The sequence below is a fragment of the Achroia grisella genome, unplaced genomic scaffold (genome assembly GCF_030625045.1).
Source record: "Achroia grisella isolate CSIRO2021 unplaced genomic scaffold, CSIRO_AGI_Agris_v1 utg413, whole genome shotgun sequence".
NCBI lineage: Eukaryota > Metazoa > Arthropoda > Insecta > Lepidoptera > Pyralidae > Achroia > Achroia grisella.
In genome coordinates, this window is record NW_026712846.1 from 1,467,286 (window position 1) to 1,611,464 (window position 144,179).

At 30.9% G+C, this 144,179-nt stretch overlaps 3 protein-coding genes across 3 annotated transcripts in view; 2 read left to right on the forward strand and 1 right to left on the reverse strand.

Annotated features, from left to right (window-relative positions):
• Positions 1–3,015, forward strand: part of LOC131844764 (allantoicase-like) — a 7,219-nt gene extending 4,204 nt beyond the window's left edge. Inside the window, 2 exon segments of the mRNA XM_059193724.1 lie at positions 311–495; positions 2,869–3,015. Of these exon segments, the coding sequence (XP_059049707.1) occupies positions 311–495; positions 2,869–3,015 (332 nt within the window).
• A 36,750-nt stretch (positions 3,016–39,765) lies between these two features.
• On the reverse strand, positions 39,766–117,321 carry LOC131844745 (acid sphingomyelinase-like phosphodiesterase 3a). Its single transcript, XM_059193704.1, has 10 exons — positions 117,125–117,321; positions 92,997–93,123; positions 58,480–58,548; positions 54,407–54,566; positions 53,635–53,837; positions 52,747–52,904; positions 46,751–46,922; positions 44,681–44,793; positions 41,691–41,878; positions 39,766–40,905 (listed from the first exon to the last, which is right to left on the reverse strand). The coding sequence occupies exons 2-10, from the start codon at positions 93,064–93,066 to the stop codon at positions 40,680–40,682; spliced, it is 1,359 nt and encodes a 452-aa protein (XP_059049687.1). The 5' UTR covers positions 93,067–93,123; positions 117,125–117,321; the 3' UTR covers positions 39,766–40,679.
• A 5,474-nt stretch (positions 117,322–122,795) lies between these two features.
• Positions 122,796–126,104, forward strand: LOC131844799 (centrosomal protein 20-like). The gene is made up of 2 exons (XM_059193762.1): positions 122,796–122,954; positions 125,744–126,104. The coding sequence occupies exons 1-2, from the start codon at positions 122,859–122,861 to the stop codon at positions 126,074–126,076; spliced, it is 429 nt and encodes a 142-aa protein (XP_059049745.1). The 5' UTR covers positions 122,796–122,858; the 3' UTR covers positions 126,077–126,104.
• The last annotated feature ends 18,075 nt before the right edge of the window (positions 126,105–144,179 follow it).

Sequence of the window (144,179 nt, forward strand, 5' to 3'; positions counted from 1 at the left end):
TGCTCTAAGATGCCTGTGAACATACTATGAAGCTTCTGCGCTTCTGACTTGGCTTGGACAAGCCAAGCTTAGCTGACTTTAGTTTCAGCTGTATACCCACAAATTTTACGCAAACAGATCCGCGAGAGAAAGTTATTAGCATCTACATGTAGTACAACCATCATTAGCTGGACGGACACATTTAAAAAAATAAAAACAATCAATAAAAATTAGTCATCAATATAATTACAGTTTGTTCAACCTTTTTAAAACGTTGTATATTATGCATTATTCTTAATTTTATTTTTAAATCCACGTGTTTCTTTTTAAGGTCAAGAATGGGCAATCTTTAAATTGGGCTTCACGGGCAGAATAAAGAAGATATGTATTGACACTGCGCATTTCAAAGGCAATTTTCCTGACTCTGTGACGATAGAAGGTGCACATCTTGGTAGTGGAGCGGACCAGTATCCGATGTTGAACAAAACGTGGCAGAGTATCTTGAAGCCTAAAAAGGTAAAATTAGATATATAACTGTACCAACTAGTAGATATATATATTGTGTATATAATTTTTAAGTAATTAAAATGGTGAACTGTCTAGCCACCTGATGGTAAGTGGTAACCTATATGTTCTGAGGAATTATTCCGATTGATACCAGCTGCTGACTTTCACCACCGTACTACCCGTCAGAAACTAAAATACCATCCTGATCATCTAGATGAATGAAAAGAGCTTACTCCCTAAAAGGCTGACAATGCACTTGCAATTATCTTACCTGCATTATTACTTAAATTAATACATCTACATATATCGAGTTTTGTAAAAGTTATTATTAGTATACTCGTACTTTAAACCCAATACAGCAATTGATTTTTGTATTAATTATGATATTGGTATTAGTTTGAGAACAACTATTACTAACCTCCCTCAGCTAGAATTTTGTTAGATATATAAAGTTATTAAATATAATTTGAAATTAGTGAACTAAATAGAACATTCTGAACACTTTCAAATCTTGATAGAGAAGTTCTGTACAGTGCTATCTGCTTACAAATCGCTTTTTACTTACTTCTTCCACGATAACACGGACAAGTTATGTATTGATTAAAAGTTAAGATATGGGAGTAAAGTTTCATGGGCTACGTTGTATGATATTTTAATACACAAGACCTGCAACGAATGACCACAATATCAATTTTAGCTTATATTGTGATATCGGTTACCTTACACATTCGTGATTTTAATTGGTATAGTCAATAAATATCCCTTCCTATTTCAATTATGAAATACAAAATCTCTTCAATAAGTAATGTTCATAAGTTAATTGAAATTATAGGTATACATATAAAAATAAAGATAGTCATTTCTGTAACGTATTTAATTTTTTATTAGCTTTTACCAGAAACTTCTTAGATTTAAACAGTAAAAAGTAACCCTTCATTTTTCTCTATCGAAATGTCTACGCGTTGAATTCATACCAGATGGACCGTTAAATCACTAACATTTTATTAAGAAGACGTCGACTCAACTTTCCTAGAAAATTTTAGCTAAAGGAAAAGAATGTCCAAATGATTTGTTTGTTAAAAATGAATGTCTTAAAACAACCGGCTTTATATTGATTTGTTACGACGTCACGTCCAATTTAGTTTACCGATTTACATCTAAATCAAATAGCCTTATAACTTTGTGTGTTTATTAATAGCTTAAGGCAGTTGATTTATTATTACTGAAGGATCGGCTATGCCTCAGTTGCTTTCTGTTATTTCTTATAGAAATCTGCTGTCAGTATTTATTGTTGCTTGATTTAAAAATTTGTTCATTTTGTTCAAATGTAAAGAAATTTCTATAGGTTACTCTAATAAATAATTGCATATATACTGACATCATAATCGCCTTATCTTTATCCCATTATTTGGGGTCGACGCAGTATCATCTTCTTTCACTTATTCGTATGAGCCGACATTTCAGAGCTCCTTTTTTTTGCTCGTCGAGTCGAGTCTTTCTATCTATTCACGTTTGTGTTTAATTCACCATCTCTAAGACATGCTCCTTCTTCCGCATAACATACCCATACTGAGTCTATCTGTTACATCGCAACCTGTCTACAACTGGTCCAAATTTCATATATAAAGGCTAATATTATAAATGCGATAGTGTATTTATCGATTTGTTTTTTAATATTTCAACGTTCTCTTTGTCTTTGTCTTTTGAAGTTAATTCTATTACAAAGGCTGTATTTTATCTCAAGAAAGCAGATAAAGTCACGGGTATTAGCCAGTTAAGCAAGTCAATATTATAGTTGATTTTGAGAGATTTGGCTGCTTTAAAGTTGCTAAGTTAAACTCGAACCAGCTCGGCGAAATGTTTACTGATCTTGATGTAATATTTACTACAACAGCAGTCTATAAATGTTACTTGCCGTATCTTAAATCACAATCATGAATATATTGTTTAACTTATGTTATTTTTTAACTTACGTGTTTAATATCCATTATTTATATTGTTAACCAGGTCTTACATTAAAGATTTTATGGTAAATAAAGGTATGATGACCTCGGTGGTTTAGCACACCGCTTTACTTCCGATGGATCGCGGATTCGATTCTTCGCAACAAACAGTTATATTATAATTAATAGTGATATTGGTACTCATGAAGAATATCGTTGTTTGTATCGGTCTGCGTATTTTTTATGTATGTGTATTTACAAAAAAATCTAAGTATTTATATCAGTTGTCTAGTACCCATAACACAAGCTCTAGTTACCGTGGAACTAGATGACGCTATGTTAATTGTCCTGGGCTATTTATTATATGTATGTACATGTACATATTTACCTGACTAGATGTTTCGACTAAGTTGCTTATATCTGTTATTATTCTTTTCAGATGTCAGCACATGTAGAACACTGGTTTGACTGTGAGTCCGATGTTATAACACATATTAAGGTCACAATGGCGCCTGATGGTGGTATCAGCAGAATCAGGACATACGGTATCATAGAAAATTAATTAATCACGTGTAATAGCTTCTAAAGGATATTAGACCTAGACACAATATCCTAAGGATGATTTTAGACTAAAATAATGACATATGAATGATCAGAATCAAATGGATTTGTTCATAGTAAATAGACTTCTTCGAAAACAAACTGCAAATTGTGATAAAAATGAAATTGAGACTAAGTTAGAAATTATTGATTTCTGTGTTTATATATAATATAAATGTTAATATATAATTATTTTAATTTATATTATACATATACAGATCTAGTTCTGATGTATAGCATTTAAATTAACACAAAAACTAAAGAATCTTTATCTTTTATCAACCAACAAATTAATGAAGAATGAGATGTGGCAGACGAAAGGGGATTTACTTAGTTTAAATATAATGTTGGATATTGAGTATAATAATTAATGAGAACATCGTATATTTTATAAACTTAAGCCGGAATGGTTTAAATATTTTCCTTGTTTTGTTGATTAAATTGGAGAAAGTTGTCTTAAATGCATGAAAATCATTGAGCTATTATGTATACTAGAGATGTCGCAAAGAAGAAAGTAAATGTTAAACTTGAGTGAAAAATTTAGTGATGATAACACTAAATTTTTCCATCATCAGATGAGTTTTTCACACATCAGTATAGTTGAAAATACATAGATCTTACTGTGTAATACACAGAATATATATTCTGTGTAATACACAGAATATATATTCTGTGTATTAGTAATATTAATATTGTTATTATTAATAAGAACTACTATATTTCTAGATTCCATAGTAATTCTGATTTCCTATTTTTCTTAGCATATTTTTTTTAAATAATCAAATGAGAATAGTTTCGGCATGTGATATTTTCGTTGGTAATGTATTCGCGAATATAAATGAACGAGCTTCTAGTAAATAACCGTAAAATATGAGGCGATATTAGCACAGTATATTCGAACAACGCCAAGACTGTTGTCTAATAAGTAAATACATAATATCTCATTGTCCGGAAAATGGTAAAAGAAAAATATGCAAAATATTTTGTCTCGATTTAAAATTATTTATCTAATTAGAGGATAATCAAAGGAGTCTTTTGTTTTTAGATTTCTTTTGTGTTATATAGCAAAAAGAAATTTCTTTATGGTTTCTTTAATTCTTATGTTGAAAATGCGAAGGGGGAGATAAAGCATTCCAATTACATAATATGTGTGATACATAATTATTTCTAACATAATTATTTGGCTGTGTTAAATTATAAGATATATATATGTATAAATATTATAAGTGAGATTCGATACTTTAATTTATATTAAATATATATAAATAATCTTATAGGTCTGTCAAGACCTTATATGATTTTTGCTAGAATTTAAAAATTGTATACAGTTAGAAGATAAGTTGTATAAGATAAGTTTGATTTTAGTTTTATGTTCTTATATAATGAACAGTGCAGAAGTATTATTATTGATATTGTGATTGTTATTATTAGGTACTATAATAAAACAAGTTTTACGATTCTTTTTTTTTTTTATTCACCCTATTCTAGATTCATTGTCTATTCTTAAGTTAAGTAATTTCTAGACATACTTTTCACGTATTATATAATTGAATATAAAAATAGAAACTATGGTAAAAACTTACCATGTTATCTTAGTAAGTGATTATTGCCGTATCCTTTTGGGATTTGAGTTGAAAGTTGAAAAGACCTGTCTTTTGGTTGTATGGTGCGTTTAAGCAGGGAAGGTACTAAATGAGAGTCACCCTGGTCCTCTCGAATGACTGGTGTGGTACCAGTGTAACGTGATAACGTGATACCCGTTCATGTATATAGACTACGATTACCGCTAACCATCAGGTGGACCGTCTGCTTGCTTGCCATTCTAATTATACAGTCGTCTAGTACCAATAACACAAGCTGCTTTAGGACTAGATGGCGCTATACCAATTGTCCTGCAATATTAATATTAAAAAAAGAATTATAACATCAACACCATCATCATCTGATCTTTCCTTATCCCATTCATTTGGAGACAGCGAAATATGTTATTTACATTTTTCCCTGTTCGCAATCATCTCGTTATAAAAAAATGTACAATACTAATAATTACTGCTATTTCATTTAAATTATAATATATATCTTATATCTTCTTCTTTTTTGATTCCTCACGAGTGAGGGTCGTGACCACCAGGAATGCTTCGGCATTTTTATTTTGTACTAAGTGGATTACCGGCTGTATATTTCGTTTGACATCCTCTCGTACAGGATCAGTCCAACGTGCAGGTGCCCTACCTCTGCCCCTTGTTCCGTCCACATACATATATATGTATATATTCGTCCATATATTATTTAACCTTTATATAAAACTAGCTGTACCCGCGACTTCGTCCGCATAAAATAGTGATCTTGACCAAATAATGAAAAAAATATTTAGTAATCTAATCAAATAAAAAAAGGTTTTATCGTTCTAGCTTCAAAAATAAAATTTTCCATACAGAATTCTATACAACTCAATCAACAGCCTAAAAATAAATCGAATAAGATAACTTTGCATCTCCAGTTTCAACCCCTTACTACCCTTATTTTACATTCAAAAGTAGCCTATGTCCTTCCTCGTAGTCTTCTAGACTTTGATTCAAATCGGTTCAGTAGTTTTAGCGTGAAAGCAAGACAGACAGACTGATTTACTTCCGTGTTTATAATATTAGTAAGGATAATATAAGTTAATATGCTAAATATGTTACTAATATCTTAAATAATATCTAAGTTGAAGTAGCGCCCAGGGTATGTTAGGCGCTTATTTAATAAGGCTTTTGCAATTATCAAATGTGAAAATGGAAATTAGGTAAGATATTAACATAGCCCAGAGCAACGGCGTGTAACTTCAGAATACACTACTGAATTTCCCCTACATAATGTACATATTATGTTTAGACACTCACATATACTTGGAAGGCTGGGTTATATGTTATTTTAAACTAGGAAGTATACCTATTAATAATACAAGATTATAGAGATGCAATTAAAAGTTATATGATATGAATAATTGAATAACATTTTAAATTATTCATATCATATAACTTTTAATTGTAATTATTCTCTAACATAATAATATTCTCAGGACAATTCACGCAACGCGCTCTAGATCCAAGTTAAGCCAGCTAAATCTTGTGTTATGGATACTACATAATTGATATTGATACTACTATAGGTATAATATTTTTTTGGTAAATATATACGTATTATAGATAACACACAGACAGATACAAATAATCATACCCATGAGTACAAACGTTTGTGCCGTGCTAGTAAATGAATAGTTAGATAGATTATTATAAATAAAGTCATGTTATATGTATGGAAATAATTATTGGAATATAAGTAATAATAAAATTTAGATACAAAATAATAGGTTATCATAGCAATATCCTCATCTGCTTCTTCCTTAACACATTCTTTTGGGGTCGGCGTAATATGTTATTATAGCAATATATGAACCATAATTAGAACTCTGATCTATTAGGTAACTATTACAATGTAAACACCTATAAGACTGCAGCAATCCTAATAACTAAAACCTAATATACTTCAATGATATAACACAGAACGTCGTTGCCTAGTGTGTTACTGCCCGACTTACACCCAAATGCTGTAAGTTCGAATCTGAACAACACCAAAAAAATGTTTGTATGTCAAATTATATTGTGAACTCACTCTCTGGTAAAGTTAACACTAAATAGAGAAATAATGTTAATAATGTTTCATAAGTATGATTGTTTGTATCGGTCTGGGAATGTTCTCCATAAGTATGTATTTTCAAAAAATATATATCTATGTATTTATATCAGTTATCTAATACCGATAACACAAACTTTAGCTAGCTTAAATTGGGTCTAGTGTCTCTAGAGGCTCTAGTTTTCTATGACCTCTTGGCGCTATGGGTATTGTCCTAAGATTATTATTTATTATTATAATGTTAAGACATCGATAATAAAAAATGCCTCTAATTACCCCATCCAGTATTACAGTCGTAACGATATTTTTTTATGTATTTATGATAGTATACATCTAGCAAAAATAATTAAAGATACGGAATATTCCCTTATCTGTGGTAACAATACTGAACATTCCATAAGTACTGCGAGCGCAGAATACTTTTATTAAAATTCGACGCTTATTACAATTTCGATTGCTATAAATAATTCGAGGGACTTCGCAATGGAATTCCTCGGAAGAAAAAGTCAGCAACTTATAAAAGAATTCCTGTTCAAGGAGCACGTCATTATTACCTGAAAAATGTCTACTTTCCCGTGTCAGGAGGACGAGGCACAAAATTACTTTTTCACACATTTCACTGACCTTGTTGGAATACGGCGTATATTATTTAAAATGAAAGCACCTAGCTATCTTCTTTTTGCCGCGATGAAAAAATATTATATCAAATCTCTATATCTTTTATTGCTTTACCTAAAACAAAATCTTTATGGTTAAAATGTAATCTGCATATATATATATCCAATTATTTATAAGCAAATAGTAATAAAACTGATATATTTTTAGGTACATTTGTTAAATGCGAAATACTGGTAGTATTACTCACAATAATTCACATCATTCTCAAATACATACAAAGTCGCGACGTGTGACAAGTGCATTTGGCCTTTCAGTTTGTTCAAAGTTTGAACAAACATTTGCAATTTGCCATCCCATGTTAGTTTTTGAGCGTAGGTGCATCAAAGAGTTTAAAGTTCAGATAAGTACAAAGCCACCATTAGCGCAAACTCTAGTAATGAGTGAGTAAAGCAAGTGATATATGTTCACATGTTGGTGTTTCACAAGGCTTTGTATCTTCAATTTTTCCTTCTGTATTTTAATGATATGTTGGAAATGTAATATGAATATGAAATCGAGTAATCAAATAGCTTTTAATAATTTCATAATTTATTCGTAAGTATTTTCAACGTTGTCGCCAATGAAATATGACTATGCCGGTCACAAATATCACTTGTAAATAATCGTATATATTTAAAAAGTACAATTATATTTTCTATATTCACATTTATGTATAACTGCTGTAAGGTCCAAATTCTATTGTACGACCGATTACGGTTCCTAGAACTATATTCATTTCGAATTATTCTCGAATGTTCTTTGAATGAGATTACATATCTACCTACTTATTTATTTATTAAAACTTTAATGCACAAATACAAAAATAACCGTACATATGGCGAACTTATCTCTATTGTAAATATAACATTTATTTTATATTAATTTGTGTGTATTTATACATCATACACAAACGTAAGATTAACAGAGGCTACCGCAATGAAGTCATATAGCTACCTAGCTCATTTCCCAAACAAATTGAATCGTAATTTAAATAGCATAAAATATGAATGTATTTGAAGAATTAAGTATACACATACTATATGTCGCCACTACATATTAGATCAGAACTGTAAGAATACTTCCCACTTTGTGAAATTACTGAACTTATTTATTAAAATGTCCTCGATAATATCTATATAGTAATGTAATTTTAATCATATTTTTCTTACTTTTATTTAGAACTCTTTAGAGTAGACATGGATTCAAATATAGCTGCATTAAATTGCAGGTTATATTTCAATCCAAGCCTACTCTAAAGAGTTTTAAATTATAGGATTAAAAATCCTTCCCCTAAGTAATTAAAAAAAATTGAGTCTTCTATTTGAATACGTTGGGCGTCGTATTCATTTGTTTCAATATATTATCTACATTAATATCATTGTCTCGTTCTTATAGTACAGTACACAATCGCCCTAGCTGGTTTACACTTGTAACTTACTGGATTTTTGCAGATAACCGATGTTCTCGGGTTCACGTTTATCGTTATTTAAATAGCCACGTGCCTATTAATACTTCAATTGTATATTCTTTGAATATTTTAATGCATAATATGAGAACTGTGAGAAGAAATTATAAGGAGCGCCGTAGCCTATCGGATTATTATTACTAATTAGAAAAGAAAAAGTATCGGAATAACATACAAAAAAAGTTGTATTAATTTATATCTTGACTGACTCCCCTGTAATGGAAACACAGGTCATTAGAATGGAAAACAAGCTGATGACTCAAATGATGGTTTATGGTAAAGGTCGCGTATACATATTATAGCATCACGAATATCATCTCCGTTCGATCTCCTGTCCAATTAAAATGGGGATCGAAATCGATCACGACGTCCTGAGCTGAACGGTGTAGCGGTGCCGTCAGATTACAGTCGTATCCTTCAGGATGGATTTGGCCCTCTGCCACTTCATAAGCCCTTCCGCGGGTTTTGTGTGCAATCTGCACTCGCCTCTTGTCATTCGATAAATCTGCAAAGGATATCTGCGGCCAACAGCATTAGAATAGTTCGATAAAAAAAATATCATGAGGCTCATGCATTGTCATTCCAGAGGATTACGAAGTAATGTCTCTAATCTTATAATTTTACTGAATAATCTCACCCTATAAATGAAACACGACTTGTAAAGGAAGCTTAGGTGACCAGCTTCTTTTATAAGTTAAGCTTCGAGGTATACTGAGGTACCCTAACAACCTTTAATAAAGTCTATCTTCGTGAAATACGTTCACTGTATACCCCTATCACTGTATTGACTCGAAGTGGGTACTATTATATGTACAGTAAGACTTAGTCAATATAATTTATCTGAAAACATCAGATTTCATTTAAACAAAACTGATAATCAAAGTTCCCCATGCAATTAAACCACTTTATATATTCATGAGTCCTAATGCCCATGTCAACTGGCACTAGTTGGCAAGTTGTCCCACAGTGAAATCCACCCGAGAGACGAATTAATGATTTTCAAAATAGAACTTCTAGTGCAATACCCGTATTACGGATTCCAACTTGATACTAACAAAAGCAATCACATTACTGGCGAGATATATATGTGTATTAAAAATATAGTTTTTAGATCTGACTTAAATACGACATACTAACAGTACATGACTCTTTTCTTACAGAATATCCACTAAGTGTACGTGTATTAGGGGAATTGGTTGAGCTTTTACGAAATAAATTCGCTTACAAATGATTAATACTTTTAACATTAAAAATTATTACTTTTTATTTTTTACTTTTTTATCTCATTCTATTTAGGGAAAAATTTAGTAATCTAAACAAATAATAAAGTAAAGTAATGGAACTGTAATAATAATAGTAATCTAAACAAATCTTGTGAAGAAGAAATTATGATAGGAAAGAAAAATAGTGATTGGAATTTCTTCTCTTTAATTGTGGAAGTTGGTAGAAATTTAAAAAAATCCTTCAGCTATGTTATTACTACCAGTAAATTTAAGATCCCTTCGTGATTAGACACCGAATCTTTAGTAAATTGTCTAAGTACTAGATAAAGTAGAGATATGATGTGTATAAAGATAGACATCACAGTTGATACCGTATCTATACATATACTGCAGGAAAGTTGACATCAAGATGGCGTCACTGGAATATTTTAACAATTTGTCCTACATTCTGTATAAGCATTCATCATGAGCGTTATCTAATTATTTCGGGTCGGCGCGTTATGTGCGTTTCGTCCATTCTTTAGATGTCATTATCTGTGTTTGTTACTGTCTTAAGCGGGTCGTCTATTAGAAAAATTCATTTATCTTTTCTATATTCTTTGGTTGCTCATTCTGAAAAGATTTTCCTTGTTTTTATTACGTATGTATTACGAGTAACTTATATATAAAATTCTCGTGTCACAATGCTAGTTATAATACTTCTCCAAAACGGCTTGACCTATTTTTATGAAATTTTATATGCATATTCAGTAGGTCTGAGAATCGGCAATTATCTATATTAATATACATAGAAAATACTCAGGCTGATACAAAAAATTATACTTGTGAAAACATGTTTGTACCATGCGAGGAATCGAACCCGCGGTTATCGGAAGCCTGGTTACGTGCTAAACGGCTAAACTACTGAGGCGGGCGGCTATATATTTTTATATATAAAAAAATGGTATTTAATTTATTAGTTACATTAATCTAACTAATAAATTAAGGAGAAGAAAAGGTCATAAAACAATATATAAATATACCACATCCTCTACCACATACCACAGTGTGGCAATAATAGGGTAATATCACACAGAACTACGCATATGTAGTCTATATGTAAGCTTGTGGTAATGTCCTCATCTTATGTGGACCCGTGCTCTGGAGTGGGTCATTAATGGGTTATGGTGTAGTGATTTATATCTACAATTTTGTATAAGGAAACTACAAAACTAACATAGTATAAACTACAAAATAACATTTTAATTAATATATCTATCAATATTATACAGAGAAAAATATTATTATATGATATAAAAAAAATATTATGTACTCAATACAATTTATAAAAAATATTATTGCTTGGTATACTATTTTTTTTTAAATATTAATTGAGTTTTCAGTCAGTTTTTATCTGAAATGGAATTATTTTCGGAACTGGACAGATAATAAAATATTGCATATCATGTTATGGATCTACAGTAACAAATATATATACTTTTAATTTCGATATTTATTTACATTATTTTGCAATCTGTCTGTCAAATAATTCTATTATATCTCTAGAAACTAGAATAGTCGTCCGATTAGCTAACATAATTTATTAAATACTGTCTTGACCTCAATCATCTAAATAGTTAAAGATGAAAATATTGACATTACTCAGCTTTTTGACTATTGATAAAGCGTCAAGGTATTAGGAAAGCCAATTTCTATCCCATATTTCAGAGCAAATAGCAGTGGTTTGACAAGGGTGTGACATGGGATGACCCTGCTCGCAATTATACAAGATGGCAGTTTGCACCTGTACAGGAGACTTGTTATGGATGTTTAATTTTGATAAGACTTTAAGATGTACATATTTTTTATGTCGTATAAAAAATATTACGTCATAAAGTTTTATTTACAAGTTATTGATAAATTAGAATACAAAGTAGCTTAACGAAAATAAATAATTAAAAATGAAAATCTTTTTTCTTTACACATCGCCGTACGATGGTTATGAGTTCGATTCCTCGCAAGATACAAGTATTCTTACTCCTGAGAGTATGATTGGTTGTATCGATCTGGGTGTATTATGTATTTAGAAAAACAATTTATCTTATTATTAACTTATCTGTGTATTTTTATCCGTTGTCTGGTACACATAACACTAGCTCTGCTTAGCTTGAAACTAGATGGCTCTGTGTGAATTATCCTAAGATATTATGGTCTACCTGTTGGACAGTAGTACCTGAGTGACTGTGTCGTTGAAAGTATCGTGATATCCTTGTTGTGAGGAGAGGTCTGTTCTGTTTACGGCAACTCATTAGACTTGTTCCTTTTGATAAAATTGCCATAGCATATATATAATTCATAATTATGGAGAATAGAGTGACCACCAGTCACTCTATTCTCCATAATTATGAATTTAAAAATAAATCTGCATTTTTGTAAACATTATACATGTTTATATTTGAAAAGTTTGCACAGCACATTTGAAAAGAATAAAAGCTGAGTTTCTTGTCAGTTCTTCTCCGAACGGACGTTAGTTTTTTACATATGATAAGAGTCTGTAATAGACCTAGAATAAATATATTTTGATTTCATTTGACCATTATACTTCTCATGCTTTAATTGATGTGATTTGACTATTATACCTCTCATATATTAATTGCTGAGGACTATACTGTTATGTTAAAGTACTCGTTAATACTTTGTAATTTAATTACATATACATATTACTTTATAAAATGGAAACTTCAAACTGTTCAATTAGGTGAGACAGAGGTACCCACGCTTTCGACAAACTAGTCAAGTTTACTTGTCAAATTATATTATTAAAATTGAGCTTATAAATGTTGCATAATTATAGATTTTTCAAAATTAACTAAATGTTATTTATATGGTAAACACAAGGTATTTAAATTGTGTTCATTATTTGTAAAGCCAGGCCTAAGGCGGAATTCGAAAGCCGCTTCTTACGTACAGTGACTAGGGTTGGTTGTTTGCTTTATTCAAAATACGAATGCAGTAAATTGGAATTATCTTATTGTATAATACAAATAATATTTTGTAATGATGATGATAATAAGTAACAAAAATATTAATTTATTTTGCTAACTGAGAGTGTAATGAGAGCGTCGTATCGTATATAGGTTTACTATCTTACACTCAAAATTTTTTGTGTTTAAATTTCCTAACATAAAAACATGTTTCGTTAATTACTTCTGACTGATTCTTTAGTGAAGAATATTCTGTATATTCTTCACTAAAACTTAACAAATCAAAAATTAACCAACATGCTCCATCGTTTCTTGGATAAATTTTCGACTCGAAGCGTACCACATGTGCGTTGCTGATTCTGAAGGAAACTTAAAATACCACTCTCAAAAAAAACCCAGGCTGTAGTATAAATAAAAGCACATTAGAAAGTACACGAAGACTTCACTCCTCAAAAATTGCACTGTTTGTGACCATTTAGATACTAAGGTGTAAAGATAAATTCCCTATTGAGGGCAAGCAGTGTAATATTTGGATTATTGTACAAAATTAGATAATAATTAATTTTTGTTTTTATTCAAATTAAAATATTCGACATATTTATTATTTTTAGAATGTTATACAATTGTAATAAAGTTTCTTACTATTGTGTTCTGAGAAAAACTGTCTGCTGTTAAGAGAAAATATACAATTGTTATATGTACTAGTAATCCAAATGAATTATTAATTTGAATTTAATTCTAAGATTATGAACGTAATTATGTAAAAATATTATAACGCCTGTATGTAGGCTTAATGCATTGGACATAATATTCAATATTGTATAGCCTGCTTGTGGCATTATGCTCTACAAACAAATAAATTATTAAATAATTCAATGAATTGTGCTAACCCTGTTATTAATTCGCATATCGTACCAAACATTGTATAATAAATTACTATGGTTGATCTAACTTCCCATCTCCATTTATACGGACGAAATACGACGTTTATCCGTCCCTTCAGTTGTAATAGGGTTTATAGGAAGTACAGAAATCATTTACATGCAAAGAAACAATTGCGATGCAACATATAACTCTTCAGACCATAATATGTAAATTATTTGACATAAAAGCAACTAAAGAACTCATATAGAGCCTGGACATGAATGGAAAGCAAAGTATATTAAATTATTTAGTGGATATGAACTTAATATAAGTACTTTATACATAGCGAGATATTATATTAAAAATTACATTAGCCATAATTATATACATGTAATATATACTTTAAGAAATTAAAAAGGAAAATATTTTTTCATAAAATTCATAATAAATAATTAATTACTATATATATTTAGAAAAATGGAAATTTCTAATAATAAGATTCCAGCAAGTCTGCAGTTACGTTTCTATGTTATAAGAATATATTCATCACCATCTTTATTCTAATTATTTCTTTATCCCTCACTTTAAGGATTAGAATCTAAATTAATCATAAGGAAAAGTTTATACAGTATGATGATGGCCAAGGGCTGACATTAGTATGGGTTTTTTAATAAATACTCGTAATAACAGTATTTTTCTGAATCCGTCCAAATTATGTATCTAATTTTATTAGTTAAAAACTAATTATTACACATAAAATTAATAAATATTATAATAAAATCATTAGTTAATTAATTAGTTTAGATATGGGCACGCGTTTCATACGCGTTATTACTGGTTTTTTTTAGATGAAATGACACTTGACTTCTGTTGTCCTTGTCCTATTTTTTTCTATAAGTAGATACCTTGACTTTAAGGAAGATTACAGATAATAGTGATCAAAGACTATTAGTATTATTTAATTTTATTTTATATGTATATAGGTAAAAAGAAAACTATAAAAAAGACTTTACTTACATGTATATATTTTATACATATGAATAGAATTGGAGTGTCTGTCTGTAATATTGAAATAATCGTTTTTTACTACATGCATATGAATATAAATACGGTACTTACACCAAAATATCTTTTTTTTTTTATTTTTGTCTGTTGGTCTGTTTGTTCCGGCTAATCTCTGAAATGACTGAACCGATTTTGCTGGTACTTTTTTGGCAGGTAGCTGATGTAATAAGGAATAATTTAGGCTACATTTATTTTAGAAAAAAGAAGTTAAATTCCACGCGGACGATGTCGCGCGCACAACTAGATATAAATTTAGAATAAAATATATTTCTGATTAGCCAGATATAATATTTTAAAATAATTAATCGTAAATGTTTTATGCAATTATAAACACATAAAAGATTTGTGTTTTACCCAAAACGAATCATTGACGATCCTCTCTCACCATAACTCGGTTTATTAAATTCTATTTTTGTCTCGTGCCGAAATATTTCACGAGAGTGGAATTATTTCTTATTGTGCGACGCCATGATTAACGCTTGGCATTTCGAATATCTAACCCTCCATGCGACAGGTGGTGAGCATTCCATTACATACGTAAATCTATAGTATAAATTCACAAGAAATACAGAAATCATAACGTTTTCATGTTAAATTGTATTATTTTAGACTTTTTTTAGGATTAACATGTTTTCTTAACGTATCTCTTTAGTATAAATTTACAAGAAACATAGAAATCATAACTTTTTGATGATAAATTATATTATTTTAGACATCTTTTTAGGGTTAACATATTTTTTTTATTTTCTTTTAAGTTTTTAAGAAATCAAAATCTTCAAAAGAAAAATAAGATATATGTAATTTTCTTAACATAACTCTATGGTAACAGAAAAATATATTACTCTATTATTAAGTTATGATGATAGAAATCATAACTTTTTCATGATACATTATATTATATATTTTAGACTTCTTATTTTATTATAAGTTTTTAACAAATCTCTTACATAAGACAATTACAAACTATGTACATAATATTCAGTGAAACGAGTGGTAATTTAAAAACTACCTTCATTGTATAAAATAAGCTGTGGAATGTTATGCGACAAGATGACTTTAGCCTTTTGGCCTGTTTTAGTTCGCAGTTGTAATAAATATTTAATTAGTTATTATGTTTGAAATGTACTTAATTTTTGCACTCATTACTAGATAGCAATGAGTGCGAAAAATAAATGGGTATGCCACTGGAAGAGATCTCTTCTTGGAATAAGTCCATCTTTAATTCAAATTTATTTTACAGTATTTTCGGAGTTGTGTATAATTTTAGTTATTTATCATGATTTTATTTTTTCGGCGGTTTCGCCCGTCTGAAATTTATAGCATTATTCTGATGTATGAGCTATATCACTGTAAAGTTTCATCAAAATCCGTTCATTAGTTTTTGCGTGAAAGAGTAACAAACATACATACTCGAAAACTTTCATATTTATAATGTTAATAAGATTATTTACTGTACAATTGTACATATACATAGAAAAAAAAACAGTGATACAATAAATGTAATGTACAAGGTCGAGCTTATCTCTAAAAAGAGATTTCTTCCAGAAAGCCTAGAAAATGTTATAGGATAGTGTGTTAACTAGATCAGCCATTCATTCGTGTACGAAAAAGAGGCTTTCATCTTCACAGCTAACCGTGTAGATATGATAGTGTAAAATAACCCTAAAAAGCCAGCCATATCTTATAATCTAATGACGTTGACCTTGTCTGTACAAAAGGGAGGAAACATGCCAGTGAGAGCATCGTTTATCTAAATGTGCTGCTTAACTCAAGCCTAAGTGTTGGCATCAAATCTTGCAAATTGCCTAGCTCGTTTCCTAGTAGGCTTACTTTGGTATGCAGGACGTGTTAAGAATTATTGCACATGTACTGTAATTATTCTTTTTAAATTCAAATACAAATTATATAATATAATAACAACTTTGGAGAATTCACACAACCACATCCAGTTCCAAGCTAACCAGAGCTAGCGTTATGGGTACTAGACATCTAACAGAAATAATTATACACATTTTTTTTTGTTAATATAATATACTTAGAAAACACTTAGCCTGATACAAACAATCGTATTCATGACTACAAATATTTGTACCATGCGAAGAATCGAAGCAGCTACCATTGGAAGTAAAGCGGGGTGCTAAACTGCTCGACGTGGTCGTAGATATGTTAAGGGTCAAGTCATTTCGAATGATGATGAAATATTACTTGAGTAGCGATCCTGTACCTTCTAATGCAATGTAGAGCAACCTAGTTCTAGTAACGTAGGATGGATGAATGGTTAAGAGAAACTAGATTCTAGTAAGTGATGTAAGTGATGTTTAGCTTTTCAGTTTCTAATCAAATTTTACTTGTTGATATATGATATCATGACGGCAGACACAGTCAATCTTTTATCTCAAAAAAAAAAATAGACAAAAACTGCGGTAACAGCTAATATTTCCATTAATAAAAAAATAGTTTATAGACATACCAATACAGCGCTATCTAGTCATAAATTAAGCAGAGTTTGTGCTACGTAGTAGGTTAAGTACGTACTTATATATCTATACAGAAAGCGCCCACACCCAATACAAACATATGTTATTCATAACAAATATTTGTATTGTATAGGAGATTTCAAATATTCGTTATTGGTATAAATATTTTTTATGGTTCACCTAGTCACCCGTCCACGTTTCGCATTCGTCTCTATTACTGCTGGTAATGTATACAATACAGTCTATATTAAACGCTGCTAATGAAGAATTCTATAAGTGAATGTGTGTTGTTGTCCTGTAGTATGTGTGTATATATAACTAAAACATATATATAGCTGTTAGGGTTCACATCGATATTGTCGAAAAATTTGATATTTTATATTAAAAGGTAGTTTCATTATTACTCGGTATCGTTAAACTAGTTGCATATAACCCCCACTCATATCTTCTCTGTATAAAAGGTGGTTTTTTGTAGGCCGCGGTATTCGGTCTTTGAGCACAGGATGTGCTGGTTGTATTTTAATTGCTAAAGTGAATTGTGTTAGAGACATTGTTAAATTAATATTATATAGTTGTTATTTTATTATAATACATACTTTTACTAGTACATAGAGTTGATATATCTAACATAGCTGACTCCGCAAACTTCATTCCACCAGAGAATTAAAAATTTGGTTTGACAGTTTGAATGGGAAAATAAAATTGTTGGTTTTACTATTCTCTTTGCAATTTCTTCATATTATATCACAGTATAAACCTATCCTGGACTTCCACGAATATTTCAAGAGTAAAATTAGCTAAATCGGTTCAGCAGTTCTCGAGTTTTAGCGAGTCGAAAAGCAATTAATTTTTATAGATACTGATTCGATTCATGGCAAACAAAAAAATAAATAATTATCTTATCAATGTGGGTCAATTTAATGTATTATTAAATTATTAAATTATTCTAAAAGTGAGTCACGCATATTAATAAATTTATGTTTTTTTTTTATTATTCATTTTTAGTACAAGTGTTAAAATATAAGGGGAAAAATCCTATACTTTAATAGTATAAGCAGATTTTATCAGAGCAGATTTTTATATAAAATGTACAAAATATAATTCAGTTTCAGAAAATATCGTGTTTAACAGAATTTTATTATAAAAAGGCCAATATCAAGACGACCGGATCGTATTTGCCTCAGACGCAGAATACAAATTGGATATCCTCTCATTATTATGCCGTTCCTATCGTAACCCTGGCCGCACTTTTGAGTGGTGATAGCTAAGACGAATAATAGTGTTCAGCGTAGTGTAAAAGTGGCATTATTCAACAATACGTAATTTATTCATCACTTTTTTACACTACAACGTCGGCAAACAAGTATAAGGCGTAATTGCGGACGGACATCCTTTTTTTGCTTATTATGAATGTATATTTATAGTATATCACTGGAATTTTTATTTTTATTCATATATTCATTTTAAAAGCTTCAATTATTTAAAATTGACTATACATTGGATCCCGCACTAGGCGAACCTGTATCGCGGGAGTCCACAAAAGAATTGCCAAATAATTAATTAACTATTACAGATCAGTGAGTAAAGTAGATTTGACATAAAAATCATACCAGATATCATAAAAAACATACATCAGACAGATCAATTGTTGATTACATAAAAGTTAAATATTAAATAAAATAAACAGAAAAAAACAAAATAAAATAAAAAAAGAAAATTTCAAGTCGAACACATTAATTTTCCATGTTCTTCTTGCGATGATATGTGCAAATAATCTGACAGCCAACCAGATGGGAAGTGATTATTGTCATATTTTTTTTGTACTACGACGTCCACAAACTAGCATAAGCTGTAATTGCCGACGTACATATATCACTGCTTGTATCATAAATGTATTTTTTATAATATATCACTGGAATGGTAAACAATTTGATAGCCCACCAGATGGAAGGTGAGAACTGTTGTCTATACACTTAAATATGTGAAGGTCATTCAAGCGTGGCAATTACTAGAGTATTTTTTTATGAGATTCAAAATTCAAATTCAAATTTGTTTATTTAGGTAACATAATTTGTTACTACATACTATACAGTTGTTGAAGCCTTCTTTTAGGCATAAAAATGTCTGTGCTAAGAGGCTCCACTCTTGCATAGCTTATATAATCAGTTTTGAAAAATGTTTCTAAGTCATTAGTATAGTAAACAAACTAATGGCCCACCTGATGGAACCGTCGCCTTTAAACATGAACAGCACTACATAACTGTATGTTAATTTAATGCCGACAGCCACATTTTACCACCGCACCGCCATCGACAGGGAATTCATCCCCACACGCTGAAACCTAAGTGGTCCCGAACAGTGCGGTTTCAGATGAATTTCCACCTGCGTACACTTAGATTGTGGAATGAACTTCCTACCGAGGTTTTCCCACGAGACTACAGCATGGGGTTTTTCAAGAAGGGTATATTAAGGTTTCTTAAGGGTCGGCAACGTGCACGTGATACCCCTGGTGTTTCAGGCGTTCATAGGATATAGTAACCATTTACCATCAGATGGGCCGTATGCGAGATTGCCACCATCATAGTATAAAAAAAGAGATCTGTGACTTAAGAGGCATGCTATCTTTGTTTTTTTGTATGAAGTCATTCAAGAAGACAAACATAGCCTGCCTATTATACAGTTAAGCTACTGCCCAATCACATTTTATGATCAGAAAATAGTTTATAAAGCAAGCTACTTGACGGCTAAATTAGTCGAGACTGCGACAAAAATTCGTCAATGGGAATTTACGAATTCTTACAAAGTCTATCTTCATATTCTTATTTGTTATTACAATTATTAAATTTAATACTCAGTTTCAGATATTTCGGTGTAAACGTCATCCAAGCACGATTAATCATCATCATCATCATCGCAGCCCGGAAGGACGTCCACTGCTGGACAAAGGCCTCTCCCAAAGATCTCCACGACGATCGGTCCTGCGCTGCTCGCATCCAATGCCTTCCCGCGATCTTGACCAGATCGTCGGTCCACCTTGCTGGAGGCCTTCCCACGCTGCGTCTTCCGGTCCGTGGTCGCCACTCGAGGACTTTACTGCCCCAACGGCCATCTGTCCTACGAGCTATGTGCCCTGCCCATTGCCACTTCAAAGCAACATCCACACATTTGTTCGCAATTCTTCGGGCTATGTCGGTCACTCTGGTTCTTCTGCGGATCTCCTCATTTCTGATTCGATCACGCAGAGAAACTCCGAGCATAGCCCTCTCCATTGCCCTCTGAGTGACTCTGAGCTTGTTGATGGGGCCCATAGTTAGCGACCACGTCTCTGTTCCGTAAGTCATCACTGGCAACACACATTGGTCGTAAACCTTCGTCTTGAGACACTGCGGAAATTTGGACGAAAAGATATATCGGAGCTTCCCGAACGCTGCCCATCCGAGTTGGATTCGACGATTGACCTCTTTCTCGAAATTGGATCTACCTAGCTGGATAGTTTGCCCTAAGTATACGTAGTGATCGACAATTTCGAGTGTAGAATCTCCGATTGTTACGGGAGCAGGTACGACATGGACGTTTGACATAATTTTCGTCTTGTCCATGTTCATTTTAAGACCTACTCCTTGTGAGACTCTACTGAGGTCTTCGAGCATTTTGCTAAGGTCTTCCAGGGTCTCAGCCATGACCACGATATCGTCGGCAAATCGAAGGTGATTGATGTACTCGCCGTTAATGTTGATGCCCAGCCCGCTCCAGTCCAGAAGCTTGAAGACATCTTCCAACGCAGCGGTAAACAGCTTTGGCGATATGACATCGCCTTGTCTGACACCTCGCTGCAGTTGGATAGGCTTCGAATTCTGGTCGTGGAGGCGAACTGACATAGTGGCGTTTTCATACAAACATTTCAACGCTTCGATATATCGATAGTCAATTTGGCACCGCTGGAGAGACTGTAGCACAGCCCACGTCTCGATCGAATCAAAGGCTTTTTCATAGTCCACAAACGCCAAGCAAAGTGGCAGGTTGTATTCTTCGGTCTTCTGAATTACCTGCCGCAGCGTATGAATGTGGTCTATGGTACTGAAGGCTTTTCGGAACCCGGCTTGTTCGGGAGGCTGGAAGTCGTCAAACCTGCGCGCGAGACGATTCGTGATGACTCTCGAAAACAACTTATAAACATGGCTCAGCAGTGTTACGGGTCTGAAATTCTTCAGAAGCGATTTGTCTCCCTTCTTGAAGAACAGAACTACCACACCCCTTTGCCATGCTTGAGGCGTTTTGCCCTCGAGGATGACGGAGTTGAATAGCTTCTGGAGGATTCGTAGAACAGGTCTACCTCCAGCCCTCAGAAGCTCAGCAGTAACTCCATCATCGCCCGGCGCCTTGTTGTTTTTAAGTTGTTTAAGAGCCATACCAATCTCGTACAGGCAGCACGATTAAAGCTGGCACTAATCCCAAAGTTGCGGCTAGCCGAATATCAGACTACACAAGATGGCTGATGCTGGCTTACCATTTTATGACATCCTAGTGCTGTTGTTTAGCAGTATGCTCTATTGCACAATAAGAGGCCATCAGATTGTAGTTTATACCTTCTGATGCTAGTAAACATTATTCCAATGGATATTTTCTACATTTATAACCTGAAGCCACCTCTCGTAAAAGCGTTTTTAAATGAATAAGAAACCTGTTGTTGTTAGCAGCTTGTTCATAGTTATTTTTTATGTAATTACTAGCTGTGTCCGTGGTTTCACACACATGAAATTTGTAGCCTATGTGTTATTCTGATGTATAAGCCATAAAATTTCATCAAATCAGTTCATTAGGTTCTGCATGTAAGAGAAACAAACATCCACCATCCATCCATCCACATGAGTAACAAAGATCCATCCATCTATTAATAATCACAAATTTTCGCCTTCATAATATTAGTAAGAATTATACCTTCCGTTTTTGCTACGTGACGTAATATATTTTATTTTTTTAATAACTTAATAGAAACCCTTCTAGAGCTATCTAAAACATAGTATGATTAAATGTTAGTACACTATGTATACCCGTGTGTATATATATATTAATATTTCTCAATCACCCAAACCTTGTTTTCTCTATAACACTTAAATTTGCATATAAACCAAACTGGGACATTTTAATACATATGTGTTGCTTACAATAGAGCTACTAGTAATCTCCTCCAATAGTAGACATTTCTCAATACATGAAAATATTATGTTTTTATTATTACTATGTATAACAAATAATTGATTTTCTGTATTACTGTACTACCTTCTATATACTAGAGGATAATAAAATCTTTCTCAAAATGAAATATAAATAAACATAATAGCAAATTCCCGAAAACCATTCCAACACAAAATGCGGACTTAACGAAAGCTGGAATTACTCGTGCCACCACTAATTTCCTCTTTCCTTCTCTCTTCCCTCCTACTCGAGTTTTCTGTTTCCTCATACGTTTTTCCTAAAGCAGCTTAATCCCGCTTTTGCTATACCACCGGATAAATGAGACCAAAACCGCGTTGCTGTTGTAGGTATAACATCTCTCAGAATCATTTTTAAACGCTCTCGTTTTCGTAATTAAATTAAAAGTTAAGAGGGTCGAGTGTAATTTAATTAATGTATTTAATTTTCGTGTGGAAATTATATGGACGTAGGTACAGATAGACGACGAAAGTAACTCAATATATCACTACATTTATTGCTATGTTAATAAAAAATAACTATTTATTCATATCGAATCCTGTGTTCCGTCTGACGGCATGCTCTGGTGGTAAGAACTTAATTTAACCTTAAATTATATTTCTATGACACTCTCCGATGGTATACAAATAATACATCAAATTAATCCTAGTGTTGGTAGTAGACTGAACAATATATTTATGTATCTCTAAATATTATTTTGTTTTTCTATAATAATAATAATCTATCATACTGTTGACCAGTGTTAAGGCCCCTCCTTAACATAGGTTAAGGAGGTATATAAATAAATATGTATATAATAAATGGATTTACAACTTAATATAAAAGTATTATATTGGATTCAAATGTGCGACCATGTAAGTTAGATTAATAAACCATTAGGCTAGTAAGGTCGTCGAAATACAATAAAGACATTAGCTTCTAAAGTGACTACTTCGTAAGCATTTACTATTTGAGTACTCTGTTTTTAGACATTATAGACAAAAACGAATTCGTGTTACTCTACCTGGACGTGCATTAAAAAACATGGTATTTAGAATATATTATCAAATCAAATCAAAATCATTTGTTTATGTAGGAGAGTGTAGCCACTTATGAGCCTCAATTTATTGATGTTTAATCTAACATATATGTGTTTATTTTTATATTATATTATTCATGTACGTATTTATTCTTCTTGGACCCTGATATGTATTTATGAGCTACAGAAGAAAATTAATTACCACTTGATTTATGAATTTCCTAATATTTAATGTAAAGAAAAAAATAAGTAAAGAATACACCGAATAAAAATTAATCTAATTTAAGAAAAGAATAGTATATATACATATATCTAACATTAAACAGATCAAAGGAAATAGGAATGAAGAAATACATAAATCAGAGCGTCAAATACAATTTAAAAAGTAGAACGAGTGAAAGTGGCGAAAAAGTTCCGTTTAAACACAGTGAAATGGTCCTTTGCGGAGTTGCTGAACTTTTTCCCCTTTTTCATGAGTCGGCCCAGCGGAAAGCTACCACTGACTTATTGTTTGTGGAAACTTTTAACAATGACGGTCAAGTTCATGATAATCAGGTCAAGTATTATTAAAAAGAAATTATGAATTCAAACTCTTCAAATCATAAATCACTGATTCTTATTTTAATTCTTCAAACATTTCTAAATTATAATGATTGTGTCGATTTCGCCAATCTGTTTGACTACATCGTGCATTCTCTATACAGAAAAATTGAACTTTTTTACGAGAATATAGGGATATCTATCATTTTTACATAATAAATAAAAATATAAATAATTGATTATTGGTTTATTATACCTAAAAGGATTTATTTCTTTGGCCACTCTGAAACTTATAGCCGACAATAAATAACAGGTAGACATTATAAAATAGCACCATTATATTGATACAAAATCAAAAACATAATTCAAGATTTTGTACTACTGAAAATCTGACTGAAATCTCAGTACTACCAGTATGGAAACAATAACAAAATAAATGTTACCGAATATAATGAAAAAATAATTCAAATCAATCAAAGTTATAATAGGCGAATATCCATATAACTAAATGTATACCAAATTTAAAAAATTGTAAAATTGACAGGACTTTCGCTAAGTCAGTAGATGACCTTAAAGTTTCTACCACTAGCAATGTAACCACAAAACCATTTGAAGTACTTTACTGCACGGCAACACTATTAAATCATTTTATATTGCGAGTCGTACATGCTTCAAGGGTTAACTTCCCATATAACAGTTAATCACTTGCGACAAGCGAAACATTAGTATAGTAAAGGTTGAAGTGAATTGTGCCGATTATCGAAACAAGAAGCGCAGTATAACAGACTGTTTACATTATTTAATGGGCAAATATTGATGTTCAGCGCCGCTTGAAACGTGACGGAAGGCCACTTCCGAAACGGTAGCAATAAGATAGCTATTATGAAAGGATTAGGTTACCCTTTGGACTTTGTTGTAATTAGGAATTACAGTGATAATACTATAATTTACAATATGCGCGATCGAACGAAGCCATTTTCCGAAACGGATAAATAAGATAAAGTTAAATGTATTAAAAGTAAAGTATTATATATGTAAATGAATATAATTTTGATTTTAATATTAATTAGAGTTTATACAACACTTTCCCAGTCTAGCCTTCTTATGAATCAATATAAATATTATACATATGTATATATAAAATTTTGTTACGACAGTAAAAACATTATTATTATTGCATTTCTTATATTACTATATTCTTAAACTTACTTAATTTTATTTATTGCACTCTTTACATAAATTATTACAGACAAAATGTTTAAACAGCAATCCCTGCACTAAGCTCAAGCCTTGTGTTGCAGAATTCTTTAAGTATAGAAACTTTAACTTAAATAATATTTACTCTTTGTTTCGGAATTTGTTGGAATACCATTACCATTTAATACTGTAATATTTGCTAACATTTATGAAGTGAAAAGCTGTATTTTTTTTAAGAAGTCAAAAAATATATAGATAATATAATTCAAAACCTTTGTTAAAAATAATTAAAAAACAAATTAAATTGAATATACATAAAATCTAGAATTGTAGATACGTCTAAAATTTTAGATTATATATATACACATATTCAATTTAAATATTTTAAATATATATATATAACAGTATATATAGCAGATTGTGATAGGAATTATGTAGATGTTACTTCTTTGAATTGCGAAGTAGAAAGTAACGTATACGTAGTTAACAAAATCATATCCATAGAGACCAGAATCATAACGACTAGGTAAACAAGAAAACCTAAACGGTTTTTTAATTCAAAGGAAAAAACTTCTATCTTCTGTATTTTATCCTGAGGGAAGAGGGAAAATAATGAAATGTCCCTCCTTACAACTTGCGCAAAAAAATTCTTTTGACTCGTCTGTCCCTGAGAATTAAGATTGATGAATTACCATGTTATTTTTACGTTCTCTCTGAGCTTAGATTTTTTTTTCAGTCCCACTCCGTCGCGAAAAATATCCAAACGACAGTTCCATTAGGTACTTTGTTTTTCTCGCCCCTTCCAGGAGGTTTCCAAGGATTAGATTTAATTTCCACTTAATTAATCTTATATAGGGTTAATTCAAATGAATGATCTCTTAGAAAGTCACTAATAATAAATCCTCAGTGAAAAATTTAACTGTGGAAATTTATTTCTTTTGCACCAACTTTCTCCAGCCATTTATAGAGGCCTCGTATCTGTATTTATAATTTTATATAATTCATTTTAATTATTAAGACGTTTTGTCCTTTCAAGATATTTTATTATTTTAACAATAAGTGGGTTTTTATAAGTACGAAGATTAGGTAATTTAAAAAATGACCATTAATACCTACGTAGTAAATTACACATTACAATACATTATACCAGAATCCTATTAATACATCATAATGAAATATCGGTTGCGGAAGTACTGGCGGGAAACCAGTAACAGATAAAAGCATAAGAATAAAGTAAGAATATTTATTTTGACAAAATCGTCCGAAATTACTAATCATCCCCTTTTCATTAATACATTTCTTTCTTATACATTGGTTATCCCGATTTATCATAATATTTCATGAAAACTATGTTAAATTGTTAAAAAAAAATAGTTGCTGGAGTTCTGAAATTATTCAAAAGTCTTTATACAATTATAACCTTAACCTAAAACTTAACCTTCTACAATTTATGTTAAATTGTGTGAAGTTTAATTAGCCAGTTTTTCTCAACGTGAATATCGTCTAATTAAGCCAGGTATCTAATCCTAGCTTAATTTGACGGTAAAAATAGTCATATTATTTTCAAAAAAACTTTTTATTCACAAGTTGTGAAAAATATTGTATATATATATTTTGACGGCATAGCCCTATCGTTACTATATATTCATCTAGTAGTCCAAGGCAGTAAGTGTATTAAAAAGAAATTACTGTATAAGTCGTGAGATAAGCTTGTATAAATATTTTTACATTTACATTTAATTATTTAAATGTATGCATCTATAAAAGGGCACTTAAGACTAGGAAATTGCGGATGCGGCCGAAATCTTTAAATCGCAATGTAAATCGTCAGCAATACAAACTGTTATATTTAAATTCAACTCAGCAGTCGAATGTAAATGGCTACCGTCGCAATTAGCGAGCCGGTCGTAATGTCAGACGGTCGGACGTGCGACCTGGCAGATTTTTCGGGCAGATTTTTCCACACATTCAGTTCCGTTTTACATTCGACATAATATCTCATTGATTTTCATTGTACATTCACAGTTACGACTATTAAATTGTTACTAAGTGTCAATGTAAAACAGTAAGATTAATCTCGTTTACTTTAACTTATCACAGTTCTTTTTTATACTATCAGTACAAAAAGTAAGTTGTTGTATACCCAGATCAGGTATATTTTCACCTGTTATACGCTACTTATTTCCTTGATCACTTCTTATATGCAGAGGATTTTAATTTTTCGTTAAGTTGATATATATCATTTAATAGAAATAATGAAATAACTTTAACGGAACAATATTAATATAGTATTACTTTTTTTCGAACTATTGTATTGCTGATGGCCATCGCTGGCTTTTACAGCTTCACTAATCGATAAAAGGCAAGTACTGATGGCACTCCAAACCAGCGGAAGGACTTATGGAGCGACTCCTGCCTGATGGATACGAATACCAATTTTGTACATAAAAATAATTTCTCAAAAATAACACACATTTGTTTACAAGCAAAAAAGTAGATTTTAGAACAACTTCATATTTCTACGGTATTTTTTTATTTCTTCCACGAATATTATGTAAGTGTTGAATTAGCAACCATCTGAACAAGCCTGCTACGTGTCCTTTGATATCGCGTGGTCACGCAAAGGGAAATAAATTGATAAATATTTGATTCACCCCTATAATTTTGTATTAACACGCGGTGACGCGTTCTGATTTTGTAAAGTAATATTTATGATATCATTATATTGGGTATATTAGATGACTTCGATGGTCTAGCGCTTTAAAACACCGCCTTCCTTCGGATGGTCACGAGTACGATTTCTCGCATAGTTCAAACATTTGTATTTATAAGTATGAGGTACGAGTACCCATAAAAAATACCCAGACCGATACAAATAGTATCGGTCTATCGGATATTTTCTATATATATTTATAAAAAGAATACAGTTTCTTTTTGGATTTATATCAGTTATAGTAGCCATAACACAATCTTTGCTTAGCTTAGGACTAGATGACACTGTGTAAATTGTCTTGTGATATTATTGTTATATTTTTTACTATAATTACATATGTATTAATAATAAAAAAATATTGGTGAAAACGCGACACTTATATTGTATGCATAAATGTTTTAATAATGTAATTTGTAACGAATTGTTATTTATACTAGTAAATAAATAACATACATTTAAATATTAATACAATACAAATGGATTTCTATTGAGATAAATAATAATGTGAGCGATAACCCACTAGAATACACCCTTGGATTCGCTGAAAGGAAATTGTCAGCAAGCTTTCGAATTTCAGGTGCTTTATTTCCCTAAAAAAAGCTATCAAATATGAACGTGATTCATATCGGTCGGTGCGTTCAATACAAAAAGTTATTTATTACGGCAATATTTCTTTTGATGCTCTTACTCAAAGGTACATAGCAGTACTGAAATTTGGTGTGCTCAGAACATTAGTTGCTAGGGAAAAGCTACAAATCAGAGGTACTTACATGTACAGAATTATGGACAAACTAGTTACTACCTACGACTTTGTTTTATTTTGTCTTATATCTGTCCCCATGATATTTTCAATCTATTTTCACAATTCTATAAGCTTCCTTCAAACAGACAGCCAACCAGACAGACATTCTTTCGCATTTATATGACGGGGCACCAGTACCAGATGGTAAAATGAGCATGAGGTCAAATCAGTTAGTCCATTGTGACTAATTCTCCAGGAATTTATCATGATGGATTCCAGGTGGAAACGCATGAAGGTGTCAACCTGATATGGTACATTGCTAGCAATGGGATCGTTAATCCACATTACTAATAATTCCCTTCTCCCCATATGAGTAGTATTGGTGGAGACAGAAGTTAATATAATGCCTGCAGGACTTCACATTTGTACAGGCGACCCCGACGGTTATAGCTTACTATAATAACAGTACAATTCACGCGCCATCTAGATCCAAGTTAAGCTAAGTGAAGCTTGTGTTATGGGTACTAGATAGCTTATACAAATATATAGATATATATTTTTTTTCGTAAATACATACATATTATACATAGTAAACACCCACACCCATACAAACAATCATACTCATGAATACAAATGTTTGTGCTGTACTACGAATCGAAACAGCGACCATCGGAGGTAATACGGTGTGCTAGACCGCTAGACCACCGAGGCCAGTCAGCTGGATTTTCCGTACTAATTACATAAAAAAAAATAGATATACCTACTCGTGTATTTTCTCCAATGGCAATAATATACATACTTAACTCGAAGTCGTTGCAGATTGTTCAGTAAATACTGTCGATATTAAACTGTTTAACTTGGCAAACAGCTGTCGAAATGTTTGCACGAACCACACACCAACTACGCGGAATGAGTTTCACCCGATCTTTTCGGTGTATTTTACGGGATTTATGTATTTGCTTAAATACTAAATCACGAGTTAGGAAGTTCAATACTTTCCTTGGCGCTGGATAAGCTTATTTAATTTTGTAATAATGTTTTTAACCGTTTTAATATAAATGAGTTTTGAGTAACACATACATAATCCTATCAAATCATAAATCATTTATTTATCTAAGACATTTTAGCCGCTTATAAAAGTCAAAAGTTTTTGTATTCATATTTTTACCTTACCGTACTATACATTTCTTTACAACTGTAGTTCTGAAGGTGGTAATCAGAGGAATTTTCTTATATTGACATTGTGGTAAAAATATTTGAATCTAAAATGGCATAGATAGCGAGATCTATGTCAGATTCATAAAGCTTGGTAACAGTTTCTTTATATTTGCTTAGTTTTCTTTTATGAATGAAAGTAGAATGCAAAAGACGGCCAGACATCAGTATGGAACGATAGGATAAGCATGAAGTCAGGTTAATTAGCCCATGATGATGAATTCACAAAGAATTAACCGATATAGTTTCCAGGGTGTCGACCTAATATGGTATATATATGTGTGTATATGTGGTCATCAATAAAAAATATCTCAAGTCATCCGTGACTCACCAAGATAATCGAATAACCTTTATATATTATTAATGTTTTTATATTAATATTTAAACTAACACACATTACAGTAATAAATGTTATATGCAATAGAAAAATAAAGATCTTTTCTTTTCCAATGTAGGTACTACAGCCCTATTCCATAATACATTTTTCTTTAAACAATTTACACTAAACTTGTATTAATCTTTATTTCAATATACTAATTATTTGTATTGGGTCTATTTCATTTATATTCAACCCTATAAATATATGGGACCATTAGTCCCAATTACTTAAAATATCCTGCCTGCATGGCAATAGTTGTTCATGCACAGGATTTTGATTTAATGTTACACAAAGATACCTATATGTACACAATGTAAATAAAATGCTTAATTAAAAAGAAATTCAGTTGAGTTTCTAGCCAGTTCTTCTCAATTGTATATCTGCATACTAAACTGGACGGTAGGGATAAAAAATATTAAAAAAAATGTCCTAACATGAACAAATAATTTTTTTATTTTATTTGATAAATTAATTGACATACAACGTGTATCGTGTAGCCCAGATTCTATCTTGCGACTTTTAAGCTATACAAAACTAGGTAGAACATCCTGTCAACTTGATATTGAATGAAATTTATTATTCTATGTACAGTTTTTTTTTATTATAACAACCTTATTACAATAACCATTATTATGTGGGTAGTTGTATAACCGATATGATCAAAGGTCACCGTGTTGCGTGAACATAGTTCCGTTCACGAATATAATTGTATTTGTAATATGTTCATTATTTATTTACTCTATTGAAAGTTCAAAAGAAGTGAAGCGTCAATGGTAGCGTCGAAACTAAATGGAATTGCTTAAGTGTGAGTTCTTTATACTTCTATATCTCTGTAATCAATCGATTGTCATTTCCACTTTCAGAAAGAGAAGGAGCGTTTTATGGCTTCGGTACATCAAATGACGTGCTCCCATTTATTTGAGACAGTTTTGTTATTTCGTCCTATTTGTCTAACTTTATTTTGCTACATCAATTTCATTGTCACGTCAAATAATAGTTATATTCTCGTAATAAATATTCGTTTAGATACGGCAAGCGATAATTCATATTGTATTAAGTATAAAAATACTTGATAGAACTTGATATAATATACCAAAAAATTATCTATTATTTAATTAATTTTTATAACTCCAATACGGAGAATTTTCCATTCGTATATGTAAATTGCCTAATAATACTATGTTAAATTTATTTTTATATGACTGCATTATACCACTGACTTTATAACCTGCATTGCAACATGCATGTAATCCTTAGTAATTTTGAGGATTATTTATCACTCGGGTACATATTCTTACTCGTACCAAAAACATCTGTTACTTATATTTTTAAACAGCAAGACGCATGCCACAACTGGCTGCATGGTGATAGAAAAAATTACAATCAAGTTGAAACTGTTTACTAAACTTAAAGTAATAGAATTTTACGGAGAACACAATGTACTTTTATACCTCATTTAATAGGTACCTACGTTATTTACTTTTGTTACGGATTATCTCTTTTAAATATTCTCTGAAACCGACGAGTCTTTATAAAGATTACCTTTCAGTATAAATAGGAAAATAATACAATTTCATGAAATGACATACCGCATCATGGATAACAAACATTTCATATTTTATGTAAAATGTAATTACACATAAATAATAAAACTTTGACGGAAATATAAATCGGGCCGATAGTACTGTATTTTGTACGTTTGAAATGAAAATTGTGATATTATCGCATGATATCGCATTATCGCGTTATATAAAAAATAATTTATAAATTATACTTCACTACATCTATAATTTTAATTACAGAATTTTATTCTTTCGTAAAACATTTGTTACTTTTAATATGACAAAGCGAGCAAATAGAATTCGCTGTATCAGATGGAACGCTCTTATCAGATTGGTACTTAATCTAAAATCATTATTATAAAAAATAAAGATTTAACATTTTATTTTATGATAAATGGAACATTGTGTGGTTTTAGTACACGTAGTATGCTATTTTATTTAATTTCTTAATATAAATCTTAGAGATATGGATGTTTTACACATGTATATAGGTAATTAAAAGAATAAAAAAATCGCAAAACGGAGTTTATTTGAAGTGTACTAAGAGGCGAAGTACCAACAAATAGTACAGAAACAGTTCTTTATAAAAAAGCTTAAATACAAATGTAGAATATTTTTGATTCCCCAGATACAACAATCTTTACATACAGGGTGACATCTCAACAAGTCTGACAGATTCATGAATACCTCGTCTGCTTAAGCAGACTTAAAACTGCTTACATCCCCTAAAACTTAATATACCTACAAAACAAGATGCTCTTGTTTTATCAAGAGACCGCGTATCGACTTTTGTGCTTTGCATAAATTTACATGACAAGTTGTACGGTGATACCGCAAAGTCTTTTATCGGTCGTTATCTAAATTTAATCATGGAGAACCATCATTCCCGCTCCCAAAAACAGAGTTAATCAGAAAAAAATATGTTGTATAGCCAAGGAAATTTAAAATAATGATAAAGATGAGTTTACTAGGGAATTTCTATCGAAAATTGTAGACAACTACGAAATTTAGATACGGTGAGTTAATTAATAATTGATATTTAATCAGAAAAAAATATGTTGTATAGCCAAGGAAATTTAAAATAATGATAAAGATGAGTTTACTAGGGAATTTCGATCGAAAATTGTAGACAACAACGAAATTTAGATACGGTGAGTTAATTATAATTAATAATTGATATTTAATCAGAAAAAAATATGTTGTATAGCCAAGGAAATTTAAAATAATGATAAAGATGAGATGAAAAGATGAGAGATGGAGTAGTTGTGAACAACTACGAAATTTACATACGGTGAGTTCATTAATAATTATATAACTAGCAGTATATAATAGACGAGTAATAAATCAATGTAGACATATAAATTAAACGGGAATATAATTATAATTATTTTCAATTTAAGTATAGTTTCATTTATATTTTTATTTTATTTTGGAATAAACTTCAAATTAGGACAGAATTAAAAAATAATACAATTACGTTAATAAAATATTGTTTAATTAATAATTTGTGACCGGCTGGTTATTTCCAAAAGAAATATAGGTACTTACTTATAATGTGTACCTTATATTAGTGAATTATTATAGCCGCCCATAAATGTCAACATCACCAGAGGAAGTGCAGGTGAGCTTGCATAATGTGTTTGCGTAGCTAAGTTTCTAGAAAAACACAATATGATGGACGATCACCGTACATCCGGATAATTAGTATTAGGATCATTATTGTTTTAATACTTGTATAATTGTGCGATGCTTGAATTTAGTAGCTGGTACAAATTCGAACAATTTAGAAATAGAAATAGAAATAATCTTTATTCAAATAAACTCATTACAAGCACTTTTGAATAGTCATATTTTGATTCTACCACTCATTCGGAATGCAGATTCATCACAAGAAGAATGAGCAAGAAACTTGTGTGTTGCTCTTTTTAATAGATGTTTTTTTTTATATAAATAATTACAGTATCACAATAAATGTGCGATAATCAACATAGAAGTCGCTACGCACTCATTATTAATGTAATCAGATAATATTGTTGCGTAGATTTAAAGTTTTTCTATAAAAACATTATTATCGTTAACGAATTCTTCAATTTTATAGTAAGCTTTTTTGCAAAGGAACTGTTTTATTTGACATTTAAATCTTTTTTCTGGCAGATTTATAACAGACTCTGGTATTTTATTGTAAAACCTTACGCAATTGCCATAAAACGAATTACTAAATTTACTAATTATTTATAACATCACTAGGAATTTTTACATTATTTTTTTTTTAATTTTTTTCTTTTTAAACTTTGCTACTAATGTCTAGTGAACATTGTAATAGTAGGCTTTAATAATTCCACTTCCTATGAGGGAAACTTATGGCCAGTAGTGGGACTGAAAGGGTTGTTATGACGTTGAAGATTTTATGTATCATAACTGAAACAATTTAAAAGAAAGGTTCTGTTTATGACCGTACCTATAACAGCAGTACAGCACTTGATTATGCAGAGAACACGGATACCCTTTAGATACGTTACGGTGGCGCTATGTATCATAAAATTTATCAGGCATTCTCGGGAAATAACAGCAGTTTAATGTCACGACAGTAACAGGGGGAGGAAGAATAAATCTTCATACGATAATGTCCGGGCACAGTGTAATATAATTCGGGTGAATGAATCTAACTATTGCCTGAAAGATGGTACAAATTACTGCATTTTGGGAAAGTATCTATTAAAATATTTTATATTATTGATATATTTTTTTTTTAGTTTCGTTACAGACACTGGCCAATTTTAAATGGCAGCTGAAGTTTAAACAAACGTAAAAATCGAACGATAGGTCAATCATCACCTGCATCTTCCTTATCCCATTTATTTAGGGTCGGCGTAATATGTTTTTCGCTTACCTTCGAACGACAGGTCAATATTTCCAATTAAATATTATGCCTTTTTATGTTTTATGACAGCATATTTATGATATGTATAAATGACTTTACTTCGTTATACAACTTCATATATCAAAATTCATTGTTGGTCTGATGTAAGATTTCTGATGCATTAGGATTCTAATCAAGGATAAAAATTACATTGATTTAAATTGAAATTTAATAAAAATCTGAATTAAAGTAGCCTAAGTTATTCTTCATAACATTAACTATATAGGAATGATAATCCCGTCAATATATATATATATAGAAATCAATACATACGTTTTCGTTGGAAGAATAATAATTTCACATTTTTTATTGTAAAAAATATTCCACACGAGAAATATTAAATCGTCTACAATTCTATTTTAACAATTGCTTACTACGAATTTCAAAACACACGATAAAATTTGATACCGTTCGAACAACAATAGTTTTGTATTCCAATTAAAATAAAATCTTTTTTATTCCAAAATACGTCCAGCTCATATGACATTTTGAAGCTGTGTAATGTTATATATTTCATGTAACCTTATATATAACAAGTTACCTCGAACTACGATTCAGAAAAATTCGATAGAAATGCTGCTCTAATGCTCTAATAGATACATAGGTTCTCATATAACAACACCATTATACTAACGGAGTATTTGAACATGACGATATTTTATATATTATTTTTCATGTGTTTTTCTCGTGCTATAATGAATCAGGAAAAACAAACAAAAAGGTCTCTATTTCGTTTAAGGAAAGGCTTTGACATTTTCGCTGTAAGAAAACATGGTCACGTTAACACGATTATATTCAGTTAGACCTTTGAGAAACTACGCGCGCAGTATGTCGCAACCACATAAAGAGTTATTGTATAACCTTTTCGCTTTCTTTGTCATGAGAATATTTATTATTTTATATTTTCACGAATATATTATGTATTTTCAATTTCATATTATAAGATTGTGTAAAATAAATTTTGTTCGTATACGACACTACAACGTAATTATATATATTTGATCATGAAAAATTGGAATACAATATAAGAGAATTTCGTTACTCAAGTCTCATATTTATTTATTTTAAACTTTGTATTCACACAAAATCTTAAGTGTGTATTGCTGAACATCATTTATTTAGAAAAATAATACGCAAGTTTCTCACTCATTCTTCATGTAATAATAATAAATATTCTGTGACTATTTAAAAGTGATTATATTACGTCTCTTTAAATGGAGAATATTACTATTTCTATCTACTTTAACTTCCATATTGGCTCTTACAGGAGTGAAAGAATGACATGAAAAACCGTTAAATGATTTTCAAATTATAGCGAACATACAGATATATAGATCCGGTGGGGGACTTTATAATGTTTTATGGATATAGACGTTTCTTCTATCCATTTTTAAGGTAGAGCGAGGTAAATTGTAAGATGTTCTGGATGAGTACCTCAGTTTAACCTATCATATTTTATCCGTCAAGCATCTTGCATTGTAAGCTGTGTTTTAGTTATAGATGTTAGGAATAAAACTTACGTTCAGTCTTTTTAGCATTTATTTATTTTTTGAAATATGTCGAAATATAAAAAATAATAAATATATATAAAAAGTATCGGCAACAAAAGAGTCAGATTAAGCTTTAAAATAAATACTAATTTGTACTTTCTTTTTAAAGTTATTTATCCAAGTTATTCTTGAAAAAATATGCCTAGGTACCACTGTCAACTTATTTCAGCCGCCAAGCTGATTAAGCTGTATTTAGGTTGAAGGAAGAGAATAAAATACAATTACAGAACTTACCGTGAAATTACAGAATAAGAGGCATGATATCTTTGTCTTCTAGAATGACTACAAATGAGTTGTAACACGGGTATCATATGACGACGTGATGATGTCCGTGTTACTGGTATATGGGTAACGGTTACCACTTTGTTACCGTCAGATAAGTCGCCAACTTGTTTACAATTTCAATAACATAAAAATAACATTTCAACCCTAGGTGCCGTTATCACTACAGTATTATAAATCAGCAAAGAATCGGTGAGCGTGTTGGACGGTTGATAGCTTATTATTTCCAATGTTGTTCCATAATGCAGCCCAAATCCGTATAGATTCGGCCTGGTCACGTTTCTCTTGTTGACGATTACACGTGGCCTTATTCAGTTATAAGGGTGAACGCACACGTACGATTCATCGCACGTAATGACTTTAACATGCGGTGGCCTAACATCGATCCCGCGACAACGGAATGTGGCAGACAGGATGCTGTCTGCCATATTCCGTACTCACTATATTATGTCCTTCAGAATATCTTGGAGCTTTTAGTGAGTTACAGTACCCGCTTATATCGGGGCGAGGGAGGCGGGAGTCCATGACAATTTTCTCCAAATAAAAAAAGGTTTTTTCGAACTGGCGACTGTTTTTTATAATAAATTTTAATTCTTTCTTATATTGATTACAACCTTTAAGTAAGTATAAATTTATTACTTTATTTCTGATCACGACTATTTAAAAAACGTACTGTACCGAACTTGTCTACTTGTCTACTAGCTGGCCAATGCAACTCATCTGTATCCATTTTCATCATTTTTTTGCAATTTTTTTATTAATGCTTCTCTTCTATTGAACGTAACATAATTTTATATAGCCTTCTACTACGAATGAGCTATCCAACAACAAAGGAAATTTTCAATTTGAACTAGTTAAGTAGGGAAATCTATACCTAACAATAGCGGGTACAACAAACAAACAAAATTCTTTTGCGTTATATTATTAGAACAGATGTATGTATGTATGTTTAGTCTTAAATCATAGGGTGACATTTATATAGAGATATCACATATAAAGAGTTACTTTTACAGTAGTAATTATTATAGTTTACTTGATTTCCTGATACCTAATAGTGAAATAGTTTGCTGATATTATTTAATCTATATTATAAGATTAAATAAAGTTTATGTGCTAAAAACCTTAATGTCATTTAGTGTGCGTTGAACCTAAGTGGTATTAACCGACAAAATTAAATGTGTACATTTGTGAATGAAATAATGATGTGATTCGCATAAATTACATTTGATCCAGTAAAATGAAATCCTAGTTTGTCTGTAATTTCATAATTAATATCTTTGAATCCTTTGGATCTACCAATTTGGATATTTAGCGTCTTCAAGACGGCACAGTATTACATACAATCTGTAGCACCATTGGCAAGGTCCTTAATATTTATTTATATCTTACTTATTTTTATTTCTTACTCTTTATTATTAGCTAGGTCGCTGTAGATTTTTTTCTTAGAAATGGCGATATAGGCAAAAGATGTTAGAGATTCCATATTATCCAACTTCTGTAGTAGTTTTCTTCTAGTATTCATTTCAGTTTGCTAGATTTCCCGTTCAAACTATTAGTTACGGGTTTACTAAATATGTACGCCTCAATATTAAAGAATGTATATTTATGTGCTAAAATATGAATTCTATTATAATAGCCTATAGTTATTGTGTATTATAATAAATAACTTTTAGGTATTGTACCTGTATAACTTATTTCGGGAGCATTCGTTGCAAATATTGTAAGTTTTGTAATAGGTAGGGATATTGCTTTGCACAAATTACTTCCTGCCGTCAATTGTCTCGGTGGTCCAGCGATTTCGCACACCACCTTATATTCGATCGTCGCAGGTTTGATTCCTCACACGATACAAACCTTTGTATTTATATGATTATATTATATTCATTTGAATATGATTGTTTGTATTGATCTGGGTGCCTTATACGTGTGTGTCCTTTATCCATATATACACACGTATAAAGCATGATGTTTTTTTTAAAAAAAATTCGATTCTATCAGTTATTTAGTAACAACAATACAAGTTCTGTTCAGTTTGGGACTAGGTGTAGCTTTTTTTTATACTACGTGCGTGGCTCTTCTGACGGTAAACGATTACCGTAACCTATGGATGCCATAAACATCAAGGATGTCACGTTGTTGGGCATAATTCAAGGTAGTAAAAGGTTAACCCTCCCTTTAATATGTGTGGACCACACAAAAGGAATAATTCGACTACATTTTTGGAGTACATGTCGGGGAACCACCACGATGTTTTAGACCGTCGTACTTAATACTACGAAGCTAGGAATATAAATAAATAAATAACCCTGAACAATTAACATAGCGCCATCTAGTCCCACAGTAAGCAGAGCTTTTGCTATGGGTACTAGACAACTGATGTAAATATTTAGATATTTTTTTTGGTATATACATAGAAAACAACCAGACCGATACAAACATGAGTATGATACTCATGAATACATATGCGCCGTGCGAGGAATCGATCCCGCATCTAGCGGAAGCTAAAAGCGGTATGCTACCCCGCTAGACCACCGAGGCCGTCAATGTAATACGTAAAGTTAAGAAAAACAACACACTTGAATACAGTTCTTTATTAAAAATCAATTGAAACATCCAGTTTAATATCAATACGGGGACACTTAACGTTTTATTTTAATTAAAATAGGGTTGCCTATAATGTACAGTTGCGTGCAAAAACATGTAAAACCGTCCATCTAAATGTCGCTAGCACATAATTAATTACATTTCTTTCCTCGACTGTTTTTTTCCATTACTAGTAAATTAATATGTTTATTTGATTTTGTGCGTGTAAAATAAAATACAACAAGCTATTAAGATATGAGAACTTATAATCTAGTTGCTCCTCATTTACATTTAATTATTTACATAGTAAAATGTTCTAACTTTAAATATAACTAGCTTAGCCCGTGATTTCAAGACCGTTAAACTTTTTTGTATGTAAATTGATTGGAATAAAACAAACACAAAATTTAAATTTTAATTATAATTTGTAATTTACCGTAAAAACAAAGCCCAAAACAGTTAAGCGATTGACTGAGATTGGCTTAGACGTACAGACAAAAATTGTAACAGTAATTATTTTGAAGAAGTACCAAAACATTAGTTTTCCTCAAATATATTTCATGTACAGACAAGTAATCAGTTAAATTTTTATTATGTGTATAAATATAAGTAATTACGGGTAGTTTGAATTTAACATACTTCACACTAACTTAAGATAAAATCACATTTTCTTCAATAGAAGTGTGGTTTACTGTTGTATTAAATGTTACACATAGGTTATTAATTTTATTTATTTTAAATACAAAATTTACAAAAATGTCTTCTAATAAAAACACCCTTTAATTACAAACAATTATATGAAATAGTATTTCATTAGAAAACATTTTTGTTATTATTATTTTTATATTAATTAATTATATAGTTTTATTAATATCACTATTTTATGAACTGAACTGTACTAAATCTAATTATGACGGAAATTATAAACAATTTAATGTATACCTAGAAAAATTAGTTCTAAAATATTTTTTTACATTCTCCTTGACCTATTTTATAGTTAAAGGATTTCATTATGTCTCTATATACAACATTTTTGACCTAAATTATACAATTCCGTGTTTATAATACAAATGTGAAATAATATTTTTCTTAAATCTACCATGTTTGGTAGCGAACTATATCACAATAGCCTTTTAGCGTTCTTCAAATACTATGATTAATTGCACGCTTCACGTCTATATTTCAATAATTCAAGCATAAATGTTTATAAGTTACATTAATATAAAACTAGGGATTTAAATAGTAACCATACAAAATGAGATCTTAAATTTTAAACAGTTGAGTCCTGTTCAAAAATTCATAATAAATTTTAATTTCGGCACTAAGGACAGACTATAATCATGTGTTTATAAGAGGAGTACTACAACCGTCAGTATAGTGAGTAGTCGGGTGATGAGCGGAGCGACAAGCGGGGCGGATTTGCCGGCAGCGGCGAGAGCGCTTGCTGCGGCCTCGACGCACTGTCTGTATGCCACATGTTCGAGACACGTGATAGCACAAAAGTGTTGATGTGCGCACGCGCCGTCACAGGAGTCCGAGCTTTCATGTCTCACGTTGTATGCTCTTATATATCTGTACAAAAAATATAATTTTATTATACGTATTTATGACTATGTCGTTGTTAATTGTCTTAGAAAAGATCGAATGGGCAAATAATATTGCCATTACACCGTATTACTATTATAATAACAGTGTTTACTAATATTACAATTGTATTTATATTGTGTTATACTATATCAATACAATTGTAATACAGATACTAGACAACTGATATAAAAATATACATACATTTATTTTGCAAATACATATATATTACACATAAAATATGCCTTACAAAGTAACAATCATACTCATGAATACAAATGTTTGCACCTTGCGAGAAATTAACCCGCGACTATCGGAAGTAAAACTTATAATATTGATCTAATATTTACATTTTTTCTACCATAATGTTGTGTCTATATATAGTAGACAAGTAATTAATATTTATGTGAGCAGTGTGCTCTCATGCTCGCAATGTGTGAGGATTTTCACAAACAAAATTGGCTACATACGAGTAAGTCACATGCGAGCACATCAACGGTAAAACCGGAGTTGAAGATAATCGCCGTGGCCGAAATCGGCCGGTATTACATTATCGTCATCAGCATCATTATCAATTAATAATGGACTTATTTAATAATTTTACAAAAACAAGTCCTTTTTCTCTATTACATTAGTATAGATTAGGATACATGTACGAGTATAGTCCACATACGACCTAACTGGAACGGAATATGATAATTCAATTAGCGAAGTCGTTGTACCGAACTTATAGCAGAAACGTAATTGAGACACAGGTAGGATCCGAAACTTACTTGTTGAATACTGTGGTCTCTTGCGGCGTGCCTATCCGAAGTTTGTCGGCTAAGTTGTGTAGGGAGTTGGCGGATACGTCGTGGAGGCCGTAGTATTGGGTAAGATTGTATTCCGCTGTCCATTCCGCTGCGCCCGTGTTGCGGTTAGCGGCCGCTAGGTCTAAATAGTATTGCGTATAGTCCAGGACCTGGTGTTGAAATTTTTAATTTAATGAATTGTTTCGCAAATCGCAAATAGCCAAATAATGTAATTTAAAATAAAACTTTAAAATTCAAATGTGGAACATCACGCATGGAATGTTGATATTGTTTTGTTTTACTTTATATGCATTTTTTCACTTCTGGGACATTCCGTGGCGTCAGTATTAAATTCTGTGTACTATAAATTCTAACCATTTTTTATTTCATTATTATAAAACTTAAATATAGCAATATTCGTTCAAAACAAACGTTAATCATATATCTTTACATAGTATACTACGTAATGCAGTGGCTTCCACTGCATATTCGCTTGTATCTTTTAAACTACGAAATTAATTTTAAATCAGTTTTTATTAATAGATAAGAGTGATTCCAGAGGAAGGTTTATACATATGTATAATACATGTACATTGAAGGTGGGTACTTAGTTTTGTATAAACTATGTAGAACCGCTCCACCAGGGGGTGAGTTCAAGTCTACTCAGATACAGGCTTCGTGCCTAGTTCAATTTCCATGCCCATACAATTATAAAATTGTTTACGAAAATGATTCAAGATCTGACCTGATATGATTGTGGCCTAATTAATTTTGTTATTAATATTTTATTTTCAAAGATCTAATGTTAACCTTGATTCTAGTAGGCTGTATATTATTTTAAGTGTACCTAATATTAATCCCTAATATTATATATATAGAGTCTCGTTTCGCTTTTCACTCTGTACACGTAAATCCAGTGTCTAAGTATACATATATAAGTATACTTATACTTCTTCAATAATAATAAATATTTATCAATAAATATAAGAATACCCGACTTTAATAGTAATTTTAATTATTTACACTTATAATGGTGATGTTTTACCAAGGAAGAGTTCATTTAGAATTAAAAATCAACATATTTTTCTAATTCGTCTTCGTATTTTATACCTTACTCTTAAACTAACAGATAAGAAATAATGATACTTTGATCGTTGTCCAAAGTCTGAACAAACCTTTTTAGTTCGCCGATTCATGTAGGTTTTTGAGTGAACGTCAAAGCGTTCCAAGTTCAAATAGTACGTAGCACTACTTGGGTAAAGTCGAGTACAAAGAGAGTTCTAACAAACTTGTACTTGCTAGTGTACTTTTGTTTGAAGTTATACCTGACTGGCAAATTATGAGAACTAACCGATCTCGCGGCCTCTGAATTATAAGAGCAGCTAGAAATAATATCGAAGTGCTCTTTTAAGCCGGTAAGAGTTGCTCAGTATCTGCTCGTCCAACTTTTAAGACAAGTGGGTCTTCATGTCGGATTATTTCCAAGTCAAATTGAAAAAAAAAAAGTATAATATAAAAGTATATAATATTAATAAAAAATTCAAATATATAACACAACTAGAAATAGCATTATATTAAAACCAAAAATACATTGAGGTCAAACGAAAATAAACTAAAATATATGTTGCCTATAAATAATGCATTGTTTCATGATTATTCTTGAAGTATAATGTATTTTTAATTATAACCTATATCTAAATAATCATTACTGGTCCTTAACGAGTCCTCTAATGTAAAATAATCGTTAAGTTGATCGTCTATATACTACTTTTATTATTAATCAATGGCTAAAATCTGCGGCTTTACCTGCACGATTTTTGATAATGATTCTAAGGATAGAATATTTATAATTCAGGTAATAATTGAGCTACGTTAGGATACGTTAATACGTTAGGATTATAAATTGTATCACAATGACGACGCTGCGCATTCTTTACACATCTAGGCAAATACATTGCTTAAAATCTAAGAAACTTTATTCAAACTGGTCTCGTGCTACTGGCTAATATATACAACAGTATTTCAGCTTCAAAGTGAATTACCTATCTTAGGTATTATATTCCTTCTATGTCAATTGTGCGAAGCAGGGATAATATTTAAAAAACAGTGTCGTGTTTAGTTTTCGTACAAAAAAATTTGTTCTATAATTTATAAATTATTGAGCGTTCAGTACCTACAAACTATTCGTGGCTAATCTTTGTTATTGTATTTTTATGTTTGCAGCAGCGACTAGAGAAGCACAGTAACAAAAATGCAAAATCCAATTATTCGTTTTAAATAAAACATTATATTATAATATATAATTCTTCTGTAAGCAGTTTATGACGTAAATTACTTTTCATCCAGAAAAATTAAATTCTAGCACATAAGTGAGTAATATATAATTAGTCCATCTTTAAATAGGCAATAATATATAACTAGTTCTGGATGCTACATTAATATACAAGAATTTTGCTCTCTATGGTCTGTGCCTGCTCTATAAGTAACATAATATAATGTCACCACCATTTTGTTTTAAACTAGATACTCGATTTTATGAACTCGATACAAAATCCTATACTCAGTTTTCAGGCCAGTGTATACCAATAATATTATAGTAAGAGACATATGGATCCAATTTCATCTGTGTAGTTCAAGGGTTGTTATTGGGGGAGAGCGTTTTAGTAATGGGAATTAATAACCTTACTGCTAGAAAAGTACTAATCGACTTCCATACAGTTCCCTCTGGAAACCATTGCAGTTGTCATGATGAATTCGCTACGGCATTTTGGCTTAAATAGCTGACTGATATAATTTCTTGCTCGTGATATCATCCTTCGCTTGAGTACGTATATCATTAGAGCAGACAGGTGCACTATTACATCATCATTCACATACATAAAAATAGGCTTTATGACATAATACTCTATACCTAATTCATACAGGCAAAGAGCTAATTTAGCTTATTTTGTAACTTTAAATTATTAGTTTACCTTTCCATTATTAGTATCGAATTTGTAAAGTCTAAGGCCAGGATTAGAAGATCCGGCGGGATCTCGATGCGGGCTCACAGACGGCGCTAGCAGTGCCCAAGAGACTGGTCGATCTGTAAAGTATTACAAAGTTAATATTGAACAATAATAATAATGTAGGACAATTCCCATAGCATCGTCTGACCCAAGCTTGTAGTTTGGATACTAAACAACTGATATAAATATTTAAATATATGTACTTATTATAGTAAGAAACCACCCATACAAATCCACACACAGTTATTAATGAACTGAAATATTTGTATTGCATGAGAAATCGAACCCGCGACCACTAGAAATAAGAACATATGCTAAACCGCTAGAGAATCGGAGCAGTCAATATCATCATCTGCTTCTTCCTTATCCCATTTATTTGTGGTCGGCGTAATATATTTTTCAATAATACATATTATATGTGTACGTATGAATGCCTGACAATTTAGTTTTCTGGAACGGCAACGCATGATGGATGCCACTGCGTCACATGATACCGTGATATCCGTGCTGCTGTTTATTGTTTATATTGCGTAGGCGACGATTCCACTTACAAGTATCTTCCTACCACTGTCATACATAGTTTACCTCACTTTTAAATATATGCCATATTACCAACTCCTTTTTTCTTATATACGAGTATAAATATACACTCTATATCATTCGTACATGTGTTAAAAGAAATTGTAATTGAAACATAATTATTGAGTAAGATATAATTAGTATTTATAATAATTACAATTTCAAATAATGATATTCAAAATTGCACGATTATTTGGTAAAATATATAAAATTTCCTGAAATTTTAGTACTTTTATCGGTAAATCAAATATCATCGAAAAGTATATCAATTACCAGAATTATTTAATTTTAATAAAAACGAGCGGCTTTTAACAGTATTAAATGAAGACTTCATTTGATTTTAAAAGCTCTTATCTTAACCGATTATTGAAGTGACGAACGAGGAAAATTTCGTAAAGATTCTCTCTTCAATAAATACTTTCAAAGCCTCCTATTTTTGTCTGACTCACATGTAACACTTGCGCCACAATTTGGTATTAATAATTGAAAGTATTCGTACGCTTATCTCTTCTTGAAATAATGTTTTTTTAGTATTTTTTTTCGATGTTCGTCATACACGCTGACGGTCTACTACCTCATGGTAAATGCTAACAGTTATATACATATATATTCCTTAATAGCAATCGAGATAACATGTTATCATATGACGTATATTATACAGCTCAGGCGTTGTTATTCTAGAGGTCTAAAATAGCATGCCTCTTATCTCGTAAATTAAATTTAAATCTTCAACCGAAATATAGATTACAAAGCAAACTTTACTAAAGCAGACATACTTTTTCTAAGTAGGTATAGTCTGGATAAATATCATTAAAAACAAAGTATAAATTAGAAAGAATAACACAAATCTTCGTAAATTTGGTAACCCTGAGACTACAAGAATCCTATGTGAACTATCAATATTTACTAATATTATACAGTATATTTGTTTATATCCTCATGACGTGTAAAAAAATTTTATATAATTTGCCATACTCGTAGTATTTTTATAGAAAAGATTTTTAAATAAGATAGATAACTCTATATCGTAATTAATGAATATATCTCGACCATAAATCTAAATTGTCGGTAAAAACTACTCTAGAAGTATGTAGCTTTCCATCGACTATAAAAAATATTTTTTTAAAGTCATCTCTTCAATTTTATGATACTCTCTCAATTTCTTTTGAGTTTATCCATTCTTCATATTTTTATGATTACTTTTGCAATGAACAGTGGTAAATGTTAGTTTTTTTAATAGTTTTAATTACGTAATTGTTGATAAGATTTCATGGGCGAAATGGAAACCTTGATAATTTAAAAGAATGTTTCTTTTTAGTGTAAGATTAAGATTAATTATTTAATAATTAAAATTATAATTCTATTTTTGAAAATACGCATTTGATATAATAAATAAATATACATTAAACCTCATCAACTGAAGATAAATTAAATTACTTACAAATAAAGACTTACCATGATCGTATATGACACGGAATGTATCAGCGTGGAGGTGGCCGAAGAATTGTCCAGCGATTATTCTAGAATGACGTCGAACAGTCTGTAGATACTTTGCATTGGCATCAGCTGATGTGTCGTATGCATAGCGGGAATCAGAACCGGGGGCAGCGTGACCGACTATGTATACCTGATTAACAAATATAAAGGCGGTATTACACTATTGTAACATATCTTCCGGCATGATAAGGCATGAGGCTAACACATGTCATATGACTATATGTTCGTGTTGGTCATGAAGACGGCAGTTTCCATTCATCATCATCATCATTCATCGACTGTGCCGTCATATTGTTGCCATACTACTTGTATGAAAAAGAAGAGATATATCAAAAATATTATATTAGTGGTACAAAACACCTTCTTTTATATATTTATTATTATATATAATATATAACCAAAAGTATATTTACTTATATACAAGATAGGCTGTGTGTTTGTTACGCTTTTAAACCTAACCTACATAACCAATTATGATATCAATATATGATATACATATGTATATGATATGATAATTGGTTATGTATTTGCATATAAAAGCTACTGTTTATCCCGATTAGTTACGGAAACAAGGAAAAAGTTTCTAACAAATATCAAGTTCGGCATCAAGTTCAAGATATTATTTCAGTATAATTAATATAACTTTAATTATTTAATTTAGTTATAAACTCTTTATTTCACCAATAGAATTAATATAATAATTTAATGATATATATGAAAAACGGGAAAGTTCAATATTTATTTAGAATTTTGTTTTAAAAATAGTTAAATATTTTACACTACAAAGGCTAAAATCTATGCTAGTACTGATAAAATTTGAACGGAACTTCTATTCTGCTATTCTAACTCTTACTACGCTGCTTATTAGTATTTATTTATAATAAACATAACATTATAAGTTATTTAAATAAAAAATTAAAATATGTGTAATTTACAAATTAAAGTTATAACGAAAAAGTACTCGTAATTTTTAAATGTAGGAGTAACAATGTGTCTTCATACATACGACATAAGAGTTATATTACATTTTCTGGCAGATTTTTAATATAAGAAAACATAGCTTTCATTTGCATAATTTTAAACATTATTCTGAACACTAATATTTGGTATTTCTACCTTTACAACTGTGTCAAATAGCTTTATATCCAGGACATGGCCATAGCTTAACAACACATAGTAGTCCAATTAAGTATTAAGAAAGACCTATGTGTAATAAAAATACGAATATATTTATAAATTTACAGAATTTATTTTCTAATTCTTCATTAATTATTAACAAGTTAAATATATAAACGAACATTTTAATAAGTAATAATAAGTCAATAAATAAGCCTATACAATTAACACAGCGCCATCTAGTCCCACGGTAAGCAGGGCTTGTTGTATGGGACAACTGACATAAATACTTTTTTTTGTAAATTCATACATAATTAACATAGAAAACACCCTACTGTTACAATCACAGCCATGAATACAAATGTTTGCACCATGCGAGGAATCGAACACCCGACGATCGGAGATAAAGCGATGTGATAAACAGCTAGACCACCAAGGCCGTCAATAGTTCCTCCTTTTTTTTCGATTTCGAGGTAAGAATAATAAATACTATGTCACAATTTAAGCGTAAAAGTCGCTTAAAGTATTTTTTTTATTAGTCTAATAGAAATAATAATTTCATTAAATAAGCAGATAAAATATTCTAATAGTATCGCAAGGTATGAATAGAATACTTAATCCACTGAAACTTTCATTATCAATTTACCTTCTGTTAATTTATAATCTGTGAAGCGCTCGTGCTTTGTACAACTATTTACTTGGCACTCATAACTGTGAGTTATTGTGGGCCTATTATAATTACACATAACTGTGAATACGGAAATCTATAATTCACTACCATAATATGACTGAAACGTAGCTAAATATTTTGAATAGGAAAGTGGAGTTATAAAGCGCGCTATGTGTATTTACCATAACTAAATTACTAGAGTTTTTACTGAGTTAAAGTTTGTATAAATTTTATCTTAGTACCTCATTCTCACCTATTTCAGTTGCCAAGCTTGTTTGTAAGCTGTGTTTCAGTTGAAGGTTGAGATAAGGCAGTAAAATAACGTGGTATGCAGATATGACATCTTCTTTCGGAATGGCAACAAAGTTCATAAACAGCACTGTTAATGTATACAAGTGACCACTTACCATCAGGTGGGTGGTCAATTTATTTATCATTGTATTATATTATACACAGATATACCTATATAACATATGTATAATAGAATGAAAATTATATTTATATATATTTGACACTCTATCCTTACTTCCTTACTAATATTATAAATGCGAAAGTAACTCTGTCTGTCTGTCTGTCTGTCTCGCTTTCACGCCAAAACTACTGAACTGATTTAAATGAAATTTGGTACATACATAGTCACGACCTTGAGTCCTTACTCACCTAGGCTACTTTTTAATGCGAAAAAAGGGTTGTAAGGGGTTGAAAATGGTAATACAAGGTTATCTTTATGCGGTTGAATACACACATTATAATAATGGCTTAACTAAAAAATTAGATATTTTGGAAAGTCTACTTTATAATTGTGTTATGAAGTCTATTTTCAAAAATTTTTATGTCTGAATTACACCAGTATTGTACTAGATATGCGACTTATTAACGCTCATATGTCATAAATAAACATATATGTCATTTGTATAAGCAGCGCGCATGCGTTATATAAGTTGCGCGCGCAACTGATTATTGTCAATCCGTTGTCTCCTTATGAATTTAAATGAATAAATGTTTGCTCTGCAATTTTATTTTATAAATACATAAATATAATCCTGGTATAGCCTATAACTGATGACCCTGCTCTTGGACAAGAGCGTAAGAACATATTATTAATATTTTTGAAGAATAAAACAACATATAATATTAAAAATGTTGTCAATACATATGAACAACATTTCCTTGGAAGAAACAACATCTACCGTTCCATCCGAGCTATTCAGGTTCGGAATACGCGTTTCTCCATTCTGGCCAGTAGAGTCAGAGATATGGTTTGCGCAAGTAGAGGGATAGTTTGCAATTTAGAATATCACATCTATTATTTTGATTTAACAAAATTTTATTATGTTATTGGCCAACTGGACCACCAATTTTCAAAAGAATTTAAAGAAATGTTTAAACTGTTTATTAAATATAAAATAAATATGACATTTAAATTTGTAAATATCACATTGTCTCCATTCAAGGGGTAAAATAAAATAGCAGAATAAAAGTTTTTATGGAAATTCGTCATATTTGAAGCTAGAACGATGAAGCTTTTTTCTTACGCTTTTTTGGGTCAGTTTATTTAATAAATACCTTACTAATATTATGAAAGTGAAAGTGAGTCTGTCTGTCTGTCTTAAAAGCCAAAACTTCTGAACTGATTTAAATGAAATTTAAAGTCTAGATCTTGAGATAGGACATAGGTAACTTTTTAATGCTAAAAAGGTTTATAAGAGACTGAAAGAGGAATTTTTTAAAAGTTTAAGCTTCAATCTTATTTTTTTGCGTATTGATTAAATATAATTAACGAAAATGGGTTGTAAGGGTCAAAAGGCGAGTTAAAATGTTGTATGCATGTATTGTCATTTTTTAAAGCTAGAAACTTGAAACCCATTTTTTAGGCTGTTGAGATAATATCAGTACCTACCGCCACAGGACTCAGCCATAAATGGTTACAGTATAGCGACATCTTATCATTGGTACATGATGACACTAATATAAGTAGCATTAAAAAAAACAAGAAAAAGGGTTATAAGGGGTTGAAAGGGGAGATGTAATGTATGTATGGTATGTATGGAAGTATCTTCATTTTAAAGATAGTAGTTTGAAACTTAGTTTTTGGCTGTTGATTGAATTGTATGGAATTATGTATGGAAATTTCATTTTTGAAGCTAGAACGATGAAACTTTTTTATTGGGTTAGATTATTAATATATATTTTTTATTATTTGCTCAAGGTCACTATTTTAAGCGGACGAAGTCGCGGGTACAGCTAGTTATAATATAACTGCAGAACTTTGTGAATATAGATGGATGAATGGATCTTTATTACTTTATTTCATGCAAAAGTACTGAATGGATTTTAATAAAACTTTACAAATATAGCTTAAACATTAAATTAACACATAGGGTGTAAATTTAACGCGGAAGAAATACGGGCACAGCTAGTATATTATAATTTGATAACTTCAGAATATTATTCTTTCGGAAATGATAGAGAGCCTCTCAGTCTGTCTTACCATATCGAACCTATAGACTAATATTATGGCAATATACTCTAGTGTAAATAGTCAAGTAGTAAACATTTAAAAATATACCAAAAAACGTATCGGGCATATGTATGTATTAGGTAATTACGGCAAATCTCATTATAATATACACACCCACATATTAATATAAACAATGTAACAATTTGCAAAGTTTCACGCATATTAAATCCACACGCTACGCCCACGGCAATACAACAAAATAAAAGTCAAATAAAATATTCAACCAATCCGTCGACTAAGCCGAAACCTCTTTAAAAATTACTTTTCCGTGCAATTTCGAAGAGGCGATTAGATTAACGAGTTTCTAATCTGTAATTTATTAGAGCGGTGGGGCCGGACTTCCTTACCCCAGTTCCGGGGCTGTAGTTATGAACCGCCTCGTAATGTAACTAACCACTTGTTAATATAAACAGCGGTACTGTTGTTACAATGTGACAAAAATAATCAATTACTGACAATTTGTATTTATTACGAACTGAGTTTATGATCAACTCTATGTGCAAAATAAGTGTTCTTTTATTATCAATGGACTACCCTCGTCTAATGGTAAGTTATGGCCAAACTTAAGATGTAGCGCGCTTACCCACAAGAAGTCTATATACCATAGACTTGAAGAATCCGGGGTTGTATTTCTACGAGAACACGAAAGCTGGAAGCGTGTTCCAGTCTTTGGCAGTACGTATTAGAAAAGACAACGCGAACCGCTCAATGGAATGTGTGAAATTTCCACGACATACGGATGAAGGTCTAGTGTTTGTCGTGTAATTCAGTGATGAAAAAGGTAGGCAAGATCGAATTATGAAGGTCCTGTGCCCACTCGCCAAAGTATATCCTATAAAACACCGACAGACTGGCCTTTTTGCGTCGATGTTCTATCTCTGAAATCTAGCTTTATTAATCCTCAATTAACCTCAAAGATCGCTCAACAGAGTCCAGGGCAGCCAGTTGATATTTGGCAGATCCATCCCACAAATAGCTACAATACTATATACAATAAGTAATAATGTACAATCGGACTTGAGCTTGGTATAAAAGATTAGGACAAACTGAGTTTGGTTTTTAACGAAATTAATTTATAATGAATGAAAAAGTATTATATTTATGACAGTTATATTAACATAATATACTCGTATTAATTATGTCATCAAGTTATTTACTATGTTCTAGTTTAAATTGTTTGAAGTTATTTATGTCATGAAGTTTTTTTACTGTAACTGTTTGCCGTGCGCCAGAACTTATGTTTGTTGTAATAAAAAAATTACTTAAATGTTTATAAAATAAAATTCGATGGAAATTTTCAGTTACAAATTGTTATACGCGTAACATTTCATTGTTTTGTTCAAAATTTTCGTTAGAATATTTATTTTCTAAGGCTTTTTAATTTCTAATATATAATTTAATGGACAAAAAATAAAAAAGTGTCGGCCGCAAGAAAAAATGAGAGTAAACAGGAAAATTGACAACTGACAGGGAGGAAACAGACATTTCTCGAGTTAAAATTTGTTAGAAAATTTTAAATATACTTACGACCATATCACAGATGAAACGAACATGGTATGAGCACCAAGTATCTTTTTATAAAAAAAAAAACATTGGAAAGGCGAACTCTCTACTTCATAAAATCGGTTAAAAATTTAAGATTCTCACCATTTCCTTATTAGTTGTAGCTTTGTCCAATACCGCATCTAGCCAATCCCACTGACTTCTCGCCTGCGGACTGTTTGACTCTCGAATACTGAATAAGTTTGTATTCAACGCTACTATTCTTAGCTTGCTATGTGACTGTTCAATAGTATAGTAGCCACCTATGAAGAAATAGACAATTTTATTATTGTTATAGTAATAATTTAAAGTAAATAACTTAATAATACATTAATAGCAGTAGAATAAATAGTACTGTTGATATGTCTATATAGTAATAAAATATTCATAAATGGTTGTTACAGATACAAAAGAAAATTAAATATAGAAAGTAAATTTAATTTTGTGGCAATCCCTACAAACAATACCACCACTTCAGGAACAGGTATACACTACAAGTACTTAACTCTACCAATAGGACAAATAGTATTAAATAAGACACACATAAATTAATCGACATAAAATTGACTATTCGGATTTATGTACTTCATGGAATAAAACAGCTTTTCATAAGGCATTAACTTACATCATACAACCTTGAGATTCTCACGCCCATAGTTTTCTATTATCTAATAGAAAACTATAGGACAAGACTACATAAAGCTATATACTAGCTATTTTGCTTTATCTTAGTCTGACTTATTTATGTTACTTAATTAATTGAAGTACTAGAATAACTATTTAGTATTATCAATTGCTTCGTAATCTGCGTAGGAAAGGTGGGTTTACTTCGGTTAAAGTAGTGAAAATACAGAATATGAAGCGTAACATCTTAGTCCTCTGCAATGGCAACGCTTGTTGTGTGTACTTGTCATTACAATTACACAAAAAAAAAATACAATTAATTAAATGACTCAGTTCATTTATCTTACGCTTAATAAGAATAATCCTTACCATTTTGAAAGGTCTGTAAGGCCTCCAATGGTAACCAATGCATCCATAGATTTGTTAGTTGGGCGGACGGCGCGGGGTCCAAATGTCCTAACACAGGGAACACAAAGTGTGAACTAAACGTTCTACTGAGAAGATCTGTCATGTTTCTGATCGCCTGGTATTTATCATCCTCGTTACCGGTGTATCGGGCTGCAATGATGTCACTGAAATGGAAACTTGGTGTTTAATCACTTCTTAGACTAAATTAGAATATTGTTCTCTTGATGGTGAATATCTTATATTTTTATACATATTTATATAAGGCTAATAATTACGCAGAATTCAGGGAGTAACCAAGTTACATTTTTTTTAATTGTTGTAAGGCATTATTATGAGCATATGCAGTTCTATATTATGCTATAAATGGTATTTTCCATATTTTTCACTTTATTATTTTTACTAACGATGTTACGTACTTTTAGGAGATTAAAATCACTATGCTGTTAATATTCAGGAAAGCAATAGTTCGCAAGTCAAAATAATAATATTATTTACAGAAGTATATTTTTTTTATTTTGCAAGAATCAAGTCTAAAGTCCCGACATGGGTTATAAGAATATGTAATGTAAAAACGAGAGTATTTAAAAATGAGAATAATGGCCTACACAATAACCAAATTCAGACATATATGAACAAAATTGGTCTGTATAAATTGTGTAATATGAACAATTTTAAAATTTAAAAAATTACTACACTATATTTAGGCGAAATTTAGTATCATGTAAAAACGTACCCAGTCCATAGTACAAACTCAACATTCTCCGAGTGTCGCGTGCGCATGTACCGCGCTGCTGACTCGATCAGCTCCAGAGAACTGTCGCACGAGTAGTCACCGAAGCGACCAAGAGCTCTATGATGACCTGAACTTCCACGCTCATCCGCCCTCCGACAGTCTGCATAACAAAAACAATATTTATAATATATATTAAAAAGGGAGAAAGTATTTTTTTCCGTATATTAGACACGATATAATTACTGTACAGTAGAAACTTAAAATGTATTCATTCATAAAATAAAAGCCGCGTTCTATATATATTTATATACATATATTTAATAGGGAATTCATGTGGTGGTTTTCCTATTTGCCTTCCATAACGTGGTTGAATGTCTAAGGGTAACTGCTCGCAGTACAAATTCCCTTCTTGAAATGGTCTTCTCCGTCCCTACCAGCACAAGCTTAAGTACAAGTATAAGTCGCTACTACTCAATAATAGGGGAAGACCTATTTAATTTAAGGTTTTTTTGTCGCCATATCCCAACACTGTCATTAAACATCTCAGTGTTTTAAAAAAATAAATTTAATAGAAAATATGTACATGTCAATGAAACTTAATATGGATTTAAACAGCATAGAAGTTTCTAGACTAGAATGTATTTATTACCCATGCTCATGAGTTGACTATGTGAGAGGTAATGTCTTTATTAGTCATTAAATTATTCGTGTTAGACCCGATCAATCATAACCATTAAAAATACTTACTGTGTGAATAGTCTAATGCTTACTTAATTATTTACCTAAAATCCCGTACTGCGTTGTCACTGATTATGAACTTTCCTTATTTGTATTTCATATTAGTAGGAATACAATTATAATAATAAAAATGACTACATAATAATAACTACAATTACTATGATTAAAATAGGTAATATAATCAAATAATTTGTCTTCACAGGACAAATTCCCGAAATATCTATTATCAAAATGTATTAGACATCTGAACGCAATATTCCATTTAAACTTAGTCAATGGTTTGTCAATCTAAGCCAGTTGTTACAAGGGTGGTTTGACATAGCGACAAACCCCGGAATACTGTAGATTAATATACTATACACCTATATATCTATGAAATTAAACTGATTGTCAGCTTATATTAACTTCTAAACACACTGCTAGGGGAAGGAGATTAGTAATGTGAACCAATAATCCTATTTCTAGTAATGTACTATGTCAGACTGACCTCCACGCGGACTCCTCCTAGAAACCATCATGGTAAATTCCTGCTGAATATGTCACGATGAGCTAATGGACCTGACGTTATGCTCATCTTATCATCCTCCACTGCCCCGCCAGCGTAAACCGTTAGCACAAGCAGGTGCATACATTATCATCCGTTCAAAGAAAAAAAATATACACTGCTAAATTTTATATATGTGTGTTTTGTAAACTGTCATATCCGTCATTCTCGTGAACGGGTGCTGCTTGTAGTGACTGGTCTGCTCTAATCACTATGACTGATTGCCTCTTATTAATTGTTTAACAAGATGGTTATATATTCAATATTTTTTCTATTTGAGTGCTAATTGGTGGTTTGTATTCACACACTTAAACTTAAAAATGTAAAGTAATAATAAAATTATTTAAAAGAGCAACACGCTATAAAGTTCAAACTTGTGGCGGCGTGGTGGGCCGGGTCGATGTGCTCCCTCAAATATGGTTCCGTACAATGATGGCTAGCTCATACGTCATACTCGTGAACGGGTGCTGCTTGTGGGGACTGGTCTGTTCAGGTTGTGAACACTGATTAAATTTTTTGTTCTTTGCGATAGCATATGCTGGTGGTCACTCTATTCTCCCAAATTTGAATTTTAATAACTGTATTTATCATAAACATGTTCCACTATTATTTGAAAAAAATTACGAGCTGAGTTTCTTGTCAGTTCTTCTCATCTCGATATCATTCCGAACTGACGGTAGATTTGACATATCATAAGAGTCTGTAATAGACCTACATGAATAAAGATATTTTGAATTTGAATTTGAATACTGTCACTAAGTACCACTTACCATCACATGGTTACATAAAAAAGGAGAAATAATGTATTAGAATAATTATAATTTTGGAGTAAGATATAATGAAAATGAATACATAATTTAATTTTAAACAATTTCTTAGGAACCGACACTTAGATGACTTTCATATTTTTTATAAACATATGTGATGTAACATCCTTCCAAGAAGAGTTTGTGACAAATTTAATGGATATTTAGATGTTTGTTACCTTATACAGTAACTACTTGTCGGATTCGAAGGAAATTTGGTACGCAGATAAATCATATCCCAGATCAACAAATTATTTTTACTACAATTATCTAATATTATCTTATCTATGCTAGAATTAATATAAGAAACGCCGCAAATATTATTACAAATCAATGTCTTATTCTTGATAAATTCCTTACATTAATTATTACATCCGCATAGAAGTGGGTCAAAATTTAATATTATTTTAACCTTAATTTCGAATGAACAAAGTAGCAGATACAACAGTTAGTGTTTAATATAAAAGTTGTGCTCCACCCTGTACTCTAACGTTAATCCTATTACAAATTAATTTGTTTGAGTTCTCACAGCACAGTCGCCGACGAGAAATGGAATGCGGATATACAAAGAACTGATTATTTTTTAAGTGATAAGATACACCTATATTTTTTTATTTATTCATTAACAATCTACATAGTGCTTGAATGTTGATATTAAGTATAGATTTTCTAGTCAACATAAAAATACCACTAATAATAAAAAATAAATAAAAAATCATCAATTGAGTAACAGCCTTTCTCTAACAGTAGTAACTTCAATGTTTTAATAACATAATTTAATTTTTAAAGTTGGTAAAATTATTTGTTTAAAAAATTAAAAGAAGTTTTCTTATGATATATCATATTAAAATCGTAAAGTTTTCTAGATATTAATTTAAAGAACGTATTTTACTCAAATAAGAGTTAGAAGAAGAAAATAAATATATACTTTTATTGTACTGTTGAACTATTGAACTACTCAAAAGAAAAAATTATATTTGGATGATGCATTTGTCATTCCAAATATGAAATATCTTTTGACATATTATTAAAATTATTTCAATGATATCGAGATAAAGAAAAGTATAAAAGTAAACAAATTTTTTTGACCGCATGGACTACTTTTGAATAAGATTAGTAATATTTTTGAATATAATAATCCAAGAACCTTCTTACGATTATAATATCATTTATGTTTATAATTTCAGTAGTAGCTTACGTAAGGAAGAAAACAATGAGCTAACTTTGAAAGTTTTTTTTATAAACAAATCAAGTAGGTAGATTTAATTATTTTCCTGTTTGATTGTTCCTACTTGCTCGATAATATATAACTGTGAGGATACAATTTAAAAATGACGTTCATACAATTTCTATCACATATTTATGACTAGAAAAATAGTTATTCTTGCCGTGAAGTTTTATGTTACTAAGTTTTATCACGTGCTTCTTGCAAAAATGTAATAAAATGGTAGAAGTCTGGAACTAATAAAATCGTGCAAAGTCCAGAGTTATTTTACGGCTAAGATATTTTTAGTATTCTAGAGTATTTCTCAGTTGACACATATTTTAAATATATATATTTATTCATGACATTCATATTTTTATGACACTTTGAATTATTAAACCCCGAGCAGGTGAATTGCTACATGTCAATAAAATAGGCTGAAACAGGTGCACTGTGTTAGGCACGGGGACAACTTTTTACACAGTAAACCTCGGTAACCAGTACGATTAAACAGACATACAAAATCTGTTTTCTTTATAATATTAGTATACATGTATGACTAAAATAGTGTATAGTAGTAATATAACAATATATAAAAATATATTTATATATTGTCATATTCCTACTATACTAGTACTATAGGCTTCCTAAAAATATACTTTAAAACGAAATATATAACCTTAAGTAAACACGAATATAATAAAGTCCAATTAAAAAATATCAACTATGTTTTAAGTCAGTATAATTAAAGCGAATTCTTTATATAATAGTTTGTACCTACGTCTTCTAGTATCTCCTTGTGATGTGTAGAGAGGGTCATAGTGAAAGTCTGTGATGTGCCAGAAGTAACCTGTAACAACATAACAACAAATAAGTAAAGAACCACATGACGTACACTGTCAAAGGAATCATCAAATGTAGTTGGGTACAAGTTATAAGTTATATAACTTGTACCCAACTACAGGTATAAGTTACCTACTTATAAAAAATACAATGACATTAAGATTTATATTTATATGGGTCAGCAAGTAATGTATAACATTTTCTTAAAGAAATATGTTATACATTACTGGCTGACTCACGAAACTATGTCTACATCACACACATTATATATTTTGCCCAATAGACATAATATTGTTAAATTATAGCGTATGTGTTATTCTGATGTATGATATATTACTATAAAATTTCATCAAAATCCTTTCAGTAGGTTTTGCGTGATAAGTACCAAACATCTATCCATCCAGTCATACATACTCAGAAACTTTCGCATTTATAATACTAGTAAGATTTTATTATATACTGTAATAGCATCTCGCAGGTTTGTCTTCATGATTTCAGATGATATATATAATAAATATATATAAATTAAATTTAGATCAATTCAGCCATTTAAATATTTAGATTAGAATACAAACTTCTAAATTCAAGAAAACTTAAAGCTAAGCACTTTTCTATATTCAAATATGAAAATAATTTTTACTCTAGCACAGTCTCTAGTAAAACTTTACCAATATTGTATTTTTTAATAAGTGTTTAATTTTGTATGTAAATGTAACCGATTTAGATTTTGAATGTTTCATATTTCAATTGCTCTAACTGAAACACTGCTATAACTTTATATAATCTCACATATTAATTGTATTACGCAATATATTGGAACTGAATTCGTGTAGATACAATTGTAATATAAATCCATATTCATATAATATAATAAGGGACTTAAAAATTCAGAGCATTGATTTTCATAACTATCGTTGTCAAACCTTGACCTCGTGGAGGTGTATGTCAAGGTCAGATACACTTAAGTGATAGAAAATTTCACAATTATAATGAAGATGTATTGATAAATAAATAATGCCTCCCTGTGGAGTACGAATGCCAACATTTTACTACCCAAAATGTCGTATATGTATGTATGGCTAGTAGAGGATTAAACCAAAAGTACATTAAAGCAATAATAACGTAAACGTAGAATAATTTATAAAGTACCATTTAGTCCCAAACTGAGCAGAGCTTATATGTGTAAACAACAGTATATATGCATATAAATATATATGTTTTGTAAATATAAATATGTATAATATAAAGGGACCCCTTTTCATAATTTATATATTTTTTAAGCTTTTTAATTTTAGGTTCTTCGTTGTACAATTAAGTTATGTAAATAAAAGTTAAGTTTTGTAACTAAGAAAAATATCTTAAAATAGGATATTATACCCAGCTTCCTGGTGGACATAATAATAAAAATAACCTTAAAAATATTAATTAATGTGGAATAATAAAACTATTCTGTATATATTACCAGGGGAGCAGGGAGTGTTAGCAATGGGAACTATTGCTTATAGCCTCTCATTGCTAGCAATGTCCTGTATTACGTTCCACAAGCTCTCGATCCTTCTATTGCGGTAAATACCTGCACTAATCGCTACGATATGCTAACTCACCTGACCTCATCTTTATCATGTCATATACCTTTGATACTCGGTCATCATAAATTGTTAGTATATCGGGTTCACTATACTATCATCACTTATTAAGAAATACGTAGAAAGCATTTTAACAAATTTAAACCTTATTAAAACACTGTAGGTATCATATACTATTAAACAAATATCAACTAGTAAATCTGTCATACTCGTGAACGGATGCTGCGTGTCACCCGAGTCACCCGAGTCTTGATGTAGACTCTACTGAATTAGTGTTCGTAACCAGAAGGTTACGAACACTGGTAATACTATTTGCTTTTGACAACGTTGCAATAGCATATGCTGGTGATCACTCTAATCTCGCAAATATTCATTGGAGAATGAATGTGTATTATTGTAAACATGTACAACCTTTTTTGAAAATAATACGAGCAGAGTTTTTTGTTAGTTCTTTTCAGCTCGAAAGCTCTCCGAACTGATCGTATATTTAAAGATCAAACGAACTTACCAAGTGAAGTTCGATCATAATTATGTGACAGCTTCATTCTTAGCGATTTGTGTTTACATATTGTAGTAGTATTCCCAAGCACCAGCCTCGCACGGTAGTTTATAGTTTTTTTTTTTTTTTTTTTTTATAAAAATAAAAATTAGTTGTTGTATTGACTATTCCCTTACTACCTCCCACTACTTACCCGATAAGGTGGGATATTCTTGTTACTGCGCTCATTTTGTTTAAAGTAAAGTTTTCATTTCAAATTTTATGTAGTTTTTATGTTATTTTTCGCTTCACACTTCTCACTTTATTGTCCGGGTTTGGGATATTAGAAAGAACCTCAGCTAAATTATTCCATTTTTACAATACGCACATAAGTATATACATATATGAATGCATCAAGTGGGTGGGTGTGAATAAATCGCTAAGAATGAAGCTGTCACATAATTATGATCGAACTTCACTTGGTAAGTTCGTTTGATCTTTAATTATGTTTCCAGCTTCATTCTTAGCGATTTGTGTTTACATATTGTAGGATGTTCAGAGAATTGTCAATAAAGTGTGCGGAAAATGTAGTGAAATGTAAATAGGTAAGGTAACATGCATATTATAACACAATAATTTTAATATGTTATAGTATGCATGCATAACACATTGTTCTGTTAATTACAGTAGTCATGAAGATAGAATGTATCTCGCCTGTAGTTTTTCTAATTACATCTACGTTGACTATTGGCTATCTAAGTATCTATCTAAGTCTATTGGCCGCCGACGTGGAACGTACACGTCATGGTGTACTATGCGCGATGAATACAGCGGTAACCATGCTACTATGTAGCAGACAATCCTTAACCCATTGACTCATCCGTTAACAAGAAACATTGTTATGAGGTTTTTTATGACTAATGAATAAATTATTACAATTAGATTTTCATTAACTGTGTGTTTTGTTTAGATATGCACTCAAACACATCTTGCAGGATAAATTTCGACCTTTTCATTGTAGAAACACGATTTTAACATAGGTTGAAACTGTTAGGCTTTGAGGTCCTTATGTGTTTTCTTGCAAGCGTTATCTTTACATATCTTGATGATAAGGACCTTTTAATTAAACCTTCATGACATTCTCGCGGCTACCACTTACAGACTGCAGCGTAGATTATGGGATCGTTTGAAAGGAGATTTGTGACATGTAAACCATGGCTCCAGTATATTATTATCTAGTATTATAGTACGACTACTAAATCTTCTGCTTTGGCATTTATTATTTCTAGAATCAGTTTCCGAATTAATACAAATGGTGGAAAATAAAAATAGTAAAAAAATGAGTATTTTTACCAAGAAATTGAAAATGCATCAACTGCAAATGCTTCTGGATTTTCTTTTATTTTTTTTTTTTTTTTCATATGACTTTACATCCATGCTTCACTTTGTGACAACTTGCAAATCAATAAAATTACTAATTTATCCTGTATTTCTAAAAGCAAGAATCGGCTAACTTCTACTCAGTTCAAAAATTGTAGTGTTAATATAAATAATTATTTTACGCTTCTCATGCAATTGGAAGATTTGTTTTGTATTTGTAATTTAAGACACACCAAACACCCTCAGGTGTTGCACATTTTACATTATCTATTCTAAGTAATACCTCACAATTGGATAAATCCGATGCATATAATTTTAAACCAAATAATAAATTTCTTATTTTATAATGTGTAGTAAACGTTTGTTATCTTTCGAATACCCATTCGATTTTTTATTGCCACAGAACACTCCCCAACCGGTACCTGATGTGTCAGAAAGTATGTCTACACTAAATTATTTTGCAATTAGAGATCAGAAAATTATTGAATCGAAGTGGAAGTTTATGGTGGATGAAACATTCATCCACCAATTTTAACTCTGTTTGCATTTATGAGAAATTGATATCTTGTTTTCATTAATTGTATTTTTCGTCTTAAGTCAAAAATAAATCCAAATATTTTTTCTCGACTTTCGCCGGTAATCTTGGTATGTACGGGCTTAAGCCAAGTACATAACAATGTTCTATTTCAGGTGGATATACCATAATACAAATGTAGGCCTAATCTGTCTGTAGAAACTTTCTAACCATGCGGCATGTGTTCGACTGACATGCATATTAGGGTATTTTTCAATAAACTTTAGATGTAAAGGTTCCAAGTAGTTTTTTTTTTTTTTTTGTGTCAGTGTCTAATGCAGTGAGTTGAAGGTAAGTTCGCAATATGAACAAATTCATTTCAAGTGTCCATCGTTTGCGTTTTTGAAGAGCGCCAGAGATGGGTGCAAGCTCATTGTATTATTATTATTATTTCTTAATTTTATATTATTACCATTATTTATTCTATTATTATTAATATTATTTATTAATTTTAATTTTATTATTTATTTATTTTATTATTATTATTTGTTTATTTTATTATTATTATCATTATTTATCATATTATTATTATTATTATTAAATAAGTAGTGATTGGAAAATACAAGTGGTATCATTGACATTAGAATAACATTCAGCATATGAACGGCCAAAACAAGTAAATTACAGACACTAACGTTCTGGAACTTAAATATTACATAACTGGTATTATATTACATAACAAAATCTCTGTAAATATGTATGGGGCTGTACACAGGCCAAATAGAAATCAATTGAATTGATAGATAGATAGATAATTTATTTGCTTCAACATTTACAACAACAGTATAAATGTTCGCCTCATATTCAGGGGGCATGCAAATTACAATTCATAACAATTACTTTTACAATTAAATTACATTATAAATAATAATATCAGATGTCAGGTCAATTCCCGCAAAGAGTAACAGCATTTTTTAACGAGCCATTGCTGTAATTCTTTTTTAAATCTATTTAACGGCATCTCTCGAATTACCTGTGGTATTTTATTATATATTTGTATGGAGCTGAACTGTGAGTTAATTTTATGCAAGTTAGTTCTACACGGTGGCATATAATTTATCGGCATATTTGAAGCGTAAATACTTTCTTCGTGATTGTACAATATTAATTGAAAGCAGATACTTATATCAACGGATGCTATGATATCATACGGATGCCATCACTAATTTTAAGGAAATTCTATAGTCTTCCAACTAAAAGTGTGTGGTTGTTATAAATCTCTTTAATGTTTTTAAATTTAGAATAAATCTGTTTTTATGATATAACTACGCTGGATATAAATTAGTTTGGTTCATGCCAGCACTCTGAGATTACATTATTTTATAAAAGGTCCTGTATATAGCATCACTGAAATCTATCGATTCTTCTAGTGTTTTTGGGTAGACACTTGGAGGTTTGTCGGTACGGAGTATAACGTTATTGTATAGCCGGCACACCAGACAAGCAATGTCTCGTTTTAACTGTTCTCACTCCACCGTGGCACGAAATATTTCAAACGGGATGCATAGTGTACCTCATAAGGATCCTGCGCCTGCGCCTGCGCCTGCTGGCTACGGATCGCGGTGGTGGCTTCGGTTGCATTGCATAAGCCCTGTTGGATGTCTTCAGATGCAGGGCTCTGAAGTTTAACTTGTTTTTGGATCGAGTTTTTCATACTAAAACGTTTATTTAGATTTTTTCTCTCATGGCCGCTTGATTGTTTGAGGTACCTTCAAAAAAAATTTTTTTTTTTTTGTGATGTTCTCTCCAGACACGTAAATATTAGCAGAAGTATCATCAATGTATCTTTATTAATATGTAGCCCACTATTAACAGATGCAATTACAACGGATTTTTGTTTCTAAATTGTAGCTGTCGCACAACAAACGATTCTCATTGTTTATAGGTTTTAAATATATATATTTTTTTTTTTTGAGAGAGGTTTCTTTAGATGTTAGACTGCAATTAGCAGGTATCAAGTATTTTTTAGAATATCGTCACTAGCTTCCTTTGGGAGGCCATTTTAATATTTCCTTTCATCTCGATGCAACATTCTTTATCGGATGTTTTTACCAAAATTAGTCTTTGATTTGGCGCGTTCTCGAGAATGGCGAGTATGTCTACGGCATGGTTAACCTCATCTTCTGTACCTATATTTTCTTGTGGTGGTGCAGATGGTCCTAACTGTGGTGATGAAGACATGGTTGTCATGACAGGATTGGAGTGCAACGGTAATAACAGGCTCGAATGACCGATGCTCTGGTTTATATAGCCGTTCTGTACTAACGCTTTGTGGATTAAAGTCGATCTCGTCGTTTTGCACATCCTGAAGACCTAGAGAATATAAAACATTGAATTTAGATAATGACAGAATAACCAATGTGGTAAGCTTACATCACACTTTTACTTGACGCAGAATACCCAGTATGGTAACCTCGCATCACATTTTTACTAGACGGAGAATACCCGGTATAGTAAGCTCTCATCACATTTTTACTTGACGGAGAATACCCAGTATGGTAAGCTCGCATCACATTTTTACTTGACGGAGAATACCCAGTATGGTAAACTCGCATCACATTTTTACTTGACGGAGAATAGCCAGTGTGGTAAGCTCGCATCACATTTTTGGTTGACAGAGAATACCCAGTATGGTAAGCTCGCATCACATTTTTACTTGACGGAGAATACCCAGTATGGTAAAATCGCATCACATTTTTACTTGACGGAGAATAGCCAGTGTGGTAAGCTCGCATCACATTTTTGGTTGACAGAGAATACCCAGTATGGTAAGCTCGCATCACATTTTTGGTTGACAGATTTATGGTAAGCTCGCATCACATTTTTGGTTGACAGAGAATACCCAGTATGGTAAGCTCGCATCACATTTTTGGTTGACAGAGAATACCCAGTATGGTAAGCTCGCATCACATTTTTGGTTGACAGAGAATACCCAGTATGGTAAGCTCGCATCACCTTTTTGGTTGACAGAGAATACCCAGTATGGTAAGCTCGCATCAAATTTATAATTTTCTACCTTCAGATTCACTCTCTGATGAATAAATTACACGAAGATTTTTCTTTTTTCAGAGTCTCTTGTAATTTTCTTGTTTGAATGTTTTCTTCGCTGTCTTCGTTCCTTCGTCTTCTCCCCATGTTGATAGTAGCTTCGTATATTGTAGACGTGCGGAGGCTTCGGCACGGAAACACAGAATGAGCGCAGTAACAAGAATATCCCACCTTATCGGGTAAGTAGTGGGAGGTAGTAAGGGAATAGTCAATACAACAACTAATTTTTATTTTTATAAAAAAAAAAAAAACTATAAACTACCGTGCGAGGCTGGTGCTTGGGAATACTACTACAATATGTAAACACAAATCGCTAAGAATGAAGCTGGAAACATAATTGACATATTACAAGAGTGTGTAATAGACTACATGAATAAAGATATTTTGACTTTGTATGATTTGATTTGATAAAACAATTATTACATGAACAAACAGCAAAACATTCTCAACAATAAAAAGTGAATATTTCTAACAAATATTTTTCTAGGTCGCCAGAGGATTGCCAAAGAAAATCTTGTGCTGGTAATTCGTTGGAATTTATCTGCTACGTTTGAGCCCCGCATTGGGTTAGACAAGGCAAAAACGTCTGATTAATGGCATACGGGGTCGTCTGATGAACACGTTGCGTATTCAAACATAGCTACAAAGAAATAGCAGGTTTAGTACTGGAACTAACGAACGCATATGTCCGCACAATGTCTACAAAGTTATTTTATTACATATACATGACGTGTATTATAATATATATATATATATATATACACGTGATAGTTCTTTACGAATTATTTTTTTTAGAGAGGAAAACAATACGTATTTTATAGCAGAAAAGAAGCAATTTTATAAAAATTAATTGTTAAAGTATGCTGTAATTAATTGCTAAGCATGTGTCACAGCAATAAAAAGAGCACAGATCAGGTTGTCTATTACAAAAACGGAACAGAGTAGGTTGATGTATTGAGGCGCAGATGGCGCTAGTTGTTATGTACAACAAAACCGCACAAAAATCCGCTTAATACTTTATGAGATTATCGCCAATAGAAGCGGCAGGAGATTTTGTTTTCTATTATAAAGAACAATAAGCACATTATTGTTTGCATATATTAGCTATTGCAGTGATAGAAAAATATTCCATTGTACAATATTTCCGCAAAATATCCGAAACATGATAAAAGCCTGGTTTTAAAAATTACTACATAGAGCTGATAAAGAAACACCTGTTATATTCTGTATAGATATAACGATTGCGTGTCAGCCGTCCCATTTGTGGTTTCATCACGAACTATTATGGGTGTGGATTAGTTGGCTAGATTAGATTAATGCGTGTGAACTTATAATTTTATATTTCCTCTACCTTTTACTATAGCGCGAAACTTATCTAGACTTTGAATAAAGCCATTTACGAGAACAGGAGTGTAACAACGGATACTATACTGGTCTGCAGTTCACTATATCTGTTTTACATTACATTTTGTACACCATTGGGGGTAAGGTTAGAGGGTGTTAGTAACGTCACTCTATTAACTTATTAAGATATCCTCGGGTTTAAATTACACAGATACAAATATTCAATAGTATTATTCTTTGCATCATCTGAGCATTTTTCGTGTAATATGTCTTAATCTTAATAATATTGTAAACGTAATAGTTTGTGAGTATGGATTTTTCTTACAATTTCACGCAAAAACTATTGAACGTATTTTAATGAAACTTTACAGTAATATTGTTTATCATCAGAATAACAGCTAGTATAATAATAAAATATACGTCTAAATATCTAAATCATCTAAATATACATTTTAGTATCCAGAGCACAAGCTCTACTCTATTGCTACTTCTATGTGAAATATCCTATTAGTTTAGTTATTATTAATAATATGTTTACAGTTACTACAGTAATAATAGATCTAAATATAGTAACAATCTATGCACGAAATGTCTAGTGAACAATTTAGTTTTGGGTATACTGTCTTGATGTGGACTCTACTGAATTAGATCCAGCGTAGGTGTATTCTCTAGTATATATGTATTTGTTTCCAGGTTTATAATAATATAGTGTATTTGAAGACTAGGCAATCTCAAGTAGATTAAGATTGTCCGGCGTTTATTATTATTAAATTGTTAGACGATCTTCTATATATGTAACTTGAATTTAATGACACCATGACCTGTCTAATAATAGGTCTCATATTAAGAAACTATTTCCGAATATAAATCACCTAATATCAACATAAAATTACATACTTTTAAGTTATATTGCTTGTTAGATCAATATATACAAATAAAAGTTGAAGCAGAAATGTCTAACTTAATATTTTTATCTACCACGGCCTATAAGGTAATCAATATCTTACAAGAAGCTACATGTAGCATAGTGATAGTATTTACGTCCCAAAATGCCTAAAACATGAATACTCGAATAACAAACCAGTGGAAATGTCAAATTGTAAAAAAAATATTCACAACTGTTACAAAAGTCACTAAAAACTGTTGTTCACAACTAATATTGTAATTTTGGACCAACAAAACGTTTTTTGATGGACAAAAATTACAATTTTAGTTTTTTGATTACATAGAATAGAATAGAATAGAAAATCATTTATTCAAATAAACTTACATTGAAGCACTTTTGAACAGTCATTACATTTTTTAATCTACCGCTCGTTCGGAAAGCTGTCTCATCACAAGAAGAACGAGCAAGAAACTTGCGTGTTGCTCTTTTAAATAATTTTATTATTACTTTACATTTTTAAGTTTAAGTGTGTGAATACAAACGACCAATTAGCACTAATTCAATTATCATATCATATCACAGTATTCAGAAAACGAATTTGGTTAATTTTAGTTATTCCTTGTTGTTCATTTCTTTTATTTATTCAGTGTAAATAACGAGAAAGAAGAGAATTTTTATGAAATAATTAACGGGAATGAAGAAGTAATTAATGAATAAGATGCCCGCTCATTAAACTCTCATTTGGTAAATTTCCCATAAAAATGCAATTTCGGAACTTCACGCAAAATCCCGTAAAACAACGAGCACCAGCTTACTAATCCCGTGGAACCTTAAATCCCATAAATTCATGGCTCTTCTTGTCACAGATATAATCAGTATCCACGACATCCCACGGGAGCAAAGTTACCAAATCCAGCGGAATTCAACTCGCGAAATAAATTAGACAAGCGATTTATAAAGCGGACGTATTAAATTGTCTTAATTTATTTGACGACTTACCACCAAGGGACCAATATGGTTATATGGCTGGTATATTGCCAAAGGTTCCCTTTAATCACTGTTTTAGACTTAACAATATGGCCCTATACTAAATATATTTTTTTATCCGGGATATGGTAGCTCCCCTGCTACAGTAGACTCAAATGTTAGTAGCGAGATCTGAACATCTAACAGTATTATCTGATTCGTATAGCACTACGAATAACCGACCAACTACTACTATTAAATTAGATTATGCAATAAGTCGCTGGCGTGGACATCTGCCTCCACCCACCACCTTTTTTCAGCTCCCAAACAGTTTATTTCGTGATCTGTTTCAGTTGAAGAGTGGAATATGGCAGTGAAATTACAGGGTACTGAGGCTTGAAATTTTAGTTCTCGGAAAAGGCAACGCATAGGGGAAGAAAATATAGAAACTCCGTAGAGTTTCTTGCCAATTCTTCTCAATTTTGCCCAGTATTGGACGGTAGAGAAAAATATTATACGAGTACAAAAAATTTGCAAAGCTAAAATATCCCACATTAATAACTGATTTTTCATTTGATTTCAATTGATATTATAGGAATAACAGTTGCCGTAATAATATAAATATAAGTAGTGCTAATTATCTATATAGTTGGTGGTGGTTGCTATAAGGGAGACTTTCAGTAATTTTCCGTTCTAATTACATAAAAAAATATGTTGAATCTCATGTGTACATATTGTGTCTTTTTCAAGAATTATATAAAACGAAAACACACATTAGAATGTAAAAGTTGATGCAAAAATTCGTAAACAAATTCAATAACGACCTCACAGACACGGGTTTTGAGGGGGAGTTGATTAAAAATTATACATTAATATGGCTTTTTGCGACCCTTTTTGGTGTTACGAGATTATATTTTTTTTTTTTTTTTTTTTGTTTTTTTTTTTTTTTTCTCGACTGGCAACATTACCGATAACTGTCTTTGTCAGCTGGCCGTAATAATTAAATACTTTTATATAATTTACTACTCGATTTTTTTAGTGCAATTGATATAATTAGTGAGTTTAAGCTATAAGAAGCATCTATTGTTGTTTGTGTTCATTTTTATATTGTATTTGTGTACAAAAATCGACACAAATATTTCCTACCGGTCAACTGTCAAAGTTCGTAATAAACTTATATTTACATCAATCTTGTATATGTTATCGCGTAATTCAATTTAAATTATTATAACATTCCTTTATTATTACTTGTTTTGTGTTACATGTTAATATTGTGGTAATTTTAAAAGTGAATTCAAATTGTGCGTCGAGGAAAAAAAAAATTACCCACTAACCAAATATTATTGTAAGTACTAACTGTAAGTTCTTACATATAATAATCTTTAGTATTGTTATTTATATTTAACATATTTACTAACATTACTTACATATTATATATTTATAAATAAATTTTATTGTAAGGAAATAGCACAAGTTTTAAATTCCATTTAATTCCTTTATATTTAAATTTATTACTCAGCATATTTAATAATGATGTCCCGAAGAGCCTGTGATCTTGATGCTAAACTTAAGGTGGCACTCGTTGAATTAAAGAAAACCCAAGACTTGAATAAAGTATTGTTACAGGAACGGGATGATAGTGAAATAGAGATGAAATCTCTATTTGACAAATATGTGGCCCTGAAGGGGGAACTTGTAAACATTAATGTATTCTGTGAAGACCTACGCGTTGACAGGGATAGACTTCAGGAAATTGTTAATGAATATGATCACTGCAGGGACACATATGAGTCAAATCTACAGCGTATCACTCACCTCGAGAGACACCTTAAGGAAGCTCAAGCACATAGTGAATCTATGTTGGAACACAAACGGGTGAGTAGCTATAATAACACCTTAGATCTGTATACAGAATTGTTAAATGTCACTTGTGATCAAAAGTCTACTCAGCCGTTGGTGACCATAGATTTAACAAATACACCCAGCTCAAATAGTTGTACTAGTCAATTTAATAGTGTCAATAAATTAAAAAAATATATAAAAATAAACAAATTTATTAAAAAGTCAGAAAAGTTAGTGAGAACTCATACTAAATGTTTAAAATCTATAAATATTAGAAGACAAAAATTAGACCTGTTACAAGAACTTCAAAATTGTAAAACAAATTTACATGATAAGGATTTAGAACAAAATAAATTAAAGAGTAAAATTCAAGAGTTGGAATCTTTATTATATAATTTAACAAATAAATATGAGTGTGCTCAACATGAAATTAATAACTACAGTAAATCACTGGATAAATTAATAGAGTTGGGTAATTACAACATGGAGCGGTTCACCTCATTGACAGAGAAATGTTGTTGTGAGACACCTGAATCTCCTAAATCTTGTCAATATAGCCCTAATGGAAATAACAATAAGTCAATCACATCAGTCTTGACTGAGTCAATCACTCCTTGTTCAAATTTACTCAATTCTAACTTGTCTTTAAAAACTGATAATTGTAATGTTGCACCAGTACGAAGGACAATTATTTATTCAGATGAATATGGTAAGGGTTTGGGCCGTTCATTATCAGAAAGTTTATCTCAACATGTTATAAATAATTGTCTACCTGGTGCTTCATTGCCTAATATTTTAAATAAGGTGGTTAATGGTAGGTATGATAAGTTAACCACATTAGTCATTGCTTTAGGCAACTGTTTAAATGTAAAAAAAAGTCATGTCATTAAACTTGTAAACTCTTTGCTTAATATTGCTGAGCTGGGCATAGGTAAAATAATTTTATGTGCATTTCCTTACTGTCATTCTCTGACTATTGAACAAAATAAGTTCATATATTATATTAATAATTTAATTTATAATATGACTTGTCGTCATAATGACTTTTTATTTTTTGATAGTAACAAATTTGTTACAAACTTTTGTATGACTGGAGATAGATTTTATCTGCCTAAAAAACAAATAAGAAATATAGCTAGTTTACTAGCTTATAATATAAATGACCCCATTATAAGTAATATAATGGGTTGCACTAATCCAAGTAGTAGTATTTGTACTAATGTTAATACTAAACATTCTGAAAATATTGATTCTAGTAAGAATCCTTTTATTTACAATAATTTAAATATGACTGCAGATTTAAACTGCTGAAAAAGACAAAGGGAAAGCTATCAGAATTGAAAATTGTTCACCAGAACATACAAAGTTTTCTCGGCTGTGAATTAATTATTCAATTGTTTTTAGAAAAAAATAATATAGATGTTCTATGTTTAACTGAACATTGGCTCAAAGTGAGCAATATGATGTTAAGCTTAAACAATTATAATATTGTCAGCTGCTTTAATAGAAAAATAGTAAATAGAGGAGGTTCCATGATATTGGTGAAAAATAATATAAAAGTAAAAGAACGTAGTGATATTGGCAATCTTTCCGTTGAGTGTTGTATTGAAATTTCCTGTGTGGAACTAGAAAATTATATAGTTATGTGTGTATATAGACCTCCAAATAGTGATTATAATTTATTTGAAGAGGTAATGGAGGATATTTTAAAAGAGTATTTAATATTAACAAAAAATTTATAGTGTGTGGTGATTTCAATGTTGACATTTTATCACATAACACCACAAAAACTAAATTAATGAGTTTATTTCAATCTTTTGACTTGAGTAATGTCTTCCACGAACCCACTCGTATCACAGCCACGTCTGCTACTTGTTTGGATAACATATTTAGCAACAGTGAATATTTAGATAAAATAATATTAAACAACCTTCCTTCTGATCACTGTGGTCAATTAGTAATTTTTCCAAATCACGTAAACAAAATTAGGAAAATTAATTTATTAAAAAGAGACTTGACTAGTTATAAGATAAATAAATTTAAAATATCAGTTCGTAGTAAATTAGATTTTTGTCCTCAATCTGATGAACCAAACAAACTTTATACAGATTTCTTCAATATTGTTTCTTACGAATATAATAAGGCTTTTAACAAAAAAACTATCAGTATTAGTAACAAAACAAAATTTTCAGAATGGGCTACAAAGGGAATTCTTAAAAGTAGAAATATATTATTTGATTTATATGATCAAAAAAAATACCGTTTCGATAGTACATTCGTAAATTATGTAAAAAGATACTCAAAAACTTTTAAAAAGGTATGTAATGTAGCAAAGTCTAATTATCTAAATGAAAAAATTAAAGAATCCAAGGATAAGATTAGGACAGTGTGGAATATTATTAATAAAGAAACTGGCAAAGTTAAAAGTCCATATAATGATTTTACGTTAAATTATAATGATAAACTAGTAACGTCCACAAAAGAAATAGTCAATATTTTTGAAAAATTTTTCGCTAGTATTCCAACTGATATTACGTCCTCTTTGGACTCGTCTCCAAGTATAGCTAAATCATTCCTTATTGACAATGTTGCTTCGTGTCCGGTTACATTTAAATTTACATTTATTGACATTGCTACAATTACGAAAACATTTAAACAATTAAATTTAAAAAATACTGAAGACCATTGGGGCATGTCTGTTAAAGTTATTAACACCGCTATAGATGTTATTGCTCCATATTTAGTAACTATCTTCAATAAATGTATTTTTGACGGTGTTTTTCCCAATTTAATGAAACATAGTAAAATAACTCCACTTTTTAAGTTAGGGGATAAAACTGAAGTAGGTAATTATAGGCCCATTTCTATCTTACCAGTACTGAGTAAAGTGTTCGAAAAAATTATGCTCAATCAGATGCTTCACCACTTTAAAATAAATAGACTGCTTCACAGTCGGCAATTTGGTTTCACGGCCGGTAAATCAACTACTGACGCTGGTGTAGCTTTAATGAAACATATTTTTGACTGTTGGGAGAGGTCACAGGATGCTATCGGTGTATTCTGTGACCTCTCAAAAGCATTTGATTGCGTTGATCATGAAACACTCTTACTCAAATTAGAATATTACGGTATTAGATATAAAGCACTATGCATGATGAAATCCTATCTAAATAATAGAATGCAAGTTGTTGAAATAAATGGTGTAAAGTCTGAGGGAACTAGTATTAAAATGGGTGTTCCTCAGGGCTCTATTCTAGGTCCTTTCTTATTTTTAGTTTACATAAACGATCTTCCTTATATGGTAGAAAAGATAGCTGACATAGTTCTGTTTGCTGATGATACTTCATTAGTATTCAAAGTCAATCGACATATTGATGATATGGACGAAGTAAACGGTTCTCTCTCTTATGTTTTAAAATGGTTTACGGCAAATAATATGCTACTAAATGCAAATAAAACTAAATGTATCAAATTTACTCTCCCCAATGTAAGGCCGGTAGATTCAAAAATCGTATTGGACAATAAATCTATTAATTTTGTTGACGATACTGTATTTCTAGGTATCACATTAGATTCCAAGTTGCAATGGGGTGCTCATATCACTAAATTGGCGAGTCGACTTAGTTCTGCCGCTTACGCGGTAAGAAGAATTAGACAATTAACAGACGTGGCAACGGCTAAACTTGTCTATTTTAGCTATTTCCATAGCATTATGTCGTATGGTATTTTGTTATGGGGCAAAGCAGCTGATATAAATACAATATTTACTTTACAAAAGAGGGCCATTCGCTCCATTTATGGTATGGGTTCCAGGGAGTCATTGCGAGAGTGTTTTAAGGAATCAAATATCCTCACCGTTGCTTCTCAATACATTTATGAAAATATCATCTATGCCAGAAGGAATATAGACAGTTTCAAAAGAGTTAGTGATTGCACTAATAAAAGCTTACGTAACAATAACAAATTGATTTTACCTAAATGTCGTTTGGCTAAAGTTAGTAATTCGTTTTATGGCAATTGCGTAAGGTTTTACAATAAAATACCAGAGTCTGTTATAAATCTGCCAGAAAAAAGATTTAAATGTCGAATAAAACAGTTCCTTTGCAAAAAAGCTTACTATAAAATTGAAGAATTCGTTAACGATAATAATGTTTTTATAGAAAAACTTTAAATCTATAGCACTGACAATATTATCTGATTACATTAATAATGAGTGCGTAGCGACTTCTATGTTGATTATCGCATGCCTCTTACTTGTTATACTGTAATTATTTATATAAAAAAAACATCTATTCAAAAGAGCAACACACAAGTTTCTTGCTCGTTCTTCTTGTGATGAATCTGCATTCCGAATGAGCGGTAGAATCAAAATATGACTATTCAAAAGTGCTTGTAATGAGTTTATTTGAATAAAGATTATTTCTATTTCTATTTCTATTTCTATTAAAACGGGGAATCTACTTGATTTAATCTTTTATTGCTTGTATTTTGTTTATTTACCATATATGCCCATATTTATGAATGCCACTAAATCTCTTCCATGATTTGATACTACCATAAACCTTTCGATATCCTTCCAATAAGACATTTTAAAATATATATTATTCTCCACATGCGACTTGGTATGTATGCTGTGATAACCAAAAATAACTAAATAATATTACTAAATCCTTTTACTAAAGTTCTTGTTTCTATAGTCATAAGTTTCAGCATAAATCACAAATTCAAACTCGAAGCTGTTCTATGTCGAACTGGACTATCCAATTAATTAAAGCCTCTACGTTCTACGCAACTTTATGTTATATAGGGGTCAAACTATATCGCACAATTTGCTCAGCATACATCAGTTTTTAAGTTGGGTTAATTAATTACTAACTTATAAAATTTATTATATATAGTATATATATTATTTTTCTACATATGACATAGAAAGAAACCATATAAGTCATATCTAATTTAAAAATAGTTATTAAAGCTTGCTTTCACCGCCCCTTTCAACTCCTAATAACCCTTTTTCTGATTAAAAAGTAGCTTATGTCCTCTGTAAGTATCTAGACTATCTGTATATCGAATTTCAATTAAATCGATTCAGTAGTTATGGCTTGAAAGCGTGACAGATAGAGTTACTTTCGCAGTTATAATATTATCCTTACAAATAATATTTTGAAAAATAAGATAATACATACCTAATGTACTTTAACTCTTAAACTTAACATCCAATCCAAATGAACGCCATTCCAATAGATTCCAATATCCAATAGATCCTCATAACGATTTATGCGAACTTTTTATTGCACAATATGTAATACCGTATCATGAAAGGTATCAATAATAAATCAAAAAGCTTCGCCCCTAAATCTACAAAAAATGCTTAGTCCATCTTATGATAAATAGATAACTATAATAATGACTACCAGCAAAGTACCTACTACCAGCATTTAATGATCATTTTTTATATAATTTTAATGGCGAACAAACTGACGGCCTGATGGTAAGTGATAACCATCACCTATATTATCACCATATCACCTATATCATCACCTATCATTGAGGGTGACGCAGCTGGAGTCGAGCCACTACGCGAGTTTCAAGGCGTTTGAGGCCCGGGTCCCCACTAACATGCCGCCCACCTGTACGAAGGAGGACTACTGGCCAAAGGGTGTGGTGAATCGGCGCTATCGTGGCAGATTGCCGTCGTCAGTGCCGTGACAACACAGACAATTTTAATATCTTAATTTTATAATATTATTTCATATGTATGTTAGGTCTATAAGGTATTTATAATATGGGTTTAGTAGGCTGAACTAAATAAATATACTTAAATGGCGCTACGGATATCACGTTACCCTGCCCGTTATCCCATTTATGCGTTTCCATTACAGTGATCTAAAATTAATAAGTAATCTATCTATATATATATAAATCAATTACTGTTCGTTAGCCTCGTTAAAACTCGAGAACGGCTGAACCGATTTGGCTAATGCTACTCTTGAAATATTCGTGGAATTCCGAGAAGAGGAAGAGAAAAACATTTTACTTTCCCATAGAAACTGCTGCTACCTGTCAAACAGAAATTTATTGCATAACTAAATTTGAAAAATTTTTGACATATTTAATTTTGAGGCGGAACGGAGTTTGCGTGGTCAGGTCAGTAATATTACTTGGTGGTCTAGCAGTTACATCAGACTGCTTTACTTTCAATGTATGAATATGATGTCGGTTTGATTCCTCGCACAAAGCAATGTTTTGTACTCATGTGTATAATTGTTTGTATCGGTGTCATTCCTTTCTATATATTCATTTTTACAAACATAATATATATTTTTAAAAATGTGTACAATCATTTTATCAATTTGGCACTGGTTAACTCAGGACTAGATGGCGCTGTGTGTATTGTACTGAGTTATTATTATTGTTATATTCTAGACTCGTATCTATTCCATAACTACGGAGAATAAATCGTAAATATCTTTATCAAACTGGAAATAATTACCCACTTATTTGTGTAAAATTTTTACGTATCCCCAAGGACTTACTAAGTTATTAACGGCGTGCCCCGAGTAATCTCCGCCTCAGAACCCCTGTGTCCCAAAAAACAATATACGTACTTGAATATGCCTCCATTTTTAATTCAAGTCGAAAATTCATTTATTTAAGCCCCTGGAGTCTTTAAAAGAAAAATTGTTGCCACATCGAAAAAAGTCACGAAAAAGGATTTCTTGCTTAAAATCTCCGATACGATGGGACTTTAATTTTAATAAATTTCAATGAAATGTAATATCTTCTGAGGTTTTAAATTACGGTGAGAGGGGAAATCTTATGGGAATGCAAAGCGGATATTAATGTTATGGCTCTTGAACGGTCTTCCCTGACAGCAGGATGAATGGATAAAACGTTAATGGATGGAATCCGAATGGCCGTGAAGTTGTAAATAAATTGACTGTGTTTAATAAATTCTAATCGAATTATCCGATTTTGTGCGTTTTATCATTTGGACGATAAAGGAAACCAGCAGATTTCGTAAATCCTAAAATTCGAAGCGTATTCTACTAATACATATTATGAACACAAAAGTTTTTAAGGGATTGATGAATTGTCATTTAAATTATTGTTACGGTTTCAGTCAATTGCTACTGGAAGCATTAGAAATTATGAAAGATTCCAATGATAGGCATGTTTTACTTAAATTTGTGTGAGTATCGCCGCGGGTTGAAGCTAGTAAATTAGAAATTGCGAAAGTCACTTTGTTTAATTGTTTTTTACGCTTTCAGCCCTCAATGGCTTAACCAATCATTATTAACTTTTGCATATTTATAAACGGAAAGCGATCTAATGTACTTTTTATTCTGCTCAATCGCGGAATAGATAAAGGTATTATTAATATACATATATCGGGTAATACCATGAATAATTTTGTGGTAAACAATCAACAGCCAGCTCGTAACCACGGCTAGTGCAATCTAGTTGAAATATCGAAAGAGGTAACTTTACCGATACTAATATTATAAAGAGGTAAAGATTGTGAGGTAGTAGGGGGTAATCTAGGATATAATAAACCGATTTATAAAAATCATATACCAATAGAAAACTAGAAATTGTAAGTATCATAGGCTATTTAACATCACGCTAAGACTCTCCTATAAACGGAGAAAATGTGACTGAGAAGAATTTGTGCGCATCAGCTATTAAATTATTCGTTTTAAGAGCACTAACTATAATAATTGGACGAAACGCGAAAGTTTAGAAATAAATAGAATAAAGTATTTTAATATAGAATTTAACATTGAAAATGTACTTTTATTCAACAACAAGTGTGTGAATATATATATAGCTATAAAGTATGTATTAGTTAAATTCAAACCTTATTAATATAATATTATATAATCCATATTCCGACGAGTATAGTAACTGTAATAGCTCCAAACTGTCAAGATATCAACACGCGAGGTATAGAAATAATTTTAACACAAATATTTCGTACGCACGGACAATGCCGACAATGACTCAGTTCTATACAACAAAAGTTACGTCTAATGCCGAACTTACTCCTTCAGTGATTTCTCGTAAATAGTTAAGTAATGAAACGGGAACAAGAAAAAATAATTCATAGGGGGCGGCGAGCTAAAAAACTCATTCGTCATACCGGATAAAGATTTAATACAAAGGCAACTAAGGGTGGGGACACATTTGTCGCAATTTTATATATGCGTACAGATACAGAAAAATTGCTACAGATGCTGCTAGCTTTTGATTTTGATTGAAGGCTTCGTATTACATTGGGGATACACTTCGGCTACACATGTGTGTACAGTATATGTAATGTAAGTCGTATAACTATATGCATATATTATACATATAGAACTTTGGGACATTCTTTAAATTATAATATAAATCGTTTTAAAATGTATTATTAACATAGTTAATCAGATCTTTTCATGAGTAATAATACATAGGTTGCTCTAGTCGTGATCAGCCCATGACCACTTATTTGAAACGTCAAGAGAGGTAAATATCTTTATCAACGATAAAAATATTTATGTTAAGATCCGATTAACTATATTAATAATCTGTAGTAAACACTAAAGTATAAATTAAAATAAGGTATCATAATCTGTTGCGTAATTTAGAAGATGTAAGCGACAAAACAATAATAATTTTCTTGAAACGATTGATGGATTTACTAGTAAACTTATATATTGCAGAAAACTAAATGAAAATTATGGAATTGTAAATGAAATGTACATCTGCGATGTATTTTGATATAATTTTAAATTATTGCTATAAACAGATCAATTAATTAAAAAGTCGACTCAATTTAGAATTATTTTCGTTTCGAAGTCAGCCAATCTGAAAGCCAGTTGAATTAGTTATCTTGTCATTGCAGCAAATAATCAATTAATAATATATATATATATATATATATATATATATATCGAGATACATTAATTTGCTACATGCAGTGTGGACCCGACCTTAGCGAGTGTTGCGTGATCGACCGCTTCTGTAGCTGTTTACTACACACACATACGCACATAACCACATAATAACAGTCTTTGATTGATGAACACATCCCTTCGTGTGAGCAATGAAGTTTTCCAGACAACTCCACTGAGTTTGCTTTATACGCCTCGTAATTTCAGCGCCATTTTAACAGACTAGTGCTTGACGTCATAATTGTATCGTTTAAAAAACTAGCAACATTTTTTTATGTAACTGCGCAATTACAAAATGAATGATTGGCAAAAAAGTTCATATGCCCATATGATTGAAAATGGCAATCATCGCCCTTATATTCATACATAAACAACTATCGTAAATAATGTACACTTACTTATACACATTTATATATAACATAATTGTCATTGAAAATATTCAGATGTGATTCTTTTGAAAGTAAGCATCAACATGAAATTACTACTACTTATAATATATTATTGATAAAACCCAATTATCAGGCGTTCATAGGCTTCGGTAACCGTTTACTGTAAAATGGCCACCATCCATCACCATCAACATAGTCTAAAATATCTATAAAAATGTTCCCCATATATATAAAACTATAAACTCTATTACATATAAACACACATTAACATTTAGATGCGATTTGTCACATTCTTTTTAATTAAGAATATAGCATGGAAGAAAAGGACATAATAGTCAAAATAGGTTTATAAAAATATATAGCGTTTTTGTTATTAGGAATTTATGTTTTTTAAAGTATGCTACTAATATAGCATTATTGCTTCAGTAATTTTATAAAAAGGTGGTTTAGTTTGTAATATATTCGATAATACAACTACTTCACCTAATAAGGTTTGTATTTTATCTGAGCCAATTAAAACGACAAGGGTCCTAGTATTTTACATGCAGCAACTGGCATCAGACCTCCGTAGGGTATAAACTCATTACTGGGTGGGGTCGTTTAACGACTGTCATTTAATGGTATTAATAATATAAGAGTGGACGTTGAAAGTGAATATCTAACGAACTTCAAAAGAAATTAGTTCTAATCTACAGTATTTTTATGTTAGAAATTTGTAAAAAAAAAAATAGTAATATTTTTTTGACATATCTAAATATGAAAGAATGGCTTCTAAGTCTTCTATATTACTTTTGTAATATAAAAGTTAGTTTATTTTGTGGAAGAGAAAGTGTAAAACATTAAAATAATTCTAGTCATATAATCAACCAAAGTACAGTAGCAAACAAATGGACTCAAATTAGTAACATTTTTCTTTTATGTTACTGGAATGAGACAATCTATCTGCCCACTTGGTGGTAAGTGGGAACTGTCATTTAAATACACGACGAGTACCACGGACATCATGTCATTATGTAATACTTCCAGTTTGCCATTCCTGAGGATTACAATGTTGTATCTTCGTAACCTATAACTACCATATCTCACCCTTCATCAGAAACACAACTAACAAACAAACTGCTTTGCGGCTGGGTAAATAGGTGATGATTGGGATACTAATACAGATATAATAATATAGTGAGTAATATTCCCGGATAATTCACACTCCGTTTAGTTCAAGCAGAGATATGTAGTTTGTGTTTGTACTAAACACTGATTGAAATACTTTGATACATTTCTTTAGTAATTATATGAATATTATACATAGCAAACACCTATACCGCTCCTGAATACAAATGTTTGTACTTAGAAAGGAAACGAACCCGCAATCATCGGATGAAACTGTGCCAAACTATGAAACGATAGGCCGTCTATGAACTAAGTCTTCAAACAGATTATTGAATATTTATTATCACTAATGATTTCCATATCTATTTCTCTTATAACCCACCAATTATACTATCACCACATTAACCCTAAAACGTACAATCAGAGTAAAAAATAATCATAATAAATCCACCACCGAAATTAGTATGCCAACAAAAGTTTTATGAGGTGAGTATATTGCAGTCGCTGTTTGAGGATTAACCCGACATCGGCGAAGTCGGATCATCAATCAAGACTTACCCTTCAACAAAAGGAAGGGCAGGCTGTGATTAGCGGGTCTAAATTATCTGCCCTTGTGTGTGTTCGAGTTCACTTTGCGAAACAATCCCTTAGTAACCCGCATGGATTTATACCTATGGCTTTATCATAGCTGACGAGTTGTTTCGTGTTTACATACACACTGCTGTAGAAATTTATTCACTAGCTCTTATAATTTAAGCGATAAAGATCATATTTGTACTAAAATAAATTACTTCACCATAATGCTATCCTGCAAAGAACTCCGCTCAACTTATTAATTAATTACTGTAAGTGTATTCACCTTGGGTTTAATTTTTGATGATAAAATGTATTACATTCCTATTTAATATTAAATTAGATATCATTTATGTTTCGAACACCAAATTCTTTGCTGCAAATTTATAAAGGTAGTAGTATTTTATAAATAGGCCGCAATTTTATACAAATATAAAACTATTGGAATAAAACAAACATAAAATTTTACGTGAAACATACTTACATATGTTAAACTTAGTGAAAACCGCATCCAGTTCGGTTAACCCATTTCTGAAATTAGACCTCACAAAAGCGCAGACAAACTGTAACGGGAATCTAACAATGTTGTATGACGTTATACGTTTTTTCGCAGAAAGGCTTCATTAACCTTAAATATTAAACTTATGTTTTGTTATTAAATTACATGACTAATAATCCCTCAACCAATGATTATAGAAATATACAAATATTACATATTGAAATGTAATATTTATTCCAGCTAATTAACATGTCTGATTAAAAAAAAAGTAAGCGATCGTAGTCTATATACATGAACAGCGCTACAAATGACATCATTATAAGGACACTCATGCGTTGCCATTTCTGACTATAAAGATGTCATGGCTACATATCCTGTAATTCAGCTCACCTGATAAGAAGTGGGAACCGTCGACTATATACATGAACAGCACTACGAATGACGTCATCATGATGACACAGACACGTTGCCATTTTTTACTACAAAGATCTCATGACTACATATTCTGTGTTTTGGTTTGAAGTATGGTTCATCGCCATACTTCAAACCAAAATACAGATTACAAACCAAGTTTCTTGGTGTCTGAAACAGGTAAGACAAAGGTACCGATCCAGACACATATTTATATGTAACTAGTTCAAACTACTATTAAAATATATTTTTAATAAATCGTTACTGATAGCTTTAATAGTCTTGTGATATAGCACATCTTACTTCCGATGGTCGTGGGTTTGATTCCTAGCATGGTACAAACATTTTTATTCATAAATATTATTGTTTGTATTGGCTGAGTGTTATGCATATACTTAAAAAATGTATACAAGTATTTCTATCATTTGTGCACAAAGATCTAGTCTTTGTGTACTCGATGGCGCTATGTAAATTGTACTGACTCATTATTATTATTATAAATGTAGGTATTACAGATTCGCTAAAGTTGAAGTTACAGAAAGAACTATATTATTGGCAACTTCTACTAGTACACATAATACAAGTTGTGCTTAGATTAAGACTAGATGGCGCTGTGTAAATATTGCAGGGTTATTATTTGTTATTTTTATAGATACATACATACATATATATAGTATATATATTACACTACTATTTACCGTAAAGAAACAGAAAGAACTATATGTATATTACTGTCAATTACAGTATGTACAACAGTATGACGTAAGCAAAAGTCATGCGATGTATGCTTACACATTAATTTGTAACATTGTTTAACTCGTGATAAATTACAAACATTAACATAAATTATGAGACATAAAATATTCCCATGAAATACATATTTTACGAAGTGTCGTCAGTTTTAAGTGTTCTGACACTTACTTGCTCATTTTAATTACTTAATTTTTTATAGTACCTTTTTAATTTAGCTGGTTCAATATTTACAAGTAACATTAAATAGTACTCAGATCTTAATACGTTTACTTTGTAGTATTGAATAGAAAATCCTTTATTCAAATAAACCTAATTTAATTGTCTAGTGTGTTCAAGTCTACACATGGACACTATAAATTAAAACTATTAAAATTAAATGTATATCGAACCTAGGACCCATCCGTTTCTTCGACACACAAGGTGATTGAAATACTGACAGCCATGCGGACAATTGTGTTTAAAACCTGCCTTTGATTTTAATTCTTAATAATCAGGCGTGTACTAAACTACCATAATAATTAACTGCAAACCCACAAAAATAACTAATAATTGTTTGTTTTATCACGCGATGCTTATTAAAAATTGTTTAGTAGTGTAATTATGAGAAATTAGGTGCACATTTTGTTACTGTTTCATTATTATAATTATCACTCTTTTTCATATAATATTAAAGCCTTAATGATAGTATAGGATTTTTTTTTGGTACTTATGCATGAGGAAAATTCTAAATATCTCCAATTAGGGGTGTGTTACTTTGATCGTATGTATATTTTATAAGGAAAACTCGATATAACATCCCGCCTGAATTATCATCAATTCCTTATTGGCAATATACAGTACATAGACAAATAATACATTAGCTAACATGTGTATAATTACAGTAAGGCGACTTTATTGCCGAAAGCAATATTTGTTTAGGAAGAACAAACAACCGCGCTATTTATTATTTATTGTCCACATATATATATATAAATATTATGGCAAGCATATACTTATATATTTTTATATACCAATAAAATATTATATTGGTCATTAGACATATATTTTTTAAAAGTTTAAATCTGGTTTTACGGCTTCTATATATATTCCCATTTTATTAGTAGTAGTTACTATATATAGAAATTTAAAACTACGATTATAGTTTTCCAAAGATAAAGTGATTAAAATAGCAGTAAAGTGATTAAAATTATGCTAAAAAAACAAGAGACTATACTAATCTCTACATAGTATAAAGCTAAGTCGCCGCTGTCTGTTCGCTTATATCTTTTAAATTATGCAACGGATTCTTATGTAGTTTTCAGCAATAGATAGAGTGATTAAAGAGGAAAGTTTATATGTATATTACATGTGCTATAGTCTAGAACAAGCTGAGAAATTCAAAGATTTCTAACACCTCCGTAAGAAGACTGGACGGGTCGCCATTAGTTTATAAATATAACATAATCTATTATTACAAAGGGTTACCTCCATCAGAAATTTCGAAGGCGTAAAGTTGAGTTCGCAAATAAACCACTATCTACTATACTTGCATACGTGTGTTCATTGTACCGTGAAATGAAACCATCAGTCGACCCTATGAAGAATAAGGTCAAACTTATGGCTGTCCCATGATATTATATTTCTTGCCTACTTTCCGACGCTGGGGACGAAACTTTCCGAATAAGTTTTACACTGATTGCGGTTGACAAAGTATGATTTTTCTTTATAAAATGTTTGCATTTACGAAATTTACTTTCCAAATATGATTAAGAAGTAAGTTTTTATTATTCAAAATCAGAGAATTCAACATAAAATATAACTATTTCTTAAATTAATATATTAAGTTGTTACCCGTGACTTTGTTTTATAAATTATGATAGTATTATCTGATTGATTAAAAATAGATTCTACATTTATAATCGAAAACAATTTTTCTTTCCAGATGCGTTATAGACGAACGATTAGATTTACAATTTGGTTATTCTTTTATATTTGAAGTCCTTGTTTCATTCCTATAAAATTACTTATTAACTTCTACGACCTATGTAATATGATCACGTCTTAATTAGAAATTAGGTGGTATGACAATTTCAGATGATACTTTCAATGTGGGGGAATATTCATTGAACCGTGGGCATATCTAAAGTACTTCTTTCAGACGCTAAATACTTGCATTAACTGTGTTTTTATACTGCTGTATGCTGTATGAAAGTTGAAATATGGCAGAGAAAACTACAAGGTCTAATTCCTGACACCTCAGTCCTCTGGAATAGCAATACAGGACCGAGTATCTGTAGTACATGGCGTGATGGGGTTACCATGCAGTGTATTATAATACTTACCTTACTTTACCAGTTTGTTTGCCTTTTTAGTTATATAAAAACATCATTACTTACTAAAACAATCTGTACAATGCCGCATTCACATGGGAATCAAATCCATTTATACACATTAGCAATGTGTATCATCGTTCCTACTCATGTACATATATTACTCTAGCAAGACCGTAATAGGTATTTATTTGCTTGTTTCCATTATATATTCATGTCATTGAATAAAAGCATGTTCGATATTGTCAGAGAAATTCGATATTCCAAATATACAACACTAATGGATCCAATGTGGAATTTACGCGAAAAACATAAACTGAGATTTCTTTACTATTAATCTAATGTGCTCCCTGTTGATCTTTTTCCTATTATTAGACGAAGACATTATATTCAATATTACTCTCATTATATTATTATAAATACTGTATAAATATATGAAGCTACAGGAGTTATTCATATCTAGAAGGACAAATTCGGTCCTTAAGGTTCATGATTTTTATTTATGTTCCTACCTAAAACTTGTGAAAATTTATAAGAACAAGTATTATGTTTTTTTTTATGAACTAGTTGTAACCCGCAACTTCGTCTATCCTTTTTGAGATATATATATACCATATGGTTAATCCGTGAGATACATTCTATATTCATGTCAAAATTCGTGAAAGATAATAAGTAGACAGAGAAACAAATATACGCATTTATAATATTAAAATAATGAATAAAAAGTACGAATTAGTTTTATTCATTAATAAGGATATATGATATCTAGCTTTGACTTTGGTATGAATATACATTTTAATAAAACATTTGGACACTGGACCATTTCTAGTGACAGACAATTATGTATACTATTTCGTGCTTGAGATCAATATTACCACTATCTTCTAATCTCCCACGGATCTATCAATATCTCTCATATCTACCACAATTGTATTGGCGGTTTATTTATGTGCAAACGATAGATATTGAAATAACAACTCTATGTATGTCCGCGCAGGATGTAAAGTTAGTTTATTGTCTTCAAATCTCAGATCAGGTAAACCACATGGGGATTTTGTATAAAATAATTTGTGTGGGCCATACACGGATTAATCTACCGCAAATATGTTTGTAGATCGTTGACAATATTATACTACTATTATGTTTTCTTTGCAAACAGTGTTACCAGTATAGCCTATCATTCTCTAGATTTAAGAGAAAATTAGTAAAGTTTTTTGAAGTTCAAGTTCGGACTTAACAAAATATAAAAAAAATCTTTGGTTATTTTACTACAAATAGTAGTTTTTTATAGTCTATGTCTATAAATATTATTCATTATGAAAGCCATTGATAAATTTCAATTATCTATATACCATTGTTTATTTATATATTTTATAGATGCAAATTAGAAAAAAAAACTGCCGTTTTCTTTTTAAATGTAAAAAGAAAACGACAGTTTTTAATTTATCAATGGGTTTCATAATGAATAATATTTATAGACATGGTAATTCTATTTTGTTTAAACTATCCTTTACTTTCTCAAGAAAAATATAATATTATAAATTATGTTATGTTTAATAAATTCTCTGCCATATTCTTAGAGATCATATAAATAAATAAGGATGTTCTTTCATGTCAATAGCAACGAATATATCACAAAAAATATTCTACCTATGTAATAAGTAATAAATCTGAGATTAATAACATAATCTGATATTAAATTGGTATAAGATACAAGTAAGTACCTAATATTTTACAGTTAATTACCGCACGTTTCTATTTTTACTCAAAATCTTCGGTACCTAATTACTAATTACACATTCCAATACATGAATAATTTATATATTAATTAACGGTGTCTTCTATACTTAGAATTTTAATCGATATTCACGATTTTACAGACATTATATATTAAAATTTCAGTAACTAAGAACAAACAAAATATAACTGAGTGGCAAAGTAAAATTAGAACGTTTTTAATCTATACCCGTTTCTAATTTCGGAATATTCTTCGCAGCTTGTATTTAAGCTGTAGGTATGCTTTTTTGAAGGATACAATATAACAGTGAAACTGGGCTCAGAGGCATGACACTAGTTGTTCATACTCAGGATTTTCATTTAGTATTAGACATAGACACCTATAAGTGTACAATACAAATAAACTGGCTTTTAACCAAAAAGAAATTCAGTTGAGTTTCTTGCCAGTTTCTCTCAATTCAATTTGTATACTGAACTGGATGGTAGAGAAAAAAGAAAAAAAAGCTTGACGTTTATAAGCGGTTAAATGTCCTACACGAATAAATAATTTTTGATTTCATATGATTTCATTATTTAAATTATTAACCGGGTCTTAACACGAATAATTTATGGCAAATAAAGGTATTTACCTCTCTCGACGTTTCGACTAGGTTGAGAGGTAAATACCTTTATTTGCCATAATATTATTCGTGTTAAGACCCGGTTAATAATTTAAATAATGTATATTAAACACGAAAGTTTAAAATTCATATGATTTCGTCCTCAGGAAACGAGAGATATTGTCAGAGATATTCCGATATTCCTGTTGTCACAAATTAATTCTTTCGTTACAATATGTTTTATTTTCTTATATATATATTTTATTCATGTAGATTAAATTTAAGTTTGTCATTTTTCATAAGGTTAACCATCAACTTGGCATACTACTGACATTATAAGAAACATCTCAAGTGGCGACTATGAGAAAAAAATGTACTACAGAAATAAAATCTTATATGAAGTTCGTGAGCAATTAGCAAACTTATATTATCTTTATGTGGTGAGAGATTTAGGTTTAATATAAATTAATAATAAACACAAGATGTCCAGCGGTTTACTCAGTTTTTGTTTTCGCGCGACATAATAATTTTTATTCATAAGTGTAATATATATATACATATGTCCCTTCTTTGTTGCCATCTTTGATATAAAAGATACACAAAAGTTTAAAAGTTAGCAGTTAAGTCAAATATAATAATACATATGTTTTGCTTTTAAGAATATATGTTTATGTATGTATATTTAAAACCAAAATAAAAAGAATCATAAAAGCCAACATACTAACCTACCTACTGACATAAATAATAAAATAGTAATATATTTATTTATTCAGTAATGAGGTAAGTATATTAACTGTCTATAAGCTCATTAACTACTTATAATTATTTTTATTTTCTTATTAGAAAGCTCAAAACCCTTTAATAGCCGCACGAAATATTTGCGTGATCCCAAAATGCTAATTCACGCAGGAAATATAATAAGTATGTAGAATTATTAAACGAATATTCATGAATATTAATGATTTAACACAATTTACTTTTAATGTGACTAATAAAGTCCGGAAATCCAATTTGAACTCCATTTTGCACCTCGTCAATTTGTGGCTTGGTGTATGTTACAAAATAAAATAACCATTTCGGCATTTCTTTACTGTTACTACTATTATTTATTACTTTAGTTTAATATTTTTGCGCACTGAAACTAAGTAAATATGACGATCTTATAAATAAATTAACGTAAAGCTATAATATGGTTCTGATGATTTATCATCTTTAGCTTCAAGTGCTGTATTAAATCTCTTCATATCTTCGCGATACATTATTAAATCTTCGTATAATCGCGAAAAATCTCTGTGACTTGTCCAGAATGGCAGTAAGTTCTATACCAGAATAAGCTGAGCCGTATATTTGTTACCCACCAAAAAAATTGTTTCGAGAACTATTCAACGTTTCTCTCCCACCCACACGATGGACCCGGCACCAGCCTGATAATACGTGTAACTTCTAAAAAGTTAATGTCTCTTGTAAGTAATTTTAAATCTTTATTTGTTTATACACACTTTGAGAATATAAATATGTACTAATTTTGTATTTCTTCATCATTACATTACATAGTATAAAACAAAGTCGCTGTCGCTGTCTGTCCGTCCCTATGTATATATCTTTAAAACTACGCAACGGATTTTGGAGCGGTTTTTTTAATAGATAGAGTGATTCAAGAGGAAGGTTTATATGTATAGTACATGTACACTCGGACGAGGCCGGGGTGAGTAGCTAGTGTATAGTATACATTTAATAATTATGTACAGTTGTCTTTTATTACACATTAACAATACGGATCAATTAAATAAGGTACATAATAATTGTCTATGCCACTTAATCTTCAACTCTTCTATACTCTACTTAGTACATATTATATTACTATCACATAGTAATATAATTTATTAAAGTTTGCATAAATGTACAAGTGAAGTTTACCTACCATATTTTTCAATTGACAGTACCTTTATACTACGTAAAAATAATGTATATGTATCCGTAATAATTATATGTAAAAAATTGACAACAAATAAAATAGTTCGATAAGAATTACAATATAAATAAAATTTAATTCCTAAATTCATGAAATATGTAGATAAAAACAGACAGAGTCTAAATATAAAAATCCTTTTAAAATTCTCAGTTACATATTTATCCAGTTAAAGAAATGAGACCCATGACATTTTGATGAATAGCGACCTCAAAACCGTCCTTACAACCGCATCTTAAAATTCAAATCCAAATTCTAAGATGAAATATAATATGTACACGGGGGAAAATCAAGATGTTAAATTTGCCTTGCGACATTCTGATATATCAAAGGGCAAAGGTGGAGGCAGAACCAACAAATCGTATGCTAAAAGTCCTTCATCAACTCTTGTAACAGGATATTTACTTAGGATTAGCAATTCCGTTAACAAATCCCTCGGATAGCGCACTTGAATTCACCCGAATACGTCAAGATTTACACATTACCCTCGCTTATGTAAGTCTAAATTGGTGCAAACTATTTAATTGGAAGCTTGGACCACTATCCGTCGCTTTAATAAGACAATCCAACTTCGGTTACATATACAGTTTGTATTTCTGTGAACTCCTAATTGGCAAAATTTTGCGAGTGTCAATGTAATTTTGACATTTCAATATAATATACACTAAACGAACTAACAAACCAATTAAAAACTATAATTGAGGTAACAAGCACATATCGAAAACAATATATATATGTTATATGGAATCTGTGTTATATATAAAATTATCGTATCGCAATGATAGTTCTCCGATACGTCTTGACCGATTTTTATGAAATTTTATACGCATATTTAGTAGATCTGAGTATCGGATACTATCTATTTTTCATACCCCTAAGTGATAAGGGTTATCAACATTTATTAACATTAACCCTAACATTTTTATTATATTTTTTTGATACCTAATGGTGGCCTCAGTGGTTTAGCGCTTTAGCACGCCGCTTTCCCGATAGTCGGGGGTTCCTCGCACGACGCAAACGTTTGTAATTCATGAGTATGAGTGGTTGTAGCAATCTGGGTGTTTCCATATACATAGGTGATGTGCATATAAATAAGCTGTCTAGTACCCATTACACAAGCACTGCTTAGCTTGAGACTAGATAGCGCTGATAAACTGTAAACTGCGATTTGTCCTGGGTTAATATTATTATTTTAAATTTTACTTATACAGTGAACTAAAAGGGGTATAAGATTACTATTGAATTAGAACTGAAGAATTAGGTACTTGTGATAATTATAATGGAAATTGATAACTCTTACAGCAAAATATTTAACATTTAATGTTAGATTTAATTGGATGTCGTTTTTAGGATTACCAATCAAATTCACATAAACGAAGTTTTGATGTTCATTATATACGAAAAATATTGATTATACATATATATATCTTTTTCAATATTTATGGAAATATGTATCAATACATATCTAAACTTGTAATAAAACGCGTGTACCGTCCAAGATTTTAATATGAATAATTTCGTATTTATTCTTATTTATGTATAAGATATTTCACTCAAATTTATAAGGAATGAGGAGCTCGCGTTCTAAAATAGGGATATCCTAAATTTTAATTTAGATTAGCAAAGTAATCATTAAAGCAGACTTGATACTCAGTAGACGAACTTAAGTAACAAATTTCACTGAATTAACTTGGGGCTGTTTGGGTTCTTTAAGGCTATGTCTCCGGATGTTAGTTGTTTGAGAGCTTACTCAGAAATTATAAACTCGAATGTTGGGATTGGAGCGATACTCGATCGAATTACTTTAGTAGATTGAAATTTTAATCAATTAATCAAAATGATTTAGAGTGCAATACAGTAAGCATAAAACAAATTATATTCTCTTTATCACAATATATAATTTTAACGCATTTTTAGTTTAGAATGTTATTTGTGAGCAACAATGAGCTTATCTCTGAAAGAAATCTCTTCCAGTCAACCTAACAGTGTGGCTAATAGCATTATTATAAATTTATTAATTTAATAAAAGGGCCATATCAATGCAATTAATTATTAAATTTGTAGAAGAAAACCTCTAAAATATTTGGATCTGTCATTTCGTAATAATGACAATGGTTCTTTGTGTATACGTTAACTAACTAATACTTAAGCATTACTTATAAGTATCGGAAGCGTAAATAATATATAGGTATTATGATTAATATAATTAATTAATTATCTATACTGAAGATATAATATATATTATATCATTCATCAGTCAACTTGGAAGCATCATAAAAAGAAAGAAATTGGCATGAATAGAGAATCAAATGCTATAGCAATCCGACGCGGAAAATACGTTTCAAGCAATCGGCTTTTCCACAATAAAAGGTATCATTTCATTTCCCCAGGTGTACTATAATGCGTGTGGGGTGTGGGTTCTGAGTTCGGTGGCCGATTCACGTCACGTGCGACAAGCACTTGACAGAAGGTATGGAAGTACATACCCTAATCTCGGCCCGTAGACCTGAGGGCTTGGCAGGTGAGATAGTGTTGGTTTTCTGGAATTCAGGGCTCAGTGAAATGGAACAATTTGAAAAAAGTTTATTGCAATAACTATTTTTAGACTTTAACCTACATAAATGTTATAAATTTTGAATTTCGAAGTACAATTGTTTTATTTTATTGGTTTGTCCCTATTCGTCTCTTATGTTTTTATAAGTGGAATGGTAAATTGGCTGCCTAGTAATATGTGATAATCATCGCCTACATACACGAAGAGCGCTACGGACTACTCCTCACGCACTACCATTTCTCTGTACCCCCTTGTACATCTCTGTACCCTGTAATATGGTTTTATATTACAGGTATAAAATCTGGTTTTATATTTTATATTTCATTCCCCAACCGAAACACTGCATACAAAGACGATATTTTGAGGTTAGCAGAAATGAAAGAATCGATGCAGATGACTTTGTACAAAGTTTACTTCTGGTTCACGATAGTGCTAGCGGCTGTTGGGCCGCCGTAAACCGTTTTAGCGCAGGCGGTGTACCATTCCATCATCATACATTAAGAAAAATAAGAACTTACCTATTTTAGCATGTGTACAAGTGAAGGAGATGACACATATTAGCGTCACTACCAGATTAGCGATCTCCATGTTGACCACATACACTTAAGTCACTCGCATTTTCACTATATCAATGTTCGCTCATATCTGAAAAGAATAAATAAATATTTTCAATAAACAAAATTAAAGATGGTTCAATTCTTCCTAAATAATCTAACATTTAAAATTCTCGTGTAACAATGTTAGTTACCATACTCCTCCGACAATAGATTTTTATGTAATTTTATATGTGTATTCCGTACGTCTCAGAATCAGCTACTATATATGTTTTATACTCCTGAGTGATAGGGGTCATTGACATTTTTCTATATTAGAATTATTAGTCTAGGACTATTACTAATAATCCTCTATAGCAATGTCTCCCAAAGTTTTTAGTACCATACTCCTTTCCTAAATTCTTATGCCCCCCCCCTCCTCCATGAACCATACATAATTTATAGCATTAAAAAAAATGTCGTTAACATAAAAAACTCAATTAATAAGTTTTAGGAAGAAGTTGTTAATGAAACAGTAAACAAATTTTCAATATAGAATGAAACATTAAAATTCACATCCCATATAGTTTTAATTAAGAGTCCATTTTTGAATTGCCCTCCTGTGGAGCGTGGGCAACACGTGAGACACTGCTCTATAGACATATACTAATTACATATACTGGACACATTTGACTACCCAGACGTATCGTAAATACTGTTATAAATAATATATATATGTGGTATTAATATTGTTGGTCAAAAATATAAACCTCATTTACTTCCCCATATTCCTTCATATTGGACCACTATACAAAATATCTTTATTCATGTAGGTTAATATACCAGGCTCTTATGATATGTCAAAACTACCGTCAGTTCAGAATGATTCGAGACGAGAAGAACTGACAAGAAACTCAGCTCGTATTCTTTTCAAATAAATATTGTACATGTTTGCAATATATATTATAAAATGTTTCCAATAGCACTTCTATTCAGAACAGCGATTTTTCCTTAACATTTATATTAGATCGCACTACAACCGTTGGTTTGTTTGAAAAAGGTCATATAAAAAGTTATTTTTACATGTTACTTTACGTATATGCAATACTAGTGGGGTTGCCTTTGTCACCGAACCTTTTATCTTTTTTCTTTTTATTTTGTAGGCCTTTGTTTGTCACGGTGCGGGCTTGGCAGCGATTTACCAATTTCCCAAAATCAAAATGGAACTGTTATTAGGGATGGTGTTCCATTACTGCACATTCCTGCCTTTTATGTCTTTTATTGACAGACTCGGTGGTTTAGTAGTTTAGCATACGGCTTTACTATCCGATGGTCACAGGTTCAATTTCTCGCACGGTACAAACATTTGTATTCATGAGTAAGATTGTTTGTATCGGTCTGGGTGTTTTCAATGTATAATATGTATTTAGTTACAAAAAAATGCATTCATTTATACCAGTTGTCTAGTACTCACAAGCTCTAGCTTAGTTTGGAACTAGATGGCGTTGTATGAATTGCCCTAAGATATTATTATTATTGTCTTTTTAACTCAGCTTTTGATGATTTTTTACGTTTTACGGCATAAACCACACTTACGGGCCGAAACCAAGTAAGTGCAGTCTATGTGTATGTCCGTGTATTATTATTATTTTACAAAAATAATTATAATTATCATTGTTATTATTATTATTATGTCTGTTATATGGGTTTGTATACGTGTACCAATTATATTTGAATACATAAATAGACTTTATGACATATGACTATATTTATTGGTTGGTTAATTAATCTTTGAAAACTTACAAGACAAAAACAAGTCGAAATAAATCTTATACCATATAGCCCAAACGAAATAGTGGACTGAATCCTTCTCTTATAATGTGCATAATCGTGTGACTATTGTTACCTTAATATACATACATATACATATATAATTCTTCTATACTTCTGTTTGTTACCTAATTCTTCCATAACGGCTTGTTCACCTTAGATGAAATTTTAAACTTAAATAGATTCCTGGATGATTGGAAAACACTACAATTGGTATATGGCGTTGCTTTTCCAGGGCAGGAAGACATCGGATTCTCTAGTGGATTTATAATGTTAATTAAATTGGGCATGTTCTTAATCTTTCTAAAATAAATTTCATTTAAATAATGTCAATTTATTTAGTCAACTAGCTGTCCAAACGACCAAACGTTGTTTTGCCATATAAATTTCAGTACTAATATCACTATTAAAAATAGGGGTTAGAGTTTAGAGTTGTATGTATTTAATTTAGAATTTAATTATAGAAAAATAAATATTGCTTAAAAAAAATGTTAGGTACGAACAACTATTATCATTTAGGGGTGTGAAATAAAATAAAACTGAAATTAAAAAAAAAATCGGTCAAGCTGTTTCGGAGGAGTACGTACGGTAACTAACATTGTGACACGAGAAATTTATATATAAGATTAATAGATATTTTCAGCAATAAATCTTCATTATTGTAATTATATATGTAATTATACTTTTATATATTATTTACGTGTCCTTCATTTATGTATAAACGAAATAAACATTCTAAATATCTATTATTTTTATTCCTACACCTCGACCGGACGTAAGCGTAATTACTTCGTCTTGATGAGATAGCCATTTAGCAATAAGGCCGCCCATTGTTGCCTCTTTTTTACCTCGTTTCTTGTTATGCTGTGTTTTTATCCCGCCTATGTAGTACCACAGATAACATAATATGTAGTACTTAATATATAACTATTTCTTACGAAGTGGTGGAACAAAGATTTTTCATAGAGTCGTTCAATTTTCTATGAAGGCATCTCTTTATAGGAAATACAGTTGCATGAAGACGTTCTCTTTTAGTCTCTTTAGCATATTTTCCATCTCAGTTGCAGTCCTTTGATCCCATTAGGGTGCACCTCCAGTAAATAATTTGTTTGTCTAAGAGCTAACCAAAGATTTTATATAATCAGTAATTTAAAAAAATGTACCTCAATTCAGGTCTATGTAATTTAATTAAAATATTTACATATATAATTACATAGTATAAAATGACGCAACGGATTTTGAAGCGGTTTTTTTTAATAGATGGAGTGATTCTATAGGAAGGTTTATGTATATAATACATGTATACTCGGGCGAAGCCGTGGCGAGTATTATATATAATACTAGCGTATTATATATAATACATCTTTACTTTTAAAAAAAAAGGTTAATAGAACTATGTGTTTAAATGACAAAGCGATATTTCATTTAAATTATGATCTGAATTATATATGCTGTTTAAACACGCAAAACCGTACCATTTATTTGTTAATAGAAGTATGTGTGTATTATTACACATATATATATTTGTTATTATTTAAGATTTAGTTATACGAAAATCTAATTGAAACAATTATGTCGAAGAAAATTATGACAAAATTCATATATAGCATATAGTAGAATCAATTGCAAAAATATGTATTATACTTTCGTGAATTATATAACAGGTAACACACAAATGAACATTCCCTTTTAAAAATTGGCTGAACAGAATCTTCTAACATTAATTGTACCGCCATCTCTTCGACTATATGAAGCACATAGTTCGTTTGAAATGACACGACACACGGAAATGACATATCGGAGCTAGACGAGCGAGAAAATGTGACACGTCACGCGCGAAACCGTTTGTAAAGTGACGTGAGGCCATTGTAAAGGCGAGTCCAGAGCGAACACGTTATTATTAAACAAATAATCATATATACAGAACTGAGAATTCAAACAGTGTTAATTATAGCGTTGTGACTATTATAAAGTTACTTCTTAACTATGAATAATACTACTGTTATCGCCACTCGATGACATCAAGATGGTTTTAAGGTTTATAAAAAAAAAGTTAGTTATTTTTTATTTTAAACAATTTACAATAAATACCACAACACTACGGCCCTCGATCCTCGATCTATTACGTGACTTCATATTACCGGCATGCACTGTAACTTCATTTCAATTATTTAAAGTTTTTCCGAAGATATGTATATATGTATCTATCTAATAAAAGTATAGGCCCATAAAATGTTAATAGAATTTTTAAATTGCAGCTTCTTAAAAAGATATACATAGAAACACTATAATTATCTTGCAAATATTATAAACGCGAAAGTTAGTGAGTATGGATAAACGGATGAATGGATGTTACTCGTTCAAGCAAAAACTACACAATAGATTTTGAGGTAACTGTACAGTAATACACAGAATAACACATACGCTATTCATGTGAGTGAAACACGCGGGTAAACAATAATTCAATAATAATAATACAATTTTTTTTCATATTGCGACTAATACCAATTTCTAATAGACCTACCGCTTAGTGATTAGTTAGTTAAATAGTTCCTTATAATTTAGCTAAATATCGCAGTAAATTAATTGGAATATTATCAATTAATTACGATAATTGAGTATATTTCTTTAATATTTTGCTGAAGTTAATCTCTGAACTATAACACTTACGCTGTACACTTGCCTTAAGAATTAGACATCCTTCACAGGATGTCAGCACAAAGGTTGTTAAATTCTCAAATTTTATGCGGACTTGCGAAGGGGCTTCTTGTGAATTAATGGTTCACTTTGAGATGCGTAAGGAGTATTTGTTAGGAAAAGACGTATTTCAGATTCGCTTTCAGTTTAATGAGATTACGTGTTATAAAGTAATTTCACTGACTTGTAATGGATTTGATTAAGTAATAGCTTCTGATAGTAATGTATGTGTATGATTCTATATAAAAATTACTGAGGATGTATCGATGTCAAAATGTATTTTTTTTTTATAAAGCAATGGATGGGGGATGGTCAGAACTGTTTATTATTGATACTAAGTATGAATATGCTATAAAGTGAAAAATTGATCTGAACAGTCACAGTAGCAATCAAGATTTTTTTTTAATTTTCTCCATTTTTCGATTCTTCTATCTGTAGGAACATTTTTCAAAGCATTACAAACTAATAAATAGATTAAAAAAATCAGTGATTAACTTCACTTCACACTTCAACTTTTAAATAAAGTGAACTAAATATATATTTTTTTTAATTTTTAAAACAAAGTCGCTATCGTTTTCTTATCATCCCTATGTATGCATAAATCTTTAAAACTACGCAACGGATTAAAAGCGATTTTTTTAAATAGATAGAGTGTTTCTATAGGAAGGTTTACATATATACATATTAATTGTACTGTTCCAAAATCTTTATATAGTTTTAATTACAATTATAATATTTGCTATTACTGTGAATGTAATTGTAGAATTAATATTTATAGAAACCATTATGATTAATTTGAATTAATAATTTTAGATCTATAGATAATTTCAATTGTCTGCCATAATTTATTACAGAAATGTCAATTGACTGACAACATCGTTAACATAAACCCTAATTATAATAACAAAAACATGCAATTTAATAACTATCATATAATAATATAAATATTATAATTTCAAGCAATTAAATTAAATCTATAATAATAAAATGTTAATTGTAAGCGGTAAACAATCTGATTGGTCAGCACACTTTTAATGATAAGTCTTCTTGTCTCGAACACGGTTGAGGTGGTCAGTTCTGAGTTACCATCTTATACACAGTTACATACATGGAGCCAGGTTTGTACTTCTAATGACTTTGTAAGTCATGTCTGCTTAGAAATAATAATAATAGTTAATTAAATGAGCAACACAAGTTTCTTGCTCATTCTTCTTGTGATGAATCTGTATTCCGAATGAGTGGTAGAATCACAAATACAGTAATTATTCAAACGTGCTTACGTTAAGTTTGTTTCGTTTTGTTTAATTATAATAACCTACGAGTTAAACAATTGAGATATAACCATGTTGGTCGAGAATATAGTACCTAACATAACTATTTTGACACTCTAGACATATATAATACATGTACAGGGCACATGTATTATATATGTAAACCTTCCTCTTGGACAGGTGTACAAAGCCGGGGCGAGTAGCTAGTCTATAGATAATTTACTTTGTAGTTAATAAATACATAATATAATAATATAAATATTGGTTAGCTTTAAAATTAAATTTATTAATGTAATTGCATCGGTAAACAATCTGATAGGCCTTTTAATGATAAGTGTCAACCTTTGTCTATATAAAAAATATTAAATAGTACCTCGGACACACGTCATCATGTGATGCGTGGTATAACAATATTGATCTGTAATACTTCCACATATCAGTGTACAAAGAGCATAACAATTTATATTTATCGATTATCGCATGCCTCGTCCTTGTTAATGTGTATTTATAGAAAACAACATTTATTTAAAGAAGCTACATGCAAGTTTGTTACCCATTCGTCTTGTGATGAAATTGTGTACCAAATTAGTAGTAGAATATAAAAAAAAATATTTAAAAGTATTTATATTAAGTTTATTTGAATAAAGATTATTTCTACTTCTAATATAATATATATTCCTGCATTCCAGTCCAAATGTGATGTACTTTGTGTTAAGAAAATCCAGCTAAGCTGTTACCAAGCCGTCTTGTCAAAGGGGCCGAGGGGCGGTTTGCAATATCGCCTTAAGTTAATAAGATTCCTAAAGGTCTGATCTCACGCTATGTTGTCCTTTTAAGTAAAATTGTCAATTTCAAGGTAGGTTACATGCATATATAGTATTATATACTCTGAAAACAATATAAAAAAAAACTGAATAAAAAACTTCATTATTAAACACCAAAATATATCTATCACATCTAATTTAATTGTAATTCAGAATTATTTTATCCTTTTTCTATTTTGGAATGGCAATCCAGCTAAATAGCCAACCTGGTGGTAAATATCAAGCGTCGCCTATAGACATTAAAATAAATGGGACAGAGTTGCCACATAAATTAATATACTCTTTGTATAAAAACTAGTAGTTTATTAAATTGTTGTTGCATACTGTAAAGCAGCAACAAAAAGCAACATAAAGGGAGCGTTCTGATTGGAGCGCACACTCATCCAATTTGAATTGTACGTATAACGAACAGACTTTAAGGATCAAATCGATGGAGGCAAGGTACTTTTGTTCACTCAACCAAATATGTAATTTTATAATAGTTTTACCAATTAATTCAAGAAAGTCAGCAATATGTTTAATTTCTACTACAACCCTGTAATCTACTAAAGCCATTATCAAGTAACATCGGTTCATTAGAGCCGCATCACCATGTACCACTTGTCTATTCATTTATTTTTTTAATAGCACACATGTTTCATGTTCTATATATAAAAATACAAGTTTTATTCTTAATAAATACTTAATGGCGTTTGCATTCGCAAATATCCCATACTATTAAGGACATGTACTGAAGATAATTTTACTGGTTTGTGTGTCTGTTCCTATATAAATGGGAAACAAATAATAGAGATATTTACAGTCGAGTCAAAGTTTTAATAGTTACATATCATCCTTTATAATTAACCTGCGATATAAAAGTGATTACGTGCACAATTGTTAGTTGTCTACAGAATAACTCGTCCCTTCGGCTTCTAAACAAATACATTGTAACTTTACGATACCCAATTAAGAAATAAAACTCCACACTTTACTAACGTTATTGAATATAGTGTATAGTGTAGTATTATATGTCGAATGTGGGAATTTAACAACTGTTTTCATACTGAATGTTTATGATCTATGTATTCCTAGTAGGTATGTGGAAAATTATAATTAAACCATCACAGAAATGTGATAAATTAGTGTCAGAGAATGAGTTTGGACTATAGATAAGGTACAGCTAAATGCATCATAAACCAATCCATTTAAAAAATTACAGAGAAACAATGTATGCAAACAGCGAGCACCATTCAGGAATGCCTTGCACCTTGAAATCTCGTTTGAGCAATGTGCAATAATTACCTACATAATGTCGATGGGTACATCTTGATGTAACTGGCAGTTGTATATAAAATACATATCTGATTAAGATATGTATTTTATATATTAAATTTGTATTTAAGTTTATAGTTCTTTTATATCATATTCTAGTTTCGTTACTTCTGTTCTATTGTCAATACTGTCCCAATATATATATTGTCTCCGTATACCTAGTCTTTATTCCTTTTACCTATATACAAATATAATAAAACTACAACACATCTCTATCTTATTTTGACAGCCTCGGTGGTCTAGTGGTTTAGCACACCGCTTTACGATCCGATGGTCGGGTTCGATTCCTCGCACGGTACAAACATTTGTATTCATGAGTATGATTGTTTGTATCGGTCTGGGTGTTTTCTATGTCTAATATGTATTTATTTACAAAAAAAAGAATCCATGTATTTATATCAGTTGTCTAGTACCCATAACACAAGCTCTGCTTAGCTTGGGACTAGATGGCGCTGTGTGAATTGTCCTGAAATATTATTATTATTTAATCAAGAGATTTGTAAGTTTTATTTATTTTATGATATGATGCTTATGTAATGGTTCACCCGCCTACACTAACGGTATACGCTGGCGGAATATCAGTGGAGGATTATAGAATATTATTATTAGGTATATATCCAACTACATCAATCAGTTGTAAGCTCTGCTTATCTTAGGACTAGATGGCGCTCTGTAAATAGTCCTGAATTATTATTATTATTACACCACTAGTTCTCAACACTACAATCCCCCTTGAAAGATTTTGAACAAAGACTGTCGTTGTTTTTGTTATTAAAAAAAGTTATTCACGTTGATAGTTTCTAAAATATTGAGTGTGTAACAATTATGTTTTCTTTAATAAATATAATATTATATATTTAATGTTCTTAAATACATAGTAATGTGTGTCCGTATAACTTTTTAATGCTGTCTACTGTATTTCTAAAAGTTAGACGTCGAACTTTACTAAGCTTTCTTATTCCGCTTTCTCTAAATCTTTTCTTGAATTTTTATTTGTCTCTGTCGATCCAAACAACTTTAGTCACTTAAACGTAGGTACATGGTGACAAAACTTTATGTTTGGATTAGACAAATAAAAAGGAAATATTTACAGAGTCCAAGATAAGGATGGTTAGCAAATAATTTTTATATTACTATTGGTATTAATTGTTATAATTATTTATTATTGTAATAGTTACATGTTTTGTATTTTGTACTATATCTGATATAAATTGTACGTGATATGATAGTAAAGCTACAAGTTACAGATATAATATTCTTCAGGCGCCATAGTACTTTTTTTAATTTCCATTTTCCTATTTATTTATATAGGCAATAGATACTTCTTTCTATTTAATTTTTATCTTAATTAGTATTAAGTAATATACAAATATTATAAAATCGAAATACCGTATTCTTACGTGTGCATTATATACATTATAAATAACATACATAGGTATGTTATTTATAATGTATTTTAACTAAATGCGAATTACGTGCCTGCAGACAGATCTCGACAGGAGGTTTGCTGTGCGATATAAACATTGTACAAATTGTAAAAAATAAAGTTTGTTATCTACCTGATTATCAAGTAAATTAGATTTTTGTTTGTTTTTTAATAATATAATATTTTAGATAACAGTCTAGTATAACATGGATATGGTTACAGACATATGAACAAAAAGCATTTTTAAAGTAAAATGCATTAGACCTTTCAGGTTTTCCTCGTCTTTTCCCTCAGTGTTAATTTTAAAACTCGGGCAGTGTTAAACATTAATAATTCAACAGTAGCATAATTATGTCCTAATGGTTATAAAAGTGCCCTCAAGGGCCTAAGTATGAAATAAATACTTAACATTGACCTTGACATCAGAATGAGTTGACAGAATGCTACCTATATACGTACATTTTAACTCAATAAAGTCGTTATGACAGTAAATATTTTTTTATTATGTTTAATACAAAGAACTATCAAAATGATTAATCTGAATAATTATCGCTATATTGAAATGAATAAATTATTTCTTGGAAAACGATTGAAAAAACCTTCAAGTACTTATATAATAATAACTAATATAAAAATAATTAGTAAGGCCATCTAAAGTTATCGTTCTAAGCTGGAAAGCATAACAGAAAAGAAGAAATTAGAACTACTCTAAAGAAGTACTACTCCAGAAGAAATTAAAACCCAAAGAAATCTTTCCAAACATTTAAATCTTTCTGTTAATAATATTATCAACAGAAATATTTATTTCTTTTAATTATTTATTTAATATAAGTTCTAAATATTGTTTGTTAACTTTTTTCTTTATATTCTTTTCTCGAATAGATAAATAGATCTTCAAATTAATACTGATCTAGTTCCGAAAAAAACAATTTAGCCAAATTATATTTAATATTGTAACTATTTTTTAGATAATCAAATTTTAGTAAATTTTCCTTTCTATTTAGCGTACTTTTTATTATATAGCCTTATCTAGCGTATATTGCATGCGTCTATATAATTTAGCTTTTAGGCATACATGGTATTGGATTACAATCCAGTTTTGTACCAAACTGCTCACTGCTAATAAAATTCTTATACTGATTATAATCTGTTTTACGTGCTAATAAATAAATAAACTGCTTACGGTTGCTTCTAAAACTTCAAATAGATTAATATATACAATACAATATAAAAGGCATTTGAGCCAGTAATATCGTATGCCAGTCCATATCTCAAAGACAAACAAACGATTCACTTCGCCGGCATGCCGGATTGGTGCGGACATAAGAAGAATCCAATTTCCTATGTAAAAATCCCTAGAATGGAGTTGGACTAAATCGAATCAGCCACGTATTGACCGAGCGTTTTACATAAGATTTGTAAAAAGCGAACCGAGCGGAATATAAAAACCTGCACTTTTATCTTGAATGGTATGTTTTGCTTTTGTTTTTGGTAAAGTTTTTAAGCCACTTCTAAAAGGGATATGTATTTAACTACATTTAATTAACAAAACGTATTAATAGAAGCGGGGTTTGTGAGAGATGAGAATTTTGTGAGGAAAAATACGAAGATAATAAAAATGCGACAGTACAACAGCGTTATGTAATATATTGTTACTAAAACAATAAGTTAAAGAAAATATGATTATAGAATTTAAAGCTAATATTAATATCCATCAAGGAGTTCGCTGTACTAATAATATAAATGTAATGGTATGTCTATCTATCTGTCTAATTGTTACTTCACATGACCAAATGGATGGATGGATGGATGACACACCTGAATGGATTTTAATAATATTTGACATGTATGTACTCGTAGATTATATAAAGAAAACGGACATATCTTCTATATCAAAAAATAATGAGGCAGAAAATGAAAGGCTGTGGACTTGTGGATTGACACTGTGTAGTTATTTTAAACTTCAATGGCTTCATTTAGTATTCAGTTTCAACTGAGAAGAATGAACAAACAAGTTATATAAAATATAAAGTTTAAACTTTTAAGTGAATACAAACTACTATGTAAAACAAAAGTATTCAAATTAAAATAATGAATGTACAATTAGAGTTAAATATTGAAATAAAACAATGTTACAAACTAAAGTTTATCTGCAACCATTTATATGTAAGAGATATTTTACCTTTTTGAAGAAAAGAAACCCGGACAACCCAGTTGTATCTTACATTTAGATCATCGCAGTTTTATTCTTTTTTGGGTCTTCTTTTAGATCTTTCTTGATTTCTTCTAGAGATTCCGTAAATCCTTTTCCTTACATTTTTTTTTACGGATGACAATGGAATGGTGCACCATCCTACGCTGACTGTATTCGCTGGCGAGCCATCAGTGGAGGATGATAACATAAGCATGAGGTCAGATCAGTTTGCCCATCGTGATTGAATAACCACATAGATTTTTTCACATTCACTTTTTTTTTCTTGACTGGCAACACTTAATTAACTATCTTTGTATGGCCGAAATAATTATTATAATTTTATATTGTGTGTATTATAATTAGTAAGTTTATACTATAAAAAGCATCGATTATTTTTTGTGTGCAATTTTATGCAGTACCCCCCCCCCCTTCCCCCCTCCTCCCAATATTATAGTTGCTCTATCAGTAGCTTTTACCTGTTTTAGTATTATGACATAAAAATGTGAGAATCGCCGCAGCTTATGACATTGAGGCTACTCAATTTCGAATAGATTTAATCTTGTGCATAGTAAAAAAAATCACATACTTTAATTGGATCTTCCCGATTGAATCTATCGTGTCGTGACATGAATCTACAATCTACAAGGACGAGACTTTCCTGATCTCAATTTTATTATAATAATACTGGTGTTGTTCTTTAAAGATTTGCATCTTTGTTATGAAAACAACACTATTACTTCTATGATACTTCTATGATATATTAATGAATTAATAATTAAAATCCTTCGAGTCAGCCGAGCTTACCTTTTTAATGGAAACTCTGCTGTGATAGGGATTTACGTAATTGCGAGGATTTACCCTTGGCGGGACCATGGGTAAATCCTCGCAATAACGTATGTTTTTAAGGTACAAAACCGTGCATCAACAAGAGTGAAACCTCTTATGAACATTGTCTTTTTTTCATAATATTATCATGAAAATCAGGAAATACCGCTCCATTTTGAGATCCCTTCTTGGATCTCCCAAAGTGAAATACGGTAATGTAATGTTCTAATCCTGATAAATTATTCTCACTCGTTCGTGTGGAGTGTCTATTGAATTCCCTTTGAGCTTTAAAATCTGAATAATAAGTATTTTGTTGAAATTTCTTATTTAATAAAATATCTAGTAGACTTCTTATTTTTACATAGACTATTGTTGTGTTGACAATATAAGTATAATGTCACGGGCTTGTAGTTTGTAAAGTAATGAGGCAAGGAACCGAAATTTATACATAGAGGGTAATTGGAGTTGGTTATGAGCGAAATACCTGAATGCCGAGTGCAGTTGGAAAGATTTTTATAAGATATGTCATTTTTAGCCTTACTCTGTGTATATTCAAGAGGCTCTTTCAAATGTACAGGCCACAACTATAAGAAGAGTTTAGAGTACATGTCGAAATAATAATTACCTACTTTTTTTTCTGTATCTCTGTCTGTAGTATTACATATAATAAAAATAATAATAATATACCTAGACAATTCACATAGCGCTATCTAGTCTCAAGTTAAGCAGAGCTTGTGTTATGGGTACTAGACAACTGATATCAATACATAGATACTATTTTTTGTAAATACATACATAATATACACAAAGAACATCCAGACTGATACAAAAAATCATACTCATGAATACAAATGTTGCTACCGTGCGAGGAATCCGCTACCATCGGAAGTAAAGCGGTGCTAAACTACTAGACCATCAAGGCCGTCATATCACATCATATTATGTGGACATGTTTCTATATATTCTTAATACAAATATAATAAATAAATTATTATTATTATTAATATATCTATATTATATAGATAAAATATCACTATAAAAGTAGAATAATAAAAATTTATAATGCAAATGCTATAATCCGCAGCAAGTAGTTGTAAGTGATACGATTTATTTTGATCCCTAAAATTAATATAATATCTACGAATTACAAAGTTCTGAATCTCTGGACCCGACTACCATAATTTAATTGCTGGCCTGATTTTATAATTCTACTTACAATTCAAACTTTAGATTGTGGTTTTGTTTGAACAAACTTTTAGTGTATACGTCAAAAAATATACTTTGTTTAATAACTTTTACTGCTTACTTCGTATATATTTATACATTTAAATTAAATACACTGAAGAATAAAGTAATCTTATTAATATAATATTATAAATGCGAAAGTTTGTAAGTACTCAATGGATTTTGACGAATTTTACAGTAATATGCTTATGCATCAGAATATATGAAATATAATCACATATAGTAATTTTAAAATAATTTAAGATTTTCATTTGCATCTCAAAAGTATCAAAGTAAACTCTTTATAAATCATAAAGTCATTATAGTAACGAAGAGATATTTTCCAAAGGGGAAAGACCAGGAATCTAAATACTTAACTACATAATAATATATTGCGATAACAGAATAGAATACAAATAGAAAATCCTTTATTCAAATAAACTTACTTTAAGCACTTTTAAATAGTCACAGATATCTTTCTTTTAGTCTACTGCTTATTCTGAAAGCTACCTCATCACAAGAAGAACGAGCAAGGAACTTGCGTGTTGCTCTTTTAAGTAATCGTTTTAACTTTACATTTTTAAGTCGCAATATGTGAACTACTGTCTACCAACTACCACAAATTTATTAGGGTTAAATATTATATATACAATAACATTAAATCAGTCGTAGTGATTAGAGCAGACCAGTCCCTACAAGCGGTTCTACCATATTTTAGGAAGTCTAATAACCAGGCCCACCACGCCACCACATATTTGGACATTTTAGTGAGCGTAGTCATGCTCACTAAATTAATAATATTTATTTATGAATTATTACCGCATTTCGCATAGTGAGTTGGGGATACTGACTCTTATCGTCCTCTTACCTCTCTCTTTATCCTTCCTATTCTCCTAAACAGCCATTTACACTCAGGTTAGCTACAAATTTGTTAGTTCCATATACATAAAAAAGAAAATATATATCCAATGAAATGAAAATGATATCAGATAAATTACTAGGAAAATAAAAAACAAGTAAAATTACGTACGTATCGAAATTTAACGTGCAGCATTTCGGAGCCAAGGAATTCAGCCACCCGACCTGATAAATGTAAGTGCATTACGAGAGCATCAAAGTTTTACGAGCGCTCCGCGGTGGTAATAAGGCCACTCTGCAGTAATGACGGGCAATTTAATAAACCGATCGATTCGACAATTTAAAACTTTTAATGGACCCTCAATATGTTTTTCTGCCACTTTCGCTTTATCACCCTCTCGGACATAAAGTTCGATATCCCTCGATTCACAAATAAGTATAATATGATCGGATACAGCTACAATAATAAAAACTTTTGATGGGTTCTCATCTATCAGTAAGGATTGTATCGAATCTCAAATAACATTTCATTGCAGACACTGATGGTAGTGGACACTATACGTTGAGAATTTTTCTGATAAAACTAAATCACGATCTATTTTGAAAGAATACTCGCTTTCGAACAAATGTCATTGTGAAATTAAGAAGGTACTTAGGCACCTCGTTTGTTCGTTGGTTAGGCTCTTCGTTGCTTGGATATGGTAAGCTGCTTATCTTGATGTAACAATTGGAATTTTCATCTCTAAATGGAAATAATTGTAGCGCTTAGCCTTAGTGGTTTCTAAATATTATATTTTCGGTATACTTTTAGTAGTTAATATATTAGAAGGTATTTATTTGAATAGGTAAAAGTATTAAAAGAAGAACTGACTAACTAATGAACGATACTATTATGTACATATATTCATAGATGAGCGCGTTATTTACCAGTGAGCAGTGAAGATTATCTTGTACGTTGTCGTCTTAAATAATTCATGATGTAAAATGAAAAAAATCTTGGCTATGAAGTTAGGATTCTGAATGCCCTATCAATCTGATCGTATTGCTTATGTTCTTTCAAAGTTTAGTCATCTTCCATCACAGAACACAGAAGTTCTTACACTAAGAGTAGTTAGTGTATAACTAACAAAGAGATCGAGCAATATATGCCAAAACATAAACAAATGTTCAATCAAAATGAAACACTTTTCTTATAGTCTAGAAAAAATATTATAGCGGACAAGTTTCACATCTATCAACCGTTATTACAACCTACGAAATAAAAGATAAACCCCATTTTAGTAATTCATGATGTAGAAGTTCGATCATCTCGTCTAAGTTAACTGGGGTGTTCACGGGTAGACCATTAATCAAATAGAAACACTTCGCCTTGGGTTTTTTTACATGGAATTTTTATGAGAACATTATGTTTCATCGGCTTTAAGTTACCATGCTATATTTATGGTGTACCGAATATTACGCTCCGTGATGGATAAACTGTGCATGAAGTAATATTGTTACAAAGCCTCGTCTGTTGTATGTTCTTGTGAAAACTAATAGAGTAGGTTATTACTGACATTTTCTATCTGTTTTACTATTTGATAGATGTGTCATAGGTATATATGTATTTTTCTGAGTATCACATTTGAACTTAGGCAGTGTTCGAATGTGGTAGACATCAAGTTTAGGCTATTTTTAATGTTCCATTATCTTAAGAATCTTCTTGTAGAAATTTTCTGCATACCGAAAAGTCAAGTATGCACAACTATATGTATAGTTTTTATTGTCCCTTTTTATGTCTAATCTCCACCAATTAATAACAGGATATTGTTATAGAGGAGTGTGATATTTCACAAAGTCAATTCGGTTTTATGCCTGGTCGAGGGACCACGGATGCCATTTTTGCATTATGCCAGTTGTGCGAAAAATACCGGAGTGTAAATAAAAATTTGCACATGGTATTTGTAGATCTCAAAAAGGCATACGACCGAATTCCCCGTCTAGTTTTGTGATGGGCCCTAAAGAAGAAAGGTGTGCCAGGGAAGTATGTAGATCTAATACGTGCCATGTACATTCGGTCTAACACATACGTCCGATCGGCGGTAGATGCCTCCGACAAGTTCAGTGTGGCGGTAGGCTTACACCATGGTTCGGCTCTAAGCCCTTACCTCTTTCTCATTGTAATAGATGCTCTGACATCGGACATTCAGGACGAGGTACCCTGGTGTATGCTGTTTGCCGACGATATTGTGCTTGTTGCTGAGGATGGACTCGAGGTCCAGAGTAGACTAGATAGATGGCAGGAAAAACTGGAGAGTGTTGGCTTGAAGATCAGCAGAACTAAAACTGAATACCTATTCTGCGATTTCCGCGGTCTCTCCAGTTTCAAGCCTATCTGCCTAAACGGGGATGGACGAAGGGCGTGTGCATGTGGCAGAAATGCGAATATTGAGATGGATATGTGTGGTTACCAGGAATGATAGAATGAGGAATGTGTATATTCGAGGAATTTTTAAAGTTGCGCCAGTTATAGAAGAGTTGCGAGGTAACAGATTGAGCTGGTATGGGCATGTTATGCGGAGGAACGAGGATCATGTCTTATGGAAAGCGTATAATATGAATGTGGATGGATGTAAAGGGAGGAGGCCCTAAGAAAAGACGGATGGATAGTGTGAAAGATGATATGAATAAAAGAATAGTATGTTCAGATATGACGACCGAGAGAGAGCAGTGGAAGAGAATGACATACTGCGCCGACCCCAAATAATGGTATAAAGGCAAGGCAATGATGATGATATTATTATAGAAAATAATATTATCCTTCAGAAAGTCATCCTCGAAGTCAATCTTTGTATTAATTCTTACTATAATTGTAAATGAATTTCACATATACAAAGTTCGTCTAATAAGCATATAGTTGCTACATAAAATAAATCCACAGAACTATTAAGCTGTTTGAAAACAACCATGAAACTAATCTGCTACCTCATTAACCTTATAGAGCAATCATTTCATGCCACGAAAAACGCCCAATATTTACCGTATGCCAATCCAAAATTACTTACTACTTAGACGTATTGTTACTGAAATTCGATTAAAAGTTCCGCAAATGGATTTCGGATCCAGATAAGGGCGGCTAAGTAATATGAGTATAATAATAATCGCCGCAAGTTGAGCCTTAATGACTAAAGTTGGAAATATTGAAAGTGTTGGTGTATATAGTTGGTCGGGAAGCGATATTGAAAATGTTCGTCGTACAGTTGTAAGTACTGTCGTGTGATATTTAGATGGAGAACTTTCTCTAATATAAATAGATGTACCGAACTTCATTCACGCGAGGAAACATGAAAAGTACACGCGAATTGATAGGTGCGATATTTACTGTAATTCTATGTTTTACCTCAGGATGTAATAGCTACATCCTAAGGTAAAACATAGAATATATAAATAAAAATATCCTAAAATATATTTAATAATAAATAACATATATATAATATACACAATATATTTTTACAACACACTTGCTTTAAAAAATACGATATTTTTATTTTTCAGTTCAGAAGGCGTATCTTTATTATAAACTTCCAAATTGTAAATGAAAAAAAAAATAGTTTTGTATTACCTACTACCTATTACTGTAACAAGTTTTATACGAGTGTTCAAAAACTACTGGAGTGTATTGATTTACTAGTTCGTGTAAGTAATTATGAGTTTGTTTAGGCGTTCATAGCAAATAAACACCTTAACGATCTGAATTATACGTACAATTTTAATAATAATAATCTCAGGACGATAATTCACACAGCGCCATCTAGATAATAGTGTAAAGCTAGCTAAAAAAGCTTGTGTTATGGGTCCTAAGACAACTGATACAAATACATAGATATATTTTTTTTTTTCGTAAATACATACATATTATACATAGAAAATACCCAGACCGATACAAACAATCATACTCATGAATACAAATGTTTGTGCCGTGCGAGGAATCGAACCCGCGACCATCGGTCGTAAAGCGGTAGACTAGACCGCTAGACCACCGAGGTCGTCAATTTTGTGTAATATGACGATATATTGTGTTGCGCTTAAGCCTGTAATAATAGTTTTGTAAATAAATAAAAAATATTTCATTGTATAACGATGAAGACTCGATAATAATATAAACTTTACAAGTAAATACGTAATTTTTTAATTCGTTTCGAAACCATATATTCCCAACATGTTGCGAAAAATTATCATTATGAAAGATAATTATTACAAGATGATGCTTATATTGTTGTATGCATTAGCGGGAAAATAAGATTTATTGATTTTTTGTTACTTATAAATTATTGACTACCGATGGCTCCATGTGTGTGTGTGTGTGTGTGTGTGTGTGTGTGTGTGTGTGTGTGTGTGTGTGTGTGTGTGTACACACTATTGACATAGACTTATGTCAATCTGGAATAATAAATGTACCTTTCAAATAGTATAAGCAATTGTAAAATCGGCATTACTTGAGTCCATTATAAACATATATATGATTCCTTATACTTATAATATTAGTATTATGATAGAAGCGAGCTTACCTTGAATTTTATTAAAACAAAGTTTTATTAATACATTCGTGTTCATAGTAAAAATTGAATATTTATTAAAATAATCGTCTTTTAACCAGTTTTCAGTTATCGAACTGACAACAATAAGCACGAATTGGATATTTTCAAAATAATAAATGTCCTAAACGCAAATTATGAAATGACCCACAGCCTATACTACAGAAACCCGCATGTTACGCTGAATCCGCAAACACTGAAATCTGGGTAGAATCTAATACCTTGGACTTAATTAATTCCTGTGAAATGTTAGAATCTGGAATGAGACAGATAACGAAATTTCATAAGCAAATTCTTACTAAATTGAATATTTAATAACGAAATAATTCTTCAATTTAGTAAGAACTTATTCTCCATCTGTACCTACATGTGATAGTTTTAGAAAAAATGACTTAATTTGTTGATATAAAAAATAAAATGTAATTGACACTTTATGGGTAGCAAAAATGATCATGAAAATCGTTTTAAACCGGATATCACGTCACCGTTCTTTTTGGATTTTACTACCACCGGTAATGTAATACGGACGGTCTCGATAGAATACCCTTAATTAAATACAACTTATCGAACACTGACATAAATAACTGCCCATTTCTTGTATGTAATCGACAAATAACACACGTACAGATAAACGAGGCCCATTACACTGAAATCGATCGTAATAAAATTTGTGTCAGCCTGATGCCGTATCCATAAATTATTAATGTAAATATATGAATCGGGATATGACGCGTTGGGATACAAACAGAGTTATAAATTATTCTCGCGCTTTATTTATTTATTACCAGTTTTGGCTGGCCGATGATAACTTAATACTGAATGATAGATATTCAATAACTCGTATATAATTAAGAGGCATATCAATGAGCATTTATGGATTATAGTTCCAACATACAATCAATTGCAAATGGTTGAAACGTTCGTAATATATTTGATCGAAGAACCATCTTGAATACGTTAGTAATAAATATATAACCGTTTTTTACTACATGCATATGAATATAAATATGGTATGTACACCAAAATATCATTTTTTACAATTTTTGTCTGTCTGTTTGTTCCGGCTAATCTCTGAAATGGCTAGATCGATTTTGACGGGACCTGTTTTGGCAAGTAGCTGACGTAATAAGGAGTAACTTAGGTATTTTAGAAAAATAATGTTAAATCCCACGCGGACGAAGTCGCGGGTGTAGCTAGTCAAACATAAAATTCACGTCATGATCGATCTATTCGTTTTGGATTTACGACGCAATACACAGACAGAAAATCACGTGATACTATAACACCCTACTTTTTGCATCAAAGGTTAAAAATTAAATTAATTTTACTGCATTTGCAAGCTTTCGAATTTTATAAACTGTGCGGTCTCATAATTGATTTATCGAAATATCTAAAATTTCAATGATTTCCACTTTTCTTTTTGGTGATTTAGTATCAAGAACAATATTTCTGGTTTTTAACAGACTTTTAATGCTAATCCTGTCTAAGTCCTTGCACCATGTTCAGTTTTATTCAGCTAATTTTGACGTATGACGATGTTCATTTAATTCTGTAGCTAATCTTGTTGAGTCCGTCCTCTCTGGAATTCTTGGTAAATACGCCACATGGCTCAAAATGACCTGATTTTATTTTCCTCGTTCCACTGACGTTTCTCCAGGGTGTTCCGTTGGCGTTGCAGAACTATTCAATCATAGGTATTTATAAAATAATTTATCCTGACTGATGAAAGAAATATTTTAAACTTAGATTTAATTTATAATGTACCTAAAATGTGTAAATATTTAACTTTACAAACAACGACACTACACGAGTAAAACCACTCGTAAAAGTAAGTAATTGATAAAAAATAATAACCTCATTCAATTGCTTATATATGGAGTAGAATAGAATAGAAAATTATTTATTCAAAGAAACTTTTGAATAGTCATTACTTATTTTTTAATTTACCGCTTATTCGGAAAGCTGTCTCATTACAAGAAGAACGAGCTAGAAACTTGCGCGTTGCTCTTATAAGTAATTGTTCTAACTTTACATTAAGTTAAAATATGTGAATACAAACTACTCTTACTAATTTATTAAAGTCCAAAAATTAAATACACTATCAACTGGTTGAGTAACTAAATAAGATCAAATAGAGTAGACCAGAAGCATCAATCGTTCACGAGTATGACGAATGAGTCAGCCATGACTACCCTCGACCATATTTTAGGGAGCACAATAACACGACCCACTGTGCCGCCACATGTCTGGTCACTTTAGTGAGCATAACTGCTCTAGACATTCGAAATACCATATAGTAGTTATAGTAATCGCACTTTACATAAGAATGCCTGCGGCAATCAATACAAAAACCGCTACGCTATCATATTTCTCAATTATTATTCAATGAAAGCCATTTTGTTTTGTATTTTTTAACTCAACTGCAAGGGCAAAAACACTGACGACTCAACTGATGGTACATAAGTGATAACCATGGCAGATATACATTTTAGTACTGCCCCTACTTAATAGGCGTTTACCTACTTTGACATAATACAGAAATTGTATCTCCTATTATAGATTACAATTACACTGTTAATTATCTCTTATTAGTTCGAAATCAAATGTAATTAGTATCTACAAATTGTTGTGTATATTAATTATAATCTAATGACATGAAATATTAGTACCTATGCTTATGATTATAAATATAGATAGGGTAGTCAGGGAAATTGTTAACTATCGCTACTGAAGCGAACGTAGGCCATAATGCCATTTCGCCGAGTTTATCTGTATTAAAATTTTCATCATCATCATTTCAGCCCGGAAAACGAGAAAGCAGTGTATACTGAACAAAGGCCTCCCCCAAACATCTCCCCGACGATCGGTCCTTCGCTGCTCGTATCCAACGCCTTCCAGCGATCTTGACCAGATCGTCAGTCTACCTTGCTGCAGGCCTTACCACGCTGCGCGGTACCCGATCGCCACTCAAGGACTTTCCATGGAGATCCATAGTTAGCGATCACGTCAAATGTGTTGTAAGTCGTCATTGGCAATAGACATTGGTCTTAAACCTACGTCTCGATATAGTATGGTAATTTTGACGAAAAGATATATCAGAGCTTCCCGAACGTTGCCCATCTGAGTTGGATTCAACGAATGACCTCTTTCTCAAAATTGGTTTGGAATTCAAATTTTATTACAGATTAAATATAAATATAAAAGAGAGAGAGAGAGCTAATCTTCTTAACATTCCATGAGTTCACCGGGTCCATCGTACAGTAGGGAGGCAATCTCCGAACAGTTCCCGAGACTCTTGACTCGGGTGTACGTTTAAGGATTACGGGAGACTAGGTTTAGGTCCTCCCTGCCCAAGTCTGGTAGCCTAGAAGCCTGCAAATGCTGCTATAGATTCAGATTCCAATTTAGAACTTACTGCAGTTTATTTACTTAAAACACAAAAAATATAATAATAATAATAACCCAGACCAATATAAACAATCATAATCATTAATACAAATAATTCACCCTGCGAGGAATTGACTCCGCGACCATGGAAATATAAGGCGATGTGCTGAACAGCTAGACCACCGAGGCCGTCTTTTATTTACCTATGTAGAAGTAGTGAGTGTTATTTATTTAATACAATTTGTATAAATTATTACTGTAGGTAGTAATAATTACTTTTCTTTCTCTATTCCATTCATACACCACCACTTTCCTCTATCCAAAAGTTAAATAAAAGAGATTCAGAAGGCATTTTAATCATTACTTTGAAACTTATGTGCTTTGTAATATATGTAATGCAATTGAGAACGAACAACTAAATAAATAAAAATCGTTCATTTGTAAAATTTATGTCATGTATTAGTTTATGGATTTGCGCATAAAGCACGACTTTTCAAAGGGGTGCCATAAGTAAGTGATCACTGTTGCCTGTAGATATCAATAATTATAAATACATATTACACCTGTAGTATGTAATATTATGTTATCTGTGCCTGCAGTAACACTCATACATCCATAAGGGCTAAGTTAAGATGCCTCCATACTCATTAATTTCGCTACCACAATTATTATATCGTTCAAAGAGCATGCAAAATTGTTCAACGGTAAAAATAAGTGTAACGAAGGTATTGATATAATATACGCTTTTTATTTATTAATCCAGGACTTATTACAGTAGAAATTTATAGTGGTGGATGTGAAATAAACGCACGTGGTGAATGCAAACGCAGAAAGAAAAGAAACATCGATATTTTTATTTACAACGTCCAACCAGTTAGAAAATGATTAACTCGGACAAGAGTAAATTAAAGATACTTCAAACTTTTGGACAAAATCATCATATATGTTCAAATTTTGAACATTCAAGGACGCATTCAATTATCTTTTTATTTAACAAAAAGTACATGCGAAAACGTATCCTTATGTATCAGTATATTTCTGTCTTAGATATCTTTACTTTAATCAGTTAAATATCACAAATTAACTCGCACATGTACGAATTAGCATAGAAAAAATCCAAAAGAACTTCAAACAATATTAACGTTAATATAATAATAACAAGCACTAAAGATTGACATTGTCGCAGAAAAGGAAATAACTGATTACTCCTTAAGAAATCCGCAAAAATGGTATAATTTATAAAATATTAATATTTAAACACACCTAATTATTACAAATTTGTTGCAATATTTTTAATTAAAAAAATATTCGGATACTGAAAAGTATAAGGGAAAACAACTTGTACCAGACCACAAAAGTAATTTTTAAAAGCCTTTTGTTCCATTTAATACTGCTGAAATTAGCATTTCTATTGTTCTTATAATTCCTGCTTTACTTATATTTGCGACCAGTTATTGTTACCCTCTGACCTCTTTTAACAAACTCTAATTTCAATTAAGAAGTATCATTGATAATAATTATAACTTTTATGAATAAATAATGTGGAATTAAATCTCAAAATTATTACATTACATAATTTTAATATAGAACATATTATTTTACACATAAAAAAGAAAGTTGAAAACAAAAGTAAGAAAAAAAATATTTTATTTTAATCTATATTAATATTATCTTAAATATATTACTGACCTGATCACGTCCTATAAAAAGCAGGAGGCATATATAAAAACACTCATGTCCCAGTAGTTTATCACTGAACACTACTCGACCATTACACTGCCACTAGATATACGAATCGCGTAAAAGCGTAATGTTATTACGACACATCTGTACCCAACAGTAGTCGGTAACAAACTGCGCTTTCAGTCGTTTCATGTTCCAAGTTTGAAATCGCACTCGGAAACTGTCGGCAAAGCTCGGGGTTAGTGCAACGCTTTTCAGGGTTGCCAAAGTACGAGAATCCTCATATAGATAAAAGATATTTGGTTTTCGATACGGAGATATCTTCCTTACTTTACAAGAATAAATATTTAAACTGTCTACGGATCAAAATACTACGATGTACGAGATTAAAGAGGTAAATTGAACGAATATACGACATTTTATAAACATTCGTATAAAGTTAAATGATTTACGGTTGGCAACCCTCCCACTTTCCTTATTTTCTGTGTCTTGGTATTTGTTGTACGGAATTTAAGCGAGCGACCACAGACAGATTGCACATATTTTCTTTAGTACCCCTTGCATAACTTTTCCCAATATGTAATATTACACTTACAAGTAATATTGAAAGGTTCGAGTCGTTTCGGATAGTAGTATATGGGGATTTATGAGAGTTGTAAAGATATATTTTCGTAATATGATATATTTGGTTGACCTTTTCCAACCATGTAATACAGGAAAACCACTATGGAATTACAGGGCACAGGAACATAACAAGTTTTATCAGAAATAAGAAGTGTAATGGATGTTAAAATATATTTTTTATATTCGTAATTCGTAAGCAATATTTGTTACGTTCCATTATGTGGGCAGCTTATATGCCAATTCAATATCAACATTGGGGATATGACATTTTAATCCTCCAGATAAATACATGATATCGTGATACCCGTGATACTCTTCATGTATATAGGCATTGATTACCACCTAGCATTGAGTAAGCCGTCATGCCATGACTGTATCGGTCTGGCTGTTTTCTATATATATGTCTACATTTAGAAAAGAAATATCTAAGAGTTACAGAAATATCTTAGAGTACAACTGATATACAGTTGTCTAGTACCCATAATAATAATAATATCTCAGGACAATTCACACAGCGCCATCTAGTCCCAAACTAAGCAGAGCTTGTGTTATTGGTACTAGACAAGTATTTTTTAGTAAATAAATACATAGAAAACACCCAGATTGATACAAACAATCATACTTATGAATACAAATGTTTGTACCGTACGAGGAATCGAATGCACGACTATCGGATAGTAAAGCGGTGTGCTAAACCACTAGACCACCGAGGCTGTCGTAACACAAGCTCTGTTTACATTGGGACTGGATGACATTGTGTCAAATGTCCAGGGATTATTACAGATATTATTATTATATTCATAAGGATTATAATGAAATAGTGCACCCGCCTGCACTAGCGGTTTACGCTGGCGGGGCACTAGTGCAGGATGATAAGATGAGCACGAGGTCAGGTCATTTAGATCGTGGTAAATTCACCATTAATTTATCACGATGGTTTCCAGGTTCCATTATGTAGAGGTCAACATGACGGGGTACATTACTAGCTATGGGGTTATTAGTCCACATTACTAACAATCCCCTTCCACCTATTATTATTATATTCAATGAATGTAATATGTAAGATGTTTTAATCATGAATTGTTTCTCCAAATGTCAATTCTCTCCATGTAAATACAAAGCATAGAGTCATATTGACCTAAATGTGTTACAAGATGTCATATATCCCGGTGCTTCTACATATCAGTATTGGACAATATACAACTGAGACTACCATATTGACAGCGTTGTGTGTACTTATTTTGAGTATAACTACAATATGTGTGTATTATGTATGAATAAAATTAATAACTTCATAAATAAAAATATTCTGCTTAGTTTTTAATAATTATTTTTTAATCATACGTTCCGCATAATAATTCAAATAGTTTTCTTCTCTTCACTACATAGTATAAAATAAAGTCGTTGTCACTGTCTGTCCGTCCCTATGTATGCTTAAATCTTTAAAACTACGCAACGGATTTTGAAGTCGGTTATTTTTAATAGATAGAGTGATTCAAGAGGAAGCTTTATATATATAATACATGTATATCGGTACGAAGCCGGGGCAAGTAGCTAGTTTATAATAAACAACAAAGCAGTAGTTTATTACATTAAAATAAAAGTATATTTATGTTCTTCGTGTGACATGATAAAGAAAAATATCATTACTTTTTTTTATTTTTAACATAAATATAATAAATGACTAAAATTCAATCGTCTATCTCGAAATACCTACAAACAAATTCGTGGCGGCACTGCTAACAATAGACTTGCCAAGATATTTGACGCCCATTGAATACGAAACTTAAATTGTGTTCGCCTTCATTAGGTTGCTAAGAAACAATAGATAAAAGGGCCCATTTAAAATAATTCTCCGATAAAATTGCTAACTTTTTATATTAAGGGGAGGTCAAACAATCTTTCATGTTCGAGCAGATACCTATTCAGAGGAACAAGAACGGTGCGCTTTATGAAAAGTTCGCTCCTTTTGAACTTTTGTTGGGAGACTCAGCCGTTTCGGACTCACTTAGCCGTTTTATGTCTTAGAAATATTCTTTTACATGGACATTTATTATAATAATTTTTAAATTCCTTTGAAGACTACACAATGTAAATTAGAAACCTTACACAAAATTCAATCATACAGAATTTCATGGAAATAATAATATTTTAATTTTTTTATAGATTTACAATTTTCTTCAAAAAAAGGTTAATAACGATAAAATGTTAAAATTTATTTATAAGTTACCCTTTTTTTATGTCTAACACAGTGAAGTGAACAGTGAATCAAGTCTGATGTTTCTATATAGTTACATAATTTAAGTGACTCAAGAAAAGAGAGTTCTTTGTCAATCAGCTATGTCCACCTATGTAATAATGGAACCAATGCGATAGTTAAGTTGTAATATAATTTTCTAGATTTAGTTTTTCCTAAACCCTAATTAACCAATTTCAGCGATTCACTTCTTCTTTGTTTTGGTCTATTATTTTAATTTAAATGAAAATTACGAAGGTAGCGGATAGCTAAATTCAAGTAAAGGTGTGGCAGAGTTATTGTATTTATAAAAGGAAACAACTATCTAATAAAAGTTCTTAATTAAAGTTTGCTCTTACTTGTTTAACTTAAGTAACTATATATTCTAAAAAGAATTACTATTTATTTATAGATAAAAAACAAAGAACAAGACCGGTGAAAATGTTGACTCTACATCTTAAACATATGTTAAATATTTAGCAATTTTCTGTACATGTTCAGAAGTCTTTAATATTAGTTTTATTGAAATTATAGTTTGTATAGGTACCTCAGTCTCACCTATTTTAGCCACTAAAAAGTTTACTTTGTAAGCTGTATTTATTTTATTGGAATAACCACGCATGAATGTCACATGTTAACGTGATGTCCGTAGTGATGTTCATGTATATAGGCGACGATTACCGTTTACCATCAGGTGGTCGTTAGCTACAGTGGGCTGTACCATTCATTACAAAAAAAGAGGTATAGGTACTATCATTAGCTTTTACCTGCGATGATTTTTATGTGCGCGTGACCTGGATATATTGTTTAATAGGAACAAAGTGAATTAGTAATTTGTATTAACAACATTTTTAATTAAAATGTAATGTTCATAATTTATTTAAAGATGCAACAGACAAGTTTCATGCTCATTCTTCTTGGCTGAATCTGCATTCAGAGAATGAGCGGTAAAATTAAGTTTATTTTAAGAATATTTCTATTCCATTGTAAATTGGCTTGGTTGTTTACTACTCCGACTTACATTCAAAAGATCGTGAAATTCAAATCTAGCTGATACCAAAAACAACTTTATGTGTCAATTTACATTTTTGACTGACTGTACTCATACTCACACTCTGTACTCATACGTAACATTAAAAAAATATTTATATATTTTTTTAAATATATTTATATTTTATTAATTAAACAATATAAAATAAAAGAAGTTTAATAACATGTAAAGACCATGCTAGTGAAAATACATCAATCAATGTTGCATTCGGGTGAGAGAAAAAAGGCATATTTCCGGGTAATTCGGTCTTGTAAGTATTGCTGTGGACTATTTATTAGACCTATACCTAAACAAGTAGTCGCCTAGTGGACCATAATTAATATAAATTAAAATTTTAAATATTATTAAGATTAGATTGCTAAAAGACTATACTTGTGTGTGTCAAATACAGATTAGTGTGTTTAATGTTTTTTTTTATTGATTTTATGTAATTTTTCTATGTTAATTTAAAAATAAAATATGTAATTCTGCATCTCTATCTAAATTATAAATGTGCGAAATTTTATTTCCTCGATCCGCACAATGTTTATTAAAACTCCCTTTTATAAAAATTGTGTACATAAAAAAAACATGTTTAATCCGAGCAACGGTATTAGTCTCGCCGCTTTCACATCAAGTGTTGCGTTCACTACGACCTACATTTACCTGTACCTCTGACTATCCCATCTGGTATAACATTCGTAAAAATATTATTGTCAGAAAATAACCTACTGATGTTGTATTGTCTACGTCAATTTATTACTTTAAATCGACGCCGTTTGGAGACCGATTTGATTTTGAAATATTGGTCGTTATCCCATTACGCCTGTACCACTCCGTTTTGGGGGAATCGTTCACGGCACGCGAGGGTTCCGTGCCGTTTTGCGATATAAAATTGTCTTACGATTTAACCTTCTATTACTGGAATTGAATCACTTAAGCTAGTCAATTTGTGTTTACTTTTATCGCGTTGCTAGGAATGGGTATATAACGTAAATTTATTTATATTTACATTACTGATGTCATAAATATAAAAGAGTAGAATTCTTCTTTAATTTTATTAATTTGCTTCTTATATTTTGGCTTTTTAAAATATCAAGTTATCGTTATGTAAGGAACAAGATGATGAGGTTGGAAGTAAAAACTATCTATGTATAAAAGGAAATAATTGTACTAAAATTTATGATCTCGATTATTTCGTACGTTTCCTTTTTTTTCTACGTCGCCGGTTGGATGTCCCTATACAATACAAATAGTTTTAAAACATACATACTATTACTGAATTACAAAACATCCATACAACGCCTTTTAATCAATGTTATATCATAAAAATAGCATAATATATAATAATTGCAATAATTTCCCCATTTGTAGAGGTGTGTTTTCCCATATTTTACTCTTTTGTTATGGATTTTATTTATGATGAAACATCAAATTACAAAAATAAATATATACTTTTTTAATGACAATTCACGTGAATTGAAAAGTATAAAATAAGTAAACGTAAAAAAACAACTAAAGCTAGCAGTTCTTGCTTGAAAAAAATATTTTTTTTATTAGGTATTTTACGGCCCTGGATATTTCCTTTCAGCCAAACAATTACATTCTATAAATACAAATCAGCTATTAATTACTAGGTACATCGAAAAAAATATTGCCAGTGACTGAAAATTGACCTACTAGCATATTTCGATTTATCTACTACTAAAACAGATAAAAACTATTTCATCAGGTTTCGCCTAAAATAACATTTCATTTAGTGTCTTTGTCACATTATTATGTCATTAACATATTTGACGCGTACCTAACCTAATTTAAAATTACATTATATTCTTAATTTCGATTATAAAATGTGCGACAATAGAATGAGCTCGGAAAGAGAGCTATTAGACGCTATAAAGGATCTTTTGAAGAAAAATGGCCACTTGAATAAATTACAAGCGGAGGTAATTAACTATTAATACCACTCGCCAATTGTTTTGAACCTTAATACGTATTTTTCGTATTTATAATTAAACTACCGATCCGTCCCGGTTTCGCACGGATGCATTAGAAATCTTTGAATTTCTTAACTTCTTCTATACTATAACATGCATGTATTATACATATAAACTTCCTCTTGAATTACTTTACGTATTACTGAAAACTGTATTAAAATTCGTTGAATAGTTTAAAACATCTAAGCAAACAGACAGCGGAAGCGACTTCATGATACATTATACACTATGTAAAAATATATACTTCTAATTTAAATTTATCCCGACTGCCGAATAAACGAAAGTATTATTTTCCAGTTAAGAAGACATTATTTTAGAAGTTTTATTTAAAAATATAGGGTATTTACACTAAGTCAAGTAATTAAGTAGACATATGCTTACTTTCATGTAAATTCAAATACTAGTGTCGTAGAACCCAAAGTCTTTCAGCTTGATATTGATGTAATAAAGAATATAATTATAATAATATATGAAACTTTAATTTAATGTCCTGACTTATAAATGGAAAAAAAATACCCATGTTTCAGGAGTCAATGTCTTCTCCTATATCATTGTATTTGTGAAAAAGGATTTATTTTTACTTTTTATAACAACATTACATTTCATAATAGAAGTTAGGTAAATATTTAATATTTTTTGTAGAAGTTGAAACCGCTAGTCTTTCAGAAATGTAAATATATTAGTTGTTGTTTCTTAGTAAATAACATGTAGTCTCGAGACCTTCTCTTGTCTTACTTAGTAATTATTAAGTAAACTCTGGTTCTATATAAATTATCAGACTTGAGAATCCGGTTGCGCATTAACCACAACCCACCAGCCGCACACTGAGCTCGTGATGGATGAAGCCTTATCTAATTTTAACTTTCTCCAAAATAGATGCTCTTGCGTCTGAGAACTCTAATTTTATTTTTAAACCAGAAAGGCGTTACACTTTGCACGAGTGTATTTATTGTAGAAATCGCTACTTTAAAGTAAAAATTGCTCTATGTATTAATGAGAAACTTCATATGATCTATTATTCCATTCATTTAGGTATATCTTTAAGTTAAATATCTTCTGTATAACCTTTAATAATTACTTGAATAATAAACATATACATATTATATATCATATGAAACTGGCTGGCAACAGACAAACTGCCTTGCTTCGGATGTTCCCCTCCGATCGAAACCCCGTCCAATTCAAAACAAGGATCGATATTACGACGGCCTGAGCCGAGGTTCGAATCCCTAGCGGTGCCCTCAAACTAAAGTCGTTTCTGTCAGGCGGGAGTTGGCGTTCTGCCGCACCATGCGGCCAGATGGTTCAATTCCTCCTATGATGCAATATATCTGTATTTACAAAAGAAAACAGTATTTCCATAAATGGTACAGAACCCATAACACAAGCATTGCTTAATAAACATAAATTGTTATATGTAAATGTATTGGTTATGCATGTGCAATTATAAACAAATAATACATTTTCTAGAACTTAAAGCTTATAGCAACTAATATGTACCTACGTAAGTACTATTTATAAAATACTGACTTTTATCTTGATAGAATTAGTATAGAAGAAAAAGATTGAGATAATCAGTATGTTGATGTTGATTATTTCAATATTTTACATCAGCAAAGTACCCGCGTATTAGTTATACACAAAATCAGTTGAATTGAAAATATCCTTACTTTTAAACCGTCGAAAATAAAAAAAAATCTATTGAGGTTGAAATGGGAAGTGATCCAACTTAGTAGCAACTTTATATTCGTAAGAGGCTGCATGGCCCTTTGATACTCTCAATTTACGCTTTGGCTAGTTGCCTACAAACAGCCAACTCTTACCGTTTATAGTTCTCAATTTATTTTCTTTCCTCAGAGAATCTGTTTTGAAATTCCCCACTGTTTTCAGAAAATGTGGTAATATAAAATTTTCTATTTATGAAACGAGTGTCAAGATTGTCTTAAGTGTGTGTGTGTTTTTTTTATTCACAAATAACTAAACGAAACCTAACGAAAAGCAGGCTTGGCACCAAAATAACCGTCACCTATTAACTTTCATTCATATTGCATGCATAATAATAATAAATCAAAAATATTTATTGCAACTACATAAATGCATATGTATATTTGTACATTATATTATATATTTATAAAAAGTATCGAAAAATTTTAAATACATGAATTTTTGAAATTATATTGAAAATCGTATCAAAATATGTTGGGTGGCTTACGAGAAATAAACTTAGACATAGAAAGCTAAAATTAACGTTATTGCTTTTTGCTTTTACTTACTATAAGATCAATATGGCATGATGTACTGCTATGATATATTTGGAATACAAAATACAATTATATTATTAATATAAAATTAGTTATTATCCGCTTGAAGGATTATTTTTCATAACTTTCCTTGTCTTATAATACCTATTGACTATACTTAACAACTTAATCTGTGAAAATTTTACAGAAATTACTTCAGTGATTTTTACGTGAAAGCTACACAAACAGGCAGTGTTAATTTAATCATGATTTTACAATTGTAATATTTCTAAAGATATATGAATAAAGTATATTTTCTATAGAAATAGAGTAGCCATTTTAATTTTTATCTCATCGTTCATTCTTTGATTTGTTCTTCTTACTTTCAAACTAAGATGAATACAGTTCGAAAAGGAATTTAAGTACGCCTTTGTAACCTCGATGAAATGGAACTAAAACGTAAAACCCGATCACTAGACAAAGCTTTTCAATTTACAGATGCGGGCAAAAGTAACAGAAGTTCTTCAAGAAAGACAAGTTCTGAACTCCGGTGACAGGAGGTCTGCCCCATCCCCGACTGAAGAGGTGCTCCTGGTCAATGAGCTAGTAAGAGAGTATTTGGAATGGAATGGGTACCTCTATACTGCATCGGTTATGGTTTCAGAGGCAGCGATGCCTAATGACAAGAAGAAGAGGTCCCAACTGTGCTCTGAGGTTGGAGTGAGAGATGACGAGAAATCATCCTCTCTCCCTTTACTTTCGAACATCGTAGCTGCATATACGGAACGTATTAAACGTAAAATAAACAAGTGTAAAAAGGATTTCAATTGATCATGCTAAACCTGATTTTTTTTTTATAAAATTCTCTATTGTTTTTGATAATAAAAAAAAATATATCATTTTATAAAATAACTAATGGCGTTTACATTCCTTATAAAAAATCACTCCTCTCTTTATAATACCTTTATAAAATTTTAGAAAATAATTATTAAGCCTGGTACTGCAGAGTCTAAATGTATTTTTAATTTGCGGGCCCTAATGTTGTTGAAAATACTGTCATTTTATTATTATACGTACATTTCGAAGTTATAATAAATTCTAAAATTTCTTAAAAGTCTGTAAAGCATGTTTTAGATTTTTATACATTCCGTTGTGTTTCATTATAATATCTACGCTGAACATATAATAAACTTTATAGAAAATTATGTTTAAAAAATAACTAACTTACATCATACTGCCTTGTCTGAATTAATGTACTTTCTTCTTGACTTTAACAAAAATAACTCGCGACTGCGTCGTATTTTTGCAAAGTTATGCTGGAATAAGAAACATAGCTCTCGCTTAAGATGGATAACGTCTTTTCTGCTTAGTTCAAGTAAAATAACACACGTCAGCTGTTATAACAAAGACTTAAACTGCTACCTATCTTATTATGGAGGAAAATAATATAAACAATAATATAACAAATATATACCTATTATATATGTTTGGCATCTAGATCTGTTAGTTATTACATAATCCTAGATTTCCAAGTTCGCTCAAAATGTATTACGGTACAGCTTAATGTTCACATATAGGTACTCGTATTTTCATGACATTTCAGATTGTAGCGTTATTGTAACAAGGTTTAATTTTCTGTATACATATTTGAGAAATTAAAATGAGGCTACACAATTCGATATTATACAAATACATGTCAGTTCAATTTAAAAATAAAAGGGCTCGCGTTACGAGTATAGAATTATACCCATATTTTTTATCAGTATTGATTATACTTACGTATAATCAATGTAGTTAGTAGATTAGAAATAAATTATCAAACGATGTAATATTGTTAGATATATGAGTGATTACTGACTCTGTCTGCACTTTAACAATTCTCTACTAACATGTTTAGAATATATTTAGTATTGGACATATGTGTATTGGGAATATAGACTACTTTTTAATTTAAATAATCGGAATATTCCTGTTACGTGGCCAATATTGCTGGTATACCTGCAATATATATTAAACAAAATGTATAGTACATGAATCCATTTTATTCCAAAACTAGTAGTGTGGTTGATTCCTCGCACACATTTTTTGTATAAGTTTGAATGTATTATTTGGATGTTCTACATATACTAGATATGTGTTTATGTATTTACATCAGTTGTTTAGCACCCATAACACAATCCTTTGCTTGGGATTAGATGGCGCTGTGTGAATTGTCCTGCATTATTTATATTATAATTTTTAATTTTGATATAAAGTACATTTACGTATATATATATTTATATATTAAAACATCAATGCACAAATATACAAATAAAGGTGCACGTGGCGGACTTAACACTTCAGGGTATATTCTACCAGTCTACCATTAGGTAAACAGAGATTTATATGGGCGGTGCATTACCAAAATTAAAATTCAAACGTAAAAGAAGATAATTGTGAATGTTTTTAAACATACTTATATAAGGCAGGTATTTATAAGAAGGTACTAATTATTTCGTTCTAAATCGATTAACCGTAAAAATGATCGCTTCTTCCGCATTCATTATTAAAAATCAAACGCCGTACAAAAAGCAATGTCGACATTTATTTTGTGCAGATAGGATGACCTTAAAAAGAAACAGGTCAGTGGATTCGAAAACACGAGGAAAAAATATTTAGGAGGGAAGCACCTAAATGTATTTAAAGGGTCTTAATGTTTGAACATCTAACGAATCTGCGAAGAATATTATACGCAAAGAATTTGCCCGTTCTTATACCCTTATTTGAATCAACTAGACACTTGAATGTTATTTGAATGACAAATTAAATTTAGTATTAAAAATTTTACAAAAATCACCTTTTTATTAGTTGAAATAGAAAACAAGTCAGCGGTCCTCCTGATAATGGTAATCGACGCCTATGTACATGACCAGTACTACGGACATCACGTTATCATGTGACACCCATATCACACATGTGTTGTCATTTCGAAGGACTAAGATGTCACTATAATTTCAATGCATCTCACTCTATAACCGAAATACAGAATACAAAGCATCTGCAGAAATTCTGCAGACAGCTTGCTGCTGCGGCTACGTAGACGACTTTATACAAAGTGTAAAATATGAAGACACGAAATCTTCATATTTTATGAAATTGAAATGACAAAGAATTGAACGGTCCACCACAATACCTCATGAAAAGTGGCATCGTTAAGCAGCACTATGATCTTTAGGGAGTAGTACATACGTTGTTAATAATATACTCATTACCAGCTGTACCGCGACTTCGTCCGCGTGGAATTTAACTTTATTTTTCTAAATTAAAAGTAACCTAAGTTACTCCTTATTACATCAGCTAGCTGCCAAAAAAAGTTCCGTCAAAATCGATTTCAGAGATTAACTGGAACAAACAGACCGACAGACAGGCAGACAAAAATTATAAAAAATGTTATTTTGGTATATGTACTGTTTATACATTCATAAGCATGTAGTAAAAAACGGTTATTTCAATATTGTAATATTGAAATAACCGTTATAACAGACACTCCAACTTTATTTATATGTATAGATTGTATAAATAAACGTGTTTTATTAGGTAACTTGTGGTAGTTTTAAGAGAATGTATTATTTTGTAATTTTATAATTCGTGGTTGTGATAACTCACATATATTTCTACTTTGTATCATGTAATTCTTTATTTATTCAATACGAGTAACTTTATGGCCTATATAATATATATTATTCAGACTAACATACATATAAAATAATAATAATGTTGTTTTTGTGGTTATGATTATAAGAAAAAAAAATCAGTAATCTCCGCCCTTTCTTATGTTCAATCAAAGGAAACTGTTCAACTGAATCATGAAAAATGCATAAATAGAAAAGCGCTTATGGATTTCGCATAACTAAATTGAAATACTTTGACCATAGAGATCGGAATAAGAACAGATGTTCTTTGCATGCAAATGATACTGTCATGGATGTAGTACGTACTCCTTATAAACGGTGTACAATGTCCGGATAAAGGAACAATCTATTCGTTGCTCTGGTTCAGTTTGATAATAATGAACCTGTCAGTCACACAAGATATTGCGTATATCACAAAGGCGTATTTATTACACAAATACATTTATAATGGGACACTGCAATATGTCTACCTACTACAATTAATGTTTATAAATCAGTTGTTTGTTAAACGATAAATATAGCTTCCATAATGTTGAAAGAGACTAAAAAAACTGAAAATACTCATTCGGTTTCCTTTTTTTTACTTTACATCAAACAGAGATAAACGAACATGTTTCTCATCTAATGGTAAGTAAATACTAGAGGTTTTACAGAAGGAAGATATTTTGTTTAGCTGTTATTTTATGTAAAGCAAATGTAATATTAAATATCTTCCTATTTTAAACAGATTTCAATTAGGTATGTATGAAACATTTAATAGGTACAGTCCCAAACCTCTTGGCTTATTTAAAACGACGGGCTTTGTTATGTAACGCAATTACGTTCTTTTCTTGAACATCTTACTGCCATATCAGATTTTAAACTACTCTAATTATGATATCTACTACCCTAAAAAAATCTAAATAATTTAGAATATTGTTATATATACTACAACAACTTCTGACAATAATATTTTTTTTTAATTTAATCGGAACTAAACGTCTAATATTAATTTCAATAGCTTCGAAACGGAATTAAATTTAAATTGCTTCGAATAGATGTAATTTAGCCACTAGTAATCGCTATAGAGTTCATTCAGATCTCAGTGACATTCCAAGTTTGAATGGACCGTATTCAAGCATACCATTAAACATCTTTTATTTGATTTAGATTTGCGTTCCAATCGCCCAGCAGGTTATTCGATTTCCATCACATGTAATTCGATTCAAACGAGTTACCAAGTAAGCTTAACCTTGCAATAGCTAGCTAGCTTTACCAAATTAACGACGCTCAATTGTGTCCGTGACAAATGATCGTTGCTTTTGTACTGTAATGAGAACATAGTCCTGCCATTGGAGCTAATGGAGTAGAGTTATCGCTGGAACATTAGTCCAGGACTGAGACTCTCCTGTCACAACTCAATAAGATTATATACTCACGTACAGTTCATTAATTGAATGGCCTCTGTGAATGATCCTTCTCGAAGGACCAAAAATTATATATAAATCATAGTTTACTTCGTGGAGACAAATAACGCGTTAGTTATAGTTTCTCATGTGTGTATCAATAATATAGATTATATAAAAGAAAACTACATCAATTATGTTTATTTACTAATTATTTATTGCATTAGAACTGAACTGTGAATTCCATAAGAAGGTACAAAGTACGGACTTATCTCCCAAACAAACTCTTCCAGGCAGATATTATATATTTTTTCTGAAATAATATGTTTTAAATAATATTATAATACTTCTAGATAATTAGAGATTTAGGTATGATATATGTTATTAAGTAATATATTGTTAACAATTGGTAATCAAATATTATAAGTCCATTTCGATGTTATTATAATAGTTGGGATTCTATGGAGGCCATTATTTGTGTCGTTGATTCTTAATGCTCATATAACGGGCTATCAGTGAATGGCTCTCATCTCTCAGTTCAAATTGAATTGTCTGCCTTACCCGAAATCGCGCGTGAGGCTATCCCAAATCTCTCTAACTCGATCCCGCATATGAGTACCTTAAATATAATTATACGGTATTATTGTATGACTAACATTGCATTGCTATACTTCTTTTATGTAATGCATATTATTAATTAAAAGTTTTTCTTCTAACATCAGGGCAACGACATTCTTAGTATTGGAGCTCTAGACTCTTTGCTTACAATCTATCAGATCAACATTAAATCATATTTATTGAGCAAAGCATTAGGTACTTACTGAATAACGTATTCAAAATATAATACCACTTTCTTGTTCACTAGTGTTTATTTAGAATGTAATTACACAACAAGATAGAAATGTATTCTTTACACGACATATTATGGTTTTAAACTTGTGTATTTAATCATTTTTAAATTTTGAATCTTTATATAAATAAAAAGTAAAATATTGTTAGAAGACCATGAAGATTTCATATTCATACTTGACCACTCATCAAACGATTACTTAAATGACAAACGTTCATGGTAATAGTTGTTTATGCACAGTATTTTCATTTAATGTTAGACCTAATAAGTAAACAATGTTAACAAACTAGCATTCAAAAAAAGAAATTCAGTTGAGTTTCTTGTCAGTTAATCTCAATTACATCTGTATACTAACAGACAAACTGGACGGTAGGGAATATAATATTAACACAATAAACTTGACATTTATAGTCGGTAAAATTTTGTACATGAATAAATATTTTTTTACTTGATTTGATTTGAATATTCTTTTGTATTTTTTGGACTTATTTGTAATTTATTTTGAATTGTCTATATTACAATAGTTTCAGGTCTATTAAGAATATATGTATACTGAGGCAGGTTTTGTATAATCATCTTCATGGTTACCTTTATCTCACTTATTTCAACCGCCAAGCAGTTTGTTTTATGAAATGTGCTTTGGTGGAATGGTGAGATAAGGAACTGAAGTTATAGTGTACGGAAATATGATGAATAGTCCTCCAAAATGGCAACGCTTGAGTGGAAACACGGGTGTAACTTGATAACATGATATTCGTGATAATACAATTATATATATCAGACGGGCCATCAGCTTATTTGCTATTCTGAATACATAAAAACGTTTATATTTTTTTTATTAAAATCTAAATTCAAATTAAAAAAAACAATATTATGTAACGATTCATATTATATTATAGCTGAGTGGACTGTTAACGTTATTTTAATCTATATTTCATGTACCAAATTAAAGGCGCTCTCTACCAGTCGCCTATTATACAATATTAAATAAAATATTTTCAATTTAATCTGAGAAATAAGAGGTTTATTGTTCACTAAGCTACACAGCTGTATGTCTTCATACTTGTCGAGCAGGATGAACATCCCATTGTACGAGCCGTATTTTCACTTCTATTACCTGTAGTAATCAGTTAGGGCGACACAATGGCTCTTTGACGCGATTCAATAGAGAACAGATTTCACAAGATAAATGCGCCGGACGAGGACGTCATTGTGTCATGATCGTCGAATTGAGTGGCCATTTCAAAAATGGCTCGATGGCACGTACTAAATGAGTGCAATCGATATTCTTTGATAGGTATTTTGTCCATTTATAAATAATGTAGATGGACATAGGTGTGTATTTATTTTTACTATATTAAAGAGTATTTATTGTGAATAAAGTCATTTACTGCTCCAATTCATAGGCTTCAAAAGTAAAACTGAGTACGGTCGAGAGCAAAAATGTTTTTGTGCCCAATTAAATATATGACTAATCCACAGGTGGTATAAGATACTGACAATAAACAAAATTAATGTGAGATACGACGGTAGGCAATTGCATTTAAATATTTTCGTCATGTATTTCGTTCACCACAAACGACAATATCACTTTCTTCCATCGATATTGATTAGCAAACAGGCAGACGTAGTCCAAAGTTTTGTTTTTGCTTTGTGCACGACGACGGCGTACCATAACTGTCTGGAAACTAAAGCGTTCGGGAGTGCACTATGAAATTAACACATTACTCGTCTGTAGCTTACTTGGCTGCTAGCATATTCCCACAGCCAATTTGCATTTTAAACATAATCTTAACGAGTTATCTAACTGAAACTTAAATATACTGAAAACAGTTTTTAACAGTCTGACGCTTAAATAAGTGAAGCATATGCATGTATAAGTACACTGTTAAAACATTAAAATAGTCTGTAGTTTTTTATTTTATTGTAACCTTGTTTCGGTTGAAGTCGTTTGTAAAGTTGATTATTGACTTTTTAATAATTAACTTTACAAGGAGCATGACACATTTTATCGAATTTTATGTTAATTTGCACAAGTCTATTTCACTACTTATTGTATTTATATTATTATAATTAATTTCGTCACAATTACTACGTGTTAGACCAAAAATATTCAGCACGGAAACTTAACTACTGTTATTAACTTCTATAATGGTGACAAAATTCAGATCGCTATCGAGTTCACACCCATACTGCGACTGCCTCTGAACGAGGCATCATCAAGCATTGCATAGAGTTTGGGTATAGCTTGGAAGCCCGCTCTGATTGTTTAACTAGTAGTCGCGGTTTGGACTCGAATCCTTAGTTAGCGCTATAGGAACTTAAACAAAATAATACAAATCCATTAATCCATTAAAATTAAAGATGATAACTCCCATTCATAACGTCCATTTATCTTTGTATTATTTGACACACTTAAATCATTGTTATACTAAAGTGGTACACAAGATCTCAATATTCCAGCCTCGTCTATTCGGTCAAGTAAATTGTCGGCGTGCCCAACATGAGGGTAATTAATTGTATATCCGAACAACGCCACGTGTGCGGGCTCGCCAATTTCCTTATTTATCGGCACCAATTCTTACCCATTAGTTGGGCGGCCAGATTATTACGTCTGCTGGAGACTCTGACAAATGGATCGTATTTAAAAGTAACCACCTCGTTAGTTTCTCATTTGTGATTGGTTATCGATAATTTGGCGTGACATAAGTTAATATTACGATTGGTCATTATTGAGATTACTTCCATGGTTCTAGACTCTTTTAACCTAGGTAATTGCATTTAAAATATTCATATTTTATACTGGTGGTGCATGCGATTTTGGCCGTGAGTTCATTTGTGTCATAGATTATAATGAAACGACAATAATAAATAAAGCATTTACACAATGCCATCTATTATTTCTTTACGATATTATTTAAAATAGCAGGTTTAAAAATAATAAGAAAAATTTATGATCCACAGTCAGCAACAATTTTGTGAACACTTCATTCTAATTTCTCTAGTTACAAAAGTACATTTTTTGGGAGACATTGTAAAAAGTCGTCTGAGTGGGTACTTCTTTCTTACCTATTTCATTATATAAAAGTCCTACATATGAAAAAATATATTTTTTAATAACAATACAATACTTTTTCACAGTAATATTAATTGAACTAGAATAATAAAACAGAAATACTCAGGTGTTAGAGAAGGAAAACTGGCAATAAATTCATATACCAAACAGCCTGGCTTGCGCATTTCTTATAAGCAATATTGGGATGACATAATAATTTATACTTGCTTTTAATATTATTGTAATATTTAATATTACAATATTTATTAAAAACTAACTTAGTCTCTGGTTTCATACCAGAATAACACAAAAACACAACCCTATAACAAAACAACACCAGTCATTATTTTAAGCTCTATTACATTTATATACTTCTGCAATAACAATTTTTCTAATATATCTTTCATGTATAGACAGCGAGTTATATTTCTATTATAGACCAGCGACCCACCCCGACTTCGCTTATATGTATTACAATCTTTGAATTTCTTGGCGCTTCTGTACTATAATGTACATGTATTATACATATACCTCTTGAATCACTATCTATTGCTATAACTGCATTAGAATCCGTTGCGTAATTTAAAAGATTTAAGCATACAAACAGCGGAGGTGACTTTGTTTTATACTATGTAAAGATATTATACTATTTCAAGGCAAGAAATAATTATTATTATCATTTGATAATAGAATAAATTCACTGGAATTTGGAAATTTTTATTCTAATATTGGAATGAACATAAACATGTCCAATAGGTAAGTGTAACATTTTACCATTAAACCACAATCAACGCTCGGAGGATTTCAATCCATAGTAACAGTTAACATTTTGATGCTTGATTAAGTATTACGTAGCGGTTGTATAGTGTGTGGCTAATTAATTAGGGTACACGGACACTGGCCGAAACAGCGCCCGGCCACGGGACCGCAAATTGCCTAATTTATCGCTCCAGTTGCCAGCCATTTTGCCGTCCGGGGCAAACTTGAATTTCGAAGGAAAAATTGTACTATGCTTGTTCTTTTGCAGTTTACGAAAGCAAATTTTTCTTTATTTAAATACTTAATTAATGTAATATCTAATATAATAACGATATGTATATGTACGTTCATTCAATAAATATATCCTAATAACTGTTTTCCTGAATAGGGTAGTGAGAGCAATTTCGTATGTACTTTCAATGACGTAGTGAACACAATATTTAAAATAGAAATAGAAATAATCTTTATTCAAATAAACTCATTACAAGCACTTTTGAATAGTCATATTTTGATTCTACCACTCATTCGGAATGCAAATTCATCAGAAGACGAATGAGCAAGTAACTTGTGTTTTATATAAATAATGACAGTATAACAAGTAAGAGGCATTTTAGGCAAATACAAATACAATAAGCGAAGCTACCTTGTGAAATTATTTTTTCGATTTGTCATCGGTATTTTCATTAATAGAGATATATTAATAGAGATAATTGACGCAGAGTTTTTGGTAACTACCAAATTCCAATTCACAATCTTAGATCTAAATCCGTCGGAATAGGAAACCACTACGTCAAGAAGCTATCCTCTAATTGAAATGAACATAGAAATATTTCATTATCTCGTTAGATAATTGAAGAAAAATAATAAAAGATTTCTTACATTTTAATTATTATTTATTCTGTGCCAACATTTCATCAAGTCATTTCGTTCCATCTAGATTAAAGATTGTAATTGTTCTTACTTTTCAACTACAATAGTAAATTATTGAATCGACTTAAAAATATATGAGAGCTAAATTGAATTGATAAATATGTATATATATACATTATATTTTATGAATGGCACTGAAAAAAAAAACAAATAAGAGTACATTATATAAATGTAATGTAATAACGCGGTTACATTGTTTAAATTTACGTAATAATAATAAAGCTGTCTTGTAGCTAAAATCAATCACTTACAAAGAATCTGGTATATGTTTTAAACATCAATACTTATGTATTTTTATACTTTTTTTTATGTTACTATAATGGCAAACAAACTGATGACCTACCTGATTTTAATTGGTAACCATCAATACATATTGATATGATATCTTTTTAAATTATAGCCTGTGTGTTATTCTGCTCTATAAGTTATATTACTGTAAAGTTTCATCAAAATCCGTTCAGTATTTTTTGGGTGAAAGAGTGACAAACATCTATGCATATTCACAAACCTTCGCATTTATTATATTAGTAAGATGTATTTACAAACAAAATGTATAAGTATTTCCATTACTTATCTAGTACCTGTTAAACAAGCTCTGATTAATTTGGAACTATATGACGGTTTGGAAATTGTCCATGTTACTATTTCACATGTATAGCTCTGGTAATTGTCCAGGTTATATACATTTATTGTCAATTAAGTAGAAAAATGATATTTTTAAAATTAGAAACTAGAATTTCCTCCTTTTATATAAGTCTATCAAATTAACCACGCCGTCTTAATCATTATCTAAATACTTTTAAAATGATATATAATACTTCTATATAAATTTAAAACTTTAAAGAAAAAACTAATTTAAAAACTTTAAACTTTAGCTTGTCTAGTAAAACATGTATATTTTGTATACTGCCATTTTTTTATATAACCGACGATATGTAAAGTTTGCATATACCTTACTACTTTCCTCACAATTAAACTCCGTTTTTTGTTGAACAAAATCTTTATATATCCATCACGTATACACCTGACAAGGGCTCAATTTACGTTACCTTCATTCATACAATATACAATGTAGGTAAATCAGAGAGTTGTTGCGAAGGTTACAATTGGGACCAAAGTAAACATATATTATTCAAGTGAAACAATTGGTGTTTTGAATGAAATCTGCAAGAAGAACGCAACACGGGTTAATAACGCCCACCGTGGCGTAGGCCGAGTTCACGGCTTATGTATTATTTATTTAATCTATATTAATTTATAAAGCTAAAGAGTCTATTTGTTTGTCGGATTTAAAAAGAATAATTTATGTTTAATAGCATCATTCTTGAGAAATAGTATAACGAACAAAGATGTGATGAGACAGTTTTACGAATGTGTGGAATTAATAAAATAAATTACTTACTATTCAAAAGTGCTTAATAAAGAATTTCCTTTAAGAAATAAAGAAAGAAAAATTAATTTTGCTTGTATTTTGGTCATAAACTACTCGAGTAACCCAATGGTAATTTAGTTAAAAATACATTAAATCATTATTCTATATATTATCTAGATAGATTATATAGATAAAATAATGATTTAATATCTATTGAAATAATGGAACACAAATAAACAGACGAACAGACGAGGAAATAATCCGAATTTTTGAACAGAATTCTAAAAACATGTGTGTCATAAAACATAGCAACCACACCTTGCATAACGGCGTTGTGTGTAAAAACCACAGCAGAACACAGCTTGCAGACATTTTCCAAGAGCGATGCAAGAATTTTCTTGTTATTTATATCAACTTCATGCTCCGCTCTCGTGCAATATGTTCTTGAAGCCAGATGATAAAAATACATAACCGTGTAGTATAGAAATGTTTAGTGACCGGCGTGAGCGAAAAATAATATTTATTTGTATGTGTTTTTTATTTGTATAAAATGAATATTTTTTCTAATATAGGTACCTATTTAATTTTAATATTTTTAATGATAGGTAAGTAGGTTCCGTTTTCCTAATTTTGTTGCTCTTCTTTTTAGTTCAACTTCCATATATACAAATTACATTTAATTTGCTTAGGCAAGTAGGTAATTTTGTTATTATTCTTTTTTAAAGTTATACTTAATGGTATTTAAAATGTCGTCATATAGATTAAATATTGTTTTATATTTAATAAATAAGTTTAATTATGTATATTCTCCATGCACTTGAAACTAGTTTACCCGCGCAACTTCGTCTGTGTTTCAATTTCCCCGTTGTTACATTTTTCATGGTATTTTTCCTACTATTAGTCGTAGCTTGATGTTATACAGCTTATGACATTCACAAATAACGTGATTGTCTATTGCTAAAGGAATCTATATAATAAACTACAAATCGGTAAATGCAAATAGTAATTAAAATGCAAGTAGGTACAATAAATTGATATCTTTAAGAAATATAAAAAAAGTTGTTTGTAAACTTTCAAAGTAAAAGTTTGATAATGTCTGCTGAGTATTCTAGTTTATTTTAAATGAATAATAAAGTATCTACTAACTTTAATAAAAAAATATATTATACCTATTTAATTTACGCTCCACCAAGGACCGCTTACAAAAAGATTCGAAAGTAATTCTACAGCACTTGACTACAAATTAAATGGGATGAACAAAATTTCTTTAGGCATTTGACTCGTCCCTGAATGTCGGCCGCTGTCTAAAACCTGACGGACAGACTGCGATTTTTTAAGGGTTCCGTATAGAGAACACTGAGTAGTTTCCGAATTGACTTCAAAAAGACATTTAGATACCTAATTTTCTTTTTAAAATTTACCTATTACATGTTTATTACTTCACCTTCGTATCGTCTAGCCCTTTTTAAAAATTAACCCTTTCCTGTCAACAAAATTTCTTACTGAATATTATTATTCACATATTTGCGGAGTTATTTTTATATTTTGCACCAAAACTGGTCACATCATGGTTTAATTTAAAATTTTACTGGACTATCGACAGTATAGAGAACTAACTAACATATTATACCTAAAACAAAATACCATTGCCGTGTCCCTTTGTATGTTTGCGATATCAATAATAACTGTACAGATTATCATGTGGTTTTAATAGACCAATACATTGATTTATAAGGAAGGTTTAATTGTATGATTCATTAAGGTTTTGTGTAAATTGATTTAATTGCACGTACGTAGCCGGGGAAGAGGTTGTATACTAGCAGTTGTCCCAAAACTTAAAAAAAAAAACTTTTGTAAAAAGCTGTATATATTACCTTTTTCTTGTTTCTTCTATAAAAAAAGGTTTGGTGCGCCTTATTGCGAATTGAATTAGAAATTATTTTTTTTAAATAATTCTAATAAATAAGCTGTTAGCCTTCATGGTGGAACTACAACAATCGGTTACAAAATAAATTAGATGCACCATGTGACGTCTTTAGCATATCACGTGTTAACATTTCGGGGTACTAATCAGTATTATAATAATAATAATAATATACATAAAACTCCTACTATTGTAGGTATTATATAGTACATATGTTAGTATGGGGACGTCATTTGTGGTAGATTTTACTGCCATATCTGAAAACCAACTGATACAATACGAACTGCTAATCGTCTGAAATAGATACATACAAAATTAACCACTGAGACGAACGTCTTCGATATTAAGATTTGTAACTAGTCGATAATCGACTTTATACAAAGGTTACCTCTGAACAGATTTAATATAATACCTCAGCACGGTGGAACTATATGACTAAACTAAAACTAACTATTCTAAATTAAACTTTATTACTAAGCAGCACAGTTTAGAGTTTAGTTTAATGCTACATCTAAATCATCCTCAGGTCACAGGCTTAACGCCTTAATTGAGCGGAGTATCCACAAAGGTATTTCGTACTCCAGCATACTTGATACGTATCTTCAAACATGTACGTCAATTTCGGGATAATTTAGCCTATCTTCAGAATAAATAGGTATATTTTTATTCATCAAAGAACCCATAAGCTTATATGGAATTTGCCTTGCCTGCTTTATTTTTTGGGTTTCGTTTTATTTTTGGAGTTCCATATTAAAACGGAACTTTTACATTACAGTACAGTACTTCGTCCATTCGGTTGACACACGTTATATTTCTGAATTTATTTTGAAATTTGTAATAGATTTAGGCATGATTGAAAACTTTGCAAGGAAGTCCGTAGGTATATTCAATATATTATAATAATTTATATTGTTATAAAGCAATAAATTTATATTTAAAATTCTGGTGTCACAGTGTTTGTAACAAAACTATGAAAAATTCTTTTGTAATTTTCTGTGTATATATGCCTTATGCTGTTATGTCCGCCATTGTATTTGTGCATTAATATTAATATTAGTAGGTCTGAAAATAGGACGTAAAGTATTTTTCATACCCCTAAAGTGTAAGTAATTTTTTATTATTTTATGATTCCGCATTGAAAATATACTAAATGTTCACTGTGATACCTCCACCCTCTATTTTTAATAGCGATATTCATATATATGGCAAAAACAATGTTCGCCAGGTCAACTAGTTATACTAAGTTATATAAGAAAATAAACCATTTTACAATATTTGTTCGGAACCCTTGGTGTTCAAGACAGACTCGTATTCTTTTTGCCTGTTTTATTTTTTCATATATAGTAGGTTGGTAAGTAGGTATAAGCAAAGGAATTTCTATCTGGTATATTAGATTTCTTTCTGTAACGACATCCACCTGTCGGCCTCTTATTTAATTAAGGAATGTTTTTGTTGGGAAACTGTGCCTCTGAGGGCGATGAGAGTCTCGCACGAATATTGCATTTTTATACAAATATTCTTATTCTATTTATTATTTACTAAGATAAACTTTCTACAAACTCATCTGCCGATATCTTACCTATTCTGTCGCCAAGCAGCTATTGATCTATTTCTTTGATCTATTATATCTAACATTGCAGTAAAATTACACGCCTATTCCTTAGTCCTAAAGAATGGCAAGGTATAACTGGGTCTCAGAAGTATCACGTGATAACGTGATGTCCGTGATGTTCATGTATATAATTTAAAAAATAATACAAAACATAATTGGCTTGTAATCGATATTGATTTTCTAATTGATGATAATCAAACGGTGCATTCGTCTATACTAACGCTGGAGGGACACCAGTGGAGTATGATAAGATGGGCATAATATCAAAAAGTAAAGTTAGCGTCGTGACAAACTAATCAGGATTTATCATGATGGTTTCCAAGGGGAACCTCTGTAGAGATCAATTAGCTATGGTATATTGCTAGCAATGGTGTCATCAGTCCACATTACTAACGATCCCCACTCCTCTCAATATTGAAATTATATGTCAGGACAAAAACATGCTTTTGACTCGTCAGGTTGTTTACCATTACCGTTTTATAAAACAACATGTATTCATATAGCAAAATAACTTTTTAATTGCTCCATTAACAAAACAATTTCTTTGTTGCCTGATATGGATTTATAGTTAAAAGTTTTCATAATAGGTTCATTTTGTTTTACCCGAGACTGGTCTTAAAAGTGAAACTTTCTACTCGATTGTTATTATGAAAATTATTACTGTCACAATAGGCCGTAAATTATATAAATGCTTAAACGAAATACTTTAATCACTTGTAATAAATTTATAAGTGTTTTGTGTCATTCAATCAAGTCTCTATAAATTGGTTTACTTTTACTTGAAATGCTTTTTACTAAAAGTTATAATAATCACGTAGGTAAATATTATAAGTGCTAAACTTTCTGAAACGTTTTATAGGTACGTGACAACTGAGGTGCATTAGATTTAGTTTACTTAAGTAAAAATATTAAAGTATAATATAAATAAGATTAAAATGAAATATCTTAATTCATGTAGGTCTATTACAGATTTTTATGACATGTCAAATATATCGCCAGTTCAGAGTGCTTTCGAGCAAAGAAGAACAGACAAGAAACTTGATTTTTTAAATGAAAATTTTAAAAGAATTTTTATAAAAATACACAATTATTTTCAAATTCAAATAAGGAAGAATAGTGTCCATCTGCAAATTTTGCAATTCTGTCAAAAGAAAATAAGAGGTTACATATGCAATTGGATTATATTTATGTAGATTAACACGCAATAAAACATTTTTCACAATGTATATAGTTTTATTTATATTTTATTTCTTCATTTCAAAGGACGTATTGGACAGCCTGTATAATCGAAAAACATAATTTTTGCATAGGTTGAAAGGTAAAAACTTTGGCCACCTTACATAACTACAGAACTGGAGAACTAACCAAATGAATTTGCATAGAAAATCACAAAGTACAAAATTTTGCTTAGCTAAGCTAGCATCAAAGTTGGAATGCACACTCGTCTCACTGTAGCAACGTCTAGAACGCAGAGTGCATCAAGATTTGTATCTCTGCCAATGAATTCTCTAAGTTCATGGCTCGATCAAGTTTGGCGTGGCGCCAAGGGGCGACACTGATTGCAAGTATTGACTCAGCTATTTGCTACTGTATTCCTAATATTCAATTTTGATAACACGAACCCGAGGAGTTTGGAGACAAGTGACATGGATTTGGTACATGTCCCTGTAATAAATAGAACTATTGACAACAACCCATGACTTTCATGAACAATTAATATAACATGCCGACTATTATCACAGATGGGATAAATCACGACATCTTTTAGATGAAGATCTTTAACCGAATTTAATTTGCTTAAGGGTCGATCAGAAAATATAAAATAGATACGAAATTTATTTGAGGCCGGGGATTCAAACTCACACTTTTTCGATCTACGTAAGTCAGAGTTAACCATTAGACTACTTAGTTTACATGACATAACATTATTTTATTAATGTTAATAATAATCCAGGACAATTAACATAACGCCTTCTAGCCCCAAGCTAAACATAGCATGCGTTAATATTGCGTTATGGGTAATAGATAACGAAAAGATTTTTTTTTGTAAATAATAAATATTGATATAGACTACACCTATAGTAAAGATATGTGCTAAATTGCAAGATCACCGTGGATGTCAAGGTGGTATTTGGTTTATATTACGATCAATTTAATTATATAAGTTTGGAATGGCAAAAAATCTGACTATTTAGCTAATGGAAAGTACAAAATATAGAGCACGTCATAAAATCGTGTTATGATACCCTAACTATGGGATGGCAAAATATGGAAGGTATCTCCTTCCATACGTTGCCATTCCTTCGCTCTGACGTGTGGAAGTACCCATGGAAGTACGGATACGGATATGGAATCCTTTGAGGTTTTACCCATACGACCTTAACAGGTTTTTAAATAACATACTGCCGGTATGAATATAACCCTATATCCCGGAACCAGTTTATTTAAATCTCACGCCTCTAAAAATGTCAATTACAAAGTGCCTACGTATGTTTCTATTTTTAAATAAAATTGTGACGTAAACATGTTGATCTTACTTTTTTGCGTCACATAATGCAACCACCAAAAAGGGCATTTGTGACAAAAAAAATATTATTTATATACCTACAAATGTTGTTACTTACGACTTTTAAAACGGTAAATAAGCTAGTAAATATGGTAACTCGAATGGTAAACAAACTAATGTATCGCCTGATTGTAAACGGTAACCATCACTTATACATATATGTATTACAAATGTAATACATGCTTTCAGAAGGGTAAGGATGTCTTGTCTTACCTATTATCCTGTAATTTTACTACCGTAGCTCACCGTTCAAAGGTAAGTAAGCAAGTTGCTTAGCGGTAGAAATAGGTGAGTCTGAGGTACCCACGAAAATGACTTTTTACAAAGTCAAACTATGCTGTTGCTTACAAGTACGCGAATAGCATCATAGTCATCAATTCATCAATACGCTCGAGCCTTCCAGGCTGTGAAGGTACCTGTGAAGGTACTGTGAAGATATTTGGAGAATAAACTATCATGCCTACGAAATTTTACTATTATATTGAATCCTGAGTACATAAGTCACACAACGTTAATAAATATAATATTTTTTTTAATTCCTCATTCCTAATCGAATATGAAGAGTAATAATTTAAAATTCAATACAGCATTAATATTGTTTATAAATAAACGAATATAACAAAATAAATTGAACTATTTACAGGCAATCCAGTTTATAACGTCAATAAAATACCAACTTTAAATCCATATCAAATGTCAGTAAACAAGTTTTAAACTATAAAATGTATGAAATCACTATCCGTTGAAGGAAACAATATTGCATCCAATTCGATATTCGAAATTTTCCAGCGAACCTCGTATTGAATGGAA

Coding starts and splice junctions, on each gene's coding strand:
- LOC131844745 (XM_059193704.1), bottom strand. CDS start 93,066: ATGGAGATCGCTAATCTGGTAGTGACGCTAATATGTGTCATCTCCTTC. Junction 54,567..58,479: donor ACAAGGAGATACTAGAAGAC/GTAGGTACAAAC, acceptor TTTGTTATGCAG/ACTGTCGGAGGGCGGATGAG. Junction 44,794..46,750: donor CCGTGTCATATACGATCATG/GTAAGTCTTTAT, acceptor AATACTTTACAG/ATCGACCAGTCTCTTGGGCA.
- LOC131844799 (XM_059193762.1), top strand. CDS start 122,859: ATGTGCGACAATAGAATGAGCTCGGAAAGAGAGCTATTAGACGCTATA. Junction 122,955..125,743: donor TGAATAAATTACAAGCGGAG/GTAATTAACTAT, acceptor TTCAATTTACAG/ATGCGGGCAAAAGTAACAGA.